The sequence below is a fragment of the Lates calcarifer genome, linkage group LG6 (assembly GCF_001640805.2).
Source record: "Lates calcarifer isolate ASB-BC8 linkage group LG6, TLL_Latcal_v3, whole genome shotgun sequence".
Lineage (NCBI taxonomy): Eukaryota > Metazoa > Chordata > Actinopteri > Centropomidae > Lates > Lates calcarifer.
Window position 1 is genome coordinate 23,839,974 of NC_066838.1, and position 144,179 is coordinate 23,984,152.

The following is a 144,179-nucleotide window of genomic DNA, read 5'->3' on the forward strand; positions in this document are numbered from 1 at the left end:
TGAGAGGCTATAACCAGCCACTTCAACTGTTAAATGATTAGCAAATTTATACTTATCATTCTGTAGTCTATCAATAGACTGATTAATAGTCTTTCAGTGTTGTGTCTAATTCTAATGCCTTTTAAAGTTTAAATGTCTATAAAGCACTTTGAATTGTGCTGCATAAACAAATGAGCCTTGCCTTGCTGAAAGGACTTATTGTCTCTGCATTATTGTGAAAGGAAAGCTTCCTGTGACCAGGATCACTTTTATATACATATTATACTCACTTCAGTGATCTCAGCTGTCCCCTCAGTGTGGTATGTCCTTGGTACATTCCAAAAATAAATTCCTGTAACAGAATATGCAAGGTACAGGTAAGGCCAGTTATACTGTTCATTCTGTATAACTACAAATACACTTCATATTTTCATGCTGGGAAATTTTTAAACCAGTCAAGTGCCCAGAGGTGAGCCGCACCGTCCCATTGAACACGTCAGAATCTTTATCCTCACAGCTTTAAAAAAACAAAGTCCACAATGTCCATGTGTGATTTTGTTGGGTTGTATATTCACTGATTATCCACACAGCACCTGTCTAAAGCACTGTTTTGATTTTAGAGTTCACTATACTGTGTGCTGCTCTGATAAAGGTTTTCCCTCTTGTTTAAATCCTCCTCAGTGATGTGTCGTGAACTTCCTGGAATGTTTTTTGGGTACACAAACTATGCCCACAAGGCGAATGCTAATGTGAAGCAGAGCTAACAATATCATTCCAGCATCTTCCTCACTCCAACACAAACACTTTTGTTTCCCATTAAGCTAGTGTTGCACCAGCACCAAAACATTTAATGATTCAGGCAACATTTGGCACATTTTCTCACATAACTGTATACTGTGGGAGGATTAAAGCTCAGCACACTGACATATAGGAATCACTGGACAACCTCATTAATAAATAATGCATCACTGCATCTGGAAGAATGGCTGTTACATACTAAGGCATGGGGTGACCAAAGTTACTGCAAAAAAACTGTTTAAAAAAACACCAGTGTAAGACCTTATTATTGTTTGCATTAACATCTGTCTACAATACGTTTTTTTTCTTTTTTTTTAGCAGAGACATAATAATTTGACACAACTTCTAGCCACAGCCATAGCCAAGAACACATAGAACACACATAGTATTTCAAGAATTTCTGAAATGTCTTTAAAAACAGTATTAACACAAAACTGCATTAACTTTTTTCTTTATTTGGAAGAATCTAGATAAACATTTAAATCTTTGCCACTAATAAATGGTGATATTTATCCAGAGAATATCCCAACAAATCTAGAAATGCCTCAAGAAATGTTATGAGGACATTATAGTGATACCATGTATGAGCAGATTGTCATAAGCTGATTTTCCCTCTACACAGATGAACCACATTTGCTCACAGGAACCCGTCAACTACAGAAGGAGGATAAAGGTATAAAGTATAATGGGTTTCCTGGAGGGTGACAGACACAGAGAGGAAACAGCCTAAAATAAATATCAATGTAGCTACTATAAATACGTTTAATCACAATATCCCGGGATTTTTAGTGAAAAGTCAAAGACGCCACAGGTTAGAAGTTTATCCATTTCAGACCAAGATGTTTGACTGATGTTTTGCTCGCTTGCGTTTGACGGTGACAATATTTTTTTTTTCTTCATGAACAAGGAAAAGAGCGATGAGTTGGGTGTTATTAACCCTGCCTCCATCCTGCAGTCCATCCACTCGCATGGCTCCTCCCGCCCCCTCCTGGCACGCCGCTCCTCTCATCAATAGGGAGCACATTTGAATAATGTGTGAGCACTTGGACCGGAGCCAATCAGCTGTCAGAGGAGCGTGATAAATCGCAATGCATTATTGATAATAATAATTACGTTGACATGCGCATTTCTACTTGAGGGGCTAATTTTCCAAGCAGAAGAATTTGTTGAAGAAGGGGAGGAAAATTGTTTGTAACTCTTTGCTCCTGATGGTTGCACCATGTCGAGGCGCAAGCAAGCCAAACCGCAGCACATCAACTCCGACGAGCCCGGTTCGCTTGAAAATGGTAAGTTTACACGCAAGAAATGATGGAGTCGCTCACTCAGAAACTTAATGTGTAGCCCCGCCATGCCATGTTTTTAACTATCGACATTTTATCTCAAAGTTTGGGGGGCTGACTTTTACATTGTTCCTCTCGCACTTTGACCTGTTGCCGTCCCTTTGAATTGACCAGGAGTGAAACTTAGCTGCGGAGCTGGGAAACGACACGTTCGTGAAATTATTTTAAACACAATACAGGTGCCTCGCTGGGGTCTCCTTTAAAATGCAGCACTGTAAGCTTTTACTTTTTTCTTAAACAATAAAATGACCGACTCGCATCCTTTATCTGTAACCTTTTACGTGGTTTTAATCTCTAACTAATGGGCCAGTTTCACCCCAAATCCACTACTTGTAGTTTTTTGTCGTGTGGTTATTTCGTGGGTAAAGCTGAAGACGGCGAATCCCTTTGAACTTTTGTAGCTTCATTGATGCTTTTGTGACTACCTGTTGACTTCTTAAAATATATTGTAGACTTATTAAGGAAGTTGTCTGACAAAGGAGGACTACATGGGCTGGCCAGAATGTCTTATTTGTGTTTCTTTTCCTTTTATTTCATTCTGATATCATCAACTGGCCTCGTTTATCATGAAACATGACTTTTATTTGGTGGGAATTATTAGTGCGTACTTTCGTCTTTTGGGCAGAATTTAGACGGATGTTGTTACAGTTGCCATTGTTTATCATGTTGTAATTTTATTGAGCCGAATTTATACTTTTGTGTAAAATTTTGCTGTATATATTTAAAAAAAAATACTGTTTGGTGGAATTTCTTTGCGAGTGTCCGCCAAGGTTGGTTAAGTTTTAAACAAAGGTACCCAAAAGCTGTATGAAATGTGACTCTGGAGTAAGCTGAGCTAAAGGCAATAAATCCCCCAGTTTAATGCATGACTGTTTCCTTTCGTACATATGTGGAGAGGTGGGGGATGGAGCAGTGGCCTTTTTGTGGAGACTGGGTGGGGGTGCGTTTTGGTGTTGCCATATGCAAGTTTCAGTTCAGTAGCAGACCTCACCTTATAATTAGAAAGCTTTGATAACACGGTGTTCGAAGAGCCACTGAGTGTGTTACTATCTGCCATGTAGAACATTATTTAGTAATGAAAGATTACTTTTGTGAAACACACAAGCGCCTATGAATGGAGTGTTTAGTCTGACCTCGTGTCATGTACCCCAGTAAAGGTGATCACATACAGGTCATGCGCCGTCAAGTGGTAAACCAGAGCGTTGCCTCGTTGTATGTACTCTCTAATGTTGTGATTTTATTGAAAATATGTTGTTAGATATTCTTCAGTTACACCTTGTGTGCACGGTGCTTGTCGAAATTAACTCCCATCAAGATAAGAGCCGGCTGCATTGTACAGTGCGCGAATGTGGGTAGCTGAGCCATGCTTAGTTCTTCCTCATGGATCAAAATGTGATGTGGTTTGCAACCTTTTTTTTTTTCTTTTGCCACACCGCTTCAGTGCCTCCTGGTGAGCAATTAACAAGTCCAACAGTTTCCTTGGGCAAATGCAAACAGGTGGTCTTCCCCCTTTCTCTGGGGCATTAGCATTTAACAATACACCCAGTTGTGAAATGGCCTCTTGGTTAGCAGACAAATTAAAATGCACACTTTGAGCACTTATCAGGCTTTCACAGGCTGATAATACTTGAAGGTAATCAACATTTAGATTACCCCTTTTCTTTTTTTCTTTGTTAGTCCATGTTTGCATAGTGAACTTAGTCTTGTATTTTCTTGTTTAATCTAAACTGAGACATTAAATCTGGTCTAAAAGTTTATAGATATACATTTCTTATTGAGGAACACATCTTTTACTGGATTTTACTTTGGGATTGGTCACAAGTATTGGCCCACATGTGATGCTGGAAACAGATCTGATTTTTTAACAAGTGGCTGGGGGGTTATTTCAGAAACACAGTAATTTAATGCCCAGTGGCTCTTTGTCTTTCTGGACATTGTTCTGAGTAATGTCAAAGGTAGATGATTGCCCTCTGCTGGCCCTGGGGACAATAGCCAAACTCATAGTCTTAGGCAGCCCAGCACAGTGACCTAGAGGGAGTGGACAAATTAATTACTTTACAAGGTTATGTAATTCGAGAAAAACAACAAAGTAAAACATCACAGCTTACCATAGAATCAAATCAAAACCAAGTTAAAGTGACAAAAACATTTAACACAAGCCTCAAAGTTAACATATATTGCAAGGCTGTTGTACTGGATTTCAAGATATTACAATGGGGTCTTATTTTTTCATGTCACCACAATTTTACTTATCATGACATGTTGCTATTTTCTAAACTAGTAAGTCTGTTTTTATTTAGTAATGTATTTCTAACTTATTCATTCCTTTTTATTAGTCAAACATTGTCACAACTGTATGAAAAGCATTAATTGAAATCCTGTTATCCTCTTGTTTTAGGGATTCTTCGAGATGATCAAGCTGAAGAGATGGGAAATGAAGTGAAGAGGTTCAGAATGGATGAGACCAGGGTCTGCAACAAGTGTTGTGCTGAGTTCTTTGATGAGGCAGAATTTCTTGAGCATGAGAAAAATTGCACTAAAAGTCAGCAAGTGGTCATCATGAAAGATGGAGATGGCAATGAAGTGCCTGAGGAATATTCCCATGGTTCCCCTGAAGGCCTCACCAGTGACCATGACGACAGCCAGTCCAGTAGTCATTCCCTATCAAATGCTAATGCAGACAATCTGGAGAGAGCAGAGGAAGAGTCTAGCATGAATGCAGAGGACTCTGGACAACAGGATCATGCAGAGATGCCTACTAGCCCTGAGATGACTTTCCACCCCTCACCCAAAATGCAAGATACAAATGTCACTCTCGAAACCATAGCAGACACTAAAGTTGCTGTCTCTCAACATTCTTCGAATAATACATCTCTGACCTCGTCACAGGATGCCATGCAGGCCATCCCGATGATCTTGGAACAGTTAGTGTGCCTCCAGCAACAACAGCTACAGCAAATCCAGCTCACAGAACAGATTAGAATCCAAGTAGCTATGATGACTCCGCAAGGCCTCCAGTCATCAGTTGGGGCAGTGATGGACCCTCTGAAAGCCCTTGGTGCACATCTCTCTCAACAGCTGTCTGCTGCAGCAGCTCTGATAGGAAAAAGGACCGGCAGTCAGAGCCTTTCTATGGAGACAATGAAGCAAGGTAAACTACCTCTGCCCACCGGCACCCCTACCTCTCTACCTGGAGGACTGGGTTCAGTGACTTCTAAAACAGACATTTTAAAGGGCATTCCAGATCTGGCCAGCCGTTTACCAGCGCTACTGCCCCAGTCACCGAGTGTCATGGGTTTCCCCAGCACCTTCAATGGTATCCAAGCAGGGATTGAGTCCTCTAAAAAAGTAAAGGCAAAGATGCTGAATCTCCCAGCAGAAACAAAGAATGGCGACTCATACAAGCACAAGTGTAAGTACTGCGGAAAGACCTTTGGCAATGACAGTGCTCTCCAGATTCACTTGCGTTCTCACACTGGCGAGAGGCCCTTCAAGTGTAACATTTGTGGAAACCGCTTTACAACCAAAGGAAACCTCAAAGTACATTTCCAGCGGCATAAAGACAAGTACCCAAATATTAGCATGAACCCCCATCCTGTGCCAGAGCACCTTGACAATATTCCCACCAGCAGCGGCATTCCATTTGGCATGTCTGTGCCGATGGACGAGTCAAACATGTCTGAGATGAAACCTCTGCTAAGTCATCCTGCTGCTGGGTTCCACCCATCATCCATACCAGGATTCAAGACGACATTTGACAGCTTCGGAGGGGACCCATTTTCCCAGAGACCCTCTCCATCAACAAGTGATGGCCCCCCGTCTGCTTCCTCTAATGTGTTTGGCCAAGAGACAGGACTGGATTCAAATCAGAAGGATGCTAAAGAGCTGCTTGGAGCGCTGCATCATATGAATGGTAATGCTCTCCCAGGGGAACAAAGCTCTGGAACAGCAAAACTTCAGCAAATGGTGGATGGCCTGGAAAAGAGGACCAATGACCCCAACGAATGTGTAATCTGCCATAGGGTGCTCAGTTGCCAGAGCTCTCTCAAGATGCATTACCGCACACACACTGGTGAGAGACCCTACAAGTGCAAAATCTGTGGCCGTGCATTCTCCACAAAGGGTAATCTCAAGGCCCATTATGGAGTGCACAGGGCTAACACACCTCTTAAGATGCAGCACTCTTGTCCTATCTGCCAGAAAAAGTTCACCAATGCGGTGGTTCTTCAGCAGCACATTCGTATGCACATGGGTGGTCAGATTCCCAACACCCCGATGCCAGAAAACCAATTTGAATCAGCAGAACCAATGGAGCCGTCTCTACCAGATGAGAAGCACATGGATACTAATGGTTTTGAAGCAAGCATGGAGGATCATGAGCCGGAGCTGAACTCCTATAAGCCCAACGACACCTCAGATTCCCTCCCATCCGCCTCTGAGGAACAGCCACAGAAGCATGCTACCCCCGTTGCATTTTCCAGCCTAGACGTTTTGAAGAACCTCACCTCTGCTCTTGCACTGAAACGACAGAGTAGCACTGCATCAGAGAGCGAGGGAATGTCCAAAGAATCCCCATCAGCTCCCAGAGACCAGGAATATCAGAATGGCCGTAGTCCTGCCATTTCTGACTCAGCCATGTCTTTTCATTCATCCTCCCCAGTAAACAACATGAGTAGTAGCAAGTCTCCTGAGTCTGCTGTTGATGATTTAGCCTCTAGTGGGTCAAAACCAGAGTCTGATGGTGGCACTCAAGATGGCGCTGAGTCAAGTGGAGCCCTTGACCTCACAGCTTCCAGCAGCTTCACCCCCAAAGCCATTAAAGAAGAACCTGGCATGCCATTCACAAATGGAGACTATGGTAAGTTTTATTAGTTTGAGAAAAGTATGACAGCTGTCATGTTGAATGTTTGTTTGGATCTAATTTTCCACTTCTTGTAACCACAGTTCCTAGTAACATGCCTTTTGTGAGGATACCATCAAGTCTGGCCAGTTTGGAGATGAAGATTCCTCCAGAGAATCCTTTGGGCCCTCATGGTTTGTTCAGCTCCCATATGCCTCAGGGAACAGCCATGCCTTCTTCTATCTCAACCGCCCCACGACGATCAACCAAACAGCACATGTGTAACGTCTGTGGCAAGAACTTCTCATCTGCCAGCGCCTTGCAGATCCATGAGCGCACGCATACAGGGGAGAAGCCTTTTGCCTGCAACATCTGTGGCAGGGCTTTCACTACCAAGGGAAATCTAAAGGTAAGCCACTACTGTTGCAGTGCTTTTAAGTGTGTACTTTGATAAAATATAGCTGGTGTTTTGATGGGATTATAATTGACTGTCTTGTTTTTCAGGTGCATATTGGCACTCACATGTGGAACAACTCGTCACGGCGTGGTCAGCGTCTGTCTCTGGATAATCCCATGGCACTGATGGCGATGAGCACAGAGGCAAAAATGTTGCCAGAAATTATGCAGGCGCCCAAAGAACTGGGTGCTCCACCAATGACCTTTGACCCATCTCTGTGGAACCAGTATGCTGCTGCTTTCAGTGGTGGCCTGACCATGAAGACCAATGAAATTTCTGTCATCCAGGGTGGTGGCATCCCACTTCCTGGGAGCCCCGCCGGTGGGCCTCTTATCGGATCCACTGGAGGCCTCATGAAGATGGATGGGTCCCACTCTGGCTTGCCTGCCACGGTGGCCGAAATTGAGAAGAACAGCTCTGACAGTGTGCCAAAATCACAGTTCCCACATTTCATGGAGGAGGGTAAAATTGCAGTTAATTAGGCTTTTTTAGCCATCTGCCAGTTTAACACCTGAACTCATTTTTTGAATGTCTCCTTTTTTGAATAAGGTACAATCAACTTTCAGAGAAAACCTTGTAGAATTCTGCTTAGATTGGTTGAATTTTTCCAGTAACTTCACTGCAGCTCTCTCTCCTCCTGATCTGAACATTTCAAGTGTTATTTTTAGTTGAACTTGATATAACTACTGTAGTTGTATTTTATTTTATATAAATATATATGCGGGTATTTTTTTCCTGTGACTCTTTTTTTGTTTTGCTGTCTATCCAGAAGTTTGAATGTATAACTTACTTGAAACTGCTTTAATTCAGACTGTCTCCTTGATACTGAAGGATTTTGACTTTAATAGGAAAAGTTTCAGGGCATGACTTTTAAGGACACAATGTCTCAGTGTTCAGAAATAATGATGTAGTTAACCATATGTGTCTCTTATGACTACTTTCCCTCCTATTGTGTGCCATAGGTTTTATGACATTGTACATTTTTGTAGTGGTAAATGTCATTATCATGTCTCATTTTGAAGGAGCTTTTGATCAGACTGACAGATTATTCCTGTGTCTTGCCTAAAGCAAGTCACAACAGTTGAGTCATCAGTTTTGGATAATGCAGATTATGGAATAGGCGTTCATCCATGTTGTGTTTGTGCTAAGATATCGTAGTTCATAACTCAAACCTTTTGCCAAGTGCCTAATCTGAACTGTATGTGTTGCTGTTGTCTTTCACTGCATCATTAGGCTGTTATGAAGACTCTGTTAGTGCATTAGTGTGTTGTAACGTGTAGCATGGCATATATTTCACATTTTCAGTTTACAAACCTCAACTTTTTTTGACCTACATACTCCACTTGTAAATCTGCAGAATCAAATTTAGTTGGCTGAGCTCTGAGAGCTGTTATATGCTTAATGTTCTCATGCCTGCACTTTATTTCAGGTTTTAGTTAAATTTACTTTTTATAGTTGCTTTTCAGTTTCACTGCTTTTATTGTGATGGCTAAACAGGGAAAGGGCAAATCAACAATTTTGTCAACTTTTCCTTCCTGTCAGATTTTGTTTGAAATAACAATTTAGAGTAACTGTCAGACTTACCGACTTGTAGCATCATTAATTTATTTTTAATACACACAATGCTTGGGTTTAGGGGGTAAGTTCTACCTCGTTTAGATTTTAGTTGTCCTCCATGCCCCCTACTCTCAATGCAATGCTCTGTATATTTTCCGATACATTCGTGGGCATGCGATAAGATTTTTCATTCTCAACCTGCTGAGTTGAACAGTAATGAATGTATCACTGGACACTTTACACAACTCAGAACGGTCAGAGTACTTTGGAGGCCCCTGCTGTACATTCCTTATCGATATGCATTTGCCAAATTGTGCCTTTCTTTAGCAAACCATGTCAAAACTGCTTTCAAGTTGTCTCTACAATTCAAGTAATGTTGAGCCAATTTGGCCTGTTTACAATGTAAATGTTTTTTTGTTTTTTGTTTTTCAGATGTTTCCTTCACCTAAATGTTTTCTGATTTTGAAAAATAAAATCAGGGTGACTTTTTCAATATTTTTCCTGTCATTATTATTGATTCCACTGAAATTTACCCTACCCCTCTGCTAATTCCTCTGCCAGCACAGGTCAATTTGAATGCACATAAAATCGCTAATTTATGTATATCAGTTCACCTTCAGATGACTTTTCCCATCAGTAGGCCTTAATCCCATACCATTTTGCATTCTCAACGAAAAACTATTTGCATTCACAACTGAAGCACGCTCTCCAATCATGCATGTCCACATTACACTATTTGATCATGGACAACACATGCATATAAACATTCACATAAAATACAAATATAACCAAATGACAAAAAAAAATGAAAAGCAAACTATAAGGTTTTGTGCATAAAACTTAAGTATGATACAGGACAAAAACAATAAAAGTTAATATCACTTATTTTCATAATAGTTGCCTTCCAAATCGTGATAACAACACACTGCTGTGCCTCTGCTACATTATAGATGTAGGTCAAAGCTGTGGCATGCAAATTCAATTATTGTAGGCATTTCTCATTATACAAATAGTGCATTTTGCTACAGTAGTGAACATTCACTTCTCTCTCCTTATTCCATTTCCTTTACTAAAAAGCTTTCACACCTGTTTTTAGAAGCTTATATAATCTGTTCTGAAAATGTTGTCATGTTTTTGCCTAGAAAGGATTTTAAGCAAAATGTACATAAAGTATCAGAAGTCAAAATATTTGTTGTACAGAATGGTTCTTTCCAGTGTTTAATGTGTTACATGAGTGGATTACTATCATTTATGCATTACATTTTTAAAACCAGCATTTTGATGTAGTTGGTTGACGTGAGGCTGAAATTTGTTATAAATTGTGGGCAGTGTAAAAACCCTGTACCACACCTGATGTCCACTCACACACCTTTTCAAAGAATCATATGTGGGCAGGTAATGATTGATTAATTGATTGCGGGACAGGCTATAAATGTATAATTTTTGCCAGGCATTGGACTGTGGTGAGTCCTAGCATAAAGTGCACAAATCTAACCTGAGAAGGTCTAATCTGCCTCATTAGCACAAAACATTCAATCTGTACAACACACACTGTAAATTTATCTTGTTTTTTAAATGTAAAATCAAGTAGAACTGTTAAGGAAATGTGATAGCATAAAAGGACAAGATACACATTACCTCTAAAAATGGAAGTATAAAGTAGCATAAAATAGAAATACTCAAGTACAAATACCCCACATTGTACTTAAATGTAGTACTATAGCAAATGTACTGGTTACTTTCTGCTCCAGAACAGCATTATACAGCAATATGTTGACATTTATTTTGAAAAGCTCATGCTCCCCTGCTGCTTCTGATGGAACCAGTCACAGCAATAATTATTCCTTGGTAAACCATAACCAATATATAATATAGTATTGGAGATTGGAGGAACATAACATCCTGCTAATAATTATCCCTAAAGAAGTGTGATTATAAATAGTGATTCCGCCCTGCAACCAATACTCAATACAGAAATCTATCAGAAGTCAAAATATTATATTATCCACAGGGTCAGTGGCTCATATCAAGTGATACAGGGGCTAGGTTTGTGTGGTGTGGCACTTTAGCAAATGTACATGTTATTTTCTGCTCAGTAACTTCCCCAAACAATATATAGTGTAGGTTGATGTGTATTTTGAAAAGCACATGCATCCCTGCTGCTTCTGATGGCAGCAAACACAGAAATATTTATTCCTAGTTAAACCATAACTACTATAATCTGACATTGGAGAGAGTAACTGGTGAGAAATATAACTTCCCACTAATAATTATCCCTCAAAGCAATGTGATAACAAAGTGTTTCAGTCCCAAATATTTATATTTCATATAATATTATCCAGTGGGTCAGTGACTCATGCAGTGAGATAGGTTTGCTTGGCGTGGTGCAGCAGCTCTCTCTGTCCCAGCACTGCTAACCTGCTGACTGTTGAACCGTCCTGTGTGTGAGTGACAGCTGGGAAGCCTCCGCCCAGAACCGCTACAGCCCGTCTGGCTGCCCACGGCTTCTACCCACTACCAGGGGCTGCAGGAATGACCGACAATATCCCTCTACAGCCCGTGAGACGGCCGAAAAGACACGACAGTAAACACAGAAATGGGTAAGGATGTTATACAGCACAGAAATATTAATATTAAACCATTTGTTAGCGTGTTTTTTTTGTCCTCGGCTTCTGTTGGTGCCAGGGTAGCCGGGAAATTGTTTACAGGAGCGCGGCTACATTGTCTCAATAACTAGCAAAGCGGCGGCGGGTTTTAGAGGGGGTAACCTAGCAGTTAGTGAGGGGGAACAACTGCTAGCGGATATAAACATGCTAATAAAAATTATATGGCAATTCATTTTAGCCTTAAAACAGCTAGCTAGAGCAGAGAGACATCCTTGTTCCGGGGTGCAATTGGAGCAAGTGCATATCACGCCCATGTCAATATTTGCTCGGTTGACTGGAGCTTTGTCTCTACCGAAATCACGCAGAATATAGGCCCTGACTTAAAGAGTATCGTGTCCTAAATTCACATGGTGGCTAAATGATGTTTTGTAGTGTTGTTTTGACAAACACATGAAGGGGCAGGCCTCATAAAATGATGGAGAGACGAGTTCTGGGCAGACACAGTGCTGAAATGCAGCCAATAGACTGGTCAGGCTATTGTGGTGATGTCACCTCCTGTAATAAACATATAGTGCAGGCAATGAGAAACTCAGAGCTGAAAAGTCGTTGTTTAATGCAGAAATATGTGTCTGTGGCTACACATGGCTGCTTAATGTGTGCTTTGCATTTGGCAGTTTAATCTGAAGTCAAACCAGATGACCAGTTTACATGTTCATCTTCCTACAAGTTTATTTGTGTAGCAGCTTTCAGCTACTAGGCACTTAAAAGTGCTGCACATACCACCTAAAAGGCACCTGAGGCAAAACATAAAAGAAACAAAATACTCATATAAGTAGGATTTAAAAAGAGCAGAATAAAATAGGAAGTGAATGTAAGCTAAAATAGAATAAAACAGGAGAATAAAAAATACAACACATTTTCAGTGCAAGATATGAAGGAGTTGTCCCACATTTGATAAAAAGCAGTGGTAAACAGACAAGTCTTTAGCCTTGATTTAAAGAACTGAAAACCGGAGCAGACCTCTGATCTTTTTTTTCCTCAGATATGTAGTGCATAAAAACTGAATACAGCTTCTCCATGTTTGATTTTTTATATTTTATAAAACTAAAACAAGTGTGCTGATCCATCACTATGTGGGGCTGATACTCACAACAATTATTTGATTAACTGAGAAACCACTCGGTTTAATCATCAGACATTTTGACTTGTCATGGTGGGAAAAGCACAGGTGCTACTAATAACATTAATGATGGCTCCATGATACCCAGCTGTCCCTAGTAAACTGTGAAATTAGTGAGCCGGCATGTTCAGAACCAGAACTCTGAAACTGAAGCAGTTAAATGGACTTCAGCCATCATTTATTTTATGTTTACACCTGAGCTTTTCCAACTGTGACATGTCATTAGTTTAAGTCCTGATGCACAGTAGGATGCACCACAGGTTAGCTGTGTCTTTGAGAGACTCTTGGCTCTTAAAAGAACAACATGAGGATTAGCTCACCCTAACAGAGACTAGGAGTGGCTTTACAATGACAGGGCTCATTCTTGTCTTTGTCTTATGACGTATTTAACCATATGTTTGGTCTCTTCTTTAATATGAGCTATACAGGAACCCCAGCTCTAGCATGTAAAGGGCAAGAGGAACCTTGTTTTTGTTGTCTCATAAATCCACTGCAGGGTTATCACACAGTATGCTCCAAGAATTAACTGCAGTAGAAATAGTAGACAGACAGATTTTGAACATTAGAAAACAGAGTAATCTGTCATACAAATATTGGTTCCTTACTGCCCTTTGCCTGAATTAATTCACTTTGTCTGCAGCTGATAGAAGCTGTATATTTGTCATGTCTATATTTCATACTCAGCAGTGTTTTATAACCTCAGAAGTTGCTCACTTATTAATCAGAAGGTCACTGGGCCCTCGGTTGATTCATATGAAATGTTCTGTTCTGCTGGAGTGAAGGGAGTGGCCATCCTTTTCCAGACAAAGTTAATATTTATTTCGTAAGGCATACTCTCCCCTGACTCTATGGTCATGGACCTTTAGCTCAGCCTTGTGTGTTGTGTGGGTTTGTAGCTGCAAATAAGCAACACATTAACAAAGAGATGTGAGATGAAATTCATTAAAAAGGGAGCAGCTATCTCAGCAGCTTCACACAGTGCAGCACAGGGTTACGAGTCAAACTACAGAATGCATTTTAAATTGTAATAGCCTAAATTAATCCACTTTTTTTTCAATTAACTGTTTTATTTCCTAGCATGTCTGCTGTTGAACTAAATGGTGAGATTTCATGTGAAGTTCTTTAACTTTCCCTGCCTTTTCCTCTCAGGTGCTGCCCGTGGTCGAGATGCTGTGGCATGGGGGACTTCCGTCCCCGCACCGTGTGGCTCGGCCACCCAGAGAAGAGGGAGCAGAGGTACCCCAGGAATGTCATTAATAACCAGAAGTACAACTTCTTCACCTTCCTGCCTGCGGTTAGTGTCAGCCAAAGGTCACTCCTCCGCCTTCTCTCCATTTAACCCCCAAACCCACCACCCACCTTTTTGAGTCCAGCCCTGATTCACTGTCATTTTGTTGGGCGGATTTTCAGAGATTCATAATATTAGAAGTCGAATCATTTTGCACTCTTCATTGTTGCTTGTAATTTGGCTGGTCAGGACATTGTTTGACTCATTTTAAATGATCAGATTAGGCCTGCAACTAACGATCGTTTTAATTATCGACTTATCTGATTTTTGTCTTCTTAATTTATCATATAATCTTTTTACTGAATGGTAAATGGTTAATGCTGAAAAATGCCCATTACAACTGGCATTTGTGCTCGAAAAGTGACCCAAAAATAACTCAACTATTAAAATCATTTTTCACTCTCTATTGTTCTATTGATTGATTGATTGACCAATTGTTTCCAGCAGCAGATCAGATCTGTGCTTAAAATGTGAATATTTTATACGTTTTTTAAATCTCTTTAATTTAATAATACTGTACACTTTTTTTGCCTAATCCCAAATGACGAGATATTAGCGTGTCTCTGGATGCTTAAACACACAGACGCTGGTTACATTTGTACTGACTGAATTATGCTAGAGGGCATTTTCTGACAGATGCAGTTTGCATTGGTGAGGCTTGGTTTGTAAATGAAGTACTGATTACTTTCTTTAGCTCACATGTCACAATTACATTGAGATCATTAGTCAGTTTTAGATAATGGAATGTCATTCAGCGGTGTCCAGAGAAGCGTGACAGATAGTTTCAGCTACATTTGGACAGACAGGTACACAATCTCACAGCACCAGGTCTGTGTGTTCACATTCAGTTTCTTAGTAGAGTATGGAAGGGACAGATGTGAAATTGGTTGGAGATTTCTTTCATGCACGGCAGTTACTAAGTTGTGTGTTCATTGACTTGGCCTGATTTACATATGCATTTGTTTTCCAGGTATTCAGTTGTCTTAAGATCTTATTTTTGTACATAAGGTGGACATTGAAAGTAGCTGCAGATGCAAAAGACAAAGAGCAAAGCCTTTTTGCATTGCAAATTATGATGCTTTTTATTTACTTTGGTTCACATGAAGAAGTTCTTCTCACTAGAACATATTGTCATCTTTATCTTCTGTGCATACCTTCTTGTGTGCCTTGTTACTCTTAGCAACAGTTTTGGAAATGACATGCAGTAGCAGTGTGAAGACACACGCTTTTCTGTGGCTGTAATCTTGCACACCAGTGGTAATGAAATTGAGCAAAGTTGTAGCATGTGTGTTAAATTTTAAGTATAACACTGATGGAGGAAAAACTAGTACATTGGTTTGCATGAAAAGATTTCTAGGCCAAACTTGGGCTATACTTGGATCTTTGTACATTTTAGTAGGAGTGAATGATATGTTGATATATACCAGAGAATTTTGTCAAACTATTCCTTTTAATATTTGTGGGTGTATAAGGCCAGTGTAGACAATTATGCAAATCACTGTGGGCAAAATTGGATTTCAGTTTTTTTGTCAAGTTTTTAATTCAGTGGATTTTATCCATAAACTTTATTCTTTAACTATTGGTTCATAAAATGTCATAAAACAGCAACAACCAGTGATTTTTTTTACCTTTATGCTTAAAAATGATTAATGGATAATTAAACGAGTCAAACTGCCATTTAATGTTCTGTCAACAGACTAATTCTTTCAGCTCTAATTATGATACATATCGCTTTGCTTATATACAATATGCTGTGATATAGGATTTTATCCCTCTCGCCCATTCATACTTAGATATATTCCTTAAAAGGGCAGTTTGATTTCAAAGGAAACATTGTTAAATGCATTGCACAGAAAATATTGAAATTGGGTTGAAACAAATGTTTTATGTACGCCTGAAGTCATTTTTTATAGATTCTTGGATGACTTTTCATCTACAGGTCACCAAAACAGTGTTGTAACAAGGCATATGGAGACCAACTCTGTCAGATACGTTTTCTATCAAAATCAGTTGTCAGTTATGACTTTGAGAAATAATTTCTAGCAGTAAATGTCAGATACAGTCATATGCATACTAACTTGCCACACAGCAAATAATTCACTCTATACTTCTGTGTTTCCTGTTCACAGGTGCTGTTCAATCAGTTCAAGTACTTCTTCAACTTGTACTTTTTGCTTTTGGCCTGCTCTCAATTTGTCCAGGAGCTACGCTTAGGTGCCCTCTACACCTACTGGGTCCCTTTGGTACGTGGCATTTCACAAAGCTTTGATCCCCACAACTGTTAATTATCATTTCAGCTGCTTTTTCTATACTTACATTGTGTCCAGTGCATCTTTTTTCTTTTGGATGAAACGTTTTAGGTATTGACCACAGCGCTCACATACAGTTGGTCTCTTTTTATGTCTATTTTTGAGAAAATGACTTTTTTTTTTATTTTGACATTTCACTCTTCAGGGTCTTGTTTTGATCATCACCATCATGAGAGAGGCAGTTGAAGAAATAAGATGCTATCTTCGAGACAAAGAAGTGAACTCTCAGATTTACAGCAAGCTTTCAACAAGAGGTAAGATTAAAATCACGGACAACACTGGTTACAGTTTGTGTTGATATCTGAACCATGCTGCTTATTTCTCAGCATCAGCGTCTATTAACTGTAGGAGGTTGGTCCTATTAAAACTTATTGGGGCTAGGGGAAATGGTGGGTAATTCAAAGCAGAGATGTAAAAGTGTACATAAGAGGCCTTGGTATAAAGTGCTACCAGCAATAAAAAGCAGGAGACCTCTTGTGGTTTCCATCACTTTGCCCCTTTGATGTGGCAGCTTGTTTTACCCATAAACACAATGACTAGTTGCCTCCATGATAGTGGCCTCCGTGTATAGCTTTGGGTTTATAAAAACTGTACGGTGAAGAAGTCAAAGCCTCTCATCTCTTCATCCTTTACATACATGCCACATTTTGTTTATGAAAGCTGTTACCTGAAGCTGCTATGTAGATTCTTCTCTGTTGATCTTTCTTTTATTAAGAAATATGTAAAATTCTGTTGCATTAGCAGAGCAGAGTGCTATTGCGAAGTCCCATGAACCCTAATGCATAGCAATATTAATGTGCTTTAATGTTTTACATATGCAAAGCTCAGAGGTCACGACAAAGGTCAAGGGTCAGTGATCTCTTCCAAACAATTTTGCCCGTTCATTCCAAATGGAATGAGAGAAAAGGCTTAACTCCCCCAGCATTCCTTCAAATCTGCACAGAAAATTACTTTCCCAAATTCACTGGGGTGACTAGTGAGGCATGCAGAACAGCAGTTCACCAAGAGAGGACATTAGCAATTGATTTTCAGAGTCATATTTGATTAAAAAGAATTTATTTATAGCCAGGAGAACTTTGTATTCATGTTTGAAGAATCAGCTCTAACACTCCTATGTCTATGTTTAAATGGATGGTCCAGATTTATTCAAAATTTTAACTACATGATTGACAAATTTGAATATCAAACATTTTAATCATGTGAAATCCATAAATGTCATGTTCTGTATTTCAGGCACAGTGAAGGTTAAAAGCAGTGGTATTCAAGTTGGAGATCTTATAATCGTGGAAAAGGTTTGTTGAAGATTGCTTCATCCACATCTGTGAATAGTTTTGCTCGTTGTTTTTTTTTTTTTAGGACTGTCAGGTTCCCGTTTATATGAGAGCAAATAATGAGGGGGCTGTTAATCTTCTGTGCTCCAGTGGTGACTGAGGTGAAAGGAGTTAGTAAAGATTTTGTAATCTTGTGATCAATGCTGAGCTTCAGCCTGTCAAACTCAATGCATACACAGCAGACAGGAACCTAAAATGCCTTTAATTAGATCTTAGACATAAATTCAATTAAGTACTTTTCATTTATATAATTTTTTTTCCTTCTGAAATAATGTTTATAGTTCATAGTTGTTTAAAATATCTGAGATAGTTTGAGTTTTCAGGGGACTGTGTTGTCACTCCTCTTGTAGACAGAGTGGATTCTCTGTGGTCTTTGTATGTGAAATATGAGAAGTGAGTCCTGTCTTCAGTTTCCAACTGAGGGCTTCCTTTTGAATCACTCATTTCAACGCAGCTGAAGGAAAGGTCACACATGCTGTCCTACACATTTAACTAATATGACTGAGTGAGTCAGAGTTATGTGGGTTACAATTCAGAGAGACAGTTCAGCAGTGGTGAAACCAGTAGCTGACAAAAGAAAAGCTTTGGAACTTTTAAATTAACCTGCATCTTAAGAGCCATAATACATCTTTATTAGACTATCGACCACTTAGCAATAATCCATGCACAGTTTGGGGACTTTGTCTAGTGTAGTGGAGGGACCAGGTCAGGCAGAGTGTAAAACCTGGTCAGGGTCCCTTTCAGGCCACGACAGGATGATTTGTGCCAGAGGCCTTATTATTTTGACTGACTGGCTGCTGGTAATGTGGCACATGAAAAGCAATGAAAAGTAGTCTTACTTTGCTACAGTTAGAGAGCAGAGGAGGGAGTGGGAAAAGACCAGGATCAGGAACTGATGTTGAAGTCATGTTTTTCTTTCTGCCTTTCTTTGTAGAACCAGCGTGTTCCTGCTGACATGATCTTTTTAAGGACCTCTGAAAGAAATGGTAAACATATGCTGGTCATTCATCCAGATCTCCACAACAGACTGGCTGCCTGGCTGGCTGACTGGGGAAATGACTTGTTTAAAAAGGCGCTGAGGTGCAGGGATTAGCCTTGAGCCAGGACAGGAAGTCCTACAATGTCTAAATTGTAATTGGGTCCAGTACTAAACTATCACTCAAAAGTTTGGTGTGGTGGGAAGTTGCTCCTCCATGTAATGGCGAGATGGGCACTGCAGACAAAACACTGTTCTCTCTTAATCTTTGTCTATAGCTAATTTTGTCTTTCAAATGAGAAGTTAATGAAAAGGAAAATCGAGGCACACACAAAAATCAAATGCGAAGAGAAAACAGGAGACATGAGAGGAGGATGCCTCATCTGAATAATCAAATATGGACTAGGACAAGATTTGTCAGTGATAATCCCATCTTGGAGAATTGCATTGCATTGTTTATTTGCAAATATACAAAATACATATAAGTCTATTCAAAATAAGGCACAGCACATAAAAAAATCTCAAGATGGGGAGATGTTTTATTTTCAGTTTCCACAAGACCAAATGTGGCTCAGTAAGAGAAGCTAGATGCATGTTTTTGTTGCGTCTTCCTGTTGGGGGAAGAAAAACAACAGCTTTGTTTTACTGGAAATAGTGCTTGGTTATCTCTCTTCCATGTGGAGGCCATTAGGTCAATTATGAAGAGCCTAGGCCAGGCTTGGGAGTTAGGGCAGGATGACGCATGCGGGCCAATGGGGGGGGGGGGGGGGGGCTTTGGTGGATGCCTCCACTTCTACCCCAGCTCAATCCTAAAAGTAATATGCAGCTCAGTCCCATTCTCAGAAGTTGTTATTCATTTGTGACTCCAGGCTAAAGTTGTTTAATTACCCCCCTTTCATTATTTTGTATTTATTCAAACTGGGGAAATGGATGTGTATTAGAACAAATAAAACCAGCAACAGTTGACAGTAGCCTTCAGTACGTATAGAAATATCTATGTAAACATTCAGTGCCATCATCCAGGGTAAAGATTGTGGGGTTCCTTGTTTAACTAAAAGCCTATCTGTTGTTGCCCTCTAGGGGTAAGTTTGTTTCCATTTGGCATCAGTGGCAGCTCTTGTCGTGTCTTCTCCCCTGCAGGCTCCTGTTTCCTGCGCACTGACCAACTGGACGGAGAGACAGACTGGAAACTACGCCTCCCAGTGGCCTGTACACAGAGACTGCCAACTGCTGCTGTGAGTCATAAGGAAAAATGGAGAGGTAGTAAGGAGTCAGGAGAAAACTGAACGTTGGCAGCTCTGAGTTTATGACATTGTTGTGCAATAAAACTTGTAAGTTCAGGAGTAATTGCACATGTACGGTCTAAGAGAAGCAAGTCTTTCATTAGGACAGAGCAGACAGACTAGAGTGCAGGATAGCTTGGTCATCATAGAATGTCATGACCAGAGGTTCACCTCAGGTCTGTTCATGTTTTTATTTTAAGATTTTATATCTAAGTCAATACATTTTCAGAATGATATGGTAAAATTCAATAGTATGCAAATGATAATAGTATTCTCTATTTGTTTTTCTATTCATTTTATTTCGTTTTTTTCAGTCTAAATGTTATTTTGTTGTGACACCACAACTCTACGCTGAATCCTAGACATTTTAGTGAGGGGTAAGCAGTCTGTGTGGAAGAATTAATTTGCAATAACTGACAACCTAAATGAATAAATACAATTATGACTTTTGAAAGTTAGATATGAATCTTAGAAACAGTTGTTATGTAGCTGCTGTCACAGAGAAACCCCTATATTATCAGAGGTTCTATTGCTGATTTTTGATATTCAATAAAACGCTAATATTGATTGTTATTGGCAGACTGATATATTGGTCTAAAGTTGAAATTATTAGTCGACTAATCCATCAGTAAGTAAAAGTGTAAAAAAAAAAAATAAAATAAATTCTGACTTCTCAAATGTGAATATTTTTTCTGCCATTTACCTCTCTACCTCTCAGCCCCTGGTGATAGGATGTCTTTTTGGCAGTTACCAATATGTGCTCCAGGATTGATGAGAAATAACTGCCATATTTGTCAAACACGTTTAAGAACATTTATTCTTTGAATGTCTCATAGCATTTTCCTTACTAATAATAGCCTCAAGCAAATGTTCTCAAAGTAAATTTTCAAAACCATAGAGCAAACACTGCTGCTATACAAACTTTAAATTATAATACAAATAACATGGTATCTCAGATCATTAAATATTATTGTTTCATGAACAAGTTAGGCAAAGCATTGCTTGATTTTTTTCCTCTTCTTTGTTTATAATTATCCAAGTGAGTTTTTCCTGTATCAGTGATCTAAACCATATTTCTGATGTCTCACAGGACCTTCTCCAAATCAGATCGTATGTGTACGCAGAGGAGCCAAACATTGATATCCATAACTTTATTGGAACTTTTACCAGGGTGAGTTCTTACATTACTATTCTGCTGAGCCATATGCACCTTTCAAGCATGCACCACTTTATGTTAATCTAATGATAATTTAACATGTCTGAATAAGTGCCTGATTATTCAGACGTGTTTGGACTTTATGACATTTTCTTTAGAGACAGACAGCATGTGAGCAAATAGGAATGAAATGGGAGCCCCAGTTTAACATTCTGTCTTTGAGTGCTTGATAAAGATAGCAAGTATTTGACCTGTTTCTGCCTTCTCTCTTCATTCTGTATATTTGCATGTGTCAACTGTTACAGGAAGATGGAGACCCCCCAGTCAATGAAAGCCTCAGCATTGAGAACACCCTGTGGGCCAGCACGGTTGTTGCCTCTGGTAAATATCTGACTGGTGGTGCAGCTCTGGCAGTGAAGCAGCTAATACCCAGGAAGTAATCAGGACCAGCCCTCACTCTTAGCTTACAGAGCTACTCTGAAGCGTTGCTTCCTTCACAATTGTTGATCTGATGACTTGTCTAACCCAACATACACACACACAGAAAAAATAATGAGGCAGTCAGACATTTTGCTCTGGGGCTGCTGCCCATAATGGTAAAGAAAGTGTGCTTCTTCCACAGGAGACAGAATCCCACACTAACATATGTTATCTATTAAGCAATTGGAAATCTGCATCCTATATTCCAAATGACATTCTTCATTTGAAAATGTCTATACATGTCAAGCTTATAAGTCTGGGAAACATCTTCTTGACATATTATGTTTAATGTTGCTCCTTTATTATAGTGGCCTGAGGCTTTTTTTTTCTTTTTTGGCCTTATTCTCTCCCTCACTTCAGGCACAGTGGTGGGGGTTGTGATTTACACAGGCAAGGAGCTGCGCAGTGTCATGAACACCTCCAACCCAAGGCACAAGGTACAGTAGTGTGAACCAGAGCCTGAAAACAGACACCAGGTCATTTAGTTTGCTCAACGATGCATTTATTTAGCAGATACATTAAATGTATCCTCAATAAATTAATCTTAAAATGTATTCAATGTTTAATTCATTCTTTTATTTACATAGACTTGAATATTGTACATGCAGGAACATTTGTGTTTACATTCATCTGATGCATAATGTTTGCCTCTGTTTCTCGTGATAGGTGGGTTTGTTTGACTTGGAGGTGAACTGTTTGACTAAGATCCTGTTTGGTGCCCTGGTGGTGGTGTCACTGGTCATGGTGGCCCTGCAGCACTTCGCTGGCCGTTGGTACCTCCAGATCTTTCGCTTCCTGCTGCTCTTCTCTCACATTGTGCCCATTAGGTGCGATTAAAGATTTATAGTCGTCTGCAGTGTCATTATAATGTATTTATGTGTAAGGATTTACATTTACAATTACTTTTCTTATTTGATGCAGTTTGCGTGTCAATCTGGATATGGGAAAGATGGTTTTCAGTTGGATGATTAAGAAAGACTCCAAGATCCCTGGGACGGTGGTGAGGGCAAGCACCATACCTGAACAGCTTGGACGCATCTCCTACCTGCTAACTGACAAAACAGGTTAGACCACAGGAAATGAGCACGAAAAGCAGCTGAGTTTTAAAATAGCCGTGGTTGTGTGGCCAAAAGAAGCACTGAGGCCAGCGTGTGGAGTACTAAAATGAGAGATTATAGTGCAGAGGAAGTATCCAGTTGGACAGACTTAAGTCGTTTCCTTCCCTGGGGGGGTTTGCTCTGTGGTGGGGTTGCTGCTCCTAGAAACCTGCTACTTATTGGACCCTTAAATCAATAAAAAAGTCTCTCATCCATACACACCTTTAGAGAACAACACCTCCACCAGTGCACTTCCTCAGGCGCGAGGTGTTGCACGTCAGATTTACAGCCCCCATGCCCAATAAAATGATCAGCCATTTCCCCATCCAGAGCGTCATAAGTCCAGGAGGTGGGGTGGAGGGGGTCTGCAGGTCAGGCTAATGTACGTGCAAACCCCCTGAGGTCTTTTTGATATACTGGTGGAAAATGCTTTTAAAGTGAGTGTGAGGATACAGAGGTTGCGTGTAGTGTCAAAAGGAAGGCTTCTGGCTTTCTTACCATTTTTTTCCAATCACAACATGTGTCACCATCTTAAGTTACTGATTAATGTCTGTAAATGTGCAGAAGTACTTTTATAGATATTCACACTAGAATTGAAAAAAAAATTATGTTTAACAAATGAAATCCAAAACAACATTTTATACTTTTTTGTGCTGTTGATCATTATGCATAATGTGGGAGCTACTCTTGAAACTGACTGTTTTAGTTTGGAGGAATTTCACTGTTTGACTGCCTGTAATGTAATCTTTACCAGGGACTCTTACTCAAAATGAAATGGTGTTCCGGCGGCTGCATCTTGGAACTGTGGCATATGGGATGGACTCAATGGATGAAGTACAGAGCCACGTGTTCAGTGCCTACACGCAGGTAAAAAAAAAAAAGAAAAAGAAAAAAAGCATTTGCAAGTCTGTGCAATGCTCTGTGTCTGTCAAAGAGCAGAAATGAACAAATCCACTCACAACAGTTTGAAAACAAACCGAAAAGAAAAGATTGAAATTCCAAAAGCTTGGGAAAAGGTAAAACAAACAGACATGAACATTGTTTTAAGAAACATATCAGTTTGTGATTATTGTTTGGTTGAATGTTTCCTGACCTCAGATGACACTCTTTGTCCCCCTTGACACCAGAGGTTAGTGAAGCAGGAAACAGGATTAGCCCACAAGCGAAGCACTGACCGGACTTCTTTAATGACGCTACCATTAACCTCTGGAACGCACAGCTTTCTAAAAATAGCAAAGCCACAATGCAAAAGCAAATTGTTCATATTTTCTTTACACATCTGGTTATGTTTACAGGCTGCTTTCACAGCAATGATTGAAAGTAGGTCAGTTAAACGACTTAAAACTACACATCTCCAGTTAGTGGTCTCTATTTTCTATTTAGTTCATTGAATGCATATCTTTGTGTATTGTTGTATACAGGAATTAAAGTGTTCATATACTATGTTCAGTTTGACAGTACAGTTTATAGTTCTGTGCTGCAATCCTGACCACAGTGAAAGATTTCTTTCAGAAAAGAGTGTTATAACTCTGCTTGATCACAGTACCTTCTGTAATTGTCTTCAGCCCACCCATGACCTTCCAGCCTCCAGAGCTCCAGCAGCCACTAAGGTCCGCAAGACCATTAGTAGTAGAGTTCATGAGGCCGTGAAGGCCATTGCCCTGGTGCACAACGTGACACCCGTATACGAGGCCAACGGGGTGACAGACCAGGCCGAGGCCGAGCAGCACTATGAAGACACATGCAGAGTCTACCAGGCATCCAGCCCTGATGAGGTATGATGACCAGCTACACAGAACCATTTCACATTCCTCCAGTTTTATTATTGACATTGATGTCATGTTTTTAATCAACAGAACGATTACATGCTGCTTTATAGACTTAGAAGATTCAGCTTTTCCAAACATTCAGGGCATGAGCTGCTTTGAAAATAAAAAGTAGAACAAAAAGTAATTATTTAATTATATTGGCTTAAATTTGCAATGTAGAAGTATGATTTCTGACTTCACAAGCAGTTTGGAAGCCAGTCATAGTCCAATGTCATTTTAAGAGTATTCAACAAAGTAATGCAACTTTTTTGTGGAAAAAAATGCATATCAGATCCAATTTATTATTCATAGCAGAGTATTTTTATAGTTCTCACACACACACACACAGAGGCAAATACCTCTATTTTGATGTATATATATATTTGACCTGTTGGGAAATGTACACTTAATCTACTTAAACATGAAATTCTCAAGGCCAAACAGGGAAGGCCTGACAGGAGAGCAGATTTCCGATGTAAAGGTGGACAGTTCTTCATTTTTGTCAGTAAAAGCCATTATCTCGAGTGTCTTCGCTGCTTCCTTAAAGGGAAACATTCACAAGCCAAATGGCATTCCACATTTATGTCCTTGATCAGTATAAATTCTTTGAACATCAGGAAGAGGGCTGCAGAATTCGACATGATCCATTTCCTACAGTATAAATACGGATTTCCTTAATGTGCTCCCCAGCCCATTGCCCTTATCTCCTTTTGAATTTCCTTTTTGATAGCATATTTTAATAGAGCCCTGCATCTCTGTTGTGATTAAAGAAGTGTGGTTTGTATTATTAGTAGAAATGGAGCTGTATTATCACCTTAAACTGTTTTCTTTGAGTTGGGGGCCCTGAGAGGTGCACTCTATCAGTTTCATACAATCTAGACTAACATTCAGTTTGCTTTCCTACAGCTTTCAGGAAGTCTTAATATAGATCTGGTTTTGGCTGTGAGCACTATGGACACAATGTCAGTGACTGTTGAATACATGGTTTTTCTACAGTAGTCAAAATTGACATTTTACTACCTGCCTACCCATCACTTTTTAAAGTCATCCACATGCACATGAAAACAGGATTATTTTCTTATCATGTATTAATATCACAATAATCTCATCCATATGTGATAATAAACAAATGGATGACTCATATTATGCATGATTCACAAAGGAGAGTTTATGTCTGAATCACTTTGCTTTTCAGCTCATAAAAAAAAAACTTGTGAGCTGTGTGGTTGTTCTGAGTCAAACCAACTGGACGCAGCTTCAGTCCAGTTAGAAATCGACAGCCAACCCAGCTGCTGCTGTTACAAGGTGGTGCTGTTGTGGCGGACACCAGATCCATGAATGCCCCCACAGTGAATATTTCTAGACTGTGACTAAGCGCGATCTTCATATTTCCCAACCTGGATGACAAACATTATGGTAGTCAGCGCCTTTCTGACGTTAAAGTACTCCTGGCCAGGCATTGTCAGACGACGTGGTCATGTATTTCCAAAATAAGTAATTTCAGAACCACAAAATCTGTGGTCTTAAAATTTGACTTGGAACGTGGCAGCCTTTGTTGGTTTCTCTCATCTGTGTCCCTTTGGCCACCCTGCTATTAGTTCTGTCAGAGGATGGGTGATGGATTGAGTATGTGATCTGGCTTCTGGTCTGGAAGTTATTGAGCAATGTCATCTCCCCTCTTTTTCTCCCCTCACACACACACACACACACACATTACCATTGTATTAATGGATGTCATCTGTTGTGTCCTTCAGAAAGATCAAGCAAAAACAATATTTTCTGTTCAGAAATGGACATCTCCTTAGTTTATCAGTCAATATTCTTGAGTGCTGAAAACGCTCGAGCTATTGATTGAGGAGGCTAAATGGTTACTGTGCTTTCTCCAAAGTGTCCTCTGCTGTTTTCTTTGTAATTCAAGTAATGGAACATCATATTGACATAATGGCTTTACCATGAGAATAATTTAAAAAAACCCAAGCAGTGGTCACTTCTCTCTCTTGCTGTGTGTTCCTGAGTGATAGTAATATTGTATTATTTGTCAAAAACATAAAATATTAGCTACTTAATAAATATTTCAGCCTGTCCATATTTTTCTCCACCATATGTTCATTAGTGTATTTTAATGACCACCCACTGCAGTCTTTACAATGTGTTGATAGGTGTCGCTGGTGCAGTGGACTGAGAGCGTTGGGCTGACACTTGTGGGAAGAGACCAGTCCTCTATGCAGCTGCGGACCCCTACTGGCCAAATTCTGAACTTCACCATCCTGCAGATATTCCCCTTTACCTATGAGAGCAAGAGGATGGGCATCATTGTTCGAGTGAGTGCCAAGACAGTTTTGTTACTTGTGATTAATGTTTTCCTTTGTTAACAGTAACTGCTGTGCTTTATTATATGCTTCCCATCAATTGCATTTATTTTAAAAATGTCTTTCATTGACAGTCAATTTAGGTCAGTGGCTGATGATTGTTACTAGACCCTGGATTTCACAAGGAAAACAAGAAAAACATATATCGGTATTATACGGATATTATCTGAGAAAAGTCTAACCTTATAGTGACCTCTGACTAAGTCTGATGACTAACTATATTTTTTTTGGCCCTGCTTTAACTCCGGAAGCCTGGGATTTTGAAGCTCAGCTTCCTCGTGATAATATTTTCGAACAGTTTTTGAAACCCTTTGTGAATATCAAAATAAGTTATGCATTTCTAGGCAACACAGAATCATAAAATAGCACACGTTCACATTGACTCACATGGCTATGAAGTGGAAATCCCTCGTGAGTGAAGCACAGCTGGGTATTTCATGTTGGGTGTATCAGGTATTTTTATTTTTCATATTAATGTTTCACGTTGAATAAACTGGACATATTTGTTTTCTAGGATGAATCAACAGGAGAGATCACTTTCTACATGAAAGGTGCTGATGTGGTGATGGCAGGCATTGTCCAGTATAATGACTGGTTAGAGGAGGAGGTACATTTCCCTCTCTCTCACAAATCATGATGTTATGACAGTGATTTTATTCTTATTATAAATAACTCACAGACTAATAGACTTTGTAACCTGCTGAAACCAGATGTTGTTGTCTCTTTTTTCATAGTGCGGAAACATGGCGAGGGAAGGTCTGAGGGTCCTTGTGGTCTCCAAGAAGTCCCTGACAGAGGAGCAGTATCAAGATTTTGAGGTCAGCACTCTCTGATGAGATCAACCTTTAGCCATCTGAGGCTGAGCTGAGGGACTGTGTCTCATAATTATTCAAAAGTAGAGGAAGATGGTCTTGCTTAATTGTGCTTAGCTTCCTTAGCAACATCACACATTCACTCTTTTTGGCTTATGTTTACTGAAGCCTTTACAGCTTGTAAACCACAGAAACATCAGCAGTTACACATCAGTTATGCTCAAATTACACTGAAGATCTGTTGAATGACAAACAATACAAATACAGACTGATATTTTCTGCAGACATGGTCAGTATTTCTAAATGTCAAAGTGTGTTCTCGGGTAATTAGCTAACCTCTGACCTCCCCTCTAGTCTGTACACCCCACACTCCCACGCACACACCCAGGGTCCACTCATTGTTTGAGCAGGGCAGGGCTGTCTCCCCTGCAGTCCTCAGCCCCAGGCCCATTACTGAAGTGTATAATTGTGTGAGCAGAGCTGGTGGGCAGCAGTGAGTCACCAACTGAGTCACACACAGAGTTTGTGTTCCTGTATGACTCACACTCAGATTATTTTTGCTTTATCTCACTCACAAATTGCTGTGGAGCTGGAGCACTGAAAATGGGCGTTAACCAATTGATCATGTTTGTTCTGTATTTCTAACTTTTTTAAAACATAGTGGCTTTAAGGTCGGCTTACAAGTAAATACCTGGAAAGAACCTAAATATCTTTTATGGAGGTTTCATTGTGTTGTGAATGTCAAACTGCACACAGACTAATCTCTGTGTAGGTTGCAAAATTCTGCTTATGCATGCACACTGTGTGAGACATCCCTGTTGCTGTTTTTTAAGCTTTTCTCCCTGTGTTTGTCATGTCTTCCACAGCTGGTGACTATATTGATATTTTCTCCTATTCCTGACTGTTTCTGGTCTTTGGTCTCAGTCTACCTTATTTATGCTAATTTAATCTCCTTCCGCTCAAAATATTCCCATCCCTTCCCTGCTCCCCAGGCACGGTACGTTCAGGCCAAGCTTAGTGTCCATGACCGCTCTCTGAAGGTGGCCACAGTGATTGAGAGTCTAGAGATGGAGATGGAGCTGCTGTGTCTGACTGGGGTGGAGGACCAGCTCCAGACTGACGTCAGGCCCACCCTGGAGATCCTCCGCAATGCAGGCATCAAGGTCTGGAGACTGGGGACAAATTAAGTAAACTAAACATAGAAACAAGACAATTACCTATTGTCCTCATGAAGAATCCTCATTCAAGTATAAAAACCAACGCTATAGTGAATTTGACTTAATTGTATGGACGTTTTTAAGTGGTTGTTGGTTGGCACACTTCAGATGGTTGATATAAAATATTTGACCACATTTTTATGGAAACAAGCTTTGGTTTTGTGCAACAGAACCAGAGAGCTGATTACTCACTGTGATAGAAGTTGGGCTGATAGTCTTCTTCACTCTTAAAGGGTTGGTTCACCTAAAAACAAGAAAACAGATTTTCTTACTCTCTTAGCTCCAGTGGTATCTAGCTGTGCAGGTAAGTTTAGGCGTATTCGCTCAGGTTATAATATATCTGCATCTGCAGCAACTTAGATTTTTAATTAACCCTTTTGTTTAACCAGAAATATCTCTGCATATATGTCAGTGTATTGCTACCAGACTCCTTTGACAAAAACAGGTTTTGTACCAAGCACTTTGTTTGTGTTATTGTGTGACTTTCAGTGGTGGAAGACGTATTCAGTATTCCTTCATGTAAGTAAAAGTACCACACAATCACACAAACAACCTAACTGACAGAGGCAGCAGTACCTGCAACAGGAGCACCTCCTGTGTTCTGCAGTGTAAAATGAAAGTTTTTGTCTGGTAGAGATATATAGTGATGTCTCTGGTTAACAAAAAGGATCTTACTCTTTAATCAACTGTAGGAATCCTATCCATAATGTCATCAGACACTTGTAATAAGAATCTGAGCTTGTCCGTGAAGAAATAAGCACTTCAGTTGATTGACTTCCAATGGACAATTGCCCATTGGATTACATTGCAGCAGCTGTTTGAGGTGGCTGGGTGTACCGTTCTTGCTCAATACTGCACCGATTCCAGAGATTTTTGTTCCTATCAGTTGTTTACACCCAAAAACAGGTGGAAATAAGGCCCATAATTATCCTTAAAGAATCACAAGACAGAGAAGAACAGAATTTGGATACTATGATACTATTCTGTATAATAACTTGTGTTTGTCTCCTGTTTGAAGCCAAAGCACTACAAGAAAGTCAGATAGCATAAACCTCGGCTGCAGACATTTTTCTTTGATTTATTCACACATATTAGTGGAATTTCTCTTCAAACGTCAGTGCATCTTATAAACCCATAAATTTTCTTCACTGCATGTTATCTTCTGGTTTCTGTTTAGGTTTGGATGCTGACAGGAGACAAGCTTGAGACAGCCACATGCACCGCTAAGAACGCCCATCTGATCACCCGCAACCAGGACATCCATATCTTCAGACCCGTAAGTGCAGGACAAGGACCCGTCTTCCTTTTGTTTGTATATGAAGTGGGGAGTAGTCGATTTTAGTACCAAAGGGTTCATCCCAGTTCAATGCAGCACTGACAGTTTCCTGACTCTGTCGACCCACGGGCATCCATCCTCTGTGCGACCAAGGCCCATTAGCTAGTGGTCATACAGCCCCACACAACTACGCATGCAGCCGAAGCCAGCATCCACAGCTGAATAAATCACCTCCCACCAGCAAAAGCATCCAAGCCACTGTCAAAGAGAACAAACAGGCCTTCGCTCAACCAGAGAGGAGAAACCAGCTGAACCACTCCCAGAGGGAACATGCAGAGGGCTCACTTCCTAATTTGTTTTGCAGGTTTCAGGCTCTCTCGCCGCTTTGATAGTCCCCTTCTGCCTTCCCCTCTGGAGCCATGCCAGAGCAGAAGGAGCGCCTGCCATATAGGAAGGTTACAACTTGCGTACAACTGCGGTTACTGGAAGAGAATAACAATGGTTGGCACGGCTTGAAAACCTCTGTCCCAGTGGACGGGGGAGTGCTGACTGGGCCTGCAACACATACATCTGGATTAGTTTCCTGGTGGCCACCAATGGCCTGATCTGGATTGACGCATGAATAGTCAGTGGTCGAAGGATATTCATACCAGAGCAAAACTTGTGTTGACAGATTAACACCATTCCTTGTCAGTGCTGCATTTTTGGAGAATTTTTAAGTCTATATTTGAACCTGACACAATTGTCAGGGAACTCAGTTGATTTTATATTTTCCCACTTCCCATTTTCTCATTCAAATTAAGATTTCAGAGCCACTTTTTTATTTAATAAGCCCTACATAAACATTTAATAAGTGGTTTACAATACATCACACTGTGATGTAGTTGTACACAAATGTAATTTCATTTTGTTGTGTTGATAATGCATTTGTCTGCAATTATAGCTTCCTTCATGAAGACATATTTTCTATTGATTCAACTGGATATTATCATATTGTCATTCATTAGCTGTTAATACAGCCTCTACCTATGGGTGCTCAATAAACTCTAATATCTGCATACAACTGCAGATAATTTAGTACAAATATGATGTAAATATTGGGTGCATTGCTCAGCTAGAAAAACTATAATTAAATTCTATTATCTTATTGACTTTCATTAGAATCTTGATAAAATTATCTTTTGCCAACATTTCCCACATACAGTAAAGAAAGAACTGATCTGTTAAGCCAGACACTACTGTTATAATATTACACACTGATTCAATTTTCTGTTCTACTGATGTAAAAAACTAATTAACTAACTAACTAACTAACAACAAAAAAATAACAATACAGGGCTGAAACTAACAGTTATTTTATCAATAAATCTACCCTTAACTTTCTTAAACTTAAATTATAATTAATCATTTTACAATTAATAATTTCTATAAACTATCAAAATATTTTGAAAAATGCCTGTTGTAATTTACCATATGAGATGTACTCAAGCGTTTTGTTTTGTTTGACCAACAGTCCAAAACCAAAATTGTCACATTTGAGGAGCTGAAACTGGCAAATGTCTGGCATCTTTGCTTGAAAATGACAAAAATGATTGATCGATCATTACGTATTTGGTGCGATTTGTATGTCTGATAGATATTCGGTTGCTCAAATGTTTGTCATTATTGCAGCTAGAGCGAAACAGCCATTCTTCTGTCTGATAACAATCAGGATACAACGGCTGACAGATTGTCATTCTTGATAATTTTTGTGTGTGTGTGTGTGTGTGTGCGCGTGTTTTTTTTGTGTGTTTTGTGTGTGTGCTTGCATGCATTTATAAATGTGGTTGACAATGGCATAGGTGACAACACGAGGGGAAGCCCACCTGGAGCTCAACGCTTTCAGGAGAAAACACGACTGTGCTTTGGTGATATCAGGGGACTCGCTTGAGGTAAACTCTGCGTGCGTCTGTGTGTGTGTCTCATCCTCCTTCCACTGATTTATCTCGCCTTATGAAACTCTGACATGTTTTCTGTGTGATGCATGATAATACCGCTGCCACTGAAGCATCTCTGGAAGTGGTATCTGTGGTTAGAGTCATTTTCTAAACTGAAGTAGGAGTTTAACTGTAAGTTAAGTTGAGGTGTTGGAGATCCACAGCTGAGATCAGTTATATGCGGTGGCCCTAAGTTTCTCATCTGTTGGTTCTGATGGGTTTCTTGCAGGTTTGTCTGAAATACTACGAGTATGAGTTTATGGAGCTTGCATGTCAGTGTCCCGCTGTGGTTTGCTGCCGATGTACCCCCACCCAAAAGGCTCAGATAGTGCGGCTGCTGCAAGAGCGCACAGGCAAACTCACCTGCGCAGTCGGTGAGTAGAAAACAGAAACAGTCCAACAGCTTTATCACAGGGGGCAATCAGTCCACACAGCTTTCTACTATATTTTAGTTTTTTGTGGGTGTTTTACCTTAAACAACGTCTTTCCCCTCCACGTCAGCTAAAACCTGTCAATCACCTTCATTCATAAAATGCCACAATCAAGCACAGCTGATTTAAATGTGCCTTAATGTTCATATCACATGATGATGATGCCACTAAGGGCTGGGAGATGATTCATATTATTGCCTGTCAGTAGAATTGTATGATATTGTGATGATAGGATCATATTGTCAAAAAACTATAAACTGGTAACTTTAAAACTAATTTAATCAGTTATTGAGAATCTTGTTTTACACACGAATGAACACAGTTCTATTAATTAAACATCAATCAATCTGAACATTTTGTTTGTGATTTCATTTTGTTATTGGAAAGACATTTTTATCAATGTGTTTTACGTCATGTTTTCAATGTCAGCTGTATCACTCAGCTGCTTTATCTTGCCCTTTAAATGCCAAATTCCAAACAAACATTTAGTTTCCTTGACTGTAGTTTTGATCTCTTAATCAGGCCAAACTAGGGGAGTGTCTCCTGAAATACGCGCACACAATAGTCTCACCAACAGTTTGTATTGGTGAGTCACTGATGTGAATCCTGACACCTCTATGGCTTTTGTTTTCTCTTAGGGGATGGAGGAAACGATGTCAGCATGATCCAGGAAGCTGACTGTGGCGTGGGAGTGGAGGGAAAAGTAAGGCTCTCTCCATCTCATTGCCTCACATTGACGTGCCTCTCTCACAGATTTTTGCTTTGTGTTTCCTGTCAAGATCTCTCTCACGTTCAGAGATATGTAGAGGGACGTTCACACAGATGATTCCTCTTTATGAGAATCTATTGTCTTAGTAGAGGAAATAAAGATGACAGGATGCTTTGTGCTCAAGTAAAAGTAAGCATCTGTCATCACCCTGCCTCTTGTACTTCTCTCTGTGTGTTTCCTGACAAGATAGCCAGTTTGCTCAGACATGGACCTCATACAGTACATGTGTATGCAGTGATATTACCTAAAGGTTTTTTTTTTTTTGACATTTTGGGCAATTCCCTTATTTGCTGTTTTGCCAAGAGTTAGTGGAGAAAATTTATACCACATTTTAAAGATGAAGCTGGACCTAGCTGCATGGCTGGAGCCTGTACCAGTGTACAGGTTGGCTGCATCCCTGGACTGGTCACAAGTCCAAGGTTAAGCCTCATACCTACAGACAAACACATTCACACTCACCTTCACAGCTACAAGAGTTTCCAATTCAGTCTAAAAAGCTGCATGTGGGAGAAAAACATGTTTTCTCTCAAGGGTTGCTGCCCCTCTTGTTATTATGGATTAACATGACATATTCAGTGTATTTGTGTTCCCAGGATTTATTAATATGTGTAGATCTCATGTCCAAAGGATTCTTGTTTCTTACCTGTGTAATGTTTTAGGGAGTATTTGATTCTAGCCTCATTCGTGTTTCCAAATAACCACGTTGTATATCTGTCAGTGTACGATCAATTCATATTACAGGCACTCAAAGGCCTACTTTTCAGGTCAGCAAAGACTGCTTTTAGCACGTCCTCACTGCCCTCTGTGCTGTGTGTTTGACAGGAAGGAAAGCAGGCCTCTTTGGCTGCCGACTTCTCGGTGACTCAGTTCAAACATTTAGGCCGTCTCCTCATGGTCCATGGTCGGAACAGTTACAAAAGGTCTGCAGCCCTCAGCCAGTTTGTCATCCACAGGAGCCTGTGCATCAGCACCATGCAGGTAGAGTACAACTAAAACATGTTGCCATTCAAGTTTCCTATACCTATTTTATAATAGCTTTGGCTCAGTTTTCACAACAGTGCGTTTCAATTTGCAAAATCTGACCACAAAATTCTACACTGCTTGTTTTTGCCTCCAAGTCCCACATAGCACACAAAATGAAAAACATCTGTATTAAATTGGATAATATGTGACATACTACATTTATCAGAGCAGCAGAGAAGGCACAGTAGACGGCAATTCATGAAGTTTAAATATTGGTGCATTTTAAATTGTTGCTCCTTCCACCACTGCCAACCATTTGACATGCAAGTTATTAGCAAAGCTGGTTTGCATCGCTGTGCACAAGGCTGATACTGTTAAAACAAGGAGAAATACTTGCATACACATGTTGTACTGATTCAGTGATCTGTATGTTTAGTAATCAACATGTGAGGTTGCTGTGTACTGAAGACTGAGCATGTGACTTAGTGTTTAAGGGCAGCATTTTGTGTTTAAAGGTAAGAATTTAGCAAGTCAGATTGGCTTTCTGCTTTAACAGTTTTCCACATTTAAACTCGGAGCCAAAGTAATTTAGTAAAACACTGTAAAATGTCTGAAAAAGAATATATGTTATATGGGTTATGTTTATCCACAACACCTAAAAAATGTGAGGAGGAGATGATTGGGGCGAGGCAGGGAGAAGTTTCAGGGGTGGTCATGGAAGGGTGGGGTGCACAATGACTCAGAGGAGTGGGCCCGTGGTGCCCTTCTGAGCTGCCCCCCCCCTCCACACACACCCGACACCGTCCCCAATCGAATTCCCATGTCCCAGTCCAACCTCAGCCCCCGCCATGGAGGGACAGCCCATGACTCACTGCATCATGGACTTTGGGGTTTCAGGGAGGCCCTCCTCCACATGTCTCACATTAACACCAACCACAGCCGCAGCTGTGACCTGTCTGGTTTGGGGCCGCCTGGACGGCAGACTGACTAGTTGACAACTCAATACTGGCATCATCCATAGGTTGAAGACACATGCCAGAATTAGTCAGTGAAGTTTTCTCCAGCAGTAGCACTGTGGTAGACTGAGGATTATTGTGGTGTTGTGTTTAATGTGTGGGATTTAGCTAATTGATTAGTCAGCGTGGTCACCTTTTAGTTGTTGTGTTAGCATGACAGGTCAAAGTTATAATGTAATATTGTTCATTTCCTCCTACGTTTCTGATTTAACTTATTTCTGTCTGTAGCCTTTGGAAAGTGATGCCCTGATTTCTAACAGTCATCTGTAACGCTATCAGAGTATTATTATGAAAAGAAGAATAAATCACTTTTCTTGGTTCTTCTGTGTCCTTAGGCGGTTTTCTCCTCTGTTTTCTACTTCGCTTCAGTCCCACTCTACCAAGGATTTCTGATTATTGGGTAAGTTACAAACTCTGAATGGCGATGACTTATCAAGAGAGCATTTGGCTGCCTTGTTTCTATGGCATTTCCTCTGTGTTAAGGCACTGTTGAAATGTGAGAAGGGGAAAATCTGAAAGTATCGACTAGTCAAGTGGTGCATTTCTAATGAATCTAACAATAAAATGTGTGAAAGTTTTTGTCCATGTGCCATTTTTTCCGGAACATGTTGCCCCACAATGAGGACACATGTTGTCTGTTTCAGCTATTCCACTATCTACACCATGTTCCCCGTCTTCTCCCTGGTCTTGGACAAGGATGTAAAGTCAGAGGTTGCCATGTTATACCCAGAGTTATACAAAGATCTCTTGAAGGTATATAATGAGTGGTCTTCTCCTATATGTTACAATGTAGCTAGAAATGAGGAAAAATTGTGAATATGATGTCTCATTTTACTGTTTTCTTTCCACAGGGACGACCACTGTCTTTCAAGACATTTCTAATATGGGTCTTGATAAGTATCTATCAAGGTAAGGAAGAGTTTAAACAAGTTGCTGATAATCCACAACCTAAAATTGCAAAGATAAGCAGTACACACAGACATGAGTTGTAAGGTCAGCATGCAGGGCAAACATACTGAATCACAGTCATCACTTTCCACGTACACACTCAGTTATTTCGGAGGTTTGCTAGTCATAAGTAGAAGTACAAGGCATCAGATCAGACACCGAGATGAGGATCAGATGTTAAATTTCTTCAGACAGACAAATCATTCCCTGACTAAGTTATCTTGCTTTTCTTCAACACATCACTCTTCAACAGCCCACACACTTTCTTCTTAATTTCTTGAGAACTTTATTTATGTCTGGGGACTTTGTTTGTCAAAAACCGCAGGTAGATTTCCGACATGGGCCATTTGCAGTGAAAAAGTTTTTGCAGGGCATGCTAAGCTACGCCCTGAAACCTTTTATCTATTTCTGTCAAAACATGTACATTTCATTTTATGGATGATCCTGAGATACTGTATATTTCCAAGTAACAGGGTCTGATTACCAAAGAGCTGCCTGATATAGACAGAATACTTTCACACCACAGACCAGGCCCTGATTTGGACCATTGACTATTTTTCAGACTTAAAGCTGACTGTAATTCCACATCATTGCATGGATTATAAATGACATCTCTAAATGTTGTCCTGCATACACACTATTGTTGGGCTCATTCTTAGCCCGTGGCCTCTTTTTCCTCCACAGGAAGCATCATTATGTATGGGGCACTGCTGCTCTTTGAGTCAGAGTTTGTCCATATCGTTGCCATTTCCTTCACCTCTCTTATCCTGACTGAGCTGCTGATGGTGGCCCTGACCATTCAGACGTGGCACTGGCTCATGATAGTTGGCGAGCTCCTGAGCTTGGCCTGTTACGTTGCTTCACTCGTCTTCCTGCACGAGTTCATAGGTGAGTGAACACGAACACACAAACTCATATTTCAGCTGCGCAGAAGGTGACTGAGACTGTGGTGGCATATTTAATAGAGACATGAAAACAGATTCAGTCTGTGCTCATTTCAATGTAGCCTGATTGATGTTTTTGTGCTTTGGCCGACCTTGAAGTACGTCAGCATTTAGCAGTGAGAGGGACCTGCTCATTCATATAATGCCTCTGGTGTACAATAAGCTGTGGAATGCTGGATATTAGGAAGTCTAAAGATGATTGCACTGACAAACTGTCCTGGTGTGGACGACGCTCAAACATATTGTAGTATCAAAGAGGAAATGCCAACAGTCTTGTTAGTTTCCTGTGGACTGCCATGGCTCATGTGTTTATCACAGAAAAGGTGTGTTTGGTAGGAAAACTCACAAAAATAGCCTTCTCCATAGTGTTAGATAACAACAGATTCAAAGCCATTTGACGTCTGAAACATAAACAACTTTCACTGCAGAGGGAAGAGTGTTGTTGGTGTTCGTATTACTCCATTACAGCCTGTTTGTTGCCAGGTCATTGGACATTTATTTACTTGAGCTGGCTAAAAAATGAGCCAAATTTAGTTGTGCCATATTAAGACTTGTGACATGTACAATACTCTAACCGAGAGCTTTGCAGGCCTTTATTTTCAGCTTTATGTGGGGTGTGGAGTTCCATTTTCAGCCTACAATCTCGACCACTGCGGATCATGACTGGCATGTGGTCAAGTTTACCCTTTTTGGACACTTTTCCTCCCTCTTGAAGTCAGACTGGAATAGATTTTAAAGGCTATTCTTCTGTTGCATGTGCAGTTTACACACTTAATGTGACGTTTTCTAAGGAAATTTGTGTGAAATTCCTAAGGTTCATTTTTCTGTCGCCTGCATTAAAATCAGACTGAACTGATATGATTCCAACTTTGACATTTTTTAGTCGAGAATTTTGTTAAACAGTGTCTGTATCCTACAGTTTCCCTCTGATCTTTGACTCTTTGTTTACACCAGATGTATACTTCATCGCCACTGTATCGTTCCTGTGGAAGGTGACCGTCATCACGCTAGTGAGCTGTCTGCCTCTTTACATCCTCAAGTACCTGCGGAGACGCTTCTCCCCACCCAACTACTCCAAACTGACCTCTTAAACAGCAAGAGGAATCTTCGGCCTCATTTCATGGAGGAACACAGAACGTTATCCCTGTCCTCGTCCAACAGAGCCTGCTCTTAGACCAGAGAATCAAACATGGATTTATCCCCTTTAATTTGTTCTGAAAAGTTGGAAATATGAAAGACAGACAGAGAGAGTTTTGTCAGGGACAGGTTATTTACTGAGAGGGGGAGTTTGTGTTCAAAAGCAGTGTTACTTGCTACATGTGTCTGATGCAAAGACTAACTGATGCTGCTTTTTTATTCTTTTTTTTTGGCACACCTGCAGCAAATTGTGAGTTGTGTTTTACAGGCTACGACTTATTTACTTTCAGCATTATAGACATGTGGCTATTTGCCTGTGTGTAATAAATTAAGACACAAAATGAGTTTAGTAAGTTATGCAGGTTTTATAATGTCAGAAGTCACATCAAGAAAAGTAACTGGAAAAGTTTGATGTTTCTCACTCAGTTCTGTCGATGTGTCATTTGGGCTGGAAGCTGATCTTCTCTAATTTCTAGTTCCATCTCACATACTAAAGCAGTTTTTATTATTAGACACTGAAATTGACGTAGCTTTCTCACTCAGGACTTGATTCACACTCTCCTTAAACAGCGATTTCCAAATGGAATTTGAGAATTACATGGTGAAAAAAAAGTTTACTGGCTAGACTTTGCATAAAACACACGTCTGCAAGTTTGTGTATTTGTTTATGCGTCACCCCGATGCTACAGCCCGACACGGCGGAGGTGGTGTGGTTGTTTATTTTAGCGTGACCTGTGGTGTCTGATGTTAAATTTGTCTTTGTTTCTTTGTATGGACCCTGACTTGTTAGTGTTTGTGGAGCGCGGTCAAAACAGCCACAAAGGAGTGTCGGTTATTTGCAGCCGAACCTTCCGCCGGGGCTCCCGACAGGCTGTGCGTCCGCAGGGGAATGTGCAGCCTCTCATGTGGCCACTCAGGCTGGCCAGCAGCAGCCACGCTTCAGCATTGCATGATGACTCACTGTAACAGTGACCTAAAGCCATAACTGAAAATACCGCTGTGACCGGTGTCCAGCTGCCCCCCTTTCATGTTGTCTAATCTAGGGCCCCATCACTTCTCACTGCTACTAACCTCCACAGTTCAGCTGTGAAAGAAATAAGGGAACAAATCACCACTAATCAGTCAGATACAATGTGAATATTGTTAAGTATTACAACTGCACCTTCAGAAAAAAAAAATGGTATGCTACTACTGTAATACTCACTCCTCATATTTCATTTCACTGGTGGTGTGATGATGAACATATTGTAAATAATTAGCAACAAACAGAATAACATGAGCACATTTTCTCGTATTTCAGTTATTTTGGTTGTAAAAGAAAAAAAAAACCTTTCCTCATGTGATTAGGTGAATCTTCCTGTGTTGAACAGAATGTCTAGGGTGCCAAGTATCACTTCTCTGTTAAACTAAACCTTTCATCTCCATTGAATTCATCAAGTTGTTTGCACAGAATTTTGTTTTATATGACTGACTATTATATTTTTATGTTGTAACTGAATTGCAAAACATAAATTATGCTAAAATCATTTGGTTGCTTGTAAATAACCTGATTTTTTTTATTTATTAACATGTTTTATTTAATGGTGTTGATTGCACTTAAATGAGCAGAACAAAAGGGAGAATTGTGTTGATGTCAGTGTTGTGATGATGATTAATAAATCTCATGTTTTCTTTTCTTGTGTCATTTTTTTTTCTTCCATGTGATATTTGAAAGGGTTTCATGTTAAAACAGCCAAAAACATGAGGCTGGCTTTATTGTAGGTTTTCCTTGCTGTCAACATATCTCAGGAAAAGACCAAATGTGTACTTCTGTCTCTCTATACTTGTTAGATTTTATTGTGCCCATGTTGATTATAATGAAGAAAGTGGTTTAATGGTTTTTGGACAAAAATGGGATTCTGTGAGACTTAAAATACTCAGACAGTGCTTGTCATTAGAATCGGTTCACTGTTGGTTTTGTTTTTTATGAGTTGTTGACAGTAAGAGGAATTATCTTTTCAGATGGCAAACGTTGAGGAACCATAAATATACCCATGTCAGGTATTATGAGATATTGCAAAGCTCTGAAAGAGACTGATGTCATTTTGGGGTATTTTGAACACAAGTTGCTCAACAGCCACAGAATGTAATAATGGAGCTTAATGACCTTTTCGTGAATTACAAAAGTGGAATCAATTTAGCTTAATTTAGCCTAACATGACTTTGTGACCTCAAAATAAGTCACGATGAAATTAAACCCATGGCTACCCTGTCATGTGGCCATAGACATTCTGTGATAAGAACAGTAAGTAACAAATAAAATGAAAGCTGCAAGCAGCGTTGAACAGGCCCTCGCACCCCACACCCGACCTGCAGCTGCCAGGTTCTGGCCCTGGCACCTTCGGTACTCGGGTCCTAAATATATAATGAAATAAACTGTTATACTTTCCTTTTCCCAGAGCATTTCCCATACTTGGAAAGTGAGTTTGGACTGAAATGGACATCCACAGTTTGTATGCAAAAACAATCATGGCTATTCTGGTTGTGTTCCACTTCAGTTTCTGATGAGGTGTGAGTTACACAGGACATACAGTACAGGCCGATTGAGGGGGCTGGATGTTTGGCACACTCTCACCAGAGGAGGGAGTCCCTGATGTCCTGAGACGCTTGTGTTTTCACCACCTCCTCCTCTTGTGGTCACAACCTGCATGTTCCAGGTTATCCACAGTCAAACTTTGACATGGGGCACACTCAGGAATCCAAAAGCAAAGTAGTATTACACAAAATAATATATAAAATCACTGGGAATTAGTGAACTCTTCATTAAATCATTGTTCAGAAAAACTACTACTGTATGGAAAACATTTCTTCATTTTTCTTTGAAATCAACGTCCATGCTTAGTTTGAGTTTTAGTTTTCATACAGTGTTGTTAATTATCCATGTAGGTTACAAGTTGTAAATTTGTCGAAACTTACATGGTGTTTCAGCCCAGAGATGGTTTTAGTTGGACTGGATTCTCAGTCATAAAAGTCTTTTCCTTTTTTTTAACATGCAGTCAAGCACCTCAGTACTGCATGTTCGAATTAAAACTACAGTGTATGTCCAACTTTTTTTTTCTTATTCCATTGCCCAAATGCGTAAGTTATACCATTAAAAGAAACCATTTAACTTAATCAGTCCCATGAAAACTTTGAAATTCCACTCCAGAATCAACAGAGCTGCCTGCTAACCTTAACATTTGTGGTCTTTCCTCCTCTCTTGAAGCTATGGAGCCCCTGCTGGTTCACTGCCAAATCCACAATCCAATCAGAGTCAAAGTAAATTTTGAAATTTACTTTGCATTTTACAAGGTTTGGATTCTGGGGCTTTAAAAAAGAGGTAGCTTACAGCTGTTACATAACGTATCCAGGCTAATTATCACAAGGTCGGTCCATTTTATCTTTGGCACTTCAAGACAGGAATTTGTTTCCAGCTTGGAAACATCTTACACGCTGCTCCCAATGGAACAGTGCAAGAGAGAAAGAGAGAGGGAGAGAAAGAGACTACCATGAATACACTACAGAATACACCACAAACTGTCACAGGGTCCTGACTGGAGTGGTTAATACAGATGATAGCATGGAACCATGTGGGATCCATATCCAACCTTCAGGCCAGGGTGACCACATCAACGAGGCCGCTGAGCCTTCGCCAGTTTCCTAGAGAGAACGTTGAACTCCTGCTGCACAGTTTGGGTCTGAGGTCAGCTGTGCTTCTGTGTCACATCTGATTGGTCAAAGGTCTAATGAACTCACTCGTAATATCTCTAATTTGCATAATGCTCCCAGGATTAAATGCCACATTAAGCTTGTCTGCTTAGATGCAGCACCCTGTTTTGAAATAACAGAAACCCTTGATGGATTATTTGGAGTGACACCAAATAATGAACAAGCCAGTGCAGATGAATTGTTTACTACACTCTGTTATTGCTCTGTGTAAACATTGGATTTTGGCAATGACAGGCCCCTCACAGAAACATTGCAAAGCATGAACACACACCCTCCTCTGGCACTATATATAGCTCTGTGGGCCTGGAATGCTTTGATTTGTCTTAGCACCCACGACAGGCTGCAGATGTGTTTCCCTGCTTCTCTTTGTGATCACTAATGACAGTCGTTAATGCCTCCCAAAACAACAACGAATCCACCCTAATAACTTTAATACTGACTGGATTAAATACATTTTTTACATGGTGCAACGAGAGATTAACTATGATTGTTGAGGCTGATATAAAGTCAGTTGTTGTTATGAATGAACTTGTAATGGGAGGGATGAGTTTTTCTTTCAGCTGAGATGCTGAATACTATTATTCCTCTTTGTTTTGACTACCAAATATTGACTTCTTCACATCCATATTGTGCTTAGAATAGACACACATGGATGTTAAAGTTATGAAATACTGTAGGATAGAGTTGGAAACCTGGGCAAGACAGAAAATAGTGCTGACGGGGGGGTGGGGGGGTTGATATTATTTCTTGGGATTTCATACTGCTGTGCAGAAAAGGGAAAAATCCATGAGCTAGTCCACCACTTTTCCACTGGACTTAAGACACTTGAATTCTTTCTACAAACATTCAAGTATCGATCAGAATCCTATTACATAAGGAGGCGGTTTTGTCCAGCGTGGATGTATGTAGTTTCCATGTTCATGGAACGTATGAGTTCATTCGTACAAATCGGAAAAAGAAGCAAAATGTTTTCCAGGGATCTCAAGTTGTGGCAGGAAGGAAATAAGATTCCTTATTGCACAATGACATGCCAGCACTGCCCAAACTGAAATCCTGTCAGTAGTGGTCTCAGCAGCTACAGCGCTGCTCGTCTAACATCTATGGTTAATTAGGAAACACGACCTAATTTTATTAGGCTGCTACATCATTAAAAGGCAGTCCACAAATTCTTGAACTGTGTGCTTCAATTATGGTCCAACCATAGAGTTTATATGGGTCCAACAAGCAACTTACACAACTGTGATGTGGAAACTTGAAACCCTCGCAGAGAAAGGACTTTGGTCAAGTATGAGACATCGGGTGTCAAGCTTTTAAATGAAACATATTCACATATTCACAGGCTTGTATATGATTTATATGATTTAACTGACGTTTTGGGAAATGCACTTACAGCATTTCTTGCCAATAGTTAGATGAGAAGGTTGCTACCACTCTCCTGTGTGTATGCAATGAAGTTATACCCAGCGGTAAGGTAACAGAGCTCAGCACAAAGACTGGAAACAAGGCAACAGGTAGCCTGTCTCTGTCAAGTGTAAAAATGTCAAATGGAAAAGTCCAGAACAAAATCCTCTGTAAAATGGCATTTGTCATTTTTACACTTTTTTAAATTAGATTTTTAAGATGTTTTTTCTACAGATTAAAAAGATGCTATGTTAATTTGAGAGCTACATTTACTGGTTGGGTAGATTCTGTTCCCTTTGGACAGAACAAGGCTAGTTGTTTCCACCTGTATTCAGTCCCTGTGCTAAGCTAAGTTAGCTGGCTGGTAGCTGTACCGAGACATGAGTTTAACAGACATGAGAGTGGCATCTTCTCATCTAACTCTCAGTGAGAGAGTGAATAAACATTTCTTTATATTCCCCTCTTTTTAAATAATGGCTTAGTGGTGACAGGCCTGTCCAGGTGTACCCTGCAGTGCATGCTGGGATAGGCTCCAGCCCCCTGCAACACTGAAGGGAAACCTAGTATAGAGAGTGGATAACTAGGTTGATGGTTTACTCCAAATATCTTCAAGAGGTAAAAAGTTTATTCAGAGTTAATACAGAGGAGAAAGGTAGAATGTAGCTGCCACATAAGAGAGCAGATCAAAAGACCCAAATGAAGGCAAAAGTCCATGCTTCCCTTTGCCCCCTGAATTTCCTTGGAAAGATTTCCATGAGACTCGATACAATGTACCATTTCCAAATCAAAGTTCCACTGCTTGGATTTAAAAGCTCAATCACATATGTTACACTTGGAAAACTCAGATGGGGCAATGCTCTAACCCAGACAACTCTACCTCAATGAGCTGTTTTACAGTGATGGAAAATACTGCATGACCTTGGAAAAAGTGGGTTCTCTGAGAGAGAAAAAAAAACGGAAGTGCAAACTCGGCCGTCTGGACAGAGGCAGTTTTCCTTTCTTAAGCGTGAGCCGTATTCATTTACTCATTCATAATTTGAGTTGCATAAGTGTTCCGTAATAGTGGAGGAATTTACATCTGGTAGACAAGGCTGCTGGATGGTTACCCCCAAAACGTCCACTGCGGTTTACAGACTCATTGCAGTCACCTTGTTCACCCAACAGTCTCAGCACAGACTCCTTCTCTCAGACTAATCCATGCCTCAATCCAAAACAGATCCTCTGATTACCTCCCCTCCCCTCTCTCAAGTACACACATTTTCCTATGAATGGCCTTGGGTCGGACATGACTGATGTAAGCACAGGATCAGTCACTGAGGCTATGCAGACGGCTTAACACACAAAATATAGTGAGGATGTTTTACACAAGGTTTTTGGCTCGTACTGATGTTCAGGGTTTGTATCAGACTGCTGATTTTGTGTTTTCTGCCACGTCCACTTTGTATATAGTATACTTTATATAAAAGTTTGACATCTTGGTAAATATGCTAATTCACTCACTTGCTGAGAGTTAGCTTTGGAAGATTGATAACATGCCCATATTTGTATGCTAAATATGAAGCCACAGCCAGGAGGCGATTAGCTTATCTTAGCATAAAGACGTGAAATGGGGGGAAATGGGGGGAGACAGCTAGCATGGCTCTGTCCAAAGGTTTAAAAAGTCCATCTACCAGCAACTCTAAAACCAACTATTTAACAACAAACAAGATATAATGTGCTGATTAAGACATGAAGTATTAATTCATTATCTTCAGGTGCTGGTAGTCCTCTGGTCAGAGCCTGAGTAGCTGTTTCCCTTTGCTTCATTATGCTAATCTAAGCTAACAGTTTCCTGGGTATAGCTTCACATTTAACATTTAATATGAGCATGGTGTTTATCTTCTCATCTAACCATTGGGAATAAAATGATTAAGCATATTTGTATCAAAATATATATCCGTCTAAAATGTCAATCTATTCTGATCAACATAGTGGAATTTTACTGGAGAGTTGGATTAGTTCAGAAGGAGAAATGCCTCGGCTAAATCCATACATTTTTAAATGTACTTTTGAATCTGTATACTGAGCTCAGCACAGCACTAAAAGGACCAGCACAGGCAGCAATTCATGGCACTGGGACAGTAATGTATAGTTTTACTTGGCTCCTCTGGATGGCTCATTCTACAGCTTCCTCTTCTGGGCAATATGTGAATTCATTAAAGCTTCCCTTGACACAGTTTCAACAACCTGTTTCTTGACTTAAGCAAATATACTGAGGATTAACTTCATCTATGTGTTTCTGACCACATGAAAACACCTCAATTTATTACTTGTGATTGTAAAATGGTGGCAGTTTCCTGTAGCACAGGCCCAGATGAAGCAGATGCTAACGTTCAAACATCTCCTTTAAACTCTTACACTATGGCAAGTCTGTTTATGTCAGCAGATGATTTATGGTGTTAGAACGTCGAACTCCTCCTAAAGGTCTCATTCTTTATCCATTTAGAAATTAAAAGGGAACCTCAACAGACAAGAGATAGTTGGGCTTTTTCCTCCCCAATTCATCATGAACTGACAAAGCTATTAATATACTTGACAGCTCATAAACTGACATGACTGAGACACATGCAAACAGGATTTATCCCTGGATTGTTTGCCAACACTGGAGAAGCAGTGGGATTTAAAGTAGCATGATACAGTTCACCATGAGCTTCTGAAGGCTACTCCAAGAAGTATCATCATCACAGTTATACAAGAGGTACTCGTGTGATTTATTCAAACAAGTTCTAGTCTGGGACTCTGTACTTTAAAGTTTAAATGTCTTAGTGTCCTTGGGTACTGGTATGTATATGTGTGTATGTATGTTGGTGTCAGACAGCAATACTCTCAGATGAAGTCTAAACAGAAATGAATCCAAAATATAAATATTCATTTTTCCCTTTTGGATATTATATAACTTTTATTGCAATGGAGAATTTATCCACGTGACTACTGGGGTCAGTCTATGTAGAGGTCTTGTTCAGCCTTTTTTTTTCCAGTCCAGTATTAGAAGATGCTGCAGATTTCCATTAGGACATGGAAATGGATGGCAGCTTCTTCCCTCAATGGTAACAATGGAATTCTCTATATTCCATGTTCAAAACTATCCATGACCTCTTAAATTTACTCTAAACAAACTTATTACAGCTGTCTGGTCTGTTGTAGTTAAGAATAAGGATTAAACTACCAGATAGAGCAGTCTAGTAAACTGTGTTAAGTAAATTTCATGTAGTGTGTCCGGTAATCAAACTTCAGAACTGTTTTTTCTTTTTTTTTCTCTCTCTCTCTCTCTCTGTGTCCTACAGTAATTTCTTCATCCCTACAATGAAGTTCTTGTGTGCTACTGTCTGAGAGAAGCCGCAGAAATGCCTTGGCGCAGGAGCCGGAGACGTCATGGATTCCTGAGTGTGGGGCTTTGCAGGAAAGCCCTGAGTCTCCGACATGGACCGGCTCCAGGTTTCCATGGCAAAGGCGCACAAACAGGAGGAAACACTGAGGGAATCCCGTTATTTTACAGCATTGGACCATTATAAACACCCAGAGCGGGGAAGGAAGCCGCTCTTGATACTCAAGTAATCCTTATAGAGCTCTAGGAAGGGGGACTTCATACCAGAACCATTGCTGTAGCTGATGCGGCTGCATGTTTTTGAACAGAAAGGGAGTTAGCGCGCAGCTGCTGTGTCCGCAGCGTGAGGTTTTTCAACGTGGACAGAGTTTTTTTTTCCTGTTTCGTCTCTTTTTAACAGTTTTTAACTGAAGAGCGCTTCTTCTGCTATGGTTGTTAGAGGAGACTAATTTTTCATCGGTTTATTTTTCTATTTATTTTGCACTTTTTTTCTCCAGATGTTTAGAGATACTTGGAGGCTGGCACAGTACCACACCATGAGGTCGATGGATCAAGGTACTGCTGAAGTGTTGTGATTATCTGGTAATCAACCCATTTGATTTTTAATTGATAGAGCAGTGTTAGCCTTGGAGTGTTTGTGACTAACATGATTTAGTGTCATTAGCTGTCAGTGTAACGTCTCACAGATAGTTGGGATGTTGATGTTTGGGTAGAGACATGCTGCCGGGCTGTAGTGGATCAGTCTTGGCATAAGCACCAAGATATTCGGGGAGAATCTGGAGCCTATTAGACACATCAGAGTTATATTATTGTGATGAACAATAAAATCGTCAAACTTTTATTTTGTCGATGAAAAACAAACCTCAGAGACACTCTGAGAGTAAAATATGGGGTAACGAAGGCTATAAGATGTGACAGTCTATCAAGCTTTACATTTACATTGCATGAAATCAGTTTGTATTAACTAAGACTGATTGAGAACAAGGAGAGTGTATTTCAAGTCACGTGAGCCTACCTGACTGAATCGGGTGTAATGCAACTATAAGGAGGATTTTGACCGATGTATGCACAGTCATCATCATCAAATATTCAAATATGGCGCAAATGGTATGTTTTACCAAGACCTTAATGGTTGTCACTTTGTATAACAGCTCGATTACTTTCTGACATGTATCTTGTTTGATATGTTACAAACTGGTTCTGGTTTATTTAGCTTAAATGCTCAAATGAACACGATCAGTATTAGAATTAAAGCAGGATATCGCTGTATATTCCGCTGGAAAGGAGGGAGGATTTTAAAGCTGGTTATGATGCATCGTTTTTTGCTGACAGAGCATATACAGTAGGCTATCGGCCCAGTGGGTGTAAGGCTACAACTAGAAGGAACGCCCTAGTTGTGCGTAAATCTGGGGATTCCCTCGACAGAACCTGTACGTTTTCATTGAGCGCTTCAACAACAAATCCACTCCGAGACGGGAAGAGGATCAGACTGTTTGAGGAGGCGATGTAGTTGTGTAAAAAAGTATTCAGTGCACTTCTAACCATCCATCCACCCGCCTGTATGTATGTACACACAGACCTGAATGACGCTGGTACCAACCTGTTCTAATGGGTAGGTCAGTGAGTTGTTGAAGAGGTGAGGGGCTCAGTCAGCACCCTGCACTGTCACTGCAACATGTCAAACACCCGGGGGCAGCACCAGGCTGCAGAGTCTGTCAAAGGACTCACGGTGATCTGTTTGAACGGGGCAGTTAATTCATTTCAGTCCCAACCTGCACTTTCGCCTCTTTTTTTTTTTCATCGATGCATCAATGACAAGGAGAGAAAGGGGTGGGGGTGGGGGGTGGGGGTCGAAAAATTCTGCATTCAGTGTGAAAATAGTCCCGCCTTCATCTGAAAATAACTGCGGCGAGCTCAAACAGGAAACTTGTGCGCCTCACCTCCTGCAGCTCACCGATGCATCATTTGACACTTGAACAGGTTCCCCAAATCCACGTTAGCGCCGCGACACTTCAGCCGCGTCTCTGTCGACTTCGCCCGAACCTGAGCCTGAACCCAGAGCAGCCGTTTGGAAACATTTAGACAGATGAGCTCTTTTTACGACGAGAAAGACCTGGAGGAAGAGCTCAGTCGGGTCAGCTACCCTGATGAGGATTTGGAGTTTGAGTACTTGTTTGAATATGAACCACCTTGCAGCGACTTTGCTGGGGGAAATCAAGGTTTGTCCGCGGCTTTTTTTTGGCAACCTGAGCTGACTCCGCTGCCTCTCGGTTATTTTTTGTCTGAAAATTAGTTCGTGGCCTCTAAGGTTTATTTGTGATAATGACAAGAAAAACAGGAAGTGAATTTGACAGGTTTTTGATGTGGCTCTGACATGTAATAGCCACGTGAGAACATGTCAACATGAAGAGGCTTTTTACAGTTGATGAGGAAAAAGTTAAAAATGCATTATGATTTTAAAAAGCAAGCTGTTTGCAGGTGAATCTGCTGTTGCCAGTTGGTGTATGCTAACTTTAGTGAGCTCCAGTGTTGGAGGATATACTGCTGTTACTGTTGGACTAATGGGAAATATCTCTAGCTATGACATTAATGTTTTTCAAATGTGTGTATTGTGATGAATTTGAATCTTTGTTCCCCTGCAGATGACCCCAACCTTGAATCTCACAAAGTCCTCAGTCCTGAGTCTGAGCAGGCTTTCCCTCTGGAGGAGGCCTCCCCATACGGCATCAAGGCCTGTAGTCCCCCCTACAGTGGACACAACGCTGAGGTTCTCTCAGGATATGACAACCAGGAGGCCAGGAACTACCTGGACAGTACCCGGCCTGCAGGCCTGACTCTGAGCCCGCGGATTGAAATCACTCCCTCCCGTGAGCACTACAACCATGGTCGGGACTCCCTGCAGAACCACCACCTGAACATTAGCCCTAGACCCACCCTCACCGTGCCTGGCCATGAAAACCTCGCCTACCGTGAGCCCCAGTGCCTGAGTCCCGCCAGCAGCAACTCCTCCACCAGCTGGCACTCGGAGAGCTACTCCCCCTGGGCGTCTCCCTGTGTGTCCCCCAGCAGTGGCCAGAACCCCGGAGACCTCTGCCCCCGATTACAGAACATCCACACTGGCTCCCCTCGCACCTCCCCGGGCACCTCTCCTCGCACGAGCCTAGCTGAGGACGGCCTGGGACACCGCTCGCCCTCTCCCAGACCTGGCTCCCGCTCCACCTCTCCACAGGGCAAACGCACCTATGCCATGTACAGAAATCCAGGTTTAGTCCCTGGGCATCGCTCCCGCAGTCCCTCCCCCCATAGTGGCCATGAAGACATAGGTGCCCACTATACACACAGCAGCCTTGCAGATGGCATGAATGGTTTTGGCACCGGGCAGCCAGGCCTGGTGCCCACTAAAATAGTCAAGACCAACCAGATTTACTCTCTGAATCATGGAGACGGGAACTACTTGGTGTCCGACCCGGACATAAAAGCCAAACCTCCTGCAGAGCCTTTCTTTGTTATCCCTCCGATCTGGTCCAAGCCGCTGGTTTCCAGCCTCTGCAGGTAAACTGGCCAGGAAACCAGAGCTTATTGCTTTTGGTTTACTCATGCACACAACATAAACTCCCACGTTCCACATTTTACTCATAATCTTAACAAGTTTTATGATTTCTATCATTTTCTGCTTCCTGTATGTTCTGTAGCATCCCTGTGGCTTCTCTCCCCCCGCTGGAATGGCCGATCCCCCGTCGCACAGACCAGTATGAACTCCACATTGAGGTGCAGCCCAAGCCGCACCACAGAGCTCACTATGAGACAGAGGGAAGCAGGGGTGCAGTCAAAGCCCCAACAGGAGGACATCCTGTTGTACAGGTATGCTCAAAACAAGATATGTGAACAAAGTACTTAATAATATCACTTAAGTCAGCACAAAATTACTAACATAGCAGTACAGTTCAAAGTGCTGAGTGGCCACATGAAGGCATGTTGTCAGGTTTGTCCATTAAATTATCTTTCTGGTTTGGGAGCCTCAGGCAGCCCTGATGGGAGGGCTTGCGTGTAATGGTATTTCCTACTCATTATGCACTCAGTAGTGGTGGCGGTGGTGTTATTGCCCAGGGCCAGCTGTATGAAAATGACTCTACATGAGTTATTCTGGCTACTCTCATAGCACCTTTCCCTTTTCTCACTTTTGGAAACAAATCATAAAGGACTACTTAACCTCAGACATATGACACACTGTAACCGCCCTGTGGCCCCATGACAACCCCCAGAACTGAGCTCAGGTCAGTGAGCAACACAGGCTCCCGGACTTTTTTCTTTTCTGCTTTCCATCTTAAAATAGTCTGCCGCTGTGTGCCCTGACCACACAACCAGATCTGTGCTCATGTTGTCCCTCACTTCCCCTTACACACTGGTTTGTTGACTGTGCGGGTGTCGTATTAGGAAGTTGACTGAAAGTGTTGAAACACTCCGTTTCACTAGACGTATATAAAAACGAATGCCACGGAGCCTGCTGGGTAAAATAACTGCAGATTGGAAAAGAAACGTTTGCGAATATTTCTCTCGCAGTCACAACGTGGAACTCAACCACCGCATGTTGAAATTAGCTGTGACACAGTTACAGTTGTCCAAGAATTGGTTCAGCTTCCTTTTCTCTGTATTACCATGACAACATATCAGAGTTGTTTTTGTTGGTGATAGTAGGGACTCGTTGGTAGTAAGGCTTCTCTTGCTCCTTTTCCATTTTCTGCCCATCCCCAAAGACCTCACCCTGAGGTCAGTTCTGCCTGGTTTGCCAGGCCAATCAGATGGTCAGGCCTGGCTAGCCACGGCTGCACTCCTTCACCTCGTCTTTCCCTTCCTCTTCTCCTCCTTTGCTCTCTATGTTTTCCCTTCCTCTTCTCCCCTACACTCTCTCTCTCTGAGCCTTGTACCCTCCACTTTACTTTTCCTACACTGCTCTCTGTCATGACTCACTGCTCCTGCCACTGCCATGACAACCGGCCGACTGCTCACATGGCCTGTTGAGTGTTTGCAGTCAGCTTCCTCTGTTTCACTCTGTGTGTCAGCTACCTGGAAATGGACCCAGCGTGCTCATTCATGTTGCCATAGTTTCTGCTTACATTCAGCAGCTGCTGTGAAGTCTGACAGTTACATCCACATAGATCATCATTTCTACAAGTGCCTGATGAGCACAAGTTGTTTGTTTTTTTTCTGGACACGATTGAAAGGAACAGTCTCTCTGTGCCCTTTGTGATAGGAAAAATGAAACAGTGTAGCCAAAGAACATATTTTAAATCAACTATTTCCCAAACAATCAGGCTCACTGCAGTGACATTTCCTGTAGTTAGAATGGATAGTCATTTGAAAAAAAGTACAAAATTACCTGTGGTGTTTCACTCCATCATTCTGCAACCACTTTATTCTGTGATAAAGGTTATGCAGTATACTGTCTGAACAAAAACAGCATTTAGATGCAAGTTGATGCTTTGTGGTTTTTGCAGGTTTCCTCAGGAGGCACTCTCAAGTTAAAAGTAACCTCTCTCTCTCTTCTGCCTCTCAGTTTCACCTATTTACAGCTTCACCTATCTATATATTTTAGTTTCTGCAGCAGGACATTGAGACAGGTCAATGCCAAATGTGTCAGGCTGGTTGTTTATGTCAGTTTCAGTTCTGTCAGTGAAAGAGAGGACCCCTGCTAATTTCTTCATCCAGTTATGAAAGAGCTAGTACGAGGCCGTAGGATGTGAGCTCTCTGCTGGCTTCTGCTCAAGGCTGTAGATGGAAGACTCATGCTTTTACACGTGGGTCTGACACTGATTAGCCACCTCTTGGGGGAAACAACATCTGGAAATGCAGAGTTGGAACAAGAGGCTATGGAGAAACAAAACCAGTTTAAAGTGACTCAAACATTTCCTTCATATAATACTGTATTTCTGTTTCATTGCCTGACAGCAGGAGCAAAGCAAAAAAGGAAAAAAAATCAGTTTCTTGTGACTTTTTCTGTGTCTGCAGTTACATGGCTACAGAGGCAAGGAGCCACTTGGCCTGCAGATCTTCATCGGTACAGCAGACGAGCGCATCCTCAAGCCCCATGCCTTTTATCAAGTCCACCGCATCACTGGCAAGACGGTTACGACCACCAGCTTTGAGAAGATTATTAACGGCACCAAAGTGCTTGAGATCCCCCTGGAGCCAAAGAACAACATGAAAGCAATGTAAGACTATCATAACTCTGTTTTTTCAATAGAAATTTGCCATTGCCATTGTTGCTTACATATGAATTCTTTATCATAGAATCGACTGTGCTGGGATCCTGAAGCTCAGGAACGCTGACATCGAGCTGAGGAAGGGTGAGACGGACGTCGGCCGGAAAAACACCCGAGTTCGTCTTGTGTTTCGTGTGCATATACCTCAGCCTGGAGGACAGCACGTCTCTCTCCAAGTGGCTTCGCATCCCATCGAGTGCTGTAAGAAAACGACGCATGAAATACTCTCATGATGTGCTTTTTGTGCTATTTTCACTCATCTTAAAAATGGTTTTGAGCCTGATACAGGGAGTGGCTTTCTGAATTCCCTAAGCATGCTTCAAACTGCTGATGTTTTCATCAGTTAACAAAACTTTATACAAAATAAACATCATAAAAAAAGGAACCCACATTCAAATGAGTTTGGAGCTGGGCTGATAGTACAGAGTCCTGCACACAAAGATGTCTTTATGCATCCAGGGCTTCCATCCAGTAGGTGGGCGCTGCAGGTTTCAGTGTCTGTGTACCTGTTTGTCTGTGTGCAGTAGTAAAGTCTGTGTTTGGGTACATCAGCGCATGTGTACACAGTGTTATTAAAGCACCTGGTGTAATCAAAACTCAAACAAGAAGGTCTCTTTATCTACCTTTGACTCACACGCAGGTCAAGACATAACATTCATCATATCAGTGTGACACTGGCTGTGCGCAATATGCTCCTGTCATTGTAAAAACTCATGACACTGAACATAACAACGTTTTATAATCGTCGTTTCCCATCTGTTTTCTGATCACAGGAGAGGCAGAACAATAGTCACTGCCTGTTTGTAGGATGAACTTCAGAACAATCAGCGTCAGTGAAAACCAATCGAGCGTAAAGTCAGTTACCTTTGATACATCTGTCATGCCGGTTGCTAAGCCGACTGTGTCGGTGCTGGTGTGTTTGAAGAGCAGTGTTCCCTGCTGGTGTCATCCTCTTTGTTTTAACCCTCAAACCTGCTCAGAGGTCAGAGTGTTGTTTGTCGACACCTCAGCGAGTGTGGAGTTTCAGCTTAACTAACAACTGATAATAACCTACAAGATGAGGAAGCAACACTTCACACAGTATAGGACTGTTAGTGTCTGGAGCTGCAGAAATAACATCAATGACTTCAACCCTTTTACATACATATTTCCCTTTCTGGTTCCCTTCAAGTAGCTTTATGCTGCTTTTTCTAGTATCATATATACATTCTGTGTGATGTTTAGACAGAGTGAAACCCCATACTGTGCTCCTGTTCCATCAAATGGAAATATCTAAATGCCTCGTGCATCATTCTGTGCACATTTCACAAAAATTCAGTCTGACATATTCGGTATCTTTCAACACTTTGGGATCTCTGCTAGAATTTAACATAAAGTCCTGTGAGATTGTACAGTGTTTTAAGGTCACAGCACAAGCTAGAATTTCATACATACAGAAGGAGGTGTTTATTGCAGGGTTATTTTATCATATTGCATCAGACTCCTTCCTGTATATTATTAAAATTTTAGGCTCTCCTACGTCGTGATTTGACAGATTTGTGTTGCTGTTTATTAAAACCGAAAGCAAGGGTTTTGATAGTTGAATGACTCAGCATCATCTCTTTATTGTAAAGCAGTGTCACTTCTTGGTAATTAGTAGTTTTGCACTTGTGAGAAACCAATACAGAGCCTTCAAATGAAGTGTTTTTTCTCTGTAATGTCGGCTGATGTTGGAGACTGTAGAGGGCTGCAGTTAACTATTATTTCAATTGTTGATTAAAATGTCAAATGTTCAATGAAATTTCATATTACAGTGATATAATGATACTTCCTGGAGTCAAAAATGACATTTTCATATGTCTTGTTTTGTCTGACCAATAGTTCAAAATTCAAAGATATTCACATTTACAGTGATTTAACTGATTTTTGGCAGTTTTTCATTATTTTTGCTCAAGAAACGATTCTTGAGCAACTCAATCAACCAGTTATTTTGTCTCTACTGTATTTATATGCCCATGTTACTGAGAAGTGTGCCAGTAAACAGACAGTAAATGTAACACACTGCCCCTCTGTGTGTCCCTACAGCCCAGCGTTCAGCACATGAGCTTCCCATGGTTGAGAAGCAGGACATGGACAGCTGCTCTGTTCTGGGCGGCCAGCAGATGATCCTGACTGGGCAGAACTTCAGCTCCGATTCCAAGGTCATTTTCATGGAGAAAACCCAGGGTGAGTGGCACCACTAACTGACATCAGACCCAGCATCACTGATATGTTGTGGGAAAGAGTGGTTTTCTGCTTTCAGACAAGACTCGTCTTTTTTATTTAGGTTAACTGTGAGACATACAGTATGTTGCCAGGAAACCACGCCTATGACCAAATCTATAAAATCTCCATGGCCTGTGCCTCTGTTAGTTCTGCTGTTACACAACATAGTGTCACCACAACACTGGTGATAACTAATGACTCATAAGTAACTGTGTCTGTGTAACAAGTTCACAGCTTTCATATTTCACCACCATCATTGTACGGACAAAGCTGCATGAGTTATTTGCATGATCCAAATGATAACACTGCTGCCTGACTTCCTTTTGCCCTTTTCTTCCTCACTGACTTCCATGATGTCTTATCACTGCTCAGATGGGCCTTTTGTCGTGTGATTAATGGCTCTGTGTGTCACATGAAATGTTGTTTCAAGTACATTTGTTGATGTCCTTGGTATACACTTCAATTCATATAAATTTGCTAAGTCCTTTCATGTTCTCTTATTTTCTATTATGTAATTTTAGTAGGAGTAATTGAAATAATGGCCCTCTATTCTAATCTTTTGTCAGAATGGAAAGATTTAACCAGGATTGATTTCATTTCATGTCTTTGTGTCTCTTGTGTAAGGTCAAAAGGGTCAAAGGGATGTGTCACTCTTTGACTACATTAGCTGCTTAGCTGTTAAAACACCTATTTATAAAAGAGTGAGTTGTGTTTTTTTTATCACGTGGCCAGTTCACTACCTTTAGCTGCTGCTCGAAGGTTCTTTGGGATGGATGGTTATGTAATACTTTCCTTCCTTCTTTCTTTCTTTTTTATAGATAGAAAAGATATTTTTACTGTCTAATATTGTGACTCACTGACTCCACTGCTGTCTGAGAGCGGACTGATTGGCTTTTTAGATACAGGCACTCCACAGGCCACCTCAACCAAAACTTGGACCCGCGCACTCAGACTAGGTTTTTTTTTTGGTCCGGGGTTCCCTGCCGCTGTGTTACGACACACCACAGTAATGGATAGTAAGACAGAGACGGAAAAAGAAATCTTACGAAGAGGGATTGCCATTGTTTTGGAGAGTTTCTGTATGACACAAAGTTCTGGACTAGTGCAGCTGTGAAATCCCTCAGAATGAGAGACAGCTGCCTCTGGCTGGAGCTCCCCTGGCTCTTGTGCTTGGACAAGGAGGGTTGTACGGAGGGAAGGAAAGCTTCCCCGGCCAAGTCGAGCCTGCTCAGGCTCTCTCTCCAGCTCCCTTCTCTCCCCCTTTTCCACCTCCACACACAATTATCTCCAGAGGGAGAACAAGAGTCGGGGTATCCCTTAGTGTAGAGTTGCAACAAAACGCAAACAAATGCAAATGCCAAGAAAGCAGTAGTCATCACGTTTTGTAAGAGAAGTGGAGAGAGTTGATCATAAAAATAAAGTTTAGAAAAAAGTTGGCAAAATGTGTGGAATCCCCCTTCCTCCTGCTGACTCATTTAAGCCATGTGTTTTTAATTTGACAGAGGGTTTCCCACCTACAGTAACATTCAAACAGAACTCACTGCAGCACATGTCAGATCATGTGTTAGGGCACATGGAGTTTACATTTCACATTTAGTTTTCAACTTTTTCACCCACATGACAGCACACTGTACATGTAATCTGATGAAGCGTGTTGTAATATGACCATTATCACTAGAAATGTGGAGTTTGCACTTGTCATCTCATCCCTGCCAATGTTGTGTTTCTGCTTTTTACATTAACATCTTTCAGTGCTGCATTCGAGAGTAGACAGGTGTGTCTTTCGCAAGTCACATTTCTTTCTGATTAACGGATGTGTTTAAAACTATAGGTCATCTCTACCTTTAGGTGTACTGCGTGGTTTAACAGGAAGTGGCTTAAAAGTGATATTATCTACATCCACAAAGAGGCTTCTTCTGTCCCTGTGAATTGTAAAACAGTTGTTGCTACAGATGTTTGCAGGCCAAAGATTTGCAGATTATACAACTGTCTAACACATCTTGAAACAATCAACCTTACTTACTTTACTGCAGAGTTAATCACCACATTGTTAGACTGTGATTAGGTTTTCACTTTCTCTCTTTGCTTCTTTCTAGATGGGCAGCAAATCTGGGAAATGGAAGCAACAGTGGACAAAGATAAGAGCCAGCCTGTACGTATTATCCATCAGACTGTTCCTTCAGTACTACACACAAAACATGTCAAGATGTCATTAGTTAAAAGATTAAAAAATGAAAAGATCGGTTTCAGTACATCATATGGTTCTATTTTGTAGAGTATGCTGTTTGTGGAAGTGCCGCCCTACCGAGACACGTCTGTCTGCCACTCCATCAAAGTCAACTTCTACGTCATCAATGGCAAGAGGAAGCGCAGCCAGCCTCAACATTTCACCTACACACCACTTGCATGTAAGAAGCTCGGCCTCTTTGTGGTATGCTGATATCACACCTTGGGATTTCAGTGTAAAAGGATGAGATAATAAGATATAATCCGATAAGAGTACACAGAAAATCATTTTAGATGGTTCACTACTCCCCTTATTTGATCTTTTGTCTCCTTACAGCTCCATCCATCAAGACAGAGCCTATAGATGAGTATGAAGCAGACCACATGGGCTTTGCCATGCCTCAGATCTTAGGCTTATCCCCTCATTCATACTACCATAACCCACGCGGCGTCCTCCACCCAGACAACGGCCTGGTGTCCGGCATGGCCTCCTGCCAGCGTCTCAGCTCCAGCCTTCCAAACCAAGACGCACGTTTCCAGCAGCAGAGCCCCGCCATCATCTACTCTCGCGCTGGCAAGAGTCTGAGCGGCAGCCCTAGCCTTTATCAGCAGACTGGAGGGATGATGCCTGACCCCCACCGGTCGGTCCTGGTCCACACTGGCTCCCCAGCACAGTCTGTAGGTCCCATTGGTGCAGGCCAGCACCCTTCTATCATCCAGTTCTCCCCCACAAACCACCACCTGCTCCGGGCAGGAGACCCTCAACCTCTCACCGCTCCACAGCCTGACACCCAGCAGATCATCTACTGCGATGGCTACTCCCCTCAGGCAGCCACCGCCCACTCACCCACACCCCCCCAGGCTCAGGCAGCAGTGACCCACCCGCAGCACTATCCCACCGTGATCCAGCAGCAGCCCTATGTGCAGAAGGCGCAGCAGAAGAGTCGTGCTGCCCCCGGCACAGGGCAGATGGAGGCTGCAGGAGACGGACAGAGGAGGGTGACAGTGAAAGAGGAGAACTTGGACCAGGCCTACCTAGATGATGGTGAGTGTAAGTTGTTGCTTTTATACTCTGTGTGAGTGGGATCGCTTGTTGTGTCATTCACAGTCTGTGTATCAGCTACTGTAATCCAGCAAAAATAAACAGACAGACAAAGTGATGGATATGGGCAATACCCTGTTTGTGAAAGAGATGGATGATAAGACTCACCAACAGAGATATGACTTTTCCTAAGAACAATTCAAGGATATTTACAATACATTTGCTCCATCTCCTTTTCACATATCCTGGTCTGATCTACGTGCTATACCATCCCTCTGAACAAAGCCAGCAGAACAAGCTCACACTGTTAAAACAATCCTTGCCAGGAGGTGTAGTTATGTTCCACTCAAGGTGGAAATAACAGGGATTATGAGTCATATGTTTATACTTATGGTTGTCAACCTCATTACCCTCTGACAGAATTAATGTCAGGCCACATCCAGCAGCAGGCAGAGGTTGAACCGCTTCCTTATTTTGGAGTTAAAGGTTCTACAAATTCTGTTAGGTTTTATAAAAAAAGACATGTGATGCCGTATTTTTCTTTTCTTCAGCCTGTGTCAGCCAGATTTGATTTAAAGGCAGTTTGAGGATGTCATAGTGCTGCTCCATTCATCAGCGTCCATTCTGCTGGACGCAGGGGGTTCTTCTGGCACCGCCACGCATCAGGAAATGAGCTTTTTTCTCTCTAGCAGGCATTAAAGGCAGAGAGGGAGGGAGAAAAAAGTGTCACTCTCCTGACCGCCTGGACATGTTGACACTGTTATGAAGTGAAAAACAACTTCCATGGCAACCATTGTCAAACAGTGGAACGGGCTGCCTGGGAGAGCTGGGGAAAGCCTCTTTGTTTGTTGTAGTTGGCCAGGGCTTCTCCTTGGCCTTACGCCCCTCGATTCTGTGGGGGAACCCACCAGAGGATTAGCTTTTTTTCCGACCACGGGATTCTGCCAATCTGGCACAAGAAATTCCTATTTGCAGCTGTTCTCCTCCAGAAATCCAGCCTGATCCCTGTAAGATAGCAGGAGGGTGGAGGGTAGTTTGCAGGAAAAGGAAAAGGCGCTGTGTGTGTGTGTGTGCTTCAATGGAAAAAATGAAACGAAGAAAAAAGGCCAGCAATGGAATTTGTGTTTTTTGGATGGAACTTGCAGGGTTTCCCTCCGCAGTAAACAGCAACAGGGCTGTGAGTTGGTGAATTAACAAGGAGTTTGAGGAACAGTCGTACTGGGCCTCCTGTTTGATCCTCCCATCATCAAAAGGTGATGACGGCCAGTCAGCTTCCCAAGGTGCCTCTGCATCTTTGTTCAGTTTTATTTATTCATTTATTTAAAATCAACTTCTCCCTGGAAATATCATAAAAATGAATTGTAGATTAAGCAGTTACTCGGATTTATCACCGACTGCAGGCAATTTTTATTATTTCATAACTCCAGTATACACTTGGCTAATCTATGACACCATATTGTTGAATGTAAAAACCTTGTTCATAATGCATTACCAGTTGCAGTTGGATTGCGTGCCCCCCTCTTATCACTCCTACAGGTGATAATCCACCCACCAGCATCATTGTAGGGTCTAGTCATCACCTTTAATGAGGAAAACAAAAGGGGGACTTCCCGATATTCAAAACATTTTTTTTTTCAAACAAAGGGTGAGAAGATAAGTGAGGTCAAAAAATCCCTTTGTGTCTGACTGCAAAGGTGCTGAAGTACAATCCTTACCACAAAACAATCATTTAAGCTAGGACCATCAAACACATTTTCACCAAAGTGAGATTGTCAACATTACTCATTTAGGCATGTGCCTCAGTCTGTAGTCATTTTTGGAAAAAGGGTGATGCCACATCCTGGAATCGTCACAGTATTGTGGTCGATAACTGTCACATCTCAGAGGTGCCTGAACTGTGTCAACTTTAGTGACAAGCGTTAAATGAAAGTCTGTTTCATTTTGCAAACTTGGCTCACGATCTTTCCCACACAGAGGGCTTGTATCTTCAGTCCTCACACAAGTTCCCGTACCTCCAGTTGGTGCAAAAACAAGACCAGATCTGTTGAGGAATATTTATTCTGTTGAATTGAAAAAAAGATACCTGTATGTACCTGCCTTACTTTTGTGCCACAAAGGTCAAGAATGTCTGGCATAGCTCATGGCATGCCACATAGTTTGGGAAAACAGAAGAAGAGCCACTGGCATAGCCTACAAAGGCTGAGAGTGACAGATTTAGTGGGTGTGGAATAAAGCCCAGAGGCAGTGGAGCAGGTGAAATTGTTCCAGCAGGTAGAGATCAGGGTAGGAGAGATAAAGCACATAGCAACAGCCTGGTGGACACGCATTAGTCTCAGCTCACTTCCATCCCATTTGAAAGGCTTGATCGAATAACAACTCCAACTTATCCAGTCAGTGCTGCAGCTGTAGTGATGAGACAGCTGCTCAAAGATACTTATTATTGTTTAATTTATTTTAAAACTATACTCAGATACTCATTTGCGCAATGTAAGGTTTTGGTCACTGTAATGTTTCTTTCTTTACTTACTGGCTATGAAGAGATCTTTTCCAAATGTAACTACACATTCTCTGTGTCTATAGCCCACCAGTGAATGTAGGCACAGTGGTGCTTTGAGCTAAATGCTAACATCAGCATGTTCACAATTGCACAGCTAACATATTGATGATAAGCTGGTATAATGTTTGCCATGATCAAATTGTTACTCTTGGTGATGTTCAGTGAAAACTCATGGGATCACCAAAGTCATCAGAGTTCATTCTCAGGGCAACACCAATGTGTGTACCAAATTTTAGGACAATCCAACCAGTAGTTGTCAAGACATTTCACTCAGAACCAAACATCTCAACTGCTGGAGGAAAAGTCAGGATCACCAAAGTCACTAAAGTTAATCCTCAGGGGACCATGAATGTCTGTACAAAATTTAGTGGCAATCCATGCATCCGATCCAAGCAACTTTGTCATCCGTAAAGCCAAGTGTACAACATGTAAAGAGAAAGACCAATAGCAGCAACTAATAATTTCTTCATTTTACATAAGGGTGTGTGTGAGCATTGTTTCAAGACAGACTTGAAAAATGTGAGCACTGACACACTTTGTGGTTAGATTGGTCAGTCCAGTCACTCTGCTTTCTCTTTACTCTCGGTGGTTTTCAACTTCCTGCTGTCATTACAATGAACCCCACTCGAATCGATCCAGTCAAACATAACCCGTGAACATACTGTACACCCCTCCGCACACAAACATATGCACTGTATGAACATGCAAATACTCACAGATACACAAACACACACATTCCAGCTTGTGCAGCGACTGAGTCGGCTACTGTACAAGGTCTCTCTCTCTCTCTCTCTCTCTCTCTCTCTCTCTCTCTCTCTCTGTCTCTCTCTCTCTCTCTATCTACTCCCACCGTCGGTTGGTAAACAGTGCAGCTTATTGGTTGAGAACTCAGGAGCCAGACACTCACCTATTGAAGAGACTAGCCTGAGTGTTCCCTTAGCCAGCCTCAAATAGCCAGTCCGTGCCAACCCTTCATTAGGTTCAGTAAAGCCCCACTGTATGTTGCCCCGATGTGGCACTCCTGCTGCTTCTCTAAGCTCGTTTTATGCTCAGGAAAAATCCTGTGGCACCGCTGGGGAGATGAAAGTTTCTTTAAGGCATTAGGTGTCAGAGGGAATTCCACTACAGACTAAAATAAACAGGGACACTGATGTTGTGACGACAGCAGAGCACCCAGTTTGGCTGCTCCTTCAGTTTTGCAACTCTCAGATGCTGCCCTGGCTATAAAATGTTCTCAGTGTTGAGCTGCTGTAACGGGCTGTTGCTCTGTTGCTCACATCTGCAAATGATCAGATAGAAAGGCAGCCGCAGAGACAGAGAAACAAGAAAAAGACAGAGATTGGTTTGTTGAAGCATTTCTGTCTAATTGCTCAATTAGTTCATTTAAATACTTAACTGCAGTTGTGGTTGCTACTTCATGATGTCAATTAGAAATAATATTTTCTCTCCCAGATTCTTTAAAATTTTGTTTGTAGCTCTTGTGAGCTAGTCTTAAATAAGAGCACGCCACCACCTCGCAACAGTTACTTTTTTTATTTATTTTTTTTTAGCAAATTTTGTGGTGAGCCGTTCACTGCCTGTTATCTGCTCACAGATGCTGTTGTGTGGGTGAACTGGCTTATGATTTCATTTTACGTATGTTTTAATAGTTGCACCCTTTGCTTCGCCACTATGTAAATTAAGGCTTTAAATAGAGCGCAAACAAACCAGCTGAAGAAAGTCCCTCGACCTGTAAAAAAAGATGGTGCAAGGTAGCAACATTTAGTATTTTATATAGCAGTTGTTGGGGTTTTTTTTCAGCATCTAAAAATCTTAACATTTTTAACTTTATTCAGACCAATCCCAAAGTGTTGCCCATTACCATGGTTACAAAATCACAGACATGAAATGTTCTCGAATGGCGTGGCTACAGGCAAAAAGCTTTTTTGGCCCACTTTGAAATACTTATATTACTCATCGGCCCTAATGAGTTCCCCGAGGCGCAGTGGAAGCAGTGGCACCAGCCTATAATGTCTCCCAAGTGCCAGTGTACACAGTCAGACACACAGTAGGCTTCCAGGCCTGGACTCCAGATAAACACCAGAGCTAAACACAGACAGCGTGGCATATCTGGATAGATGACATATTACACATAGCTGGCATTCCTGCTTAATGCCTATTGCTTACCTGTTGAAAGTCTGACTTTTGACTGTGTGAGCAGATGTAGTGGTAGGTACCTATATTTCCTCTACACTTCACTGCTTTGGATGTCAGTAGTTATTTTATAAGCACGCACACAAGAAAGCTCCAAATATTTAAAACCTGTAGTTTTGAGTACATTACATGTTAGCAGGTATAAATAACATCAATTATTCAATCCACAAATTCACAACTTCTGTTTTATCATCAATGCACGACAAAGGTTTTGTCTCCTCCTGTCACTGTGCTTCTATTTTTAGAACCATGACACTGTGAAAGTTTCCATTTCAACTCCCTTCCTCTTCTGTTTATTGTGCTGATGTGTTGATGCACACACTTGTAATGATCTGAGCAACAGGAAGTAATTACTTATAGGCTTGTACGTAGCTCTACCTCTAGTGGTTAGTCAGTATTAATGCAGCTTTTATTTGGCTTCCATCAATGCCCTGCACAGAAATGTTAATTGAACCATGGCGCTTTTCCATCAAAAGTATATCAGGAATTTAATCTTTCTTATTATGGAATAAGGAATTTTATTGTAAAAACACAAATTCATCCTGCCATTGTCTAACACCCTTCTTTTTCTTTGCTTTACAGTGAATGAGATCATAAGAAAGGATCTGACGGGCGTGCAGGCCAGAGGCCAGACATAGAAGAGATACTCAAGTGGGAAATGACAACATATCCCCCCCAACACACACACACAAACACACGCAGTCTTCAACCTTCCAGTGAGGTGACGCACTTCCACCAACAATCACACCTTTCCTCCTCATTTTCTTTAGCCATAGAGATAGAAATATCAGTTCCAGACTGTTGTGTTTGCTTTGGATGTTTTCCTGCAATAAACATTTGACAAACAGAGGAATTCATTTAACCCATAACGTCTGCTACCAACACCCAGCAGGTTTCCAAGGAAGCAACAGGCAGATGTGCCTTATTTTGTTCATCCTCAGTTTGCTATACAAAAGGGAAAAAAACCTAAAATAAAAAATCTCTAGAATAACATGAGCCATTCTGCCTTGGCAATAATACCTGTTTGCCTCTGACATGTTTGCCTCATACTAGTGAATGATGGTTATGGAGCAGTTTCAAAATAAATTTTTGTGAAGAAAATTGATTTGTCAACAGGTTATCATACCAAAAATTCAGCCCAAATACAACATATCAAATATTTCTTGTAGCCAAAAGCTTGTCGTTTTTTTGTTTAATATGTCTTGCACAAAGTGTGTATTTTGTCTGTGTGTAAACTTTGTATGCAGTTTTACATGAAAAGATTGTCCTGAGCTCACATGCTGATCATCTCATGTGCAGTTTTCTAATTGAAGTGAAATGCACACTGCCTTAACCATATACAAATGAACTTTTGTGACACCTCCTAATATGCACTGTTTTCAATAACAGGAGGTCAATGTTATTACTTTTTTATATAATATTGAGTCATGTGAATAATGTACCATTTTATATTCGTAAAAATATATATTGCATTATATTCAGGTGATATGCCAAAGTGGCTTCACAGGGGCCTGTGATGCTACAGTGATAGCATGGGTCTACACTTTTACATGATTTCTGTGCTTGAGTTGATTTTTGTTTTCAATCTTGCATTTAACATCATTTAAGATGTATCTGAAGTCTGGCTCATGAAGTGAGAGATTTTGTACACTCAGATTTAAAGGTGGATTTCTTGCTTTTTTTATTATTATTATAATTTTTGTCTATTTGTATTTCTCCTAAGGTTGATTGTAACATCATCTGTGGCTGTTTCCACAGTCACAACAGAAAATATCCAAAGCTTAAACTGTGTGTATTGTTTTGTGTATAGTTGAATTTTGAGTCTGCCTGTAATGACAATCAGTATACTCAAAGCTAAATGCCTGCCTATGCAGAGGCTTCATGCTTGCCAATGTAAAGAGCAAACATTTTATTTTCTCTAACTGCCTTCATGCTGTAAGCACAATAGGGAGATACAGTATGGATTACTGATGTGCTAATACAGCTTGCTTTGTTGAAAAAAAAAAGCAGTAGTTTAAAAACATATTTTTGTAATATTGCGATATTTCACTGAGTGAATTGGAAAACCTTTAAAAGTGCCAAGTGCCATTTATATGATTGTAAAGACAAAAATATTGCTGGTGATGTAAAGTGGTAAAAACACATAATAGAATTAAAAAGACTGAATCTCTGTTTCATATTTGATATGGGCCTATTTGATAATAAGATTTTTTTTTTCTAATATTAGTAAAGCTGATTTTGATCTATTAATGACATTTCTCAATGAGCCAGTACAGCACAAGTGCATTTGACATTTCTTGAATGTAATCTATATTAAATAGTTTTTCCCCTTTTCTGTAAATATTAAATGCAAAGTGTGATTGTCCATGTGTTACGATTCAGTTTGAGTCGACTAAAATACAGTTTGTCTGTCATGTATCTTTTATCTGTTTATAATTTACACAATGATTTAGTTATCATTATATCTTTCATCTGTTTTGTTACAATGTAAAACTTTTTTTTCTGAAGGGAATTATAATACATTACCTAAAACTTGTTAAGGTATCCCTTAATAGGTTATATTTTGTTTATGCATTTGTTATTATTAATATTATTTTACAGTCCTTAAAGAAATCTTTGGTAATGAAAGGGTTATTAATACTGTCTTATTTTATTTTCTGTGTTGATAATTGTCTTGTCTGTGTTTCATTTTGAGTCTTCTAGACTTTGTGCCTCCTTAAAAAGTCTCTGTTTCATGCTATTTTTGTATCCTTAAAAGTAGCAATAAATAATATCCATATAAGTCATGATTGTCCTTGTTTTTAATTTACCAACTTCATCACCAACACATTACTCGTCCTGCTGAGTTAGTACTGTCAGTGTGTGCATTAGAGACAGATAAAGGTGTCTCTTCACCCTCTGTGGTGCCTATTATGAGAGGAAAATTGAAAATTAGTAGACTCATAGCAGACAGTGACTCATCAAATGCTCCCCTCGTGCCCTGAGCCAGGAAAAGAGACACCCTTGGGAGACCCAACATGTTTGTTTAGAATTTATGCAGCATAAAAATATTCAGAATTTAAAGTCGGACCTGGTAAAACTGTACTGTTTACATAGGCACACGTGATCGTGGTCAGTGGACACACAGTTTCAAACTCGAATCCTCCCTCAAATAACAAATAACAACAAGAAAGGGGACTCACATGCCCGGAGGCTGTAGTTGCCATGGAGACAGCTTGTTTGGTGCTTGGTCCGTGAGTTGGGGAGGGCTCTGTGAATGAACCTTGTGTTCAGGAAGTCTCTAGTTATGACATCACCATGGGTGAAAAAGCAGCACGTGGGCCTCTCTGCATGAGCCGTCTCCAGCCCACTGATACAGATATGCCATGATGACTCATGCGGCCTTTAGCACTGGATGGTGTAATGAGTTCGGACCGCATACAGATCTGCTGTGTGAAATCAAACAAGAATGAAATACATGATGAGCTTGGCATTTCATTCAGCTCACTTTTGTGTTTTTTCAAAAAAAAAAAAAAAGAGGACTGATCTCATCCTCACACAAAGGGCATCAAGCTTAAGTGGCCACATTAGCATTGCCTGAACTGTGAATTAAATCCCACACATACATCCAGATTTAAAATAAATATGTTCAAACTGACTGGCTGGGTTACTTTATGTAACAAGGTTTTATACCACCACTCAAGCATCTTGATATGGTGTTAAAAGAGGAAAAAAACACATGAAAAAGTGACAGGCTTGGCTGCAGAGCAACAGTATAAGGGGCTGTTTGTGTGGAATAAAGATGACATTGTCCATTTGCAGACACTCCTGAAAACTCAACATCATTTTCTCAGAGACATGAGTCAGTTTCCTGGGCTTCAGGTGTATAAATGCTCCTGCACAGATGGATGAAATTTGCATAAAGGCAATGATTAAATGTGTCTCCGTTTTATAGATGAATGGTGTTACTGTTGATCTGCAGTCTTCCTCTCATTTAAAAAATATGCAACCAGTTTTGTGTTCATTTAGTGGAGCTGAAAGTTTTTCTCACAATTTTAATTCAACCCATGAGAAACACAGCTTGAGAAATCAGGGGAACCTGCAACACATAGTCTGATGTTCACTCCATACAACCTGTATATGTATATGAATGATGAAAAGCCAGACACAGAAACACTGGGTGTTCAATCACACTACTGTTTGTTCATACCCTGTGTTACAGTGACAACTAGTGCAGCAACAGGAAACTAAAAGAGGGTGGTGAGCTCTGCTGTTGTCCTGCAGAGGGAGACAAGAACTTGTGAATGTAATTCAGAAGCACAAAGAGCCGTTCAACAGCACTCCACTGGAATAAGAGTCTACCTTATAAAACACAAGTGCTCCCTCTGCGGAGTAATGGCAATACTTCAGCACAGCGCTTTTTTTTTTTTTTTTTTTTTACCACTGAACTGGCAAATTCAGTCACTTCAGAATTGTAAATTAAATCTAATGAAGCACATATCAGCAGCTTACAAAAGCCTCTTTGACAAAACAGCTGCAGGCTTTATTTAGTTTTCTAAAGACATTCAAACGTTTCAAAAACTGCTGCGTGTTAAACCATTTCATAAGCTGCAATGAAATTCTCATACTCAGTCTGGTAAAAGCAGACCTGTTATGTGTGACGTGTGGAAATAAAAATAAAAGCCTGACTTACACCGCCTCAGAGGAACAGTTTCTTTTGGATCAGGACTACGCATGAAAATTAGATAAATGAGCAGACACACAAAAATAGATTTGACAACAGCCTGTATATGACTACTGTGAGCTTCACTTGTGACAAAAAATATAATGATTTGGTTAAGAAGAACACAACATCATAGCTATATGAATAAAACTGACTTCAAGCTTCATCTCCAAATCAACTCACAACCTGTCACGACAGCAGCCACAGTTCAAATGTCTAATGATAAAATGTCCTTGTGCAGAACACACTTTCCCTTTTGCATTTCACAGAGCCAAAACAGAAGTGTAGAGAGCCAAACAAACTGTCCATACTGCCATAATAATTTATTATTATCTAAAATCTCACTCTTGCTGGTGAGCGGTGACATCAGCTCTGAAGTGGCTCCTGATGCTTATTAAATCAGAGGAAACAACAGGCTCCAGTGGTAAATACAGCTGCCACCCACCTACAACAACACAAGTAACACACTGCTCCATAGTTCATTTCTATAGTTCCCTCCACTGGCACTGGTGTCAGAGTTCCTGTGTTTATGTAATGCTTCCTTCTCACTGCAGTCCACTCCTGACAGGGGAGTAATTGGGAGGGTATTCATACAAAATCTCTAGTTTTATATTAAAGCAAGTAGATGAGATCTCATCTGTTTGTAAGGTGCAGGTGAATATTGGAATTTGCTGCCTTGGCAGATTTTTTGCATTTAGAGTTCTGCAGGGTGATGTTTTATTATAGTGATGGTAAAACACTCAGTTATCATAAATCTCCCTTCTCTGAATTATTTGGTGTTTCTTTTTGTTTTGCAGCACAGAGTTCCCCTGAACACGCCTCGTATTGTTGCTTCACTTTGTACTGTAATTTCCTGTGTTTCCCACAATGACTTTCAGCAACCACTAAGTGGGTGTCAACTTCTTGCTTTGAATCAAAGGTGGGTGTATGTGTGGGTGCAGCATGGTAGTATAGTTTGTGAACATTGTGCTATATGTATGATGGTGGCCTTACCCCTATAGAACACTGTATGCTCAAAACATGCAGTCTAACAGCACAGCATGGAGGTTAAAGTTGATTTCCCCGATGACTAAAAGTATCAAATGTCACTGTAGCTGTGAGTAGGTGTAATGACTTGCACTTCATCTACCAAACAACAAAATAATTCAAGAAATGTACATTAATTAAGCCCATTTGTTAAAGTGCAGGGTGCAATTTCCTGTAACGATCCTGTGACTTTATCACGTCCTAACCGAATATTATCATTTTTACAAATCTGCTAAGTCACTGAACGTCACTGAAGAGTGTCACAAGGTCAGTTGGGGATTCAACATACACTTCAGGACAGCAGCTGTGGTTCAGGAGTTGGAGTGAGTTGTCCACAACCGGGAGGTCGGTGGTTTGATGCCCGGCTCTTCCAGTCCTCGGGTTAGATGCTCAACCCCAAATTGCTCTTGGTGGCTGATCCATCGGAGTGTGTGTGAGTGAGATGTAAAGCACTTTAAGTGGTGCAGTCCATTTACCATTCTGCAGAAATTGTTGTGGGAGGGGTGAGTGCGACGTCTCAGCCATATAATAACTAATTTAATTCCCCTTCACTGATTTTTTTTTATCCATTTTCATGTTAAAAGTCCTCAAATCACACTGGAGCATAATGACACAGTGCTATGGCCAGTGCAGCTGTAAATCTATTGTATCTCAGTGGTTATCTGAAGCCAGTGTTATATTCTGTTTGTTTACAACTCTACAGTTTGTTTCTAGTTATCATCAAAGCAGCAGCACATTAATGGCGTGAAGGCATTTGCTCATGATAGAGTGTTTTTACAATCTTCTAATTGTTGACATAGAGAGACTGTTTCCAGTGTCACAACATGAAGTGCTGCCAGTAAGTCAAATCACATGGAACTCTGTCCTGATAATGGCGTCTCATGTTTCATATGCACTCAGCTGCAGGAGCGTCTCAGAGGAGAATGAAAGTGGCATCAGTGGTTTCATCTCAGAAATAAAACCATTTACAAACTACTTTCTTTCCATCCGCAGACCAACAATGTTGCATATCTCTCTCTGCATCAAACACACTCACCGCACATCGGCAACACACAAACACAGGCATATTTCAAATTTAAAGAGAAACTGCACGTGAACTGTAGATAATTTGTGACTTTGTTTTTTTGTTAGCTCCACCAAATAAAAGTTTTATGACAATGTAAAGTCCTTAATTTTAAATTCCTCTCATATTCAAATTCATGGGGTAAATTTTCAGTATTTATTTGTTTAACGTCTTTGTAATCTTGAATCTGTCACACTTCAACCCTTTCTCATTATGAATCTACTGCTCATGTTAGCTTTCTCTGAGTGTCCATATTGTCTTTGAGAATGAAAAAAAAATCCATCTGTCAAGTTGAGAACAGACACCAAAGGCCTCCTGTTCCTTCATCGCACTTATACATTGAGTCCAAGACCTAATTTACATCCAGCAGAGACTGTATCTAATCGTATGAGTCTGAGTCCAAATGGTGTGAGTGGCCTTGAACATGAGGAACTAGAACATTTTAATGACAGTCAGAAACCCTGAGTTTGGAAAGAAATCAAATAGCTTGTGGTTAGTTCTAATGAGAGTTTAGACGTCACATTTACACTTAATGACTCACATTTAATGACTAAATGATGATATACGCTCACTGCTCATTTTAGCTTGACCAACCAGCATTTTAATATTATGCAAAGTCATTTTGAAAGGTTTAATGAGCCCAGTGGTTACAGAAATGTTTTATGTATTATTATATACTTCCACACTGAAGACAGACAGAATCCAAAGGGAGAAAGCAAAAATTGAAATGCATTGTTCATTGATAAAGATATATTTTTTTTGTAAATACCAACCAGCCAGCCTGAAGAAAGACCATTGTTATGCCAGTAACACATTGCTAATAATAACCATTATCACAGAGACACATCACAGAAACTAAGGACCCCATTAAATGGCACACAGCAGAGCAGATAGAGGAAGGCCTGCACAGATTGCACTGAGAGGGGAGCTGTTATTTTGCACAGCTATAATCAAAGCCATAGTGATCAACAGACCTGCTGAGTTATAAGCTGACATGTCCTTAACACTGACAGCAGACGTTGACTTCTCACACTTCAAGTAGACTTACAGACAGAGAGGCGGAACAGAAGGAAAGGAAGAGGAGGAGTGAGTGGGAAAAAGATACTTCTGGCATATCTATATGTTTTTTTTGTTTTTGTTTTTTGTTTTTTTCCGCCTGTAATTCAAGTTTTTTTTCCCCTTTAATCACTACGTGTTTCTGTGAAGGCTAATCACAAAAACAAAGAGGCTCTAAATAATGCTGAAAACAAGAAGAAAGCAGGAATCAGCTTTACTGAATTAATGAGCCCTGACTAATTGGGTGTTCAGCTAATCTAAGCCCTTTGACAAACAGGTCATATTCAGCATTGAGCCTAAAGGGAGCGGTTAATCCTCAGTCTAATTAGAGATCAGTTCTGAGGTGTAAAATATTTGCAGTGGAAAGCACACACCTTTGCATTTACATATCACTGAAATGACATGGCAGCAATGACAGGTCAGTGAACATCTGACAGAGCTAATGTCCATATTGTTGTCATATAGACGGAAAAAGCCTTGGTTTCCCCTTTGTCATAAATGCATATGAACTGTATGCATATCACAACATACACTCTCCAACTCATCTCTCAACTCCGTCACATAGCAACAATGTGGTATCCATAGAAACTGAATTAAACTTAAAACAAAGGATATTTTTATCTTATCTTCTGCGACAAGAATTCTCTAAATAGGAATGGATATTTTTGCAAAGCTAATTCCTTATATTTGCCTTTGCAGTCTTTGAGGAGCTGCATCATGCTCTCAGAGATATTCTATTTTAAACATATGACAATCATATAAAAAAAACCCAGAGAGGATTTTTCAGCTGAGGTCTGTTGTTGATACGTGTGCTCCTGCACATCTCGTGTCACCAACCACTAACTTTGTTACCATAATGTCATTTAGTGCTATATAAGCATGATTGTTAGCTGACATGTAAAGTAAAACTAAACTCCATTAAGGCAGTTCTCTGCAGGTTCATCACTACAGTCCCTCTCACATCGTCACGCTGTTTTCACATCGACATTGGATATTTTTTTAATGACAAAAACATAGACTGTAGGACTTCCTCATCGATGTTGACTTAATACTCAGGATTGAAAGTTCATTACTGAAAAGAAATTCACAGTAATTAAGTAGACTGACATGGGGCTGCACTCTGCACCTGGCTGTTGCTGCTTGCAGTCATTCCTTCACACAGGCACATTAATCTCCTGAGCCTGAATAAATGAAGTTCCTTTAACCCAGCTCTGATCCTTCGGGATTCAAGATACAGCTGTTTTCTCTCCCACCAGCTCCATAATTATATCCACTTTACATCCTGGGTGTACAACACTCTTGTGATTAGATGGTTGTGAAGGTCAGCAGGGCTCTGAGTCCTGGAAGCCCTTGTTCTAATCCAGTTGAAAAAGCTGGGGTGGCCCTGCATGGATCATGCAAATGAGGAGCAACATTTGCATAATTACATCAAAATAAAGTCTCATAATTCAACATCAATCCATGTCATTCTGAACCCACCTTTATTCAGGCACTACAGAGCTCATTATGTTGCTGATGGATGACTGAGAATATCAAGAATACATTATGCCGCATTTTGCTGGATGTGTATTTAAGTGGCTGAATGTTCAAAGCAGCTCTTCAGGTAGTTTTAGAAACACACCAGCTCTCCCCCTCTGGTCACTGACCTGCACACCACATTGACCCATAATGCCATTTTCGAGAGGATGTACAGTACGTGTTTCTCACTTTCACAACTGCCCCCAGTGATCAGATGACAGCATTCTCAAAGGAATGAGTCCTGCTGCTCTGCGAAGCCAAAGGTCATCAGCTGCTCTCCGTCAGCAGGATGAGAATCTTAAAAGCTGGCCGCACAGTTGGAGTTCTCACTTTCCTGTGTAAAGCAGTTTCTTCACAAGAAAGTAATTTATCCTGAGAAACAGTGAATGAAAACTGGTCAGAAGCAGCTTTAACGTCTGAAGCTTCCTAAAGATTTCTTAGGTTCACAGATATTTAAAATCCAAGATTAGATGAATCAGAAATGATGTTTTATTGCTCATATTCTGGTGATGATTTTCTACTTTGTGAATGTAAAATAAGGTCTTGTGTGACTTCTATTCTGATAATGCACTCTAACTAAGCATGACATGTTTAACATCTAGAAAACATTACATTTCTGCAAGTCCTATTGTCATGATCTGCCCCTGTGAGACCCCCTGGACTTTGTGTTATTTCCTGTTTTATTGTGAAATTACGTCCTTGTTGTGTCCAGTTTTGCTTCCTGTCTTTGTGTGTATTTCATCCCCCTCACCTGTTCCCACTTCCCCCAGTCAGCCTTACAGTCACATGACCTCTCCCCACCTGAGCCTCATTCCATAATCAACCTGGACTGTATATAAACCACTGCCCATCCATCTGCTCCTTGTGTTCCTGATTCCTGCTGTGTCACTCATCTGCTTGTAAGCTTGCTCTTTTTGTTATTAAATTATCATTATCACACTTTCTACCTTAATGTGTTCTGGGTTCGGGACCTGAAATCCTGAACCTTGTCTCCTCCAGATTATCTATATATGCCTAAACTGCAACAACAAAAGAGATGGAGTTACTCTTATTCAGAGATTCAGGCTGAGAGTTTTCTTTGTGTCGCAGCAAACTGACAAAACAAAATGTATGTTGTGAGAGAATGTGACCTTAGTGTCAGAGAACACATAGGTATCATGCAAAAAACATGAAATATATTGTATCAGCACTAAATGTTGCAACTGTTTGGGACAGTTACATATTATGAATTTGGATTTAAGACCAAGACAGTGGATGTAATTATTAAAATAAAGGCATTAAGAAGAAGAAACGTGTGTTTACTACTGCTGTAAAACATGCTTCTGTACATTTCAGAGAGCCTAAAGATATCTGACCAACTAACTGTCAAACAAGGGGTGTATCAAAATATAGAAATGTTGCATCAGGAATCTTCTTACTGAGAAGGAACAATACTACCCAATGACCCATGTCTAATTAGCCAAATGCCATACACCTGTGACAGCTGGGTCTTCTGAGAGCAGAAAAAAATGGAAAAGCAAACAGAGTCTTCATTGTGAGTAGCAGCATATTAGAATTTGTCGATGCCCATCTCAGGGTTAAAGCTCCAAAAGGGTTAGTACTTTTTACATTCTGAGAGAGAAAAGGGCTTGTGGCAACGTTTTGATGTGAAATGTGACGACAGTGGGAGTTTTAGCATCTTTTTCTTGTTTTGCACTTGTTTTCCTTCACTGAAGCAAGCGCACTAATGGACCTTTTATATGGCAGATATTTTGACATTTGAAATAAAAAGACATAACATTATTAATCCTATTACCTCTGTCGGCTCTGGTACTGTGTACTCTTAATGTTATCAGTTCTACCTGGGCTTTTTGTGCAGTGACAAGTCACAATGTATGTGAAGAACATTTAAAATGGTGGCATACTGTGACAGAACCAGAGAACATTGGATTTAATTTGCAGCATCTTTGTTACACTGTATCAAACTGAATTGCCAGAATTTTATGCTTAAATCATTTTCATTCCATTTGATTTTCAGTTGAAATGAAGCCTGGGATTCTTCATAATAAACTGATTAGATATTTAAATCATTTTCTAACTGTCCCGATGGTCTGATATTTTCCATTTAAGGAGGCATCAGCAGAGAGCTTAGTTTGTGTAGAAAGAGGGATTACAATATGGAAGAGTTTTGCCAACTGCTTGACATCCAAAACTCGCTGATTATCATCATTATCTCTAACAGAGCCCTGTAATTCCAGGTGCCAACATTTCCTCATGATACAACCAAAATGTAAGACTGTTTCTTGAGAAACCACAGTTGCCTGAATAGTAGCTGTAGGTCTGAAATCTCAGTCTGTATATCAGTGTGCTAATGGTATTGTGTGCTATACCAGCAATGTAAGTGCTGAGATTAGCCTGCTCAGGGAATTAAGGGTGAAGTCATGTAGGTCAGACTGAACATACAGTCTCTAGAGAGGGCACCAGAAGGAAAGTACACATTTTGTCCATGGCAACAGCTCAACTAATAACACAGCTACAAACACAGAAATCATTATTCTGCTGCAGCAGCATCGTCTTGACCAAAACGTATCCTAGGCGAAGCTATTTTTGGTATGAAGTCATATGAATGCTTGACATATGAACATGTGATACTGAGGCCCCAGATACTGAAGATATGGTATCACCATGCCAGCTGTGTTTTCTTGTTTAATGTGAGGTAATATAATTGTGATATAACTGCTGCAGCTCTCCATGCTGCATTAAGACATATTCCCATGTTGTCTTGTTGGCCAAAAGGCAAGAGTAATGAATGCTGGACAATATATTTAAATTGTGCATTATTCTGCTAGTGAGAAGATGAAACACACAGAATGGGGTTATATTATAATCACAGTCTCTGTTCATTAAACACATGAAGCACTAATTATTTCCCAACACATGATGATGTTCTGTTGTTCTCACTGAATGTTGTGCTTCAGCAGTTTCTGCACAGGAACTTCTTTTTCTTGTTTGTGTCGGCTCACAGCTGCTCTGCACTGACGTCATCATTACTGTCAAAATGGCGACCACTGGGCTCTTCATCCTGAGGCTGAGGGGCCAAATCATTTTGAACTGCACATGCATGTAATCAGAGCCCCCTTAAATCTATAATCCACTACTCAACCAGAGGTCCCCTGAGTGACACATAAGGGTGTGTTCTGATCTGACACAATCAGCAGGTTTGTCTGCACCTTCGACCTTTCGACAGACAAATCCAGTCAGAATTAGTTTCAGCACCTCACTATTTTTTGCTATATTGATTTAGCAAGTTATGGTAAATCTAGAAAGATGAGAAGATTGATACCAGGTTTGTGCTTGTATGGTGAATATCTGAAGATCTGTGGCTTTTCAGGCGGTTGTATGTCAGTCACAGTGACTGTGACTGACAGAGCCTTTTCTGACAAATCTAGCTAACCATGTGCTGTAAATGGTCAATTCCCACACAGTAGAAGAATAACATTTCTTGAAGGTCAGATCCACCCTGACCAAGGCACATAAAAATAGACAGACTAAATTGGATGGCTACTGTTGCATTTATCTGGGTGAAAATGCTGCACTGTCAGTCATGCTGGTAGTTACATGATGGAAATGAAAACTATTAAAAATTAGTATGGAACAATAGGAAGAATAAATGTAGGGGGTGGGATGAAAGATGTAAGCCTCACTATCAATTAAATACTAGCACAATACTCAGGCTCTTCCATTCACAACCTGTAATTTTCTCTCTTTATAATGACAGTTGGAGAACTTTAATATATGATACAGATGTAATACAGACTTCATCAACTCAAACAAATGTTAATGTTTTGAGCTTAGACTCGAGTTAAATTAAAACTGCCTTTCATACATGGTATATACTGCTCATATATGACGCAGAAGCAGTGTCTGCCTGAGGTGGAAGGTAATGGGCAAGAACACAACCAAGCTGTCATCTGCAGCATGAGCTGGTTGTACTTTGCTGTGCTCTCTGAATGACAGCACAACTCAGCTTGCTTTGCAGAAACACCCACAAAAAAAGAGACCAAGACCTGTGCTGTAATGCAGTCATTGTAGCTTGTCAAGTGCAATATGACAAAAATAAATACATTACACACACCTTTTACCTCTGCAGAGTGGGAAAGGTGGATGGATGCTTTTAATCACTGGACAATACTGTGTAGTAGATCTTTCTTCTGTAAAGTGAAGGTAATCTCACTGTGGATGTGGATTTATTTCTTGACTGTCATGAGTGTTCATGTGCAGTTTACATTTAAAAATCCAGTCACATAGCAATGGCAACACTTCACTGGATGTATAACCCTCTGTTTATTGTGCTTCTGCTGCTGCTCTCTACAGATTACCTCTTTTTGTTGCTGAATTTTTCGTTGCAACTGAAATGTCCTGATCCCGTCATTGATTTCCTTTTGAGAGCTGAATCAAAGAGTCTGAGAAACTGGTAAACTTCCTCTTTTCACCTTCAGGTCTGTTCACCTGGCTAACAAATCATTCCAGCGTTGGTGAGAGCAGCTGAAGGTGTGCTTACTGATACTGTGAAACTAAAGAGCAGGGGCACTGCCTCTAACTGTGGGAGCTTTCTGCACTATCAGGGTGTTTTTCTAAATTCTTTGCAAAAATCAATCTCCAGATATCCTCTTTCATGGTCTGTGTGTAATGAAATGCACCTCTTGAGCCTTCAAACCTCATGGCTGAGTATCTTATCAACTGATAATAATGCACTACTCTGTAGTCCAAGAATAGGACCACATCCCCCCTGTTCACAAGTACAAACATGTTGTGCTAATAGAAGGTCTCAGCGTCGTATACACTGATTGACATGTTTGTAAGATGTAAAACTGTGGTTTTATGGGGTAAATATGCAGCCCTATGAGGATCCATAGTTGCTGATGCAGTTTAGGTGTATAGAAATGTAATTTCTAGATATGTTAAGAAACAAAGGGAAAAGTTAATACAAAATATTATAATAATATAACAGTATCATTTCCATCGAGACCAGGGATAATTTTTGCTGGAAACACAGAATGGTTGCACTTCCACAATAATGTATGTCTCTTTCAGCTTTTCCATCTCTTTTCTACAGCTGCCTTCATGTCTGGTCCACAGCACCTGCTGCAGTGTCTGAGAGCAACATGCTCGCATGGACGAAAATATGGCTCTCGTGAGTATGTGCACATTGATTGTTGCTGACAGCATCAGTAATTATTTTAAAGAGGCCATAATAATTTACTTTTGTAATGATGAATGAAATTACCATGTGTAATATCAAAGGGGTCACTCATAAAGAAGAACCCACAGAGAATTATCACTCCACTCTGCAGTTCCTCTCAGCTCCACATAGTTTTATAGCATCTTTTAGCTCCTTCATTTGGCTCTCTAGCCTGCAACCTTAATACTTTGGCCAGCACTGTTTTCATCTGCAGGAGGCAGCTGTTTTCAGTGAGAAAACCTCTAAAAACCCACTACACCTGCCCAGTACCAAATGGCAGACAGACAAAGTTGGCAGCTAGATATGAGCCTGATATGCTTCTCAGGAGTTAGAGATCAAAACCAGAGCTAAACGTACATGTCAGTTTTGTGTTCACAACTTGTTTTTGTGCTGTAAAGAACTAAAAAACAAAACCCTACACATTTTAAAGACGACATTGATGCAATGATAGATTATAATAATATTATATTAGATTATAATATTTTTTAGTTTCTCTACTGTCTTTCAATAATGTCTGCTCATACAAGCCTGAAATGATATCAAGCTTTTCCTTTAGCATTAATAAAAAGTGGTGCCTATATTACTGTATATGGCTCCAGTAAGATAAAATTAGAATGACAATGGGAAACTGTATGGTCGGAGTGATTTTAGACAGATTATGACAGACTCCTGTCTTCACTCTGCAATGTGATTCATCTCGATTTCCTTTTAGATGAAGATGCTCTTTGCTTCCCCAGTTTTCACCCTAATCTTTCAATTAAAAAAAGCAATGAAACTGGAGGTACCACTCATTCTGTCAAGTGTTGATAAATGTTAAATATAAATAATAAAATCACATGCGTAAATGACAGCTGTGGTCCTTAGAGCTATGTCTGGAGATGTGTGTGTGCATGTGAGAGGATACATGTGTGAAGGGGGAGGCGAAGGGAGTCATATTTTATTTTTTGAACATTACAGATCTGTGCTTTCTAGGACAGCACACAGCTTTACAACTGATCAATCTAATTTAAAACCCTGCACTTGAATTAGCTGAATGGTGCTGGTTCTGTCATCAACCTAGTGTGATCTGGATGCTTTTAAGCCTGTTGAGCCCACTGTGTACTCACCAGAGTCTTTGTAATTCTGCTTAATAACCCATTATTTTAAGAGGAGAATGTTCAGAATGAGCTCATATTTTAGAAACTATCCAAACTGGTTCACACAACAGATGGACCACTACACCTGCCAAAATGGATTTTGAAATAGATCCCTGGGCTACTTCTGGAAGATGCAATTTTTAGAGCATCCAGGTGGACGACTTAACATTTCATGATATCAAGGGTGAGTTTAATAAGTTTGGTTGACATCATTACTGCTAAAAAGATTCACCACACAAATAGTGAAGGAGTAAACATTTAATATCTGGAAGCTTTTATTTCTAATTTTAATCATCAGGCATATTTTCTCTCAGAGTGAGGAGTGGTGGTTACAAAGGGCCTCAATAATCAAAGATACATACTTTTTGTAATCAATATACAGCTGTCAGTGGTAGATGTACTCAGTGTTTTTCACATGTGAATAGCATGGACAGTGTTTTGAACAAACACTGTGACCTGGCAGCTGTCAGAAATAGGCTGAGGTCACAGACACCTCCCACACGTTTCCACACTGTCATACATTGTGTTCTAACTCTTCCGCTCTGTGATGGCAGGTCTCTATACTGTATACTCATTCTGCTCTGTTTGTCTGGTTCCAGCACATACTGAGGTTATCTTTATGATCCACTCACACTCAGAGAAGTTACAATATTTACACTTGCAATGCAAAATCAACTCAGTTGTTCTATGAGAGGCAGAGTTGAGATTATAACTGATCTCAGACACAACTGTGCCTCTTTGGCACCTGAAGCACAGTTTGATTTGGATTGAAAATCATCCCATCAGTTTGGTCATCATCTGGTAAAACGCTTTTATTCAAAGTGGCTTACAAGTGCGTGATGAGACTAAAGCCTCAGCGCAGTAGGAGACCTAAGTACTAAATATGTTAAATAAGGCAAAGTGTAAGGAGATCAATTAAAGAAGTGCACTAAAAGTGAGAGAGGAGGTGCTGTGGAAAGAGATGAGTTTTCAAGAGATTCTTGAAGATAGAGAGGGACTCTCTTGTTCTGATAGCTTTGGAGCTTCGTTCCGCCTTCGGGGAACAACAAACGAGAACAGTCTGGACTGGGACTACCTTGTGTGCAGGGATGGCAATGCCAGACAACACTCACTGAAAACATGCAGTGGCTGAGAAGGAGCATAAGCCTGTATGATAGAGTTCAAATAGATGGGTGCAGAAGTTAGTGAAGTTAGTCTGAGTCAACTCCGCTTCACTTTACTGACATCTTCTGTTACTAGTTCCTGTATAGATTAGGATTTTACATAGAAATACATATGATTTTAAATTGTTGCATTGCTACTTTTACCTAAGCGAGGACCTGAACTCTTGTTCCAGCACTGTGCATAATATATCATAGAAGCAATGCCAGTGTAATTCTGGTCCTATGTAATCATTGCTGCAGGTTGCACATTACCTTGTTGCTGTTGTATCGACCTCTGTCCTGCTCCTGGCAGAGTAACTTACTTTTCCTGCCACAGCAGGTCAGCTAATGAGAAAATTAGATGATCGATCTCATTTACTCCTCCTACACTCATTCAGTTTCTTAATTCATCAGAGTCCAGGACATTATGAGAACCCTAAGCAGTATTTCCTAGAATATGCTGCCATTTAGCCAAAACTTTCATAAACACAGGGCTGATAACGATTGTGATTCTCATTAACTTCAAGGCTTTTGTTTTACTTGTGCTCCAGATGACGTTTTCTAATTAATGTCATCATGACTGCTGCGTGACCGGCATCAACTATGCACATTACCAAGACCTGCTAATAACAAAGAAAGCGAATAACAGCTGTTGAATCCATGCAATTATGTGAGTGAGAGAGCTTGTTTGTCTGTTTGTGTGGAAATAAAGAGCATGTCCATTTTTTATTCAAAGAATGCCTCCCACAGATTGTTCACCTCATTCCCTCTTTATGGTTGAAACAGTGGAGCTAAACAGTGGCTGGATGGCTCTTATTACTCTCAGGCATCTTTTGAAAGCTCAGTCTGTTCCAGTTGAATGTTAAAATGTCAGTGGGTAAGCATATGTACAGTGGAAATATTCAAACAATTATCACTAGGCTTCGATATTTTGGTTTCAAATCCATCTCTTCAATCAGGAAAGTGCGAGTGATTTATAAATTTATAAGCCATCACTATCCGGACTTTGATTCTTGAGTGAAGGACTCTAAAGATGTCACTGTCCATTAGGACTGTCTCAACACAAGTTAGTTCATGTCACTGGGCAGTTTATGCACTTTACAAAATAATTAGTCTGGATTTCCTTCTGAGTGCTTTTCAACTCAGTCACTGAGACTCATTTTCATGGATGCGGGTTGTACAATTATATATCTGAGGGAAACAAAGGATGAACAGTAGTACAATATCCAGTGCTGTTAATGCACCACCGCTGGGAAATGTGTCTACATAACTAAACAACGAAAAGTCCATTAGAGTGAATATTCAAAGGTCATATGTGAGGTAACTAACATCATACACACTCTATTTGTGGGGAATGGAGAGGTATGTTAGCTTAGCATAAAGACTGAAAACAGGCAAAACATCTGGTCTGGTTCTGTCCAAAAGTAAACAAAAATCCACCTACCAGCACCTTTAAAGCTCAATATTTAACCCATTATATCTATTTACTCTGCTCCCACAGTCCAAAGACATGCAGGTTAACTGGTGTCTCTAAATATAGGTGTGAATATGAGCATTAATGGTTGTTTGGCTCTATATGTCGGCCCTGCGATCTGTCCAGGATGTACCCACCTCTTGCCTGGTGTCAGCTGAGACTGGCTCCAGCCCATGTGACCCTCAGAAGATAAGAGGTATAGCTAATGGATACATGGATGGATTTTACCTGTGTTTCATGCTAAGCTAAGCTAACCACTGTAGCTTCACTGACTTTATAGCACAGGCATGAGAGAAGTGTTGCTATTCTTATCTAGCTCTCTGTAAGAAAGTGAATAAGCATGTTTCCTCAAGATGACAACCTATTCCCTCATTTAAGATGCAGTATATTTGATAATAATCAAATATGTGGCACACTACACATACAAATCACTGAAGCCAAAAATTAATTAACAGTTGACATGTTTGTTATTACAGATTCTGTGGAAGAGAGTTTGTTTTTCATGATCAGTAATATCCACTGACACTGAGCCACATCTGAATTCTTCATTTGTAACCTTGAGAACTGCGAGGGAGTTTCCCCACTGTCAGGAAGACTGACGCCCCCACTGACATTTTTCAAAAACCTTATTTATCATCTTTGGAGTTTTAGAGATAAAAGGTGCCTTTGAAAATGGTATTTGATTGTTAAGCACAGGGGGATCAAAGAACCTTCACAGAAAGCTGAACATTTGGCCTCTTTAAACAGTAAGGGACTGTGGAAAGACAGCAATTCACCACTGAAATACCAGGTGGAGAAAAGGTGTCTGTATCAGTCCTCTGAACAGAAAAGGTTAAAACCATATAAATAATTAGCAATCAACAATCAGCAGGTGAACACCTGTAGGTAGGTACAATCACTGCTGATGCTGAGTTGATGAAAAACCTCAGTTTTTGCTTCTTTAACTGTTTCATTGTCTGTTTTGTTATTTCTAGATGTTTTTCTGCTCCAAGTCTTACTAATTCTCCCTGATTAGTATTAGGAAACACAGCACGTCTGAATCCTAATGTACTGTGATTAATAATTATGAATTGCAAATACGTCAAAGGTGGATTTGTTACTGATGTGATTTCTGAATATATTTGGACCTGTTGTTTGTGCAAAGCAGCCTAACTGAAGCTCACTTAACACCCATAAACTGGCCCACTCAAGTGTCAAGCCAAAATTAGCATATATTAAGACTTAGTCATGAGCAACAACAGGCCATCGTTAATATAAAAGTAAAAATGTGCAGTTCTGACGCCAAAAGTTGTAACATGGAAGCAGAGCTTGTATTTTTAGCCGTAGTAGCAGCATGTCTCTGTGGATCACTGTGTTGGTCTGTCTGTCCCCTGTTTTGGATTTATTTATTTTTTATTTGTGTAGACTTTAGAAGAATATTTCAACAACTATTGGAATGGAATGAAATTTTGTGCAGACAATCATGGTCCCCAGAGGATGGACCCTGTTGAATTTGATGAGTCCTTGACTTTTTTCTGGGGATTGTATGACAGTAAATCGGGGCAGAGAAAGGGGATTGTTATGTATCTTGGATTTTTGCTTAAGGGATGTAGTTTAAAAATTTTGGGAGAGCAAGGCCAGAACATTCCTTTTATTCACGCTCAAGACCATCAGCACCGTTTAGTGTTCGGCGGCAGAGAAAACTTACAAATAGCTCCTTTAACATTATGCTTACTTATCATCATCTTTACACTGTCATTGCGAGCATTATTGCATGTTGACATTAGCATTCATTAACATTTAGTGCAGCCTCACAGAACTGCAAGTCTTTCAATCCAATATTTGGAAAATCCCACCTTGCCCATTCTTTATAATTCATCTTTGCATTTCGGGACTTTTGTCTCCGCTATGGAGGATGTCTTGAATATAGTGGTGCTTGTAAATCTTGATATCACCGGACACGATCGTCCTCTGGTTTGTCATGTTGGTCTGGCTCTGTACTGTGTAAACTCAGTCAAAACAAAATCGACATGCAGTCTGGTGGATGTAACAGTGCACACAGATGACAATCCTTTAACTTTGTTTGATTTGACCAAGACCATATCTCTCATATACGTCAGTATGGAATAAACATTTAGAAATCAAACTCCCAGGCAGGGTCATTATCATGATTGTGCACCACAGAGAGTTCTTTCTTTCTTTCTGGGAAATGTAGTGATTGCTGTATTGTCATTCCTGGTCTGTATCATTATCTTCTGTTGCCTTTAGTCACCCAACTGGAAAACTGCTCTGCTCTGAAGACATAATGGCTCACATGAATTATATGCTTTATTTTCTTTCCAATATATCTCGTTTTGAAAACATACTCAGTGCTCAGTCCACAGCGGTATAATAACAATGATTTTTTATACACTTTAGTCACACACACACACACACACACACACACAATTGACTGTGAAGGAAAATTGGACCGGCACCAAAAAATGATGCACATTGTTTGGTTTTTTTTCACCATAATGTCTTATAACAGCACTGAAGTGAAAATAATACACTGTGATTGACTCGTCATGTGTGTTTACTTCTGCAGTTTCCATTCTGGTAGATCAATAAAGGGATAATGGACAGATGTGACATGCATACTGAAACACATATATCTTTTATATAACATGGACACAAGGACCATCTCCTTTTCTGAATGTAAACAATATGTTTGGTGACTTTCTGGTGAAGTCAAATTATATCATCTAAAGACAAGATCACTTCAGTGACAATACGGAAAACAAAAGAAAGATGGATAACAGCAGCATTTGTTCTAGTGGTGATAAACATTCTCTGTATGAGCCATGCCTTCCTCCTCATCATCATACCTCATGATAGCATTTCCCACCACTTGTCTAAAATTGGACACCCTGGTGAGTCTGAGCCAGCCCACAGTGGCCCTCCCCTCCTCCCTCCCACTCAGCCTGGGTAACCCACCGGACAAATATAAACCTTTGTGTGACTCCACAATCAAAAGACGGTCATTATTCTCATTTAAAGATGGAGGGGAAACACGGCTTTCTAGATGGTGGTTGCCATGGATTTTTCTCAGAAGCTTTTGGTATAATGGCACATCCCACTTCTGATGTCAGTGCTGGAGGACAGGGGGGGGAGGAAGGAGTTGAGAGAGAGAGGGAGAGATGAGGGAAAAGGGAAGGGAAGGAGGGAACAAGGGAGGGGGGAGGGGAGGGGAGGGGAGGGGAGGGGAGGCAGCCTGTTGCTCATGATCATCAAATAACCTCCTCGTACTCTACGAGCCTAGTGCCTGTGCATAGATGGAGCAGAGTTAAACCAGGCAGCAGCAGAAGCATTTCATATTTTCCCTCGTGCGTTCTTCTCAGCGCCTTTGGCAAACTAACAGCTGCTAAGGAAGTGATTCAGGAGCGCAGTGAGTATTGTGATTTTTCTGTTACAATATTCACGTATTCAAACTTCAGGTCTCTTGTGCAGTAAACCACACCTTCTTAGTCATAAGTCACTCTTTGAGAGTTTGTCACATGCAGCGCAGCATTTGTTGACTCTGACATATTTGCAGCTGCTTTCCCAGGGTTGATATGAGGAGCATTGTTTGATAATGTGTTTACTTAGTGAGTTCTACTGTAGATCTCAGCCTATGATGTTGTACCCACTGTATGACAATAATCAAATCTGTGTAAGCACTCGGTGCAACATTATTTAAAACCAGTTTGAAAGGTGCATCGGGGTCAGTTCCGATAAGGTCAAGTTGATTAGATAGTGCACTAAAAGTGACCATTACTTCATTTTAGATGTGTCCACCCATTCACAATATGTCTTTAACAGATGATAGCAATTTGCATACTGGATACACTGCATGTACACCATGGTAACAAGGCTGCAGCTACATTACACTGTGTTATGATCTGTCAACATTTACTGATATCTCATAAGAGACAAGGTCCAGTGTTGCACAGAGATGTTTTCTCTGCCATGCTCTACAGGCAGAGATATGTGCAGTACATATATATTTTTTGCAGTCACTTTTCAAAATCTAATATTAAAGTGAAAATTGAGGCAGGAGAAACTTTTGAGTCTGAGAGCCACTTTAAGTCCTCAAACAGTGAATCACAGCTGATGTTGTGTTTCAATGAATCCATAAGAGATCATTTTCAATACATCACATGGTCTCACTTTAAAGATGATGTTAGATTATGGCCCATAATGTGATTATGAGTCCACAATGCAAATGCCCCTCTCCTACTTTGGATCAGTGATATATGATAGGTAATAGATCATCCTCTCTCCCTCCTCCAGGTAATTGTGACTATAATGAGATGAACTAATGACTTTTTCCTGTTCTAACAGCTAATAGTGGCTGTCTGATTCTCCTCCTCAAAGAGGGGCCCCAAAGTAATTATAATCTGCTATTCCCAGGTGCCTTTATGTGTAAGATATCTGAGGTAGATATCCTGAAGTGTCATTAAAGCAGAAGAGAAGAGTCACGGTCCCATCCGCAACACTATTTCCCAAAGAGATCTTCAGTCAGGGATCAGACTCAACACAAATCGAGTGATGGATGTGCTTTGAAAGTGTAAGTAGGATAAAGTTTTTGTTTTTTTTTCTCTTTCTGCAGTCAAAGCTTTTTTGTAAAGATTTTGGAGGCTGTGAATTTGGTCCATGTCTGAAGAGTGCAGATTCTGTCTAAACTGAGCAATTCACACTGTGCAAAAACAATTTCAGAATACACCAGATTCCCATAGCCACCTCCACCTTGTTTGTAAGGCGTGATCTGTAATTTCCTGCACTGACCATCCAGCTATTTCTAACTTCTTCATGTAGCTTCGCTTCACATCCATCAGCCTTGCCAAAAAGAAAGCCCTGTGTGGTTGTTTGTCTGCTCCATTTATTCCATCTCATCAACTAAAGTACTTTTTCACTTACAGTGTAATAGTGTTAAGAGTGGAGGGTTTTTCTGTCTGTCTTTGATTGGCCGTTGCTTGTACTTTCTGTCACCTCATCCCACAGGGACCTGCACTGGGTCCTGGTGCAGAGATCCTTTGAAAACACTCTGTCCTGAGTGACAGACAGTCAGGTCTTTACCGGTATGTGTTCATGCCTGCCTGCACACATGCCTGGCCTCACTTTTATCAGCAGCCTGTGAAAAAGAAATTGTTTACACAGCCCAGAGCAATAAGGTGGTTGAATGACTGCAACTCAGCAGGAAACGGGCATCAGAAGATGAGAAGTGAGTACTGGTTAATGCACACAGACAATGCAGAGAACTTAATGTTATGCAATCTTTATATAATCCAGTTAGTTAGGTACTCATAAATGGTGTGAGTGTACAATCATCCACTCAAGCAAGAAAGGGGAAAAAACACAGTAGTTAAATGCTGAATGTGTTTGTAAATGTGTAAAGTTGAGGTGATGGGCTCACTGAATATTGTATGTCAGAGTTTGCGGGGACTAAGAGGATGAGGAGTGCTGAGGCATGATGTGGAGCGGTGATGCAGAATGTGGGGATTTGGTGGGTTGGCTCAGACCCCGTCTGGGGGGATAGAGTGCTTTAAGAGGAAGGACAGACAGGGGACGAGCTGGGAAATAAACTGTAGACAGAAAATGACAGAGGTGTGATGCTTCTCATTTGCTCTTTGTTAGAGAGACATTTTACTCAGAGAAGGAGATGAAAGAAATACTTGAATGGCATTTCAAAAGGTTGCTGTCTTTTTAGCATTTAAAATGTGAATGTTATTGAATTAATATAGAAGAATTCTGTGTTAGATAGAAGCATTAGTTCTGTTTAATGCATGTGAGGTTTGCGTACCAGTTTAAACTGAATTGTTGAACAGAAAACAAAATAAATAGCCATTAGTGCTAAATAGCTTGTTATTGAGATGTATCATCTCCGCAGCATACTTCTCTGAGCCTCGGAAACAGAGTGCAGCACATTGTGGTGGACCACAGAGAGAGCTAGGGAGACAATTATTGCCCTGGAGGTATATCTTCTTCCAGGGTTTTCTGTATGTATTAATACCGCCCACTTACAACAAAAAAGAAATATTTTTGTTTACAACTATCCCTCCTGGAATTACTGTAAGAGAAGGTCTTCTGGGGCAGAACCGCTTCTGGCATGCCTGACTGTTTCAGCGTTTAACCAGATTTCAGAGAGAGACAGAGAGACAGAGAGAGAGGGGGAGAGCTGGGTCTTGGCAGCTCTTGTGGTTTCAAGTCCATTTCTGGAAACACCAGGCTCATATAGTCCATTAGAGAACAGTGAGCTGTTAAAGGAATCGAAAGAGAATTGGTTGTTGGGGAGAACAAAGGGACATCATACAGTCTGAATGGTCATTAAGCCTGAGTGAGAGCGAGAACAGGAATCCAATTTCCAGGTGACCTCCATTGTTCTGAAACATCTTGATAATAATAAAGAATATTATCTTACAGGGATACATTATTGCTGTGCTAGTAGGAATAAATAGGGTTGTTAAGATACATGTAAGAAAATAAGACAGCACTCTGCACTGTGAACAGCTGTCACTGGAAAGATAACCCTCTGGTAAATCATTGTAAGTCTTCGAGGTTCAGATTTTCATCAGACATACTGATCACTCATTAAATTACCATGTGTTTGTATTTCACAGACTGAGTCAAGTTGAATTGCAAATGCTTGATTCAGAGACAGATTGGAAAAATCTGTCCAATTCTTCCAACACTTCACTGCAGCCATAAATAGTAATCATTAATAAATGAGCCATTCGTGTCTCTTTGTATGATACATTGCCACTCTATACATTTTAAATAGCAGTTACAGTCATTCATGTGGGACAGGGATGTTGCATTTCTCTGCAGAATGATGAATAATCACATATCAGTAATTTCTCAATCTCTAAAAGGGTTCAGAATACTGAAAAACAACTGCTCTGCTGGGACCGTGCAGTGATCATTATCATTATTATGCTCATTAAAATAATCTCAATCAATATTGGTCGTTATGAAACTCTCCAAAGACTCTTGAAGAGGGCACAGTGGGAAATGCATGCACAATGCCAGGCAACAGAGACACACAACCCAGTGACTCACCAGGCAATCTGGAGAACATGCCCTGTGGCTTAGCTGTGATAACGCTGGCACAGAGAGAGGCCAGACCTCAGCCGATCTGGTGGGGAGAACAGCCTTCGCTGTCTTTGCAGTGTTTCATCTCTCCTTCCGAGATAGACTCCGTCCCCCAGAGGAGGCATCTGAGGCACAACAGAGCAGAGAAGAGAAAAACAAGAGTTTAAAAAAATGCTCCTGTGACTGTGGAGAGGCAAAAGCACAATCACTTTAAAGGCAAAGAGAGAAATCAAACAGCCTCAAGGGGTTAAGTGTGATTTAATCTAGTAGGAGAGTGGCGTAGGCCTGTGCACATCCACACTGGTGATGCATTGTAGGCGTATCGATAACCTCCGCCGCATGGAGGGAGAATGTGAGAATTTACGGATGTGTAGCGGCAAACAAGGAGGAATTTGACACTGTTTTGAGAAATGACTTTCATTCTTGTGCTGTGGTTCTGTTGAACAGCACAGATGTTGATTTGATAGATGATATGAAAGCACGTCTTCAGTGGTTTAGACATTATTTTTCCTTTTTGCTTTAGTGATAAAACTGATTCCATTACAAACATGAACAATAGTGATACATCCGCATGTCAACTATCTAATAATGAAGCACCATCAGGAAGTAGTATAGGTTAATACAACCAGGCAGAGTGTTGGACAGAAGAGCTTGGGGTGGGTTTGCTCTAATTTCATGGGTGGAGGATGGTGCTGACTGTAATCAGTGGCTCACAGAGGCTGACAGTGCAGGTGCCTAATAACCATTCAGTGACACTTTCACATCCCCGTTTTAGAAGCCGAGGCCTCCTCTCTGACCCAGAATTGGTGGTGCAGCGAATCCAGGCACTGACATTTTAATTCCTGACTGGGTAACCTGCCTCCCCCTAAATTACTGTAATTGATTAAATTAGTTTGGACACAGGCCACGAGGTCCTTGCTGCACTGGTGGTATACAGTAAACATTTTCTCTTTCCTTCTCTTCCTTATTTTTTAGATATTGTTTTTTCTCTCTTTTTATTGATCTGAGGGTACTGAGAGCAAAGAGTAGAAATATTGGTGTCGATGTGTTTGCTCTCAGTAGAACCTGTGTGACAGTGTGACTGCAAGTCAGTAAACACACCTCAACCAACACCTCACTGAAATAATACATTTTAAAGCCACTTAAACAGCTGAGAGAGATTTTAAAAATATGTGTACACAGAGACAGATTTGTTTAAATATAGCACAAAACAGTCACATCAGTGAATTATCTAACAACAGCCAGTGTAACATCAGGCCATTATTCATAATTCCCAGGCTGCTGTGGGTAACAGATGTTCATGCACACTGTGGGGAGTGAAACTCTTATCCCTTGATGCCTGATGTATCTAGATCAGTGACCATGTTTAATGATGCATAAATGACATGTTTATACTGCTAAGCTAACGACACAGACATGCTGTTTTTGTAATGCAATTTGTGGATAAAGATAGTGGGCAAAGAAATGTAATTTAATTTTCACTTGATGCTCTCATGGGAGTTGTTGGGCAGATAATAAGAAGCTTGTTTTCTATTGCAGTAAAACTCCCTTTGCCTTTGACTAAAACTGACTTGTTTACACTTAGCAGTGTTATCTCTTCTGTGAGAGTCAAGGAATAGTTTGATATATAGAGAACTTTTCTGGGCTTTCCTACCAAGAATAAGATTGAAAATGAAAATAAGTGACAAGTAGCCTTGTTCTTTCCAATGTTCAAAAACATAAGTTTCCCTCCAGGCAGGCTAACTCCCCCTGCTTCCAGTCTTACTATACTAAGCTAAGCTAATCGGCGCCTGTCTGTAGCTCCATTCTGTGGTGACATGAGAGTGATAACAACTTTTTCATCAAACTCTTATTTGCAGAAACACAAATAAACGTATATGACAAAATGACAAACTATTCCTTAAAACAAACGTAGCAGTGGAGACCCACTCCAGCGATTGTCTGAGATTTGTTCCAAAATCACATTGTACTAAAAGAAAGAATACAGAGTATGGAAACCTGGATATTGGATCTACTGCACATTTATTCACCTGTTCTTTGGATACAAAAACTGCTCCCTGAACGTTGCCCTGTGTCTGATGGATGTGTATGTGAGCTCTAGTTTGTAAAAATAAACAGCATGAATAATTAATTACACCAAGCTAACACAAAGAACTTAGAGCTTATTTATCAGGATTATGTTTCTGTGGTTTCTGTGTTTAGGAATCTTTCCGCCTGCACATACAGTGCAACAACTGCTTAATGTAGCTTAAACCTAAGAGTTTCATCTCATCACCATAGACACAGTTTGTGCCTTATGACTTTACTCACACAATGTGATAATTGTGTGTTATTGGGTGAATGATAAAGTTAGACACCGGTGGTCAGACTGGCTTTTTCCAGCAGCTATGGAAACATATGAAGATTTACCTGGAATCTAATACTTGTCATGGTATGTTATTCTCTATCAAAATGCAAGACCAGCACTGACAAGCTGACCTCCTATCATAAAGTCAGATTAGAGCTCAAAGATATTTAGATTTTATATTTTAATTCAAAAGAATTCAAGTCCCATAAAACTGTTATTTGTGATTTTGTATGAACAAAACACCAAACCAGTGGATAGTAAATAGTAAAATGAAGAACACTGATATGCTCATCTGAAGTCAAACACAGTCATCAGTAAATAGAGTGTGATTTTGTAGCAGGTTGTTCCTGCTCAGGGTTGGATTTACATCCCATTTGGTGAACTGACAAACTAATTCTCAACTCATCCATAATGTGTTCCTTGGTTATTCAGTGACAGACAACTGGCAAGTTTTATAACTGCGGTTGGATCCGACTGTCCTGTCAGTCATCATCATTTACAAAACTGTATACATGCTATTTTAATGTGCAGGTCATTCCTTGGTCACATGCAAGTCCCAAACTATTTTATTTTTTAATGAACACTTTGATATTAGTTCATTCACGTTTTAATTTTTCACTTTGCTTTAGTTTTTCATATTAATATGTGGCCTTATTGTGTTGTCCTTTACCATATCAGAAACTGTGTTTGTGGTGGAAGATTTCGAGCAGGTTTCATGCTCTCGTTACATTTCTTCAGTGAGTGGGTTGTTCTGCAAGCAGAAATCATTTGCGTAGGGCTTGGCCTTCTTATAATGACAAGGGGCCATTAGAATTAAAATGCAAATAATCTGAGTGCCTCCTGCTGCAATAATGCTGCATTGTGGTATTACTCACTCTTGGGTAAAAGCATAACCACTCCTATATTTTTAGGAGTGGTTAACTTAACTCCTGCAGTCTATGTGTTTAACAGCCTTACGTTAACCTATGAGTGGATGCTAAATGTTTACTGTGTGTTTCTGCTCTGAAGGTGACAGTGTGCTGGTGGGAGATTGAGCACAGGGATGTGAGCGGACCAGTAAAGATGACCCTGTTGGCGGGTGATGGCTCTGACTATGACTACAGTGCCCTGAGCTGTGCCTCTGACACCTCCCTCAACCCACCTCCCATACAAGAGGAGGAGGCTCGAAAAGGAGCTTTCTACAGGAGGGCTCAGCTTGCTCCTGAGCTCAGCACCATCCACGACGACACCCCACTGTCCAGCGCCCGTAAACTCCACGCCATCATCAATGTGGGTGGCCTGCGTTACCAGCTGCCTTGGACCACCTTAGAGGACTTCCCCCTGTCTCGTCTGGGCCAGCTGCACCTCTGCAGCAGCTTTGATGAGATCATGCGTATCTGCGATGACTATGATGTTACACACAATGAGTTCTTCTTTGACCGCAGCCCCTGTGCCTTCCGGACCATCCTGACCTTTCTGCGGGCGGGTAAGCTGCGATCCCTCAGGGAGATGTGCGCCCTCTCCTTCAGGGATGAGCTGCTCTACTGGGGGGTCCCTGAGGAGAGCCTGGAGTGGTGCTGTCGCCGGCGTCTCCTGCAGCGTGTGGAGGAGTTTGAAGCGATGGAGAGAGCAGAGGAGGAGGAGGAACTCCTGGAGGATCTGTTGGATTCAGACAGCGGCCACAGGGAGCTTGCAGCAGAGTCCAGAGTCAGTCAGTGCATGGGCAAGCTCAGAGACATGGTGGAGAGGCCTCACTCAGGCCTCCCAGGGAAGATCTTTGCTTGTTTGTCAGTGTTGTTTGTCACCATCACTGCCATCAATCTATCCATCAGCACCCTGCCTGCCATGAGGGAGGAGGAGGAGGCGGTGAGTATAATGACATTTAACATATTAAATAGAGGTGAAAAAAGTTGCTGCATAGAAAAACATGTTGCTAAGATGCAGTGAAATGTGTTCATGTCAGTGAGGAGAAGTTAAAATAAAGACATGACACAACAAGACTTCATTGTCTGTTGGGAGCTGGTCTTGTGTTCCTTGTTTTGTACAGTCATGCCACATAAAGAGACTCTGAAGTACTGACAATGAACATTTGAACCCAACATGGTGGCAAGATTGTCTGCCTTTCTCAGCAGATTTGAATTGAGCTGTATTCAAAAGCAAAAGTGAGGTAACTTGACATGTTATTTTGAAAAGCAGTCATTAAAAACCCCAATAATGGCATGTCTCATCTGTCATGTCATTTAAAAGGAGACTGCTGAGAGAGCTGCAGTATGAACCAGTTGTTTTGCCAGATTAGAAAAAATATTTGAAGTCTCAGTCTGCTTTCATGAAATGCTTTCATTATTATGTCTGACTTCAATCACAGCCATAATTAGCACCCTGGCCTCTTAAGTCAAATCAAAGGAAAATGGAATATTTGAGCCACACGCACCAATTTCTTGTAAAGTAAAATGCAAACAGGTTGTTTACTGAATTTATTCATTTCTTTCAGATGCTTTTATCAAAGCATCTCCTTTGGTTTGAAATGGGGAGAAACTGCAACCATTTTACTTTCTACATTTGAGTAGGCTTTGGAAACGTTGTTGTAGTGGTTTTCACATTTTCTACTTTCACTCCTAACTTGCAGGAAATCAAGTACAGATACTGTATGTGGGGTAGTGGGTGGATGGGAAAACCAAAATCTCAACCGTTTTGTTATTTGAAAGTAACTGCAAACCACACTTCATGCTGCTGACTAAAGTTTCAGCCCAGTACACCTATTGTTCCAACTCTGTATGTCTCATTTACTCATGTGGTTTCTCTGAGCTCCAGTACATTAAGCAATCAAATGTAGGATGACTTGAACATCATCATCTCCCATATGGTTGCAAAGGCATGGTGCTAAACCAAACACAATCTGTGTTCTGGGGAAAATAAAAGGATATTGAAAAAGAAATAAAAGACACAAAGTAACTGCTCTTGATCTGAAGGCAGTCAGTCTCATATTTTACCTGACACACTTGCTTTGTATTCACACTCCACCTCTCTCAGTCTGTCTGAAATAAGCTGTTTAATTAAAAGTGCCAATATTCTCATTCTAACAGCTCCTCTGCCTCTAGTTTCTTGAAGGCAAACAACAAAGTGTTGCATTAACAGTGTGTAAGTGTTCCTGTCTCTGAGTGAGCACAGGTTTACTGGAGTTTTCAGGTGCTTGAACTCAAACCACTTCCTCTTCTGTGGGAGTGTGTTTCATAATGGTATTTTTCCCTGACATGGACTGCATTCAAAGGCTCTGTGCCATGTACTATGTGCTTTGAAATGCTTTGAACCTTCTCAGCAAGCACTGAATCAGCATCATTACTGTCTACAGAAAAAACTCCCAAAAAAATCTTAAAACATGCAGCATAAAAATTTTTATAGGTTTTTTAGGTTACAGTTTTATAGTTGTATAGCGATCACACATCATACATACGGATCATGTTTGAGATTCCTAACATGTCACTCACTTTTACTTTCGTCCACGTAATTGTAGAGCACAATTTGGGTGCAAGCACGACCTATGAGCACATTTTCCAGCTGTCCTTATTTTATTGGCTGTAGAAGTGTTTTGTAAGTTGCAGTGTTTAATTCTGCAGTGTCACAAAGTGCTTTTAGCTCCTGGATTTCACATAGAAGTGTCTCCCTCTAGTGATTACAGTGACCACTTACACGTGCTCTGTTTCTCTCTGTACAAGGGTACGTGCTCCCGGATGTGCTACAACATCTTCATTGTGGAGACGGTGTGTGTGGCCTGGTTCTCCCTGGAGTTCACCCTGCGCTTTATACAAGATCGAAGCAAGCTGACCTTCCTCAGACAGCCCCTCAACCTGATTGATGTGGTGGCCATCCTGCCATACTACATCACCCTGCTGGTAGACAGCACCTCCAAAGGGGAGAAGCGGCTGGGCTCTGGCAGCAGCTACCTGGACAAAGTGGGCTTGGTGCTGCGTGTCCTGAGAGCCCTGCGCATCCTCTATGTGATGCGTCTAGCTCGCCATTCGCTGGGCCTGCAGACTCTGGGCCTGACAGCGCGACGCTGCACGCGGGAGTTTGGACTGCTCCTCCTCTTCCTGTGTGTGGCCATCGCACTGTATTCCCCCCTGCTGTACTTGATTGAGAATGAAATGGCCACCACACAGGAGTTCACCAGCATCCCTGCGACCTACTGGTGGGCTGTCATCACCATGACGACAGTGGGTTACGGGGACATGGTGCCGAGGAGCATCCCGGGGCAAGTGGTGGCTCTGAGCAGCATCCTGAGCGGGATCCTTCTCATGGCCTTCCCCGTCACCTCCATCTTCCACACCTTCTCACGGTCCTACGTGGAGCTGAAGCAGGAGCAGCAGAGGCTGCTGCAGAGGAGGACACACTTCCTGCTGCGGAGCCGCATGGCCGGCCTGGGCAGCAACCTCTCCTTAGAGAGTGACATGCTCTTCCCCATAGGGTCGTCTGACACCAGAGACTTAGATGACTGAGACTGTTGGACAATAGTTGACAGGAGAGACTGGGGGTAGGACTGAGTGAGGTTACAAAGGACACTGAGGATGTGAAGAGGGTATGGAAGCCCATTTCTGCCAATTTGATGAAAACGTTTTTTCATCACAATGGTAGAACTGGCCTTCCATAAAGACGAGAGGGAGATAACCAGGATGAAGAGGAACAAACATAGACAGAAGGGTAGAGAATGAAGTCTCTATAAACAAGCTACAGAAAAGATTTTTTCTTCCCAGAAATGCAGCCTTGCTGTGTAGCAGTGTATTTTTGATGATGAGGATGAGGAGAGGCTGAGAAATAACTTTTTTTTTATATCAAAGTAAGTCAAATAAGTCAAATCAAATAAGCTTAAAAACTACACAAAAACCTCTTTAAAACTATTCCAGGATAACAATGATCTATATTATAATAGTCACATATGGGAATACATTGTAATTCAAGTGAAATATGTGAGTTGACACAAGAAATAACTGAAGAGCACAAGCACGACGTCCTTATGATCCAACAACATAGTGCTGTTTTTCACCTCTGATTAGATGTTGTCATGGATTTGTGGATGTGGTGTGGTCCTGGGAGTTAAGCAGCGTTGCTTAATGGAAGATGCTCTCTGCTTTTGTTTAGTCCCAAAGGTTAAATGGAGTTTTTATCTTAACTAAAATGTGACCCTCAGTCCACTGATTATTTTCTGAGTGACTGCACAAACTGAGAATTATGTTGGATTCCTTAATATCCCCATCTCTGGCACTGCTGGCTTCCACATATTAATTATGATGTGTTAATTGTCCTTCTACTTCTTGAGGTTCCATATGCAGTTTTTGAATACTTTTGGACATTTTGAAGATAGCATTATTGTGCTTGTAATTACTGCAGTTGCTGTGCATAGCTGTTTATAATTTATTTCTCTCCTTAAAGTGGATTTAAACTGAAATCTGTCTTTTGTGCATATCATTGCTTCATTGTTGCTTCTCATTTCGACTTTAACGTCACCTTTAACTTTATTATCCCAGAGGGAAACTGGTGTGCAACATCAGAACAACATTTAACAGTTGAACAGTACCAGTGACAGCACATATGGTGTCATACCACACAGCCAGAGAGAAAAGAATACAATAAAGAATACACAATGCTACACAGCAGCACCCTGCAGTTATATCTTACACAAGGAAACTGATGCTAACATAACTGCACTTACTGATGTTCTGAATTTATTTCTAGAATCGGCAAAGACTCTTCCAACCATCTGGATGAAAGAATATTCTATCACAGCAGAGTGCAATGGATTCTTTTAGCCATTTCCCAACCTCTGCCTCTGTTTCCTGATCCAAACTGGTATATAAGGTAGTTAAAATGACCTCCACCTAACCAGCTACAACAATGAAACGCTTTACATATTTATGCCTCAGTACTAAAAATCCACTAATACTGATCATAATAATAAGTTTGGGCAGTTTAGCTGCATAATGAGGACTTTAGTTTTGATACTTTTAGTATATTTTGCTGATAATTTACGTACATTTTAAGTGCAGCAACTTCTGCCTAAGTGAAGGATGTGAGCACTTCCTCCACCACTGGGTGCTGCTGTGTTTCATATGTGTTTTCCTCCCAGTGCTGCAACACATACATGTGTTATGGACATGTTGAACAGTAGGTGGCAGCATTGTGTTTTCACAGGGAAACAGGAATACAGGGAAGCTTCACATATATGATGAGATGATGCTTGATTTTTTTTTTTTTTTTTATCACGAAATGATATTTTTAAAAAAGGAATAGTAGGAAGTAGGAATGTTTCCTTTTATTCCAAGTGTTTAATTGATTTCAGTTAGTTTAGATTATGGCTGCAGTAGATATCGCTGATTTGAGGTCAGCACTCGAATCTGAATTTAATACAATCATCAAAGAATAAGCCTTTCATTTAAACACTGACATGCTTTTATGACAACATTTTAGGCATGAACAGAGATCATATAAATAACTCCACACTGAGCCACGTTTGAAACTGCGCTCTCAGGCAGGGAGGAGCCTCCATGAAACGCCATTCAACTAAATCACAGGTCAATTATGCATGAAACAATCCCACCAATCAGAGTTTGACAATAGGCTGAAGTCTCCTCCCCTCCCTGCCTCTATCACATCCCAGTGTTTTGGTCATGAGTCGGTGATCCTGCTCAGCAGCTGCCTGTCGGTCACTGCCACACGAAAAGCGAGAGTTAGATATTCAACAGAGCAGGCAGATATTCGGACCTCTCTTCTTTAATGTAGTTCATTCAGCCTGTATGTGAATGACAGCATGTTTTCCTAGCTTCGGAGGCTTTCCCCGTCATGACCTCACCGGGCCGCCCCTCCAGTTGAATGGGATCCCTCATCGCTTCTCTGTCGCTCGTCTTGGCACCGACTGTCTCCGCTGCTGCTGCTCCAAAGCCCCGGTTTTAGGATCTGTGAGCTTTTGGTCTCTCTAATCAGTTCATTAATGGTTTGATGCGAAAGCCGCCTGTCTGATCGGTAGAGAAGAAACGACGCCAAATCTCCGGTAACCTGCGCGTCAGGGGTGAGTAGCCTGAACTTATTTTGGTGCGAGTTGCTTCAGTAATGACAGGCAGACAGACAGGGCTTCATTAAAAATGAACGAGGGGTTTGATCTCAACAGTGAAGCATATTACTTTGTTGTTTGGAGATGGGTGTCGTGATGACATAGAAGTATAACATTTACATCTGTGTGACCTAAATTTACAGTGAACTTCCAGCTCTGTATGTGGTACATTTACAGGTATAATTGCTGTTGTTAATAATCTCCTGCAGCTGTAGTTGTCTCGATTTTAATTCACTAAAATCACCGGTTACAACTGTAGCAGACAGACTCACAGAGTTACAGTGACTCATCAGAGCTTTTGTAAAATCCAAACTGCAGTCACTGATTCAGGCTACATACTGTACTATGCAGTCCCCTGTCTGCAATGCTTTTGGGACACATACAGCGTAATCTCACAGCTCTTTTCCCTGTGCACATCCTCGATTTGAAGAGAAATGGCTCCCTGGGTGCAAGCCCTCACAAGACAAACAGAAACTTGGCAGCTGTAGTTGCTCTGCAGTCAGAGTGTTTATGGGCTACCTGCTATACTTTACTCTGTTTCTGAGTCAAATAAGGTATACTGTATGTACTCGTAACAGGACATACTTGCTGTTGCTTGTTCACTCTGAATGCCACAGATTTTCCTTCCCAGGATCCCACACACTTTAAAGACATGGCTGTCATATGCTTGGGATTAGTCTCTCCCACTCAACATGACTCAAAGGTCCAAATATTGACTCTAACGTGGTGGTAACTAATAATAGAAAAGACTAGGTATGCATAGACCTCTAAGTAATTGTATAGTCTGTAATTCATTGAGGTAACTTGTGTCCTTGAACATATAGATTCAATCCATCTCCCTCCTTATTGTTTGTGTCTCAACATTATGACCACTCATTAGCCTGTATACACTGTACACATCAGTCCTGACTCTCCCAGTTGTATTTCTGATCCAGGATCAGCACTGTGTGACATTTTTTCTATCACAATAGTTGAGACAACTCTTTTTACAGCCCCTGTGTGCTTGACACTCACACACACACACTTAAACCAGCTGTACCACTATTTGCAGTGTGTTGTCGCTGCGTTTTGATCTGCCTAAAACCTAAATATTGTGCATAAACTCACATGTTGTTTTTCCTGTCTCAGTAATCCTTTCTGAAATCTAAAACATTTCTCCAGAGACACATTTCAGACACATCAATAGTTTTTTAATGAAAATAAAATTTCCATTACATTTGATTATCAGTTGTACATTAGACTAATCCTCCGCAGATTTTGCCTGTTTTCCTGAAGGAATTAGGATGTTTGGTAGCAGACAGGCAAAAACACATTATCCCATGGATTCAATATCCTTAAACTGAATATTGGGCCAATGACATGTAAACTGATGCTGGGGGATGAAGCCCTGTTGCGTGTAAACACCACGGGGCGTGCACGGTGCCCATTTTTTCTCGTCTTTATCTTACATTCTCTCCTGCTCAGTCACGTCATCAAACGTGGTCTCAAGGGGATTTATGGTTCATGATAAACGCTTTCACCTACTGTGAAGCCAAGACAAATGCTGCCAGTTTCACCAGGCTATTAGCATGCATCCTACACCAGGGGATGCAGCCAACCAGAGAGTGAGAAGTGTTTCTCAAAGTGGTTCGAGATGGTTCATTGTACTTTCTAACTGCCAGATTTCAGGCTCCACAGAGGGAACCTAATGCTCCTTGGAATCCCATGAATGCCTTCCAGTGAAAGCTGTAGATGTTTATGTCAGCTCCAATGAGATTGGTGGAAAGTGGCTCTTGAGGCTGAAATTCCTGCTAATTGGCAACGTGGCTGTGGACTGGCCCCTTTGTTCCCCCTTATACTGGAGTGGTCTGTCTGTCAGGGTGATACACTGTGCTTGGCATCAATGAACTGCTTGTTTCCGCAGCTATCCGGCCCTGGAGAACCAGTGGCTTTAAGACAAGTTGCTTCCACTTTCAAAAATTGCCTTTGTGCACCTATTCAGAGGGATGGAAAAGGGACCATTTAGGGGTGGTCCTGTGAAGAGACTGTTTGTTTCTCCAGCATGCCAGCCAAGCATTATGATAGTGATGTGTACATTTCCCTCTGTGCTTAACTGCACTGAATTGAACTGAGCAGCTGCATTAAACAGACTCCACTGTAGCTGGCGGTTTGCTGAGTTCATCATTTGATCTGACGAGTGTCCCACTTTCCTTTAGGTCAGATGAGGATTAATTGGCACTGAGCACTGAGGACATATTGTAATTGCTTATGATATCATGAAGAGGAACTAGCTTATTGGCCAGATGAACAGAAGTAAAAAGACAGGCTGACAAATTGCGTGATGGAAGATGTCAGTAAGAGAATCAGGGCTCTAGTAATAGTAGTTGTGGTAGTAGTGTGCTACATCTTTGTTGAAACAACACAATATTCCCCTTTGGCTTTGGAGCACTTAACAAACAAAACACTTGTCTGATGCCAGCATCAACCCCTCTTCAGTTAGCAAATGAGATGTGCGATATACTCCAAAGGGAGAGGAAGAGAGAAGGGACTGTGTACTCGAAAGGGGGGCATGAGATTTGTGATGGCTCCCTGCTGACAAATGCCTTTGAATTTTTCATGTGGCAGATACTAAACTTCTGTCGCTCTGGCCCAGATTTGGTGCTAATTAGTGCCCAGCTACGTTCAAGGACATACGGTTGAGCATGGGAATGCCAGTGCCACCTGTTCTCTCACTCTTTCTTTCTGTCTCATGTCCCTCACATCCTGTCAGGCTTTATATGTCTATCCCTCTCTGTTTATGGCTTTATGTGTCAGTGGCCTAGTTCTGTATCAGTCTTTTGTTTGTACACTTTACCAGGCATAAACCTAAAGGCTGTGTGTTTCACGTCCATGCAAATTCTACTTTAAAGAAGATGCTGTGTTGAATTAGTGACCACAGGAGAGAAATGGATGTACATGCTGCTCAAACATGAAGTCACACAGCTGTCCATTGCACCCAGTGAAGGCAGTTGAATGATAAGGATGCAGAACTGAAGCGCCCTGACATATCTCTCCAAGCTCTATGTCAGAGGGGCCTGTGCTTGCTGGCCATTTGAATGAAGTATCTGATAGTGGTTTGATACAGACAAACAGAGGAGGGCTTGTATCCTCCCAGGATCCCTGGCCACTTCCTGTCCCTCTGCTCTGGGAATGGGCCAGGGTGACACAGGCCATGCATCTCCCCTCAATCCACCCACTGTTGCCTCTGTGGAAAAGCGATCACTCTCACACCCTCATTCCCATCGCTCCGTGCACATTTCTTGTGACAGGAAAAGCGTCTTTGGCATTTAGAAAGATGGCTCTATGTGTGGCTTTGTGTAGGCGCAGCTGTGCGAGTCCGGTCAGGATGATGAGATGCTGGGAAGAGCACATGCTGCTCTTCCCGCTCTAAAAACGTGAGGCTCTCCATCCTCTGAGAATCGCTGTCGTATATGTTGACATGGGAGTTTTTATGCAGATCATTTACTCACAGAGATGATCAACCCTGAAGCTCAGGCCCAGGCAGATCTCCTAATCTGACCATAACAAGATAACATAAATATGTTTGTGTGGAATTTCCTCAACAAAATCTGCATTTAGGGATGTGAGCACACAATATGCTTTCAGTTCTTTTCACTGAGCCAAACAAGACTTGGAAAAGCAGAATCAGAATGAAGAGTGAATGGACAGAAATTTGCCCAAATCTAAGTATTACTCTGCTTACCCCAGTTGCAGCTAATATTTTAAGTAATTTTTAAGTGTAATTCTAACCTCTCATCTCTCCTTTTCTGTCTTATGTGATAGTAAACTGAATATTGTTGGGTTTGGACTGGTGGGTGCAGTAAACAAGCAATTTGAAAAGACATTAAGTGAATGGTTTGAGAAATTTGGTTGGCATTTTTCACTTTTGATGGAACTAATGATCAATTCAGAAAATAACTCATAGATCAATCCATAATGAAAATAATCATTAGTTGCAGTCTTACATGAAAGTAGTTGAGACTTCTGGTCTTGCATTTATATGAAAGGTCCAATAACTGATGTTTTTAATGTCTCATATCACAGAATGACCATAATAAAACTGTGGGAGGTTGCTAAACAATACCAATGACTCACTCATTACTTTGCCAAGTGCTGTGATTTCTCACTTTCAAATTTGGCTTTGCAGCTCACAGCCTGTTTTGGAGCAACAGTTCTGCACTCTGTGCTGGAAGAGACGCTCACTGTCCACCTAGTTGGATTTTTAGCTGGACTGATGGACGGTGACAGGATTGTTATTCCTGTATTGTTTTATCATGATAGATCACCTCTGTACTGTACCTTTTGTGCTGGGGTGACCTTACTGATCTCTAATCTGACAAATGTGACTATTCGTGTTAACTTGTGGCCAGTAAACCTTTACCAGTGACCTTTCAGTGGGTGTGGCAGAGGTTGTAGGAAGTGCAATATCTAGTCTCCGGTGTCACCCCTTTCTGTTCTGATGTGAGTATGGATAAGATTCAGAGCAGGGTTATCTTCCTCTTTCCCAGCAGAGGCAGGTTAGTGAACCCACCCCTCTGTATCTCATGAAAGCTCCAACCAAACCACCAGCTCTCTGCTCTCTACTGATTGCCTCGCAGCCAGCGTCTCGTTCTGTGCTTCACCGCCCCAGTGAGCTGCATTTGAATATTGAAATCAGGGCCTGCTGAACAAAGGGGTGGTTTAAAAGAGATGGAGGAAATCACTTCAGTGTTGGGGGCCTTGCCCTCCAATCTGTTATGGAAATGTCATGGCAGGGAGCAGTTATGTTTTGATGATGAAGCGTGACATGAGCACATTTTAAAATTTTAATGACAAACGCTGGTGGGTGTTTCTGCTTCTCTGCTGCTCTTATTTGTCTATCTCCAAGGAAGCAGGCCCCAATACTGGAATCTTTGTGTCTTGTTCTCAGTTTGAATTCAGCCAAAGCAGCTATAGAGATGTTGAAACAGCATGCTTTATTTATGCATCTGCACATAAGCACAGAGGCTGTACTGTTCTGCTGTTCTTAAAATGTCTTGAAGGATTTGCAGACACTTTCTTTTCCACACTTAAATATTCTGTTTAGTCAGTGAAGACAGCCTCTGTCATTGTTGAAGGATACACATTTTTAAATGATAATAGAGATCTAGGAGACACAGAAATGCTAGAATCAGCTGATGATCAGCAGCAGCATATGACACATTTAATTTTGTGTTGACAATAAACACAATCTGAGCTTTTTCATGGTGGGATGAACAGCCACAGTGTGTGCTGCGACCTTGACTTGCATTCTTATTCTAACTTTGTGTGAAACTTGGCTGCTTGACGCCGCGTTCCCTTTTCCCTGACAGAAGGTAAAGGGAATGCGCTGGGGTAGGTGGCATGTGTCGCTCGAGGCAGCCTGGTGCTTCTGAACATCCTGGGCGGACGGTGTCTCTACCTGCTCCACGTACATTCCTGCTTTGGGCTGCATGAGCAGGAGAGGAGTTGAAACCTGCCTTGTCCTCCACTTTGCATTCCTCAGCCATGACTGGGCTCGGTCGCATTGCTGCAACAAACCTGGGAATGCCACAACACACACACATACACACGCACATGCACACCTGGTTCACTTTCTCAATTTTGAACATGTTTTCATGGTTATGTTTAGTGTTGCTATGAATACTGTGATCCAGCATTTTCTGTTTTATTTAATCTGCAGAACTGCTCCTCCATACATTATACATTTATACAGTATATATATCCCCGCTGGGTTAGGCCTGAGATTTCAGAGCCGCACTGATTTCTCTTACTGCCTGACTGTGCTGATGAGAAGTTAAACGGTGAAAGCCCTAGGTTACTGAAGCATGAGGCACATGGGAATATCTGTAGACTGGAGCAGATCAAATGCTGCTTCTTTGAAATGTGATGAGAAGAGGTGAATTAAAGGGTTTGCTATCACAGTACTTGAGTTCACTGTAGGCTACATATAGCTGCTCTGAAGCATTAAAACATAGGCCTACATGATACCGCAGTCCTCTCTGAAGAGCTTTTTAATGCTGCATCTCTAATATTTTTGTCACAGCGTAACCAATCAAAGAGTTTTAGATCAGTGTCAGATATTTCTCTCAGCAGGAATGCCTCACCACCTCTTTGAGTTGACTACCACTTCACTAATATTTGGAAAGCAGGAGAGTGATGTTTTTCCTTCTCACGTGACACATGGCTGACACATCAGAGGAATAGAAATCCTTTATTTCCACCATTTCCCTCTGGAAATCTCGCCGAAAGGATTGGAGAAAGAATCGGTGGAAAGAGCACAAGGGCGGGGGGGGGGTCTTGCGCGTGAGGGCGTAAGACTTGTGTGGAGTGGGGGGGTTGCCAAAGCCCTTGAGGATTATCTTTTTCTTCTCCTCACTTCCTCCATCTCTCTCCCTCTCCCTCTTCTCCATTTCTTGTTTGAACACATGACCACAGCTCATCAGTCTCAGTTCACATAATGACCATATTTAGATGAGAGCAGCAGAGCAGGGGTGCAGAGAGGAAAGGATATGAGGCTGATGTCGTCGTGAAGCAGCACAACCTGGACGTGAGTCAAGAACAGTAGTAAAACCATTCTGTCTATTCTTGGTATTTAATACACCACAGCTGAACAATATGCGGATTCTCACACTATCAACACAATACACTGTACACCCGCGGGTCCTTTCACCGCAGTCACAGTACTATGCATACCACAGATGCCTCAGATCTCATAGTTTTTCAGGAGGAGAGATGTACAGTAGCTGCTGCTGTTTTTGGATTTGTCTGCTCCATCACGAAGGGAACAGCTGGGACACCTTGGGCCATAAAACAGGGCATGTGTTTTACCATGAGGTTCATTTGCTCACGATTGGTTAATGCACCGTTTGACATTATGCTTTCTCCTCCTTATAAACGTGACACTGTAAAATGTTTAATTGTGCAATAGTTGCTATTGGTTAATGTACTGGAATTTATTTGCTGTTTTCTAACAAGCCCGATGAGCTAAGCAGGGGAAATTACAGTAATGTCCTCTCTCTGTCTCGTCTAAGCCGTCCCCGTCACACCCAGTCTAGGAAAGTTAGTCGCAGGTCTCAGTTGAATGAGGTGCAAATAAGTGTTCAGTGTTTTTTCCCTGTTGTACGCTCCAGAGAGCCACATTCAAAGATATCATACTGACGAGGGTTTCAGTGTAGGACGCAATTTACTGTTTCACTTTGATGATGATGTTTCATCGGAAATGATCGTAGGACGCAGACATCCACGTTGTGAGTAAAGTCACACACTCACAGGTACAGTCTCTGACTCTGTATGACTCAGTTTCGATGCATGTCATGTGACTGGACAGGTCTGGGCTGCGTATGTCAGTGTGGAAGGTGAATTTTTGTATGACGTGTTTAAATGTGTTCCACAGTGGCATGACGACTTCTCCCATTTTAATCACAGTGCTGCCTGTAGAACTGTAGAAGTGTTGGGCTCAAGTGTTGCCTTGTGGGCTTTGACATAATGTGGCGGATGGAGTGGGTGGAGCAGTGGGTTCCGGATGAGTGGAAGGAGAGGACAGAAGGTGGAAAGGAGGATGAGATCAGGCTGCTAGAGATGAATTAAAAGTAGGGGAAAAGGTAGAGTCCACATCGCTCCCTGTTCTCGTAAAGGAATAGTTTGACAATTTGAGAAATACACTTCCTCTTGATCTTAGTGGGAGAAAACAAAACCAGCACCTCTAAAGCTCACTAGCTAAGAAATAGTACCATGTATAACTCCCTGTAAAACTCCAAATTGACGTTTTTACACTCAGGTTTTTGTTCAGATTAAACAAAGGAGATATAACATGTTAATTAGGTGGATTTTGTTGCCTTCTGACAGAGCCAGGCTTGCTGTTTATGCTAAGCTAAGATAATCAGCAACAGATATAAGACTGGTATTAATCTTCTTATTTGACTCTTGACAAGAAAACTAAGTGTATTTCTCTAAATGTTGAACTATTCTTTTAACAGACAAATCAACAGATCACCTCATCTAAAATGGCCCAGATATTTTCTGACTGAGCCTCAATCCCAAAATAATTTGATGTATGTCATACTCAGATTAGGAACAGGGGATAACAGAAAATCCATGAACCTGCAGTTGGTGCCAGCAGTGTTTGTTGTTTGGAAGTGGACAAAAAAAAATTCCTCTGTAAGCATGGGGGTTTTAGATAGAGTGGCCAGCTGCTCAGCTCTATGAGCCCAGAGATGTCATATGATTTTAAGGTCGGGTTAGCTGTAATGTTTGGCAAACAGAAGGTGATCTGAAAACACTGTAGATCGCTTTTTTAGCAAAAAATACCAGTGGTGGGAAATGAACACACACACAAGCACACAGTGAAAGGGATAAGGGCTCATAGCCTCTGATCCTATTATAGAAGCCAAAGCACTGCAGGCTCCCGAGAGGCTGGGAAAATGGGTAAACATGATGTTTTTATGGGAATCTTCCTGTGGTATAACCGAAAACATCATAACGGAAAGATTTTTGTCAGGTGATCTCACCTTCTCTCTCTCTTTCCCTGTCATACCTCCTCCTTTGTGTTTCGCTCAAATGTTTTCAGGAAGTGACAGACATCGCACATAATTTAGAAAGACGAAGCCTCAGCTAATCTTGCCTTTTTCTTCATCAGATAGGCATGCAGTGTTCTCTGAGTGTTTTGGCCCAGAAAGTGTGTGTGCAACTATCTGTGCAGTTTGTTGGTTTGTGGAATGCTTGGAATCGCCTCCATGGCAACGGCCGGGCTGTATGTGTGTGTGTGTAGTGTGTGGAGCGGTAAATATTGACTTCACCACCTCCCCATCCCTGTGTCTGCCCGTGACAGGAACACAGGAGGGGGATCGGTACACACTCTTTATCCAGGACTCAGCAAAGTACTGCCATCGGGGGCGTGTGTTTACCTTCAGACCTCCAAACATGGAGGAGCTCTCTGGGACTGAGCGGTTCACAGTTTGATTCTATGTGCGCTTACAATACAAAGTAGGTGAAATGCCAGCAGCTTTATGACATTCTCGCTGCTGTGTTAGCTCTTTGTAATGATCAACCTAATGGGTATCAAAATGGGAAGTGTGGATGAATGCTACTCAGTTGCAGAAACCTGAGCGGGAGACTTCCAAGCATCCATTTCCTCTATTCATGTTTGTTGAAGGAGAAGAGAAACAAGATGACATTCAACTACACCCAATGTTTGCTCACAGCCGGGAACCAGCCCACCTGTTGTCATACATGATGAGTATTAAGTTACTCAATCAAACTGCGTGACTAGCTTGGAAACTGTTCTAGGTGCTCACAGTGGAAAGGGTTGTTTTGGTTGTTTTCCCAGAGCAGATGGATTTGTTGAGACAGGAAAGGAGAGAAATGCTTGGAGGACTAGCAACAGCAGCAGTGGTTTGACCGGTCTATCCTGTCTTGTCATTGCAGCGCCCGTGTTGTTTGCAGGCCCCAGATGGAATGTCATCACAGCGTTTGGTGAATACGATTAGGGAATAGATGTTGATAATCTGGACAGAACAAGCAGGGCTGGATTATGCTGCGACTGGTGGCTGTTGACGCAGGAGCCAAAGCCTCCCCATTTTCCCCTCCTCATAGTAATTACATAGAGAGCATTAAGATGAAGGAATACATCCACCAGGCTGACATTAGGATCACATGCACTCGCTCACACAGGAAAATACACGTGTCCCTGTAGACACACACACACATAGGCTACTCCCCTGAGCTAAATCAGTTGCTGTTGTACGCAAAACCCTTTTGGAATGAGGTCGTAATCGGTCAAGTGTGAGTATGTTTGCACTATCCTGATTTTGACCATGAGTACAGCCTGTCCATTTATCCACTTGAGTTCACGCTCTCCAGCACATGTACGCATAATCCAAACGCGCACACACACATTTGATTTTGAACGTTTGATGTCTGCTTATGCAAATGCAATAAAAACAGGATGTTATCTCCCAACAGTCTGGCACCTTTGTTCACTCAGCTAGAAGGAAGAGGGCGTGTGGAGGAGGCCTACAGAGACTAAATGTTAATCTGTCGCTAGTACACTGTGCAAGACGTGTCCATCATCTAGCTTTTCTGCTCCTAAATTTACCTTTACCTTTTACGTGACCAAGCTCAGGGTGTCACTGTCAGTGTGTGATCATGGGATGTAGTCACTATCATCACCGTTTGTCTGCTGAAATGCACAATCTATAAAGGAAATGTATTTATTCTCTGTTAAAATAAGGCTTACAAGCATTATGGAAGTTACTGCTATGCGGCTAAGCTAGGCTAGTTACCTTTTTAGCAAGACTAGTTTATGTTATCTCTTCATAATCATTGGATTTAGCTACTGACTTAATTATGTGCTATAACAAACCCAGTTACTAAGATGTTGGAGCATCAAAACAGAGCAGCTATTAGCTTTAAGCTAAGGCTAGCATACTACCTAACCTAACCACCCTGGGTGCAGTCATTGGAGTTTGGTGTTTTCCACATCTTGCAAATGTAATATTTTTATTCCATAATAATATTTAAATGGTAAATCACATGTCAGATTCCCATCTTAACTAAAATATGTGGCCACTGGATTTTGTCATTATATCTCCTTCAATCTCAGACAATGAGCAATGAAGTAACATGATGAAGAAATGATAGGGCAATTAACGCAAAAATGGAGAAGCACTCAATAATTTAAATGTCACGAAGAAGCTAATTTTCAACAAAAAAATAATGATAGAACCTTGAAATGCTAATGTCACGATTACTCAGGCTTCCAGGAAAAAAAGAAGAGGGCTTTCTAACTAATCCCATGTTACTTCATCAGTCATTGAAGGTGAATGGAGAGAAATTAAAACACTGTCATTATGCAGTGTGACACAAATACAACGTGTCAATACAACAGTTTCATTGTTGTAATTATGGAATTACAGCAGAAGCTTAATTGTGACCTTTAATCTCTGTTGCCTGAGGCATTAAAGACTCTGGTCTCCTAGTGAAGGTAGGTTGTCAGAACATGCCCAATCCATGACCACAGGCTAATAGCAGGGAGCACTGTAGAGGTAGAAGTGAGGGGTCTACTGTAGCTGTCATTGCAACATACGGGTCCTGACTTGCCTATTCACATAGCAGAGTTTCACTGTCTCCCTCAGTATTACTTTCAGTTTGCTGCAGCTTCATACTGGGAAATCTCTCATTAAGACCACATACAGAATATCTGAAGCAAGCTTGTTTAATTTTGATGTTCATGACTGTTTGATCCTTCCCAAAAGATGAAAAGGTTTTTTTTAAATGAGCCAGAGCACAGTAGAGTTCATTACAAAGCCTGTGTTGTTGGGGGAAATGGACCCTGACAAAGACTGATCGGTGAATGACACCTCTTTCTTTCTATTATTTCAGTGTGAGGACACCATTCAGGGATTGTTATTGTTTTCTTCTCACATTAAATGAAAAAGGAAGCAAAACAGGGATATGCAGCATTCTGTGTGTGTTTGTGGGAGGGGGGTGAAACAACCCCAGCAGCAATATTAAAAGACTATTCCCATTTACCAAAGGCCCAGGAGACGTGAAGGATTTGGAATTCATTGCCAGATCTTATGCATAATTAAGCAAATCCCCCACCCACCTACCCAACCACACCCCCGCCTCGCCAGAGGGATTTTCATGCTGCTCTGCCTCTCAGACAGTAGGTGCTTGTTACAGTACCTCAGTGCTATTAGGCCAGAGTCAGGCTCTCATTATCATTAGTTACTGCAGATGATACACACACGCAGACATGATTCCACTTACTCTCCTGCAAAACATGACATTGTTTGGCTTCATGATTTCCTTCATTTCCATATTTCCTACTGGTTGTTAGAGCTAAAACACGCAAGGATCTGGCAGCCTGCAAGCCACAGGCCACTTCTGTGTCTTGTTTGTGCCGCCTGCTGTGAGCTGACAAAAGATGGCTTTGTTGGAAACCGAGTGTGAAGTAAGGCCAGAGCCCCTCTTAATGCTCTGTTTCATGTTTACTTGGTTCAGTTCTCCCTTTCCGGGAGTTTTCAGTGTATTTGTCTGGGTACAAAGTCTGGGTCTGAGTATTAGGACACGTCTGCCAAAGGAACCAAATTCTATTCAACCTTTAAATGTGTAACAGGGTAAAATGGGTTTCTTTCGTTTGTTCACCACATCAGATGCAACATTCAGCATAAGTCAACATAACTGAGGAATGGTCTGTCCACATAGTGTGCTATGTAATCACTATATGAGTTATTTAATTGAGGTGACATCTCTTCAGTGAGAGTCTTATCTGTGTGGATCTGGGGACTGGCGACTGGAGATCAGAGAGTTAGCGCCTCTGCTGTGCTCTGCGTTGAATGGCTTATTAACCATGCAGCCAGCCCCCCCCCCGGCGGAGAACACAAAACACACAAAGAGCAACTCCCTGAGCCACCCGTCATCTTTGTGTCTGCTTTCTTGTGTCTGTGTGTGTCAACCTGCCCGCACAGTTACACTTACTGGGATGCGACCCCCTTTTTTATGCAGACATGCCCTGGGGGGGAGATATCAACTGTCCGGCCCCGTTGACCCCTCTTCACTTCCTCACCCTCCTCCCCCAACTCGCCCCCTCATGATGCCAAGCGTAAATGAACCCCCGTATTATGCTCCCCTCCCCTCTCTTGCTCCTCTCCTCATCTCATATCCTTTCTGCCTGTGTCTTCCTGTTTTAATATTTATTTCTGCACTGCATCACTGCTCCTCTAGATGAGCTCACATGTGCACTTGCACATACTGTACCTCCATAGGAATCTCCTAAACTGACTGAAAACAAACCCTGGTCTCCTGTGATGCCTCTGCTTCCCTTCCTCTGGCAGATATCCATTCTGTTGAAAAGTACAGCAGGGGAAGAACCGAGCAAGCATCCAAAATGACCGACAAGAACCAGTGACAGCTTCACTAATTTCCCTTGTGTGGTTAGCGAACTGTGCTCTTCTTTGTGTCACACATTTTCCACCATATGTCACTGCATCGCTGTGACTGCGAGCCCGCCTGCTAGCCGTGGTATTGTAGCTTGTCTGTTGTTTAGGATTAGACTCTTTGCTTGTGAATGAGACTGGGCTCATGCACCAGCTCATTCCAGTGCTGGATCCAACAGATGCACGGCCTCCTAAATAGTAACAGTCAGACAGAGGATCTTGGCAGAGGGCTGAGTAGTCTGACACTCACCCACATCCACTCTGACCCTCATCTGCTACCCCACCTTAGTGTTTTCTGTAAATTAGCATTTCCTAACGGACTCCCTGTGGCTATATCTAACCATGATAGCACAGGCTTGAGTCCCTAAATTATCCTTGGCTTAGTGTAATGATTTTGCCGCACTAAGCTGTGATTAGAGCTACTTCATGAGCTTGAGTGGGCGGGGAAGCTTCAGAAATGAAGAAGCACAGAGAAAAGCCACAACAATCCAGAGCTGCCCTCTTGACCTTGGTCTGTTCTCATGAGGTCTTGGCACAGTGTCTGAAGTATTGCTCACTACCATCTTACTGATGTTGAAAACTGTTATATCTGAATCATTTTGAGTCTCTCCGGAGCCACAGAGATAAGTATCCCAGCTGTGTTTCGTTCCCATGTAATGACTGAAGTGACATGGATGGGAATAAGGTTTGGCGGGTGCCTTACAAAATAAATAAACTAACTCATCTTTAAATGATCGGTGTGAATAAAGCCAGAAGAATGACAATGCCACCACAAAATGCTGGAGCATTTTTCTGTCTGTGCATCTGTGTCTGACACATGTGCATACCGGCATGTATGACATATCTGCTGTGTGTGTGTGTGTGTGTGTGTGTGTGTGTGTGCTGGTAGCAGTGTGCTGAAGTGGATCTCATGTCTATGTTGAAACCAAAGAGTGGCAGCTGCTCCAAGAGTCCATGGGGAAGTTTGGCTTCATGTTGTCTGCATAACAGTGTGTCTCAGTGGGTTTAGAGCCGTGGTCGCCGATCCATCTCTGGTTTCTGCATCTGGCCTTGTGGCAGTTGGAGGAATTTTTCCAGAGAATGTATTCTAAGAAAATGATATAAGAAAGCAAGTCTACTGTGTTAAATGCAAAATGATGATGTCATTTATCTGTTACAGTGCCTTGAAATGAAATTTTAATGAAGTTTCTTTTTAAACTGGGGTCTCACAGACGTTTTTACTCTGATCTTGGATACACAGGCCTTGGCCATGGGGGGATCCAAGAGTAAGCCCAAGGATGGAGGCCAGCGAACCCGCAGCCTCGATGGCAACCTCAGCTCTGGAGGAGGGGCTGGTGGCCACCACCTCAACTCCAATCAACAGTCCTTAACACCCAACCGTAGCCCTACTATGGATGGAGGTATCAGTGGGAGTCAATCTATGGCCAATAACGCAGAGCTGGCCCTGTTTGGAGGTGTGGACAATAACAGTGTCACCTCTCCCAACAGAATCACACTAGCAGGTGAGAGCATCAGCTCAATGCCTTAGGCTTCGTTTTACATTTAGTGGTTTAATGTGTGGGTTGTTTTACGGTAGACCTGTTCGTACAGTGTGCAGTTCCATGATAAAAGCCCATCTTTCTTGTTTTACCAGGAGGTGTGACGACCTTCGTGGCACTGTATGACTATGAGTCTCGAACAGCCTCAGATCTGTCTTTCAGGAAGGGCGAACGCCTCCAGATAGTCAACAACACGTAAGGAAAACACTGAAAATCACACATCCCTGGTTTTTATTACTCATCTCTCGTACACATGTAAACACAAATAAACTCGAGAATAGTCCAGCATCACCTTTTTCATACACACACACCGTGCAGATGCTGAAGAGCAACATGCATATAGACACGACCACAGATCGTCTGAGTTTCTGCTCAGCTGTCTGACTGGCTGTTCTGCTCCCCAAAATGTCACCTCACCGTCTCTCTGAAACCTCCCATCACCATAGGAACGCCTCAGCAAGGCTTGATTTTTGTGTCAGCTGACACATTCCTGCACAAATTTTGCTTCCATTCACAAAAAGCTTCACTAAGACTAATTACAGCTGAGTGCTCAATCCACCTCAGTAAAGGTCATGGCTGTTTACTGCTACATGTATCCTGAGATACTGCGGGACCTAGTTACTCAGTGCAAATCTAACCTGTTTAAGGGGAGACATGCTTGTTTTCAAACTAGGGGCTTGTTCTGTGAATCAATAGAGGTGCAGTGAACCATATATCATAGTGCTGCACCCCCAGTGCTGCTTGCCTGGTTAACAAACTACTGACCTAGAAGGCAGGATCTGAGGACAATAGTGGATTATCACTGCATCTGGCCCCTTAAGCCAAAGACCTGGATCATTATTGGGTCAAGTACACCCAGAGTCCATGAACCAACTCTAAGATTACTTAACAGGGTTTCACAGTTTTGATTGGTCCAGTTAAATATAATAATAGAGCCATGCACAGTGACATGACTGCATGTTTTTCTCTAAAACCATGTTTTAACTCTAATTACTGTTCCTCCATCAACTCCAAGTTACGTAATGGTTTAAATATTTTCAATTCAAAGCTTTATCATATGCACTGTATTGGTCGTTTTATGAGTCTGTTCTGTGTACTCTGCTGTTCTGCCACTGCTCATAACATGCTTTCTGTATTTCTTTAACCCCCTTTCTTTCTCACTGCTTCCCTTTCATCTCTCTTTTCCGTTTCTCTGTCACATCAACATCACATTTTTTACAGGAGGAAGGTGAACTGCAGGTTTGTGAAGCTTCTCTGGAATTCTATTTGAATGTGCTGTTTGTCTGCCTGTGTGTTTGGATCACCTAAAGCATATACCTCTGCACTGTAATACCACTTCACTAGAGAGGCTCAAACCACATAACTCTGCCCATTCCCCATCATCCCTTAATGCAGTAAGGGAGTTGGTGTGAAGCCTTGCAGCACTATAATCAATTCAGGTCAACTGGAGGCAATTCATGTAAACAAATCATAATTTCATTTCATATTTTCTAAGTGAACCTAGTGCTTCAAAGCTACCGCAGCTCACTCCCTGATAAAGTCTAGGTTATAAGCACCATCCCTCCCTGTTGTCATACCCACATGAATGCATGTTTGTATATAATTACATAACCTCCAAGTATTATTTTTTTAGCAGTAGAGACACTTGGGCTTATATTTATCAAGCTTCTCCAGGAGCAGAGAGCTCAGTCACTGTAGGAACTACTTGATTTGAATTATTGTAGTGGTTTCATGCAAAAACACAAAGTAGACGTTAAGGTGTGTATCACTCGATCTGTACCCTGAGACTCTTGATAAACACCAGCCCTACAAGTCACAAGAACTGTTTTATTTGTGTGTTGGATGTGTGACGAGCCTCTGTGAAGCTGTGTGTTATCGTTTTTGATCATTGCAGAGAAGGGGACTGGTGGCTGGCGCGCTCCCTGACCACTGGAGAGAGCGGTTATATCCCCAGCAATTATGTGGCTCCATCCGACTCCATCCAGGCAGAAGAGTAAACCCCTCCATTTTTTTTTTTTTTTGTCTTGCTCTGTCTCTTTTATCTGTTTTTCACAAAGTGCATGGAAGAATTAACATTCAAATGTTGGATTTTTAAGAAGTTTCTAGCTGTTTGTCTCTATGTGAATGTGAAATGAGCTCTTAAAGGAATAGTTTGACATTTTGCGAAATACGCCTCTTCACTTTCTTGCTGAGAGTTTGACGATAGATCAGTACCTCTCTCTCAGTAGATATGGAGCTATGGCCAGCAGTCAGTTAGCTTAGCATAAAGACTTGAAATGAGGGAAAAACTAGCCAGGCTCCACCTACCAGCACCGCTGAAGCTCACATTTATTTAATACAAAACCTGTAGAATCAAAACAACAATTTGTGGTTTTATTATGTGTGGGGATTATGGATTATTATTTCTCCAGCTACAGTAACTTCCAAAAGTCTCAGCTGGATGTCTGGGAGCCTCGCTGTGACAACAAGACTCCTGGAAGTCACTGTGCCTGGCTGAGAAATAGTCATGCACATAAACCCCCTGCTGGTGGGTGGAAACATCTTGCCAAAGGACTGCAGTTGAAAATTAGCCAACTGGTTAACACTGGCACATTTACAAAAATGTTGATTAAAGTGTGTTGTGCTAATAGATAAATAAATAAATGAAATGAAACATTTTTGGACGGAGACAAACAAGCTGTTTTTTCCCTCTGTCTCCAGTCTTTATGCTAAGATAAGCTAACCAACTGCTGGCTGTAGCATCATATTTACCATATGAGAGTACTGTCAGTCTTCTCGTCTAAGCAGACTTAGACTGACAATACTCTTCTGTATTCCTTAAGATGACTGTACTACATTTACTGCTTTCTACTGCTGAGGCATGCACTGCTAATCTAACCTGCTTGCTTAAACAATAAAACTAACAAACTAACTTTTTGTAACACCTCCATTTCTCACCTTTGCCTCCTGCTCCACCAGTCATCTCAGACTGACTCTAGAGTCCAGGTAAGCCGCTGTTGTACTGTAGGCATTGGTATGCATTGCATCTGGAATGGCTCATGCAAAGACTGAATTTTACTTTCTGAAACTACAAGCGAACAACTCACCCTCGCTTCGTCATTCCCTCTCTTCCACCCACACACATCTTCCTCCCGTCACCAACCTGCTCCCCTGTGTCCCGTGTTTTCTCTCTCGACATCACCAGGTGGTACTTTGGCAAAATCACACGCCGCGACTCAGAGAGGCTGCTGCTAAGTTTAGAGAACAGGAGAGGGACTTTCCTGGTGAGAGAGAGTGAGACCACCAAAGGTAAGTGTGTGGACTGCTTATAGAAAGAAGCAAACTCATCCTTAACTCTGCCTCTTTAGACAGTAGGGCTTTTCAAACCTCAATACGTACTGAGTCCTGTGTCCATAGCACTGAGTTTTGAAAATATGAAACTTACTTTACTTACTTTAAGGGGTTTTGTAGGAAAAAACATATTAATATTCCTAAAACTAGGACAAATTTTCATTTCCTTGCATTGGGCAACACCTTTTTCTGATTTTTAATATTGTACTGAAACTCAGGTATTATATTGCGCCTACATCAAAACATTTAAAACGATACCGAAGGAACTATTTTTAAAGAGGCTCAGAGGAGTGTTATGACTTTTGGCATCTTCTAACAACAGCCTGGGGATTCTTAAAATGTCATTGAAGAGTAGTGTTTTTCTTTATAACAGAGTATGAGTAAGTAAGTTTGTAAAGGTGAAAACTCTCAGGTGAAGTAGATGTAATTATTTAGTCTATGTTATTGATCAACAATCCTACCTTAAGAACATTTTGTCCTGGAAAACATAGTTGCCTCAGCTTTATTTTTATAGCACTGATTACCAGGACGTTTTCAAATGTAGAAGTGTTTTTGTAGGCTCCTTCATGTTCTGTTTTAATGAACTTGTAAAATGTTCAGATCTCAACATGAAGCACAGTTTGAATTCTATGACATGTCTTACTAAAAATGCACCAAAGAGAAGAAAGCAGATTCTCTGTGCACAGTGTCAGTGGAGTGGCAGTGTGGGTACAGAAGAGAGACGAATCAGGCAGATGGAAAAAGGTTGGATGTGACGCCTGTGGGACTCAGTCTGGAGATAGTTCTGATAGGCAGCTGCTCTGCTGCAGCAAACACAGCCCCCTGATGGGATTTGCTGGCTCTGTGTGTTTGTGTGTGATGTGTGTACACATGTACGTTACAGGATTCCTATTATGGGATATGTAAATAAGCTCTGCATGGAATGAGAAAAGGGACAAGGTGGGGAGGGATGGACAGAAATCGAGGTGATGGGTGAGTGCGAGCCGTGGAGAGGAACTAGGTGGGTGAGCCAGACAGAATTAGGTCAGTGTGGAGCTGAGGCTGAGGACCGTACAACCACGGGCTAAATCACCCAGTTCAAACATTAAGAGAAGGGGGAGGCATCGCCTGGGGCTGCCCTGTGATTCAGACTGTTTTTTCACTTGACTGACACTGCCCTCTGGTGGCGTAATAACCAAACTGTCCCAAAAAAATGCCAGAAGATTTATCATGATTTAATCTCTTTTAATTTTTTTGTGATTTTGAATGTGATTCAGATATTATTGTGCTACATTTCCTTATCATATTTGTTGTTAATCTTTCCAGGTGCTTACTGTCTGTCTGTATTGGACTATGATAACACCAAAGGGCTGAATGTGAAGCACTACAAGATCAGGAAGCTGGACAGTGGAGGCTTCTACATCACATCACGCACACAGTTCAGCGCCCTGCAGCAGCTTGTTAATCACTATCGGAGTGAGTTCACACAGTTTTCTCCTACTTATTTATTTAGTCAGACACTCCCTGTTTCTTGTACACTCAGAGGATTATGGTGCAATTAAGGAGAGGCTGGATTGTTTTGATTTTTTTTTAAACCACAAACTCTGTCTTCACTTGCGTCCCTCAGAGCATGCTGATGGGCTGTGTCACAGCCTAACAGACATTTGTCCTGTACTGAAGCCTCAGACACAGGGCTTAGCCAAGGATGCCTGGGAGATCCCCAGAGAGTCCCTGCGTCTTGACCTTAAGCTTGGACAGGGCTGCTTTGGAGAGGTCTGGATGGGTAAGTCGTGTTTTGATCTGTTTCTTGAACTTGTAATCCCACAACATAACAATAGAAAGTGCTTCTGCAGGCTTTCTTCCTGTGGAGATAGTAGCTGAAAATGTTCTTGTTCCTCATACAAAAATGAAGATAAAAATGCATAATGTACTTAAACTTAAAATCTACTTTTGAAAAGTGCATTGGATCTTCCGTTTTATTTCATCTGTTATTGTAGTTTACTGACATTTTAAGAATAAATATTCTATATCATGGTCCTGGTCAGTGAGCCAAAAGAGTCTCTAATTCTTCTCAGATACTGCAGGGGTGCAAATATACAGCATATTCTCATCTGGAAACTATCACTTACCTACAGTATTAGTACAATCGATACTGATGGCAATTGCTTTCCTTTTATTAGGAACATGGAACGGTACAACACGTGTGGCTATCAAGACCTTGAAGCCTGGGACCATGTCCCCCGAGGCTTTCCTCCAGGAAGCTCAGGTCATGAAGAAACTGAGACACGAAAAGCTGGTTCAGCTCTACGCCGTGGTATCTGAGGAGCCGATCTACATCGTCACAGAGTACATGGGGCAAGGTCAGTGTTGACTGATGTTTTTTCAAAGGATTGTAGAATGTGAGGATTAGTTCTGATGTTCCTGGGCAGTGAAAGGCAGAGCATCTGTTTCTAAAATTAAGTTGAGGTAAACCTGCTGAGTGGAGGCTTACCAGGTGAAATGCTGAAAACCTGCACGACTGGAATGATTTGCTTATGAAGGGAGCCAATCAATTAAATTAAGTCAAGCTATGATGTGTTTACTGCCTGCAAAGATATTTAAAACATGCATTGTTATATTTAACTATTGTTTGGGACTCTGCAACAGTCAGTTACAACTGAAGAACCTTAAGCAAGCAAGCACTTACACAGGAAATATAATGACCTGGATGACTGAGAATCTTCACAGACAGAGTTATTATTACAGATTGCACATCAGGAAATTAACAGCAAATAAAACACAACACCTGCTGTATATTAACCTGTACGTGTCCCTGCTAACAGGTAGCTTACTGGACTTCCTGAAAGGTGACATGGGTAAGATGCTCCGCCTCCCCCAGCTGGTGGACATGGCCTCACAGGTTAGCAAAAAAAAAAAAAAAAAAGCAATAATTTTCTACTTTATCACTTAATCCATTCAAACATGTATCTGGAGTGTCTCCAGTGTTGACAGTCACAAAATGTTGCATCTCTCTCAGATTGCATCAGGAATGGCGTATGTGGAGAGGATGAACTACGTGCACAGAGACCTCAGAGCTGCTAACATCCTGGTGGGAGATAACCTGGTTTGCAAAGTGGCTGATTTTGGTCTGGCTCGCCTCATTGAGGATAATGAATACACTGCCAGGCAAGGTAAGACCACAGGACTGCACAAGTTAGCTCATAGCATTTGATTTATTTACACTGTTTCTCCGTGTGCTACACTGAGTGGTTCGTGACTGTTTTAGCTTGAGACCTTTTACAATTTTGTGTAACAGAAGTATGTCTTTGAGCAGACAGGGAACCACTGATGTAGCATCTGTTTGTATGGGGTTACACCTCAGCAAACTTTAGGATTCATGCAGCTGATGTGACATTTTGTTTCAGTCTGTGCTACAATAATCTAATTTTAACCTGCTGATAAACCCGTCTTCTTGCAGGGGCCAAGTTTCCCATCAAGTGGACAGCTCCTGAGGCTGCTCTGTACGGCCGCTTCACCATTAAATCTGATGTCTGGTCATTTGGGATCCTGCTGACTGAACTGGCCACCAAAGGCCGGGTGCCCTATCCAGGCAAGGATAATGTCATTTTTCAGGCCTTGTGACACAGCAGGGAATTAGTCTGTTTATTTGCAGTGGCTTTATCATCAGAGTCAGGTGCAGGTCTTGACGTCATGTTCCAGCATCAACAGCATTTATGAGTCTGTTAGTCATAAGCAGTCACGTGACTGTGATTATTTGTTGCCACCATCACATCTCTTTTTGCCCTCTCAGGTATGGTGAACCGGGAGGTGTTAGACCAGGTAGAGCGTGGCTACAGGATGCCGTGCCCAGCTGAGTGCCCTGAATCCCTCCATGAGCTGATGCTGACCTGCTGGAGGAAAGAGCCCGAGGAGAGGCCCACCTTCGAGTACCTGCAAGGCTTCCTGGAGGACTACTTCACCTCCACGGAGCCTCAGTACCAGCCGGGAGAGAACCTGTAACTGGGCTGAACGTAGATATGTGCATGTGTTATGCATGCGCAAAACTGAGCATGTGCATCTGCTTTAGAGTGCATGGGACAAGTATGAGTGAGGGTATGTGTGTACAGTATGACGGGGCAGAAAGCCGACAGCAGTCTGGGTACAATCAGTAACTCTCTGACATCAAGGATTGTCAGTGGGACATCAAAACAATCAGCGACATTCAGTTCCTGCCTCTTTCCAAAGTCATTCTCAACACTCGCCACCATGTCAGCCAAGAGGGACTGTTTTCAAAGGAAGGGACTAAACTGTCCTGTTATTTCAATTTTGTTGTCATAACCAGTAGCCAGTCTCTGTTGTTTATGCCCAGACTTCCAATACCACAAATGACAAAAGACTTTGACATGAGAGGCCACATATGGGCCGAACATGGGAGTCCAGTGAAAGAATGATGGATACAAGTGTTGTCCTGCTGAAAAGCACCACTACAGGATGTCCATTTTTGCAATATTTTCTGTGGGATCCAATTTGAAAACACAAATGCTCAGACTCCGTCTTCCCTTTTGCCACTTGTGAAACAACTGTTTGGGATGTACAATAAATTTCCAGGATTCATTTTGTTTATTTCATTATTAGACCTGGATCAACTGGAATGTTTTTTGTGAACACTTTCACTTTATAACCACACTTCCCCTGTGCAACATTGAGACAAGTTTCTTGACCTGCTGTGTGAGATTCTGATTGAGGCCAACACCCTTGATTTCCATCAGTGTGTAGTCTTACATGCCAGTTGGATGGATTGGTTTATTGCTGTGACCAACATACAGCTCGACACAAAGAAGAGATGAGTCAGAGTTAGTCTATTTGTCTATTTTCTAACTGTGACTTTTCTTACAAAACAAAATGCTACTGATCACTAATGGTCATCTCAGGATGGAGAAGACTGAGAATTCTGCTGCGAGGATTTTTGTGCCAATGAAAATCTCTTTTGTACTCTCTTCTACTGTGTAAAAGTGTATTTTACTACTCTGAATGATTCCTACAATGAAGTCTGAGTTGTGTAAGCAGAGGATATGTTGTTCTTTTCAAAGGATAATCCACTGTTTTGAGATCCTGCGCTTGTGTACAGCACCAGCTGGTTCGCCATTGTGGTTTCAAGGTATTGATTTGTCTTTAAGCATTGAAATTAAAATCAGGTGAATCTTCTTTCATGGCTCCTTTCAGTACATTCATTAATATGAAGATTTCTATTTTTACTTCCCTAATTATTGCTAATCTGTGAGCACAATCTTACACTGGAGATATTTTGTTTCTGTCATGGTTATGTCTTCCTCCAGCCTGTAAGGGACAGACCAGAAAACGTCCCCATAAACAGCATGTATAGCAAATAAATTGGCATCTTCAAACTTAATTGTAAATATCCTTAATGGTAATTTCTTTTGTATATATCACCTTTATAATTTATTCCTTTTAAAATAACCCAATTGTTTGTTTTGCTGTCAGCATCACTGCTCAAACTTTAATGTTTATGGTACTTTTATGGGTTAAATAACATCTGGCAGTGATGATTTTAAATGAATATATATTATAGAAACACTTTACATTACAAGTATGTTTTTTGTGCATGTATTTCTGTGAAACTTATCTTGGTTGTACATTTTCAATATGACTGACGGAGCTGGTGAGCTGGCTCCATATTCCCTGACTCACCATTTTGAAGAAAATCCGTTCTGTCTTGCCGAGAAACTGATCATCTACCAGCATTACTCCTTCCCATAATACAAGCAAAACCTCAAATGTTTACATCGTGATAATCTTCGAAACTTGTTGGTGCTGCTTCAGAGGCTGGTAAATGAGCGGGTAAACGAGTATCATTCTTGTCATACACTTCTGTTTTTCTGAGTACATCTGAGCAGCATGGTGTGTGTGTGTGTGTGTGTGCTGCCGTCCACTGTACTTCCACGATCATTCAACATTATGATCGGCCTCTTAGCTTGGACATCATAAAGCATTTCTGATTATGATTGAATAACTCCATCCAGAAGATTATGCGACTGCCACAAATGGAAGGAGATTGATATCTGTGTAGCATCTACTGTGTCCTGTGGACACGGGTTAAGCCACAATGAATGCATTGATCTTTATGGGTGCAGTCAGGTTTTCTGTCATCATCCCCTTCTTTTCCAAACTGGTGTCGGTGAATGTTAATGAGCAAAAATATGGAAGAAGTGCACGTAAAGGGTCATATTGTCTGTATGCAGCCTTGCTTACAAGCCAAGGACATTTCCTGTGGGTCTCTGTGGGTCTCTTTTCTGGCTATGCAGATATTTTTAGAATCTGTGATATTACTATATATATATATATATATATATATATATATATATATATATATATACTCTTTTCTACTGTATTCAATGGGAATTTTCTGATTAAAAATCTCTTTGTAAAATCCTACCGAGTACTGTTCAAATCTGAAAGTATGTTTGAATAAAATTTGTATATTGCCAGCTGTTTTATGTCTTGTTCACTAACTGAATGAACTGTGATCCTGTAAGCAGCGTACTGTGTTTGCTGGTGCGGTGAGTCAATAAGACTGTGATCAAAGGTCATAACCAGTCTTAGACGTGCTTCCTACTTTCATTATATAGCTATATCAGTTGCAGGAAAAAAAAACCTCAGCAAGCGTCAGTACCATCAATATTATTATCAAAATCTACAATAAAATGTGGAAGGCAACTAAATCCAAGCAGGAGCTATAATGTACAGAGGATTAAAGAAAATACCACTGAGCAGAAAGTCATCAATGTGTCATTGACAACAAACAGAAGAGGACAATCAGATCAAATCCATCAAAAATGTCATATTATTAATTTTAAAATGAAGCCTTTATTACTGTATTTGTTGATCCAATGTACTGAAAGGTCTCACCATATAATCACATGACCCACATCTCAAAAACATTTTTAAATCTGCATGTACGCTTCTGATTATAAATAAATAATACATAACATTATCATTCTATAATTATTATATACTCACACATATTTGCAAATCATAAGACAGTACATATGGAGGGGTGGTATTCAATGAGTATCCAGCTATTTTACTCAAGTAAAGGTAGAAATACTGCAATTCTTAAGTCCAGCAGTATCATATCCTCAACAAACTGTACTTAAAGTATCAAAAGTAAAAGTGGTCATTATGCAGCAGAAAGGTGTTTCGTGTGTTAAACCAATGTACTGAAACACAAAGGTGTTGTAATCAGTTCTGGAAAGTAACTAAGTATATTTACTCTAGTACCTATGATGTAATTGTGAGATACTTACTTTACTTGAGTATTTTCATTTTACTCAATACTTTTATTCCACTACATTCAAGACTGAAATACTGCACTTTTTTTTCTTGACTTTTTCTTTTCTTTACTTTATTTACTGCTGTAGTTACTCGTTACTTTTTAGATTATGATCATACATGAAAAATCATGTGATCAACTTACAAACTATAGTGAGCTGTTAGACTAATAAGCAGGAAGGAAGTAAATACGAGTAGTAACAGGGGAAGGATGAGTAGTAGTAGTAACAGTAACAGTAGTATCGGCGGTATCATATTTGAAGAGGTACTGATATTTATCAGTGATTTCACTCCACCCTACATGATGCCTTCAGGATAACTACATTACCTCACACAACTACCTGCCCGCTCGTCACGTGTGCTGATGCACGCGCTGTGTTCAGTTGCCAGAAGGTCCCGGAAGAGGCTCACTACACATTCAGAGTGGGCGCGGGGCGCAGGTGAGCTAGCGCGACACTTTAGGTAAACAAAGAAGGAAAAAAAACATGGAAACGACACCCAGGATACGGTTTCACAGACACCCGCTTCCAGCACAACTTCAAAGCAGGTAATTCAACTTCAGGACGGAATTAATAATTCGACACAGCTCACAGTTGACTCGTAAAGAAAGATTTTTTTGTGTCGTGCCTTTGTTTTCATTGTGCAGTCAGACTCTGTTGTTAGCCTATTTTATAAGTCATTTTGTAAGTTTTAAAATTTGTAGCCTAAAAATGTGTTGCTGCTCTTTGGTAACATTCAATGTGCCTTTAAAAACAGTTCACTTCCACTATAAAACACATGAATGAATGAACTGGTTTTTAATATGTAGCTCTGTATTTTCCATATGTCAGCTCTCACAGCATTTGCTTGTTCAGTTAAATCTGGCTGCGGGCACTTGGTAACATGTTGGGACTGCAGGCTGCCTTGGCACCGCAGATCACATTCAGTGCCACACCTTCCTCTTCATTTATCAGTTTCCTATCATTGTGAGGTCTTAACATTTCAAAGGGTATGTTTTAATGTCCCCGCACAAACCATGGACGTCTGTTGCAGCCAGATAAGTTCAGGAAATTACATTTCTTTTTCTCCCCTCTCTTTCCTCTTTCTCTCTTCCTCCTCCCTCCCTCCCTCTCTCACTGACCCTCTCTGAAACCTGCCAGGCTGGAGATCAGTGTTTGATCCAACATCCTGATACACACAGCGTTGCCAGACACACTTCACAGGGCTTACACATGCAATAAGGTGGGTCAATCCAATCCAATCCGCCGGCTCTGAGGAAAATCAGGTCAATTCACCTTTAAATCCTGGTTGTTGCTGTCTGATCCCATCCAAGGCATTCCTGCTAAAACTTGTCTCCTTCTTAGAATAATTGCCTAACACAAGTCAGATGATGATGAGTGTGTGTGTGTGTGTGTGTGTGTGTGTGTATACCTTTGCCACAGATGAATTAGTTCACATTGAACATCCTCGAACTATGTCTAGCAGTGTCACAAACACTAGAAACTAGTTTGTGTTTTTATGTTTCTTTATAATGTTCTGTGGTTAACACAGAAAATACAGCACAGAGTATAAATACAGCAGAGTAGCCTAAAAATACAGCAGCCCCCCTTGAGACTTAGATAAAAGTGTCAAGATGATCGTCTATTTTTAGTTTTGACAGGTTGGCTGGTCCTCACAGGCCTCCTCATACTTGATAAATGTTTTGTTTTTTGTTTTTTATTGGCACACTGGCTCCATTTACAGCCTGTATGCACACTTTAAATGTGGATGGCTGCCATTTTGATAAATATAAATTGTATATATATAGTACCAAATCATAACAGAAGTTATGTCAGGGCACTTTTCGTATAGAGCAGGTCTAGACTGGTCTTTATGATATGTCTCCTACTATGAAGCAGACCTCCTCCTTGTTGTTTATGGATTTATTGCAGGTTGTAATCTGAGCTATTGTAGCCATATACAACAGGGTTAAAAGCAGTAAATGCAAACCAGGAAGTAAGGGAACCTTTTTAGTGTCTCGTCATTCTGGGTCAAAAGCTTCATCATCGTGACATTCTCTTACCGAGAATATCTACAGTGGTTTTAAGAAAATGTAAAGGAGGAATGTTGGGCTTAATAACAGTTTAAATGCAGTTTCTGTCAGGTTCACACAAGCAGAGTCAAGCACACACATGTCTGTGACTGTAATTGTAGACTGTGTGTCTCAGGTGGAGAGTAAAGGCTGTAGAAAGAGCAGCAGAGGGGGGTTTGTGAGGCTACTGTTGTCACCAGGAAGTTATGCGTGTGTGTATCTTGCAGGAAATGTCAACTATAACACATACACTTCACACTTACTGTACTGTGTGCATGTTTGAGCATTTCACAGTGCTGCAGGAGAAGTGTTAAAATGTGGTAAATGTAAACTGTAGGAACAATAAACTGCTCTTTTTCTTTGAAATGATATTGATTTAAAAGGTTTGCATTTTGTGTGCGGTGCCATCTGTTTTGTTTGAAAGTAACCCACCTTAAGTAAATGTTAACCAATAGATTGTGAGCTGTGAGCTCACATTGTTCATCAGATATTTCTAATTACTTGAGTAGAACAATGTTATATTTGTTTTTTAAGATATTTTAGACATCTGCAGCACCTACAGCAGCTCAGGCAGCATTAGAGCTGGACAGTTAATTGTTCATCAGCTTTCACTTTTTTTTTTCTTCACAAAAATCTATTGCTTCCACTAGAGCTGCAGCAATTTGAGATTAATTGATTTCAGTGTTGAATGTTTAATTCTACCCACCATGGTTTCACCATGAGTTTGAATTTGGGCGGAGTTAAACATTGTTGTGTTTGGACGGTTGGTGTTAGGGTTAGTGGGTGGTTTTCAGTGTTCAACGTTGGCCCATTCTGCAGGCTGCAGCCAGGTACGCTTTGTCCTAGTTCAAACTTAAAATTAGCTATTGAGGACTTTGTCCTACAGTTGTGTTTAGAGCTGATTAGTGGATAGGAAATGAATCTGTTTTAGTAATCAATTTATTGTTGGGTCCAGGTTCTTAAATGTGACAATCTGCTACTTTTCCTTGTCTTAGTTTATAATGAACTGAATATTTTGGTTTTCAGACAAAGCAAGACATTTGAAGATTTTTCCTGTAGTGAATTCTTTTTCTGATTAGTAGAACAATGGAGGAAATAATCAGCAGATTAATCAGTTAGGATATTCATCAGTGGCAGCCCTACTCGTGTTAGTCTTGTCTAAAATGATACATGGTTTTTCATTACATTGAGCAACAGCTTGAATATTATTTATGTATCTCTGCATCCATTTGGCATATATTGATGTTTATCAGTATTGTAAGAATTTTTTATTAACACTGTATTTAACTTTAACTAAATTCCAGCCTAAACATATGGAAAAAGTTATAGTCTCACTATGTTTCTCAGCCAAACGTTTCTGTTAAACTGGCTGCTGTTGCCCACTGAAATGATGACAGGAACATCCTGAGGCTGTGTGTGAGAATGACACATCAGCTGTGGGCAAGCTGTTTAGTACAAGGCCGTCATAAAAAAAGAAGAGATACGGAAAGCCGCAGCAACCACAATGAGGAAGTTAGTGATGACTCAGCCAACCAGGTGACAAAAAGTCTTCAACCTTTAAACATCTGGGCTATAATTAGAGGGCATGAAAAGGGTACTTACCACAGCACAGTAGGTAGGAGACTTAGAAGACTGGGCCACCTCTATAAATGAAAACAAGGACTTTGTAACCCTTTGATCATCTACAGTAAGCCTGTCCCTGCAGCCCACTCATTTCCAGATAGGAAGTGCTAATACCATGATATAACCTCTTCTTTCACAGTTAACCAACAAACCCAGAGAGCAAAGGAACCAGTCGACCTGTCACTCTCCACCATGGCGAGCCAGGAACCTCTCAATCCTTCACATGCTACATTTGACCTCTTCATTCAAGCCAAGACTTGTAAGGAAGTGAAGCACTACTTCACTGAGCTCTGCAAGCAGCTGGACATCAATCCTAAGGATTTCAGGACTTTCTACATCAAGTTAAAGGAAAGACTGAACTACTGGAAGGCCAAAGCTTTGTGGACAAAGCTGGACAAAAGGGCGTCTCATGCCGATTACCAGCAAGGAAAAGCCTGTACCAAAAACAAGGTACCGGCAACCAGTGATTCTCTACCTTTTTATGTGATTTCAAAGGACGTGGAGGGAAGGTTTCGCTGCTTTTTAGTTTAAAAATATTTGGCATAATCCTTGTTATTTTTAATGTTATTAGACATGTAGTATAACATTAGCCTGATTAAGTTATGTCAGTGAGACAATGTTGTTCCTGTGCCAAAATGATGGAGGTTCACCTTTGATCACAGGGACATTAAAACAGCTGAGAAAATAACTTCACCACATGGTCTTTTAGTAGGTGTTTTAGAGTTTTCGGTCATTTCACATGATCTTAATCAGTGGATGGTGTTTGCCCAGTCGTCATGAGATTGTAGATGTTCCATGCATCTTAAACAGTTTACGGATGACTCATCTACATTGAGAGCTGAAAATAAAAAGTTACTTTCTAAACTATTTTTCCCAAAGTTAAGAATGGACTTTAAAACTTATTTACCGAACAGTTGTAATTAATTGTTAAGGGTTCTATGGATTAGTTTTTGTCTGTTCATGATGCAGATTTTTTTGGATTTGTTCCTGATCAGATGTAGACCAACCTTGTCGATGTTCATCTCCTGCATTTTTAAAATTCATACCAACTGGCATCACATCGTGCACGCTGGCTGTGTTTCTAATTTCCTCCTCCTCTCTCTCAGTGTCTTGTGTTGGGTGCTGGACCATGTGGGCTGAGAACGGCCATCGAACTGTCCCTGCTGGGGGCTCAGGTGGTGGTGTTGGAGAAGAGAGAGGCATTCACCAGGAACAATGTTCTCCATCTGTGGCCCTTCACCATCTACGACCTCCGCGGGCTCGGAGCCAAGAAGTTCTACGGCAAATTCTGCACCGGCTCTTTGGATCACATCAGTGAGTGACTAATGATGGTGCTTTATGTTCCTTACTGTCAGCCAGCTCTGGTGTTGTGCGCTGCTTCCATCAGCGAAATGATTAGTTGATCAATCCATTAGTCAATCAACAGAAAATGTATTCACAACCAAACAGTGGCCTTTGCAGCCATGAGTGGTAATTCATTCTGCTGTGCTCCAAGTCTGAACAGTTAAGTGGTTTTAATGTAGAGAAAGGAAAGCCTATCAATCACTTGACCAGAGGTCCAACTGCATCCCTCACAATCCCCACCTTCTGAAGCCAGGAGTGCTGTCGCTAAAACAAACACACTACACTCTGTTTAAAACTATAACTATATTTTCAGAGTTTCCTGGCTGGATGTCAGAGATGAACACTGGCTTTTAATGACTTTTAGGTCCCTTTTAACTGATCTACAGTTCTGCATTACTCTTGAACTTGCTGGGCCTGATTCCGGCAGTTAAAGCTGCTGACTATCACTCAGTCATGCACTTCTCACAGGAGATTGTGCCCACTCACCAAAGTTACATAGAGCAAGAACAGGCCTTCGAGGTGTGGAGCAGGAATGACAGAGGCACCATTCTCCCTATGACAAGTCAGTGTGCCATCAAAATGACTCTAATGCTGATATTTTCAGGTAAAATAGTTACATAAGGTTGCTGTAAGCAAGTAGGTGTCTGAAAAGGGCTTGGAGTGGGTGTCAATTATTAGAGAGTGAGAGATACAGTATATGGTATGTAAAATAGTTTGAAAAGTAAAGAAATGGATTGAATAACCTTGTTGCATTAACAGGGTCATAACAGAGCCTTAGTGCATATGTGATTTGTTCCATGTCATGAAGTTTGTACGATGGAGACTCAGGTTTCAGCCAACTAATTGTGATGCACCCAGTGGCCCCCTCTAACATAGATTTTAACCCTTCCCTCAAAAACCCTCTGTAATTACACAACAACATTTTAAATAAATGATTGATAGTTTATTATAAAGCAACAGTAATTAAATTACTCAAACAAATAACCAAAGGGTTAATCAATAATGAAAATAATCTTTAGTTACAGCTCTTTCTGTTTGCATGACTGCCTGCACGTCTAGTGTCTTGTGTCTTCTCATACACATTTCCAATGAAATATACATGTGTGTGGTTTTTTTTAGGCATTCGTCAGCTGCAGTTGGTTTTATTAAAAGTGTCACTTCTCCTTGGGGTAGAGGTTCACACTGGAGTGGAGTTCCAGGGCCTGATTGAGCCCTCAGGCGAAAACGGTACTTACATTTTCTAAGCATCACTCTCCCAACTAGTTTTGCTCAGTATATCATCATCAGTTGTTGTTTGTATGAACCCACAATATTTATGAAGCAGCGGTATGTAAAGCAGTAGAGTTATTATGAAATCTGCTGAGGTGCAGGGCACATATAAAGGTTTGACGTGTTTTGGACAGGTTGGATGGCCAAGCTGCAGCCTGCTTCTCATCCTGCTGCAAATTTCCAGTTTGATGTCTTCATCTCTGCTGGAGGAGGCAGGTTTGTCCCTGATGGTGAGACAAACACACATGCATGCTTCAATCACTTCTCTTCACACTGTTGCAATAGAGACCACAATCAGCCTTCGTTGGCATATTTTGCAAGGCCTGGCTGTTACACACACTCACTTAACACAAACTTCCTGCAGTCTATCAGTTAGCCTCATCAGCCCAGTTTCATCTTTTTCTTCTTTCCCAAAACTCTCAGGTTTTAAGCATAAAGAGCTGAGAGGGAAGCTGGCTATCGGCATCACAGCCAACTTCATCAACAGGAACACGGCTGCTGAGGCCCAAGTAGCAGAGATCAGCGGCGTGGCACGCATCTACAACCAAAAGTTCTTCCAAGATCTGCTCACTGAGACAGGTAGGGATCCATATAGCCTCTGCAGTCATGTTCATCTCAGTGGAAGAGGACAAGTCCATTTGTAGTGAAGCAGCTGTCTGCTGTATTTCAATGCATTGGTTAAAAAAATGAAGCAAGAAAAGAGGAAATCCGTTGCTTCACGTTAACTTTTTTATACTGCAGCTTGCACTAAGCAAGAACATAAATTGTGAAGTGACTGAACCATAACATTTCTAATAGGAATATGAGTGTTTTTATTTCTCTTTTAATTTTTCTCCTGTTGTGGCTGACTGAACACAACCCTCAAGGCATGAAATGAGTGTTCACACTGTTGGATTAGGTTCAACATGAAGTGTGAAAAAAGCAGTGTTGCTGTTGATCTGTGTTCCAATCCCCAGTTAACTTCCTGTCACAGCATCAACTGATGATCCGCCCTTCCTTTCTGATCAAATCTGCATCGCCACTTCACAGGAATCATGAGACTTTTAAAACATGATCACACCCATTGAAATTGAAAATACTTTTTCTTTCACTTTGACCTCCCTCAAGGTCCCATCTACTCCCCCATCCTGAAACCAGTAGAAAAGCTTAAACCACATCATGAAAATATAGAAAAAAAGAAAAATATCACACTGAAGGAAACTATAAAAAATGCACTTACTGTCAGCTTTCCTGATTCTCCCACGCTCCTACACTTGTCTCTCTCTCTCTCTCTCTCTGCATGCCTACCACGCTCTCTCTCCATTTTCCATTCCAGGTATTGATCTGGAGAATATTGTCTACTACAAAGACGACACCCACTACTTTGTCATGACTGCCAAAAAGAAGAGCTTGCTGAAGAAGGGGGTCATTAAACAGGTGAGAACAACACATCCATTACCAAGAAAAAAGTGTGATTCTTATTGGCACCAGCTGCATCCCAGCCAGTAAAGAAAAAGAAACAAACTAGATGGATGGAAACAGCCGTACAGGTGCTCCAGTGTGAGGACATAAACTGTCAGTCATCTCCTCTTCCTCTGCAGCCTGGCCCATAAGCTAATGCATTAAACCAAGTATAAGACATGTTACACAGCATCACAAAAGGTGCCATGACTCATCAGATAGCACCTCTCCTCATGTCTCCACAGGACTACAGTGATGCAGAGGAGCTACTGGCTCCAGCAAATGTGGATCGTGAGGCTTTGCACCATTATGCCCATGATGCTGCCAACTTCTCCACAGGCGGAAACCTGCCCGACCTCAAGTTTGCTCAGAACCATGTTGGCCAGCCAGACGTGGCCATGTTCGACTTCACCTGCATGCACCGCGCTGAGAATGCCTCACTTGTCAGGGAGAGGAGGGGGAAGAAATTATTGATGGCTCTTGTTGGAGATTGCCTGGTGGAGGTAGGGGACAGCGCTTCAATCAGTTCACGTTTTATCCATGCTAGCGCCGTGGCTCCAGGGATGGCAGCTTTTCTTTTCTGACACCATGAAGTTGACAAGCTTTTAATAAATTGTAAGGAAATGTGGTATAGACATTCATGTTCCCCTCAGGATGAATCACTGTTGTTGTTTGGTGATCCCCTGACCTTATTGACTTGCAACATCAATCAGTCCAAATATAACTGTGCAATACTTTAGTTGATGACTAAATACCTGCGCAACTAATGGTATTCCCATCTGCATCAGCTGTGCTTTGTTTAATGCTTATTAGCATTCTTATACACTAAACTAAGATGGTGAACATAGAAAATGTTAAACCAGATGAACACTAATGCTAACCTGTTCACAGTGATAACATTATTGTGAACATGTTAGCATTCTGATGGTTGCATTCAGCTCAAAGCTCCTCTGTCTCAAAGTATAGCATCAAAGAGCTGCTAGCTTGGTTGTAGACTTTTAGTCCTGTTTACTTCAAGACGATGACATCCATCCTAGTGTGATAATAAGTCACTGTGTGAAATGTGTCTGCTCCACTTAATTCTGAGATTATCTTAATGTGCTACAATGGGCTGTTATTCACTGTTCCTCACAGCCTTTCTGGCCTCTGGGAACAGGCATAGCCCGTGGGTTTTTAGCTTCCTTTGACACAGCGTGGATGGTGAGAAGCTGGGGCATGGGGGTCCCACATCTCAAGGTCCTGGCTGAACGGTGAGCACAATACAGAGGTTCAAATTTCATCTTTTCATCCTAAGCAGTATCACAAGAGACGCACTAGGTTTCATGACACAGCTATTTCCTCACCACCTGCACTGACTGCTTACTAATTCAAAAAGTTAAAGCCACAAGCTCTGCTGGTACAATATTTGGTTTTAGTTGGACTAAAAGATTTTTTTTATGGATGGCCTTTAAAGTACTAAATTAAATGTTAAGATATAGTGCCAAAATGAATCTGTATGCCTGTGGATCTCCTCATCAGCAACACCCCCCATCCTGAGATAATTAATATAATGGATAGTTGTTTTGATTGCATAGGTGTTAAAATTATTTCAACGTGGTTCCTTGATGTGACAAGAATAAAACAGTGAGGCTTCGACATCACGTTTTACCCACAAAAACATGTCAGTTTTGAGCTTTTGATATTTACTAGACAGGACTTTATTGAAAAGTTACTAAAAAGTTAAACCTCTCTTGGTATTTTTAACCATATAAACAATGGTCATTTTTCATGAATTTCAAAAACAAGGATGTATCTGCAGGTAAACTTAACACCAGACTAGACCAGGGTTAAGGAAATTATGTAGTTCTGTGTCTGTTCTTCTAGTGAGAAGTCAAAAATTGACTTGTTGAGTAATCTAAAAACTAATGCGCTTACAACGTTACACCCTTTTCTTACTCATGTCCGTTTCCTTTTCCTTTTTTTTTTTTTTTTTTTAACATGTCAGTGCACGTCTATGCTGCTGTGTGTGGATTGATTTAGTGCTGTGGTTTAATTTACTCTGGTTTAATTTTCTCAAAAATATACAGAGAAAGTATCTACCAGCTCCTGTCGCAGACCACACCAGAAAACACCAGCAAAAACTACGCTGGTTACAGCATCGATCCCAAGACACGCTACCAGAGGGTCAACCTCTCATCCATCCATGCCAACCAGGTGAGGACTGTTAATCCTTTATTTACTCAACAGAGATTTGATTCTGAGTCCTTTTTAATCATCATGAAGGTTATTTAGAGATGCAGGTAACAGTCCAGTAGACACAGTCTCATAAAAGTAAAACACTGTTAACAAAATAGACTTTCCATTCTGTTGTAAGGTAACGAATATTGGTCAGACTTTTACATTGTTCCATAGCTGCTTTCTTTAGTGGCAGCTGTGTTGTATATTTGTTGGCAGTACATGATTATTTCCATACAAAGTATAACAATTATTGATTGCAATAAATTAGATCTTTTTATATCCTGTTGATTGATGAACTCTGTGAGCTGATGAAGTGTTAATTTATGTTGTTTGCGGTCTCTGAATGTGTTGACACTTAATTCAGGTGCAGCACCTGTATGATGTTGATAAATCCCACCCATCGACCAAGAAACAGAAAGACAAGTGGACTCCCATGCGTCAAGGTCAGCTGGTCTTCATTGTGCAGGCAGTCAGGCCTGTATGGTGGTTGTCCAGATTATTCTTTCACTTCAGATTCTGATGTGTTGAGTGAAGTACAAAGCACTACATGGCCAAGATTGACACATCATAAAAAAATGCTCACATCATATTTACATATCACAGATTTGGTTTCACAGTGTTTTCATCACTGTGAAACCACAGAAAGGTTGTAGAGAACCGTCTGATAAATTGTCTGTGTTTGTTCCCTCAGATTCAGTCAGTGGTTTTGAGGAGTTGTTGAAATGGTGCCAGAATCACACCGCAGGTTATGCAAATGTGAAGGTAAAAGATTTTACCCAGTCCTGGAGGTCCGGGCTGGCTCTGTGCGCTCTCATTCACCACTTCAGACCTCAGCTCATGTGAGTCCTTGTGCTGACATTAGCTTGTTTTTCATCTGACAGCACCACTAATGAGACAGGCTGCTGTATAATTATGTAGTGGTTTAATGTGTTCGTTTGACCAGTTTGAAAATTTGCATCATTTGACTCATTTTATTTAGTAAAATCCACCAAAGTAACCAAAAGCTAATGTAATGATCATCTTTACTGTGAAAGATCCTTTATAATTATTACTGTAGAGCAATCCCTGCTTTCTGGTTCCTCCACAGTGACATTTCTGCTCTGGATGAGTCCAGTGCTGCTCACAACAACCAACTGGCTTTCAGCATCTTGGAGAAGGAGTTGGGCATCCCGCCTGTCATGTCTGCCGCTGACTTAGCCAACAGTGGTCAGATAGACAAGTTATCCATGGTTCTCTACCTCACCCAGGTCCAAAAAGCCTTCACTGTGCCAGCAAAAGGTAACAAAAGCGAAACTGATGAGCCAAAAAAGCACTTTACAGTTAATGTCTTCATTAATTATCTATATTTATTTTCTGATGTATTTCTGAAGATAGCTATTAGCAACAGCAGTGTCAATCTTACATAACTCGGTTGCTTAGACACAGCACAGCATTAGCATCACCTTAAAAGGGTCAGGTGTCCTCCCACCAAGATGTGTTTGGTGTTGAGAAGTGATTAAATCACTGCTGTCTCTTTAAGAGCATGTTACCCAGAATTCATTGGGCTTAAGTGGTTAGCGCTGTGTTCAGAGCCAGCCTCTACTGGTTGAGCTGCTCTCCTGCACCGAAGCAGCCCAGCAGCAGACAGAGCAGTCACAGTGTGGAGCTGGCTTATCAGGGTCTGATGGGACTAGCGTTTCCTAACGGGGATCTACTATTCCTGCACTGAAGGAGGATTTTCTCGTGGCTGTTTGTAGCAGAGGTATTTTTACAGTCTTTGTAGCATGAGGAGTTAGTGTGGCGTAAATGTGAGCCAGGCATTCGGAAGCACTGAATGAGCAGAAGTGGGTGTGATATACGCTCGCCGTGTCTGTGATGCTGTGCTGCTCTGGATCCGCTGACTGATGTGCAGGCAGGAGGGAGCTGTCATTCTCCGGTAACCTTATCTGAATGATGAAAGAGTGGGAGTGGTAGTCAGAGCAGGAGCTGAAGAGTTTCTATGTGGATTGACAAGTTAAATTCAGCTTCTGCAGACGTGACGCTACAGAAAATATAAGTAGAGGGATTATTTATGTCTGACAGAGTATCCAACATAGAAGGAAATACCTAGAAGATATTGAAAAAGACACAATATGAATATTTAAAGCTGCTGTGTGTGAAGCTGCAAGTAGGCCAACGATAACGATCAGATGTCTTTAAGTATTCCGTTTACTGTATGTTAAGATAAACTGTTTGGTGTGTGTGACATTTTTCTTTCCTTCATATTGTATTGGTTTCAGACCCTGAAGGCTTTGTGCCATCGTCCAAGTCTCTGACTCTCTCCCGGACACAGTCAGCTGTCTTTTTCCTGAGCAAGCTGAAGCACAACTCTCTGCAAAGACGCAAGGTACGCCCACTGTGACTAGACTTCACTGTTTACACAGCAAGGAAAAATGTTTGATAAAGATATTTTCAAACACACTGGCTCGCTGGCAGGAGTTCACGTCCGGGCCTTCAGTCTGCGTATTCTCATGGTGTCGGTGACTAACATCTGTTTTGTCTGGTACTTCTCTATTTTGGGGGCAAAATGTTCGATAGGTTTCTATCCAGTCATTAAAATGATCTAATTGTGTTGGTTTGTGACTCTTCTCTGCATAATCAGCGTAATCGGGTCATGTGATAGTTAATAGATTTTATGATTTTCTCTGCAGGAAAAGCTGGCAGCAGAGAAACAAGCAAGAGAAACAGAGACGAGGATGGGAGATGAGGACAGTGTGAGTTGTGTTCAGTTAATCAAATTCAGCTTTTGAGGCTTTCTCTGCCAATTCCTTTCATCTTATTTAGCCGATGTTGAGTTGAATTCTACTTCATGACCTTGTCCCTCAGACGGTGGTGCCCCCTGTGTCCCCCGAGCACAGTCCCTCGCCTGATCCTGCTCCTGCTCTCGAGCCCGAGCCTGAACCTGGTGCTGGCGTGTCGATGACGCTGACTCACAGCGAGGAGTGTTACTTCTGTGGTCAAAGGGTCTACGCGGTGGAACGCATCAGTGCTGAGGGCAAGTTCTTCCATCGGAGCTGCTTCACCTGCCACCAGTGCGGCATCACACTCAGGCTGGGGGGATACAGCTTTGACCAGACTACAGGTGAGTACTGTCTGTGTCAGGAAAATAAGGGAGCTGTCATATGTATTCAGTAACTAATGGGACACAAACACCCTTTCAGCACCTACTTGTTTGCTAATCTCTCAGTCCTCGATTGAAACACTTGATGCTGTATTGTTGAGTATGAAGCTGGTTTCAACAGCTATCACACCTGTGGTATAATGTTTTCCCTCAAAGCCAAAATACCATTTTGCTGCAGTAAGTGAAGCGCCACTTATTTATTTATTTGTGCAATTAATAATTTGCACTGAGACCCTTTTTAAAGGGGCTCCCACTTAGACTGAAAGGAGATTAATCATTTAAGGGAACAGCAGAGTTTTTCCTTCTTTAGCGCATCAACATTCACTTGTCTCTGACTTTTCAACTCTTTTTATTGTTTTCATCTGTGATGTTCCCTCAGGGAGGTTTTACTGTGAGCTGCACTCTGAAGAGCTGGAGCTGGGAAACGGGGCTGAAACATCTTATGAGGTGGGTCACTGAACAAAACAGACGTAAACCGTTGTGTTGCTTGCTGCTGATGACTCCACACTCATGTTGAGTCCTTGTGTTCATAATAGTTGTGTTACACAATGTTCTGTTGCATGACATATCATCCTTCTGGTGCCTGTTCCGATGTCAGCAGTCTGCAGAGATTACTTGATCGCAGCAGTTACGCACTGATAATCAGAATGTTTGTTTCAAAACACAGGTAGTCTGTGGAGGAGTTCATATTAAACAGTGATTTTTCTTTGCGCGATTTCTCTACTCAGGATGGCAACGAAATTCACAAAGGGACAAATGAAGAGAACGGGCATTCCAGTGATGATTATACACTTTCTCCATCGGATGAGGAGTATGAACACACTTTGGACTGTGGTCCCTCTTCACACACAGAGTCACATAACCTGGATGGACAGGACCAGCATATACTTGAATCCAAAGAGGAATCCCAAGAACCACAAACATCACAAACTCCCACAGATCCCCCATCTAAAACTGAGGTAGAAGCTCCCACTGAGGAGAAGCTTCCTCCCACAATGCCTTACCCTGTCCCCAAGCCCCGCCACTCTCGGCAGACCACACCCATCCCTCAGCCGTCGCCTCCAATAGCAAAACCTCGCACAGTCCACCTTTTTAACCCCTCAACCCAGATTGGAGATGAAAATCATTCATCTCCAACCCCTACAAAAGAGATCTCTAAGGCAGCACCAGACTCCCGTCCTAAGCAGTCACTGCGGAAGCTTCAGCTGACCGACGAGGAGAAAAACCAACTGGTGAATCTTCAAAGTTTCAGTGCCGACTCGGATTCTGAGACCCCTGGTGGATCCTCATCCTGCTCCTCTTCCTCAGCAACAGCAGGAGGTCCAAGCCCTCCTAAACCAGAGGGCCTGGATGGACAAGAAGAAGAGGGCTACTGGAGTGGCAGCACCGCCAGTCACGTGCGTGAGAAGAGGAATCGACGCTGCTTCAGACGAAAAGAGATGCCAAGCGGGCAGACCAGAGTACGATCCAAGTTTTCCCCCTGGAATCTCTCTTCCCCGAGGATCAGCAGAGACACCCGGCTCAGCGTCCTCATTAATCATCCAGGGAGAGTGGGTAAGTTGAGGACTCATCTCCTCTTTGATCTTTGGTGAAGAGAAGTTGTTTCAGGAGGGAAAAAGTTTGCTGTGGTGTTGTTTGAGTCAGTCTGGGTTCATTGTGTCACAACATTGTTTGTTGCGTTTTAACCACAGAAACAACATTCAGACATGTTCACAGTGCCTCAGAAGAAGGTGCTGATGGAGATGATGATGATGACGACGACGACGATGAGATGTTTGAACGAGATGATATTGACTTATATGACGAGAAAGTAAGGAGAGGAATGGATCTGATGTTTTCATTTAATATAATAGCAAGCTGCCACATTTTACCTGTGTTATTCTCCTAATAATGACACATTACCTCTAGTTTCAGGCCGTGCCATCAGACCCTGTTGAGGCTGAGAAGCTGGAGTTCCTGAAGATGAGGACACTGGAGCGACGAGCCAAGATGAGTGAATTACAGCGATTCCGCAAAGCACAGGTCAGTGTCTCTCTCACAGAATAACAGTGTCCATGTTTTGTTGGTCAGTGGCCTCTTCAGCATCACCCAATGTTGCAATGTACTTGTATATAAATACACTATTGTGTTGCTCATTTTAAGGCTAAATCTGGTTAAAAGTGATCCTCTATCAAAACATCCCCCGATTTTGTTTTGTAGACACTTTAAAAACAGTACATTTATTTCATTTGCTGTCAAGCATGTGAAGGCAGTTTTAATTCTGTGCAGGAATGGGAGACTACCACTAACACTGAAAACTACTGAATAGATAGGTACTGAATGTAAATGCATTGAATTGCAACTGCAGACAAATGCAGACAAATAGAATTAAAAATTGGGTTTGATTTCATAAAAATCTTACAGATTATAACTTAAATGTTTTAGTCAGAGTTTGCTCGAGACCCTTTCTAACTCTTTCTTGTTTGTGTGGGTTAAAGTCCATCCAGAGGAGGCTGGAGGAGATTGAGGTGACCTTCAAGGACTTGGAGGATAAAGGTGTAGAGCTGGAACGAACTTTGCGAGGAGAGGCTGGTAAGTACCAAATGTTAGCAGCAGACCCATGGTTTTTATGTCTCCATGTGACCGGAGGCAGTATGTTGTCAGATTGTCCATCTGTCCATTTGTCCAATTCTTGTGAGGGTGATGTGTCAGTAATGCCTTGAGGGAATTTCTTCAGATTTGGCCCACTTGGACTCAACGATGAACTGATTTGAAATTTGGTTGTCAAAGGTCAAAGGTCAAGGTCACTGTGACCTCACAAAACAAATTCAAATTCAACAAATTAATTATGACACAATTTCACACAAACATCTAAAAGGATAAAAAGATGACATTTTGTGGCCAAAAGGTCAAATTCACTGTCGACATATTGTTTAACACTTCTCTGGCCATCATTCAGCACCATAACTCAGGAACAGACAGGGAGATTATCATGATATTTCATTGACATACTGTATATTTTATGAGTCTGGCAGATATAGATGTAAACGCACTTGACTCGTAGGCAGAGCATACAACCATGGGGGGGGGGGTTCTAGTTTAAAAGTAGAACAATTTAAACTGATTTTCACACATTTTTTTACCCAGTGCAATCAAAAGTATTATGTCCTGAAGCCAGCACTAACTACTGTAGTTTGTAGTAAATGAAGACCTCTCATGTGGTATCAGAAAATCAAGAGAAAAATTGAAAATGCAAATGAGCTGCTGTTGATTTTAGGGGCTGCTTTGCAAATTATTTTGCAAATAAACAGCAGATGGTTCCACAAAAACTGAACATAATGAGCTTTAGAAATACTATACTAACAGTAGTGAGGACATGTATGTGTATTAATGGGTTTAGAATGATAAACGTTGAATTTTGTAACAGCTTTCAGGAATCCTTTAGAAATGCGTGTTCGCCAAAGGGCTCCCAGCTTTTCTTTAAACACAGTCTCTCACATGGGTGTTATGTCACACGCTGCATATAACAACTAGTTCATAACAGTATACCCAGAATTTCCATACACACTGCTGTTCCTCTTTTTTTTTTTTTTAACTTAACACACAAATATATCTTCACACACAGATATCTAAACACTGTATTTTTCCACTCTCAGACAGCAGCGGTTCTCCTGATATGATCGAGCAGTGGATCCAACTTGTCCACGAGAAGAACGCACTGGTTTCTGAGGAGTCTGACCTCATGGTGGCGTGAGTGTGCACCTTTCATTGGTTTGCTTCTAAATTCAAACAGTGGTTCACAGTTAAATCCTGTGTGGTCACACTGGAAATACAACACAGCTTTTGTGCATAGTATAAGTGACAAGGTAGCCAGAAGGTCCATAACATCAGACTTCTACCTCAAAACACAGCACTGTTTGTTCTCACCATGGTAGCAACCAGTCTTCTTCCTTACAGTTAAACTCTTGTTTGTCATATGACCTCATAATGACCTGCAGCTAGAGCAGATACGCAGTGTTGACATGACTCAGCTAATGTTTGTTTGTTCTCTCAGGTCTCGACAGCTGGAACTTGAGGACAAGCAGAGCATGTTGGAGTTGGAGCTCAGGAAATACATGGAGCTGAATGGTGTGTGCTTTGGCGTGCGCTCATGAAAACATTTGTTTCTCAATTTTCCATTTTCATTTCCATGAATATAAGACAATACTTGGTTATGGAAATGACATTGGAGTGGGGTTGTATTATATTCAAAGACCAGACATTTTTTTTATTCCCAAAGTCAGATATTCTTTTTGAATGTAGTGGGTTACTGATGTTGTATTAATTAGAGGGTTTCACTGCCATGGAGGAAATAAATTCCTGACATGTGAAAACAAGTATCTCTGGGAAACTTAATTTCATTGTTAATTAAAATCTGAACTGATTATCCTGGCCACTTGGGGGCAGCAGAAACAAGCTGTGAACACAACATTGACATGTCACCTTTCAAGTTGATATGGTTGCATGAGTGAGGTACTTATTTAACATCCAGCGGTTACAGAGCAACATTAGCATTCATTTGGAGTCATGTTTCTTGACACTTGGGGAATGTTAGTCCAGTATTCCCTCTCTTTTAGCTCAGTGTTTGGTCTCTACCAACTCCTGAGGGAAAAATATCAGGCTGTTTAGCTGCTTAATAATCCACCACGTGCACTCACTAGTTGCTAAATGTGTCTGTCTGCTGTTGGTGACATTTTCACATTGTCACATTGTCACATTGTCATTGATGCATTGTTATGATAAATATATTGATTATAGCTGCTTTAAAGTGTGCATTTGTGTTTGTCTGGCAGATAAGACACCAGAGCAGCAGGCAGAAGAAGATCGAGTCCTTCAGCAGATGATCGAGGTGGTCGACATGAGGGACTCCCTGGTGGCATTTCTGGAAGAGAAGAGGCTGAAGGAGATAAGCGAGGAGCAAGAGGCCTTCTCCATTATGGAGGCCAAACGGCACTCAAAGGCAGGAGCTCAGGTTCACTGGGCATAAAGCTTTCACACACACACACACACACGCACACTCAGCATAACCCTGTATGTACTGCACAGTAGATGCTCTCACATCTGCTGTATGTGTGACTTGCTGCTTTCAGACTTGGAACCTGAAACTTTTGCAAAGCCAAAGATGATACAGCATCGTTGTGGAGGGTAACTCACCACAAGCGGCCCCTCAACGATTAGGATAAAGAGTTCAGGCTTACAGGCCAGAGGCTGAATGAATATCAGTTGCAATGCAGCCCCTAGAGGGAGACATAAACCTGGAGATCTGAGGCTTTGAGTTGACACGCGTCCAGCAACTCTCTGGCTAAGCCCTGCCTGCTGTGATAGTGGAGTCACAGCAGCAGACCTCCATATGAAAAAAGGATCTTTAGTGTTTGCAGCACTATTGAACAACCACCACATTGCAGATAATCATTACCCAGCCTTGGATATGGCCTGGTTTGGTGTCAGAGACATGTGACTCGAGTGCAAAGCAGCATAAAATTACAGCAGTGCGAAAACTGTGGTTGGAGTTTTTGAAGATAGTTTGATGTTCATGTTAATTTTACTTGTATCAAAGACATAATATACAGCACATATCATAATTCTATGTTTGGTATTTGTATACAGAATAGAAATATGATGGTTTAAAATAGATAAAAGATAAGTAAAATATTAGAATTATTACAGCTACATTTGGTTATTCAATGATTTTGTTTCTTATGTTTCAGTTTTGAACGTTAATGAATTTTGTAGCACTTCCTGCTGTTCACCATGTCCTTCCCCGATAGCATGTTGGATAGTTAATCTCAGGGGTTGATAGTTCAGTCCTCTAGGATCAGAGTTAGGGTTTTCACTGATGGCCTTCAACAGTCGGCTGCTTTTTAAGTGGTGGTGTATTATATCAACACAGGGGATTTCGGGTGAATGAACAAAAGAGACTAAACTGGACCGGTTCATCTATTTATAAATGCTATCATCCATCATTTGCAGGTGTTCCCATTCATGTGCTGGCAGAATAGCCAAAATCAAGACAAAGACCAGTTTTGTTGTTAGTGAAAAGGAGCCTTATATATTCATTGTTCTGCTGCCATTTTGTGCCACCTGGGCAGCACTTCACAGTATATCAAATAAAGATCATGCACTTTGGTGTTCTAGTTTTAATGTTTCTGATAATTCACTGAAGTCCTCAGAGGTGTAACTAATGCATGCCTTGTATTCCCAGGTGTTTTCCATTTTAATTGAGCAGATGTGTTGTCATAACACTGAGTTATGTAAAGCTTTTCACTGCCCCTGCTGTTCTAACTTCTGACATGTCGGGTGCACACTTGTTCCTCTATATTGCCAATAAGATATGAGCACTGGAGAAACTCCTCGGCTTATCAGAGCTGGAGGAATTATTCAGACCATTTACTTGAGTAAAAGCAGCAATACCACGGTGTAATACTATCCCACTACAGTACCAAAAAGTACAAGTACTCTTTAAATGAAATTACCTCATTTAGTGTTACATTGTTCTACTTTATATCATATATGGTTGAGTTGTCCACATGATTGGTGACAGCTCTTATTATCCATATGTCATTGTGTCCTTGAGCAAGAAACTGAACTCCAAATTGCTTTGGCCTTTGCCTTGTGTGGTAACTTACTGCCATTGGTGTGTGAGTGTGTGTGTGTGTGTGTGTGTGTGTATACAGTGCAGACCATTTATACTCAGATTGTTATTGTTGATTCATTAACATATAAGCAGCATTTTAATGTTGCAGGTGGCTGAGATGAAGATAATTTACATACTGAGTGGTTTATTCTATGAAAAAAGCATCTCATTTAATGAGATGACGTTATGTTTAATGTGTAAAATCACAAAATTGCAACATTTCCCTCTAAAATGTTGTGGATACAAAATAGAAAGGAGCATTAAATTAAAATACTCAAGTACATGCATCTCTAAACTGAACTTAAGCACATTAGTTGAGTAAATGCACTTAGTTAAATTGCACCACTGCAGCTTATATCTTTCTCAATTAAATGATTTGATTTTCAGAGATTTATTGGGACCAGATTTAATCTTTTACTCTGTTTAGGGCATTAGTGAAGTAAATAATATTGGAAAAAAGAAATCTGCAATAAAAAAAAGAATCTTTCAGCTTTAAGAAAGCTGGGGTTCAAGATGCTACTTGACTGTTCAGAGGAGCTAACACAGTCACATCAGCCTCTCATTCACTTCTCAGTCAGCACTTCAGTCAGGCTGAAAGACGTCTATTCTTCTGAATCAGACAGGATAATTAATGTAGAATAATAAGTCAGTCAGAAAAACATGATGAGTTACTTTCATGTCAGTATGTACATTAAGATACAAGAAGATTTTAAGATATTAAGATATTATATAAAAGCAAATTTAAATCCTGGTTCAGATTAAATCAAAATTGGATGATATACTTCAGTAAATTACTTTTTTAAAAGTGCTATTTTGGAAAATAAAACCCTGCAAATGCAAAACAAAAAAAGCTCTACGTGTGGGCACAATGAAAGCAGCCCAATAGAACAGTGGTGATTGTTTTAACCCCAGAACCTCATTTTCACAGAGGCCTGTTTGTTGACTAGCTGTAAATATTTATCAGACCTTTTGACCTTACGGAGGACGACCATGAGGAGGATGAGCACTATTTCTGGATGTTCTGAAATGAGGCATGAAGGTGAATAATTACAGTAGATGATCACAGCCACACTGCCCACACACA

The 144,179-nt window shown here is 41.1% G+C and overlaps 6 protein-coding genes and 1 long non-coding RNA gene across 12 annotated transcripts; 6 read left to right on the forward strand and 1 right to left on the reverse strand.

The window, feature by feature from the left end:
- Positions 1–1,824: 1,824 nt before the first annotated feature.
- On the forward strand, positions 1,825–9,182 carry sall4 (spalt-like transcription factor 4). Its single transcript, XM_018693103.2, has 4 exons — positions 1,825–2,063; positions 4,516–6,975; positions 7,062–7,366; positions 7,462–9,182. Exons 1-4 carry the CDS (start codon positions 1,997–1,999, stop codon positions 7,894–7,896), a joined length of 3,267 nt encoding a protein of 1,088 aa, XP_018548619.1. The 5' UTR covers positions 1,825–1,996; the 3' UTR covers positions 7,897–9,182.
- A 2,212-nt stretch (positions 9,183–11,394) lies between these two features.
- Positions 11,395–40,017, forward strand: LOC108894552 (probable phospholipid-transporting ATPase IIA). Its single transcript, XM_018693292.2, has 28 exons — positions 11,395–11,571; positions 13,907–14,051; positions 16,175–16,288; positions 16,500–16,608; positions 17,588–17,646; positions 18,620–18,671; positions 19,802–19,896; positions 21,035–21,115; positions 21,406–21,481; positions 21,941–22,017; positions 22,247–22,407; positions 22,502–22,644; positions 23,432–23,544; positions 24,243–24,452; positions 26,645–26,806; positions 27,369–27,461; positions 27,589–27,672; positions 28,659–28,829; positions 30,061–30,159; positions 32,001–32,090; positions 32,365–32,509; positions 33,205–33,269; positions 34,158–34,313; positions 35,650–35,714; positions 35,959–36,067; positions 36,166–36,223; positions 36,947–37,150; positions 38,161–40,017. The coding sequence occupies exons 1-28, from the start codon at positions 11,504–11,506 to the stop codon at positions 38,295–38,297; spliced, it is 3,141 nt and encodes a 1,046-aa protein (XP_018548808.1). The 5' UTR covers positions 11,395–11,503; the 3' UTR covers positions 38,298–40,017.
- A 7,016-nt stretch (positions 40,018–47,033) lies between these two features.
- nfatc2a (nuclear factor of activated T cells 2a) lies at positions 47,034–66,159 on the forward strand. Of its 3 annotated transcripts, none has more exons than XM_018693527.2 (10): positions 47,034–47,410; positions 49,498–50,407; positions 50,548–50,716; positions 52,862–53,064; positions 53,144–53,316; positions 55,180–55,320; positions 57,456–57,511; positions 57,635–57,767; positions 57,923–58,636; positions 63,960–66,159. In XM_018693527.2, the coding sequence occupies exons 1-10, from the start codon at positions 47,353–47,355 to the stop codon at positions 64,013–64,015; spliced, it is 2,613 nt and encodes an 870-aa protein (XP_018549043.1). In that variant the 5' UTR covers positions 47,034–47,352; the 3' UTR covers positions 64,016–66,159. The 3 variants fall into 3 exon arrangements, with proteins under 3 accessions (XP_018549043.1, XP_018548894.1, XP_018548967.1); XM_018693378.2 differs by lacking the exon at positions 47,034–47,410 and adding an exon at positions 48,730–49,074; XM_018693451.2 differs by lacking the exon at positions 47,034–47,410 and adding an exon at positions 48,732–49,074 and having other exon boundaries at positions 57,923–58,630.
- Positions 52,897–63,931, reverse strand: LOC127142585 (uncharacterized). The gene is made up of 3 exons (XR_007813452.1): positions 62,092–63,931; positions 53,124–53,314; positions 52,897–53,035 (listed from the first exon to the last, which is right to left on the reverse strand). It is a non-coding gene; the product is annotated as an uncharacterized LOC127142585 (long non-coding RNA).
- An 18,768-nt stretch (positions 66,160–84,927) lies between the features above and the next one.
- On the forward strand, positions 84,928–96,558 carry kcng1 (potassium voltage-gated channel, subfamily G, member 1). Of its 2 annotated transcripts, XM_018693633.2 has the most exons (4): positions 84,928–85,121; positions 86,126–86,282; positions 92,160–92,996; positions 94,844–96,558. In XM_018693633.2, the coding sequence occupies exons 2-4, from the start codon at positions 86,268–86,270 to the stop codon at positions 95,621–95,623; spliced, it is 1,632 nt and encodes a 543-aa protein (XP_018549149.1). In that variant the 5' UTR covers positions 84,928–85,121; positions 86,126–86,267; the 3' UTR covers positions 95,624–96,558. The 2 variants fall into 2 exon arrangements, with proteins under 2 accessions (XP_018549149.1, XP_018549208.1); XM_018693692.2 differs by lacking the exon at positions 86,126–86,282.
- Positions 96,559–97,769: 1,211 nt separating this feature from the next.
- src (v-src avian sarcoma (Schmidt-Ruppin A-2) viral oncogene homolog) lies at positions 97,770–120,335 on the forward strand. 2 transcript variants are annotated; one of them, XM_018693921.2, is made up of 13 exons: positions 97,770–98,187; positions 112,426–112,687; positions 112,819–112,918; positions 113,945–113,962; positions 114,618–114,716; positions 115,908–116,011; positions 117,359–117,508; positions 117,660–117,815; positions 118,213–118,392; positions 118,855–118,931; positions 119,049–119,202; positions 119,490–119,621; positions 119,823–120,335. In XM_018693921.2, exons 2-13 carry the CDS (start codon positions 112,435–112,437, stop codon positions 120,029–120,031), a joined length of 1,632 nt encoding a protein of 543 aa, XP_018549437.1. In that variant the 5' UTR covers positions 97,770–98,187; positions 112,426–112,434; the 3' UTR covers positions 120,032–120,335. The 2 variants fall into 2 exon arrangements, with proteins under 2 accessions (XP_018549437.1, XP_018549514.1); XM_018693998.2 differs by lacking the exon at positions 113,945–113,962 and having other exon boundaries at positions 97,771–98,187.
- Positions 120,336–123,550: 3,215 nt separating this feature from the next.
- mical1 (microtubule associated monooxygenase, calponin and LIM domain containing 1) lies at positions 123,551–142,602 on the forward strand. Of its 2 annotated transcripts, XM_051071392.1 has the most exons (25): positions 123,551–123,908; positions 124,501–124,582; positions 127,174–127,484; positions 128,141–128,348; positions 129,498–129,605; positions 129,782–129,877; positions 130,071–130,226; positions 130,963–131,063; positions 131,333–131,590; positions 132,222–132,337; positions 133,154–133,280; positions 133,669–133,747; positions 133,996–134,143; positions 134,392–134,582; positions 135,563–135,669; positions 135,974–136,036; positions 136,149–136,404; positions 136,823–136,890; positions 137,172–137,997; positions 138,135–138,253; positions 138,352–138,465; positions 138,921–139,014; positions 140,079–140,172; positions 140,477–140,550; positions 141,255–142,602. In XM_051071392.1, exons 3-25 carry the CDS (start codon positions 127,227–127,229, stop codon positions 141,446–141,448), a joined length of 3,855 nt encoding a protein of 1,284 aa, XP_050927349.1. In that variant the 5' UTR covers positions 123,551–123,908; positions 124,501–124,582; positions 127,174–127,226; the 3' UTR covers positions 141,449–142,602. The 2 variants fall into 2 exon arrangements, with proteins under 2 accessions (XP_050927349.1, XP_050927350.1); XM_051071393.1 differs by lacking the exons at positions 123,551–123,908; positions 124,501–124,582 and adding an exon at positions 126,189–126,241.
- The last annotated feature ends 1,577 nt before the right edge of the window (positions 142,603–144,179 follow it).

Coding starts and splice junctions, on each gene's coding strand:
- sall4 (XM_018693103.2), top strand. CDS start 1,997: ATGTCGAGGCGCAAGCAAGCCAAACCGCAGCACATCAACTCCGACGAG. Junction 6,976..7,061: donor ATTCACAAATGGAGACTATG/GTAAGTTTTATT, acceptor TTGTAACCACAG/TTCCTAGTAACATGCCTTTT. Junction 7,367..7,461: donor CTACCAAGGGAAATCTAAAG/GTAAGCCACTAC, acceptor CTTGTTTTTCAG/GTGCATATTGGCACTCACAT.
- LOC108894552 (XM_018693292.2), top strand. CDS start 11,504: ATGACCGACAATATCCCTCTACAGCCCGTGAGACGGCCGAAAAGACAC. Junction 22,408..22,501: donor TCTCACATTGTGCCCATTAG/GTGCGATTAAAG, acceptor TATTTGATGCAG/TTTGCGTGTCAATCTGGATA. Junction 22,645..23,431: donor CCTGCTAACTGACAAAACAG/GTTAGACCACAG, acceptor AATCTTTACCAG/GGACTCTTACTCAAAATGAA.
- nfatc2a (XM_018693378.2), top strand. CDS start 48,942: ATGAGCTCTTTTTACGACGAGAAAGACCTGGAGGAAGAGCTCAGTCGG. Junction 53,317..55,179: donor TTCGCATCCCATCGAGTGCT/GTAAGAAAACGA, acceptor GTGTCCCTACAG/CCCAGCGTTCAGCACATGAG. Junction 57,768..57,922: donor CACCTACACACCACTTGCAT/GTAAGAAGCTCG, acceptor GTCTCCTTACAG/CTCCATCCATCAAGACAGAG.
- kcng1 (XM_018693633.2), top strand. Junction 92,997..94,843: donor TGAGGGAGGAGGAGGAGGCG/GTGAGTATAATG, acceptor TCTCTGTACAAG/GGTACGTGCTCCCGGATGTG.
- src (XM_018693921.2), top strand. CDS start 112,435: ATGGGGGGATCCAAGAGTAAGCCCAAGGATGGAGGCCAGCGAACCCGC. Junction 117,509..117,659: donor GCTTGTTAATCACTATCGGA/GTGAGTTCACAC, acceptor TGCGTCCCTCAG/AGCATGCTGATGGGCTGTGT. Junction 118,393..118,854: donor CACAGAGTACATGGGGCAAG/GTCAGTGTTGAC, acceptor CCCTGCTAACAG/GTAGCTTACTGGACTTCCTG.
- mical1 (XM_051071392.1), top strand. CDS start 127,227: ATGGCGAGCCAGGAACCTCTCAATCCTTCACATGCTACATTTGACCTC. Junction 129,606..129,781: donor TGAGCCCTCAGGCGAAAACG/GTACTTACATTT, acceptor TGTTTTGGACAG/GTTGGATGGCCAAGCTGCAG. Junction 138,466..138,920: donor AGCGATTCCGCAAAGCACAG/GTCAGTGTCTCT, acceptor TGTGGGTTAAAG/TCCATCCAGAGGAGGCTGGA.